General features: G+C 41.3%; 1 protein-coding gene across 5 annotated transcripts; it reads right to left on the minus strand.

Annotated features, from left to right (window-relative positions):
- Positions 1 to 17,200: 17,200 nt before the first annotated feature.
- Positions 17,201 to 94,143, minus strand: LOC148010154 (sterile alpha motif (SAM) domain-containing protein). Of its 5 annotated transcripts, none has more exons than XM_087672669.1 (10): positions 92,610 to 94,143; positions 87,131 to 87,301; positions 22,492 to 22,824; positions 22,276 to 22,339; positions 21,935 to 22,152; positions 21,710 to 21,760; positions 21,463 to 21,568; positions 19,327 to 19,550; positions 19,130 to 19,233; positions 17,201 to 18,858 (listed from the first exon to the last, which is right to left on the minus strand). In XM_087672669.1, the coding sequence occupies exons 1-10, from the start codon at positions 94,089 to 94,091 to the stop codon at positions 18,699 to 18,701; spliced, it is 2,913 nt and encodes a 970-aa protein (XP_087528795.1). In that variant the 5' UTR covers positions 94,092 to 94,143; the 3' UTR covers positions 17,201 to 18,698. The 5 variants fall into 5 exon arrangements, 3 of the variants coding, with proteins under 3 accessions (XP_087528795.1, XP_087528793.1, XP_087528794.1); XM_087672667.1 differs by having other exon boundaries at positions 17,211 to 18,858; positions 21,710 to 21,823; XM_087672668.1 differs by having other exon boundaries at positions 17,221 to 18,858; positions 19,327 to 19,538; positions 21,710 to 21,823.
- Between the last annotated feature and the right edge of the window lie 50,036 nt (positions 94,144 to 144,179).

Raw genomic sequence — 144,179 nt, forward strand, 5'->3', positions numbered from 1 at the left:
TCCGCTAACCCATTAAAAATGGGTAGGGGGAAACCTAAGGCTGGCAAATCCACCGTTCCCGCAAGGATTGTGATAGGTTGCGCCATGGCAATGATCGGATTTGCTAATGGAATCCAGACATGCAAAGTTGTCACACCACTCAAATTGGACAGATTAATTGGGAGGGGGGAAGTACTAGAACTTCCACCTCCTCACATTTAGGTTAAGATTACTAAGACCCTACCCTTAAATAGGTTCAAGACTACTCCTTTTAGGAGAATAACACCTATTGATTTCAGCCCTCCGTCTAGCCCTCTTGGCTCTCTTGTGTTTTTGGAGTTCGGCTTGATGGATCTCTTCAAAGGACATCAACTAACAAATAGGTCCCGAAGACCCTAGATTCGGAAACCACCACTTTGAGGTGACTCCCGATAGATGAACCACTAATCAGACCAAAAATGGGCTGGCACTGGATATAGCACTAGCTGGACCTTATGCGCACAACAGACACCTCCACCACCACACAGCCTCGCGGGCCAGGAGCATCTGTAATAACTAAATGCACACTAGATACATCTAATATTGCATTTGTAGCTGGATAAGAGTCCAACGGCACCTTTTCCAAAACCCCTCAAAGGGGGTATTCCACACATATTGGCAATAAGTGCCACGTATCACAAACATAGGAGGCACCCCATTAGCTGATTGCCATGGCCCCAATTCATTCTCCTACATCTTGGGGATTGGCCCCTCGATGGACTACTTTTACATATAAACACATTCGCACAAGACTCCTCTTTTTTTCAGAGAGATCCAGGAGATACCATGTTTCCTCACCAATAATTTTTCCTAAGAAACGAATGACTAACCTACGACAAGGGGAATCTCACACTCTCAAGCGTGGGTCAACTATAATTCAAACAATTGCTATGCATTTCCACGAGTTGATACCATATGTATGATCAATGCAATAGTGGATGTCTCATCATGCACAAATAGTTATGTTTCAAAATCAGCCTATGTGCTAGTATACAAACAGTCTTTTCATGAATTCCAACTAATACATATATGCTTTGTTGCAAGAATTTGGCACCAAGGCAGACCTTAAGCTACTGGATCCCTTATTTCCAAATAGGCCGTTTTCTAAATGCTATGCATAGAAAAAGCACCAGAATTTGTATTATTTCAATCCTCAAACTATTGCACAAAATCCTCCTCCCCCTCACCATTGAGGTTTTGCTTCGTTGCATAAATATATACAGGTTGTTTTGTCATGGTTTAATGTATAAAAAGTAACAAATCACACACTGTGGCAAAAAGATAAGGCAAACTGAGGCCAAACCTCATGCTTTGCCATTACCATACATCCACAACCACTTCTTATATTTTTTCGTATTTTTCTAAGGCGCGTTCCTATTTTTTCCTTATTTTGCTTTCTTTTTATATATTTTTCTAATTAAAAAATTGATATATATTTCTAAGCTGTGGCTCTTGATTCTTAGAACAAAAAATATATAGATTTTATTAGCATTTTATCCCCCTCTCTCTCTCTCTCTCTCTCTCTCTCTCTCTCTCTCTCTCTCTCTCTCTCTCTCTCTCTCTCTCTCTCTCTCTCTCTCTCTCTCTCTCTCTCTCTCTCTCTCTCTCTCTCTCTCTCTGTGTGTGTACTTTACTACCATCATCATCTTTCATTCAAAATCATGATTGGCATGCTCAAAAATAGATTAACCTAAACAACATCAACTATTCCTACTATACATCAACTACATAGATATCCACCATTGTAGGTGCTTGCATAATTCCATTTGCTTTAACTTCTTTTTCAAATTGATTAGAGTTCTTAAAAACTTCAAAAATATCAGCATGAAGTAAAACACTAACAACTTGATCATTCAATGCATCGCCATGGCGTCTCCCTGCTGCAGCTGCGCACAAAAAAACGGACCCCCCCCCCCCCCCACACACAAAAATCAAGTTTGTAGGGGGCCCCAAAGGGAGCCCCTAAGGGTCACACCCTTTGGGGTTTCCTAAGTCCATTTCCATTTGGCCATTTGGTCTTGGCCCTCCTTTCCGGCCTATCTCCCGCATCTGGCCTTGGATTTGAAGTCTAAAAATTTCTAGTAGTCCATCTTGAAGTCCCGCACTGTTGGGCATGTCCAGAAGTCCCGTCTAACAGTCAAAAAAATTATGAAAATTTTCCAATTACCGCTCCGTGGGTCTTTAAAGCACTTTTGGGGCATTGCTGCTTAAAATCGTACTGATTGCAGCTGCCGCCTTCGAAGAAGTCTATTTTTTCCCTGAAATTCGAAAATTTTGGCTATTTTTAAGCACTTTTTGGCATCAAAAATCATCTATCAACCTCAATTCTGATTCAAGAGTTACTTTGAGATGATCACCGTAGGATACTACGATGATGTAGAAAAGAAAAGTGTCAAAGCACATGCAACTAAAACAAATGCAGAGAACATCTTCAAGTATCCAATAGTCACAAGAAAACTAAAGTATATGGATGGCAACAAATCTATGGTGAACTCATATCAAAAGACACAAAAGTTTTTCCAACAGAATATGATTGGATGATTTATTTTCAAGGACAAGTGGGTATATAGTTGTTCTACTAAGAAAAAATATCTAAATAACATAACAAAGATATATATAGTCCATGGTAATTAAATAATATATTTAAATTTTATATCATCAACAAGAATAAGAATTGCATGTGCTATTCGTGCTATTCAAAAAGAAAGACATTGTATTGCTATGGAGAAGGATGACCTTCAAGTAGCATTTATTAAGATGTGAATTCAAGGTGTCCTTGAATTGCTAGATGAGGATCAAGAAGTAGGTGCAAAGGTCATAGCAGACATTGAGAATGTCATGCCTGCATCTTAGGAGCCCATGCCTCCTCTATCTAATGAACCAAGAGAATTTGCAGAGCTTGCTAATATTGAAATTGTTGAAGTGATTGAGGAGAATGAAGAGGAAGATGATGATAATAATAATAGTGATGATGGAAAAAATACCAAAGAGTAGGAGCAATACCTTGAAGATGAACAAGCTATGGACGTATAAGACAAGCTATTTATGTATTAGATCATTATAAGTTTTATAGATGAAAACAATTCTCACTTTCCTTAAAGTGAGGTCTCTCAATCTATTATATTATTTGATATATTGCAATTAAGCATGCACCAAAATATAGTAGCTCATACTAGTATGCTCAATAGTTTATGTTTGGGTATTATAGTTTTGATATATTTATTTAAATATAAAATATTATTAGAAACATAAATATATCTTTAATTATGAAGCATACTAAATAGTACTTATAGATTTACTAACTCATACTAGGATTTGAAATTTTTATCTTTTATATTTTTTATATAAGATTATTGCATAGATATTGATTTTTGTTTGATAATCTAAAGCTTCACTTATGCAAAAGTAAGTTAACATTACATTTTCAAAATAATAGCATGTTAATAGTCTTTTTGGTTGATCAAAGATATGAATTGGTTAATGATTGTACACTTTGGTAAGTAACTATCAGAAGATCTTTCTTATCAATTAAGCATCGAAGGCTTACTAATTAAATTTTCAAGTTTTAAGATAATTATTGTGTACCATATTTAATTAATTATTTCAAAAAAATTATCCTATGCAAACTTTATGAGATGAATATATTAGCTTTTCTATTTTGAAAATCCTTTTAAAATGATCTTTTTTAAAAACAAAGTTGTTTCACCATAGTAGTTTTTATTGAAAAATGCATAAAAGTAAAATTTTTAGAAAGCTATATATTATTTTTTTATGTAATTTTTCAAAAGGAATCATTTTCTCAAGTTTTTTAAGAGAATCCAAGGGAATCTCCTTAGGAGAAACATGTAACTTACCCAAAAGGTTTGCAACTATGTTTATCTCCTTGGTTCCATTGATTGGCTAACCATTCATTGTGGTCATCATAAGATTTGTGTTTCAGTAAATAAGATTTCTCCCCCACCTCTAGCATTTAGGCTAGTGGTGGCAAAGGCAAACAACATGGCGGAAGGCTTGGACAATGATAAAGAAGGAGTAAAGAAGCTTCTTTCTTGGTGACTAATGTTGATCTAGAGCCTTTCTGTTTTATGGATGTTTGGTAAATCAATCACAGTAATATCTTAGTTCGTTGATGGTGGCCTCTTTCCTATCAAAAGATGTTCCAAAAGTAAAAGGGGTGGAATTGGGGCAACAACCAAAGGAATCAACTATTTAAAATTTTAGAGAAGATACTATTGAAGTTGTGGCAATTGCAAACTCCAATGTGGTGAAAGTAGTGTGACAAGAAAGGAAGTTCCAGGCCCAGTTGCAAAAGGTGACCAGAGTCATTGAATATGAACTCTCTACAGTCTAGCTAGGTCTAGATGATACGAAGCCTATCAAAACCAGTGCTCACTTGGCTCCTAATTTTTGGGAGCAGAGAGAATATCTCATTACCACAAGAATTTCAAGATGTTTTTGCTTGGGATTATTTTGACATGAAAGGCATGAATTCACACTTTTACCAACATTAAATTCCCCTTAGACTAGATGTTGTTCTAATCCATATGCAATGATATCGAATGAATTTGCATATGGAAAAACCAATGAAGGAAGAATTGGACCGATTGCTTTGGGTCAGGCTCATTGCTTGAGTGGATAAAGCCAATTGGATTTCTGCTATAGTGATTGTCCTGAAGAAGAATAAGAAGCTCCGCACATCTGTGGATTATAGGAAGCTAAATGAAGCAATCACTTCGGATCCTTTTTCATTACCCTATCTGCATAGCATTTTGGATGAAGTGGCTATGCATAAAATGTATTCATTCTTGGATGGATTTAGTAGTAGATACAACTAGGTTCGGCTTGCATAGAAGATCAGTCCAATATAGCCTTTATGGCATGAGGAGTGTTTATTTGCACAGTCATGTTGTTCGGCCTCAAGAATGCTCTGGCTTCTTTCTAGTGGAACATGTAGGAAATTTTTGGGCCATACCTCATTGATTTTATGAGGATATTCTTGGATAATTTTAGTGTATTTGGAGCTGTGTGCTTACACCTCCACCATCTATGGCACTACCTTACCTAATATTGAGAGGTTAGTCTTAACCCAATGAAGAGTGTGTTTGTTGTCCAGGGAGGTATGCTTTGAGACATGTCATTTCAAGATATGGAATTACTATTAATCCATGAAAGGTGATAGCCATCATGCATGTGGAAGAACTGAAACCCACCCAACCATAACAATACACGTTTATTCCTATGCCCCTTTATTACTCTTCCTACTTGCTTATAATACAACACTTTATGCTTGTCCTCGTGGTTTTTCCCCTGCCCCTACCTTGCGATGGCATAATACTAGTGGATCATTTCCCATCAACATTGGCCCTAGCTTATGATCGATAATAGGTGCTACTTGAAGTTCTCAAGTGTAAATGGTATTCACTTCGGTTCATTTTACCATGGGGTATCAACATTAACAATAACCATCAAAAAAATTTGTGTGTCAATGTGTTGGATGACACCATTCGGAGTGATGGGGACATTGATCAACATGATGGGTGGATCAAGTGGAGTGCCTACACTATCTATTTGGGCCATGGTGGCACAAGATAGTAAGAAAATTAGGGATGCAGATCTATCATATGCCCAATTTCAAAGAAATCAAACATCAACCAATCATCATATCTTTCTTCTTTATGTATCTCTCTCTTTCTCATCTCTACATATACATGCTTTTGGGATGGGTGGGTGGGTTAGGGTATCCCTTGACTATTTATTATTTATTGTTCAATTGGATCTTCTAGATGATGTGTAGTGTATGTATGTGCAATTTTTTTATATGGGGCTTTGTTGATAATTTCATTATTCTGAGATGGATATGAGAGCAAGACATTCCTAATATATTATAAAGACAAAGGAATTCTCGTTTCTTAGGCTCTATAGACATTTATATATACTTCAAAGAGCCTTGTTTTAAAGCTAATATGTTTAGATAATTTTTTATTTGATACTCTCATTGAGTTCTTTTTTCCCTTATAACTGGGACTCTTACACCTTATATACCCTGGTCAATGTGACTGCGTGTCTAACCCCTGATTCCTATGTATCCCGCTTGCAATCCATCCCCACCATGAAGGTTTTTGCCCTAAAAAATGAAGACAGCTTTTAGGCTTAAGAAGTGGGGTGCAGAGTACTACTCTGAGCCACATTACAATGAAAATGGATGGGTAAAGACTAGGGATAGCATTCTATCCATGACAGACTTGCTAATATAAAATTATAACTTTTGATAGGCTACTCCAAACGGGGCATGCCACATATCAAAATGGAGCTTATGACATGTACATGTAGCCCATGTAGGAAGCACATGCCTAAGATTTGGCAAGTGCAAAATTGTTCTAAAACAATGTGCAGTCTACATGTAGGGGGAAACAGGGGCATAATTAGTCGTTGGGCATCTTGGAGGTGAGGAAATTCATTAACAATAGTGGCTGGGTGCCATCAGGCTTCTTCCAAGGGTAGGCCTTGCCATTTGATGAGGTAATCATCCTTGATGGATCAAGATCTTAAGTGCTTATATCATTGCCTAACGATTGCCTTAGGCATATACTAAATGATACCTTCTTCATCCATGGGGAGAAGTTCTTCCACATAGTCCACTAAGGTGCCAATGAAGGGCTTCAACTAACTACTGACATGAAACACATTGTGAATCTTGGTGGTAGGGGGAAGCTCTAATCGATAGGCCAAGTAACCAACTCTCTTAAGGATCCAATAGGTGCCATAGAAGTGGTGGGCCAGCTTGTTACTACTGCCCTCTTTGATAGTGGAGTAATAGGACTTAGGCACTTTCAAGAGCAGTAGTTCCCTTTCTTGGAATTCCAAATGCCTTCTTTTCTCATTAGCATAGAGTTTCATGTCAGTTTGTGCCTTTTGAAGATTCCACTACATACTATCCAACTCACCTTTGCTCTGAGGGTTGATCTTATCATTGAATAAGATTGTAGGGAGGGGAACCTTATACCCATGTAATGCCTCAAAAGAGGAAACCCCAACGCTAGTGTGGGTGGAGTTATTATAGGAAAACTCAACCAAGTGGAGCCATGTATCCCAAGTGTGTTATATATCATGGAAAAAGTGCCACAAGTAGGTCCCAAGCCATTTATTTACTCTTTCAGTCTAGCCATCTATTTGGGGGGTGGTATGCAATGGATGGAGCAAGCTTGGTGCCCATAGATGTGAAAACTGCCTGCCAAAAGTTGTTCATGAACTTAGCATCCTGATTAACATCCTTTCTTTGGTAACGAAGAGCCCATAATGAAGTCTATTGTGATGTGTGTCCATTTCCCTTCAGGAATAGGAAGGGGCTACAAGAGGCCAACATGCCTAAGTGTGTTGTCCTTGTTCTGTTGGCATGGAACACATTTGGTCACAAAATCCTTGACATTCCTCCATAAGCCTTTCCAGTGAAAGATCTTGGCAATCTTGTCATATGTTTTGAAAACACCCAAGTGACCAACATTGGGGCAAGAGTGCATCTCTTCCACGATCTTGTGTGTGAAAGGAGAAGTATGTGGGATGACAATCTTGCCCATGGGACCAAATAAGGCAATGCTTGAGCTAATATTGGGAGTTTTCAACCATTACCCCATGCTGTAATTTTTTGAAGATGTGGCTAAAGTCCTCATCCAACAAATAAACTTCTTGAATATTTTCAATCCAATCACTATGCAATTCTGAAATGGAGGATACTCTGCATGCCCACATCCAAGAGAGTGAATTGGCCACTATATTATATTTGCCTTGACTGTGAGAAATGTCAAAATAATAGTTTTGCAATGTCACGACACACTTCCTTTGCTTAGGAGTCAAAGTAGACTGAGTTAGGAAGTACTGGAGGACTCAATGGTCACTCTTTACTTGAAAGTGACTGTCGTATAAATAGTAGTGCCATTTCTTGATAGCATGGAGGATAGCCAGCATCTCCTGGTCATACACATTCATTTGCATATTCTTGTCATCAAGCTTGCATCTCTCAAATGCAATCATATTATGCTCTTTTGCAACAAGACCGTACCAACACCCCGGCCATTGGCATCACATCGAATGGTAAACATCTTGGAGAAATCAAGGCATACAAGGATGGGGGCTGAAGTAAGCATTTCCTTCAACTGTTTAAAGCTATGATCAGTAGTGGCATCCCAAAAGAAAGATTCCTTTTTTAGTTGATTAGTCAAAGGTGCTACGGTGGTGGCATAATGCTTAATGAAGCGTCTATAAAATGAGGAGAGACCAAGGAAACTATGCAATGAAGTAGTGGTGGATGGAGTGGGCTAGAGTCCTTAACACATTGCACCTTCTTAGGGTCAGTACTTGTATGCCATTTTTGCTAATAATGTGTCCCAAGTACTCCACACATGTCTAAATGAAGAATACATTTACTTTCCTTAGCAAAGAGTCGATGCTCTCTCGATGTATCAAACACCCTTTTGACATGTGCCAAGTGCTCCTCTTGTGACTTGTTGTAAATGAGAATGTCGTCAAAGAAAACGAGCACAAATTTGAATAGGAAGGGATGAAGAATTTTATTCATGAGGCTCTGAAATGTGGCAGGGACATTAGTCAACCCAAAAGGCATCGCTAGAAAATGATAAAGCCCACGATCAATCCTGAAAGCGGTTTTGATTTCATCACCCTCCCTCATATGGATTTGATGGTAGCCAAGTGAAAAAGCATGCCCCTTGCAACTCATCCAAAAAGTCATCAATTCGTGGGATGGGGTAGCGGTTTTTCACTATGATTTTGTTCAAGTCTCTATAGTCGATGCACATGTGGAAAGAACCATCTTTATTTTTTACTAATAGGACAAGGGATCCATAAGGGAAAGAACTTGATTCAATGAAACTCATCTCAAGCAACTTCTTGACTTGATTTGCAACCTTTTCATGTTCACACTTGGAGAGTCTATAAGGTGGCTTGTTCAGTGGCTTGGAATGGGGCTCTAAATCAAGTGGGTGTTCCACTTGCCTCTTGGGGGGAAGGGCTATAGGCATGTGAAATAAATCACTGCACCTCTCAAGTAAAGCCTGCAAGGCTAAATACCTAGATACTTTAGAGGGTTGATCTGAATTTTCCTTATTCAATTGCAAGACAAAGATCTGCGAGCATTTCTTAAACTCCTATTTGAGTTGCTTTACTATAATGAGCTAAAAATCACCATTATCTTGAATTTCCCTCTAAGCGGATGAGTTGTTCATGCATCATAAACTCCATGTAGAGCTGAGAGAAGTCCATAGCAAATTTTCCCAATTGTTTCAGTCAATCACAACCCAAGACAACATCAATGGGGCCCATATCTAAGGCAATTAGATTAACCAATGACACATAATTTTCAGCCAAGCATAGGGGGACTGCGGAACATAAATGTGTGCTGATTTCTTCCTCTCCATTTGTTACTTGAACTTTCAAGGGGTGTTGTAGTTCCGTAGGGTGCATTTCAACCAATCAATGGCTGATTTATTAACAAAACTGTGAGTACTACCATATCCACAAGGATAAAAACATGCTTCCCATGAATACTGCCTTAAATGCGTAGGGTGTTGGAGCTTTGAGAACTCGTCCAAGCATCCAAGGAGATGGAGCAAAGGGAGGTGGTAGACAAGTGGGATGTCAAATCAAGTGCCTTGGATGGGACAACCACCCAACTCAAAAGGGAACCCATCCTCTAGGTCATAGAACTGCTCATGATCCACATCCTCAACATGCTCATGATTGTCAACAGGTAAGTCATCCTCATCATTGTGCCAATCTTCCATGACATATATGCTATGAACCTTGACCTTGGCTGTCTTGTAAGGGCACTTGGAGACATGGCTGGCACGTACTTATCCCCACATTTAAAACATAGGCATTTTCCCTTCCATTCCTTCACAACATCTGGTGAGATGAACCGTTAGCCACTGGAGCCATTGGAGGATGATGTAGTGGAGTGTCTATTTTCAACATACTTACTCTCAACATTAGAGCCAAATGCTATCCCAAAAGTGCCATGTTTTCTTTTAGCATGGAAAGGGGAACAAGTGCATATTTTGGGCTTGCTATTAGACGTGCAATTGCCTCTAAAACTACCTCCATACGGGGCTAATCTCGAAGGGGTATGGGGTTGTCCATAACCTTGCTGAAAACTTCATTCTTATGGTACTTCCTTGCATATCTTTCAGCCAATTCAATTGCATCAAAGAGTGTGGTAGGCTTTTGAGCCATGACATCCACCGATAGGCTCGGTTCGAACCCATAGATGTACTTATGCAATTTGGCATCAGTACTAATGCTCTCCACATACATGGTCAAGTTCATCAACTAATTTGTGTACTCTCGAACAATGAGATTACGTTGGTCAAGAGTGTACCATCGACTTGCCAACCAGTTTTTTCCACACAGGATATAGATACTTGAACCATATGCATTTTAAAGTATTCCCAATCAATGAACTAATGATTCTCTCAATTGATATAGTGCCACCATGTGTGGGAAAATCCTTCCAAGTGGAGAGAAGCAAAGATAATTTTTTTATCATCAATAAGGGGGTAGATATTGAAGTAGGACTCTAACTTGGATGTCCATTCCTCCAAGTCTAATGGTGAGGAAGATTGCCCATTGTACTTAGTGAGAAGAATCTTGTCACGTAGATCATGAGAACCTTGCTACCCATGAAATCCTTGTTGTCCATACATACCTCGTTGCCCATACATACCATGTTGTGCATTTAATCCATGTTGCCCATTATAGCCATGCTGCCCACCATTATTGCCATGTTGTCCATGATTTCCATGGTGGCCATTGGTATCATACTGTCCATAATGGGGCTAATTCATATAAGTTCCATTGGGACTTCGAGGAAAAGTGGAGGAGCTTCAACCAATGGTGGGAGAGGGTCTCACTCGAAAGTTGGCCACATAGCTGATGGGGGAGTTCAATAAAGGCTTGTCATGAGCATTAGAAGGTTCGCCAACTTCATAGGTAGAAGGGGGAATACCCTTAGATCCAATGATGCCCTATGGACCATGCAGTGACTCCAGTGGTGGAGGGCGTCAAGACTCACCCTTGAGTCATTTGCCTTCTCTTGGGATGAAGTTGTAGCTAGTTGAGCTACAAGAGTGGTGAGTTGCTCCAGGTTTTGTTTAGAGAGGGTTATTTTTTTTATTCCTTCCTCAAATTTGGACATCATTTGGTGGTGGTTGGTGTCCATGTCATTATGCCTCTCCATGTGGCAAAGCTCATGCTGACATAAAGTGTGGTTGAGTAGGTTGTAGGGATCCATATCGAGCACTTTCTCATGCATATCACCATGGTAATCTTGTGCCAAGCTAGGTTCATCATTCATGGAGATCCTGGAGTTTCTAATCTCCCTCTGGAGTTCTTCACGGGCCTTACTTTTTCCTTTCTAGCGTCCAACCATCTGAATGCAAGTCCACAGGGACCTACTGTCAATAAATGGGGTGTAACTTTTGGTGGGAAACTTTGATCGATGAGATTTTTTATTTAATCAAAGGGGAGGAAGCCTCTTCAAGATGAGGTATTAAGCTTTGTGATAGAAAATGATCAAATTTTTTTGCAATTGGATTCCGATGTCTGCCTTGGAGTGGTCTGCACCCTGTTCACAACAATGACCTTAGTGCACAAAAATGACCATAACTTTCAGACCATAGCTCCAATTGGGGAGATTTTTTATTCAAACTGGAGGGGACAATGCCCTCTTCGAGAGGAGCTATAGGGTTTGCTCCCATGTATAATATAAAAAATTTTGTAATTGAATCTTCATGACTGTCTTGATTGACTGTGGCTAACAACACTATCTGTCTTGATTTGCATGTCCATCTGCTCTATCATCACTGCATAAGTGGAGCTTAATGCCATATAGCTCTTCTAAATGCATACACTTCAAGTGTCATACATGGGCACCATAAGCACTAATGAAAGGGTGTCCAAAGGAGATCATTTCATCAAGAATGGTGGTGACTATAGGACAGTACATGCAACTGCATACAAGTATCGGAATCTAGATCACCGGGAGATGGGCAAAGTTCCCGCTAGGCCGAGTTGTGTGCCCCTTGAAGGTCTTAAGTGGTAAGGGAGGATCACTTGTCTTTTGGCTTACTATCTCACTTGGCATCAGCATTTTTCCTCAACTGGAGTATGCATTACTTTTATTAAGCAATCAATATGAGATGCATTGGAAAGGGAACATCGGGTCATTTCATGAGATGCAGGGACGAACAAGAGCTTGGATATAGGGATTACCTTGGCAGTCCAATGACTCACTGGCTGCTACTTACCCATTTACAAAGACTTATTACTCACTTGGGATTAATCCAAGCACACAAGAGCAAGGAGTTAATGTCAACAAATGCAATTGAGTTAGGATTAATCATGATGCATTAGCAAGCAAACGGGATATTGATTTTAGTAGGCCCATACATACAATGAAGGAGTGAACTAATAAAATATTTGCAACCTTAATCTCTCCAACAAAAGGAATCAAGCTCAGCAAGTGGATTAAGATGAGAGATTAAGATCAGATTGACATACCTCTTCAGTGTTTGGGAAAGATATTTGAAGCATGATCCACCATGATGCCAATTACGCCATCAAGCAAGCCTGAATGGTTGGAGCACTATAATGGATGAAGATTTCAAGTATTTGAATGCTTCCACTGATGATCGAGCTCCCGTGTTTGCTCCCAAGCTTGAATCTCAAAGATGGAAAGCTTCAAATGGAGCTTTCATGGCTGCCCACAAAAAATTATCTGCATATTGAGCTCCATGTCTTCAATCCGGGTAAGAGGGGCAAAAGGGGCTGAAGGATCTCTTGAGGGCTGAGCTTCCAGAGGTTGTGGGCTGAATTAAGAGCTTGGGTTGAGCTTGAATGGCTGTTCATGGCAGGGTACAACAATAAATTGAGCCTTGCTATAGATGGCGGCTCAAATATTGAAGCATGAGGGCCAAGGTTCAATTGAGGGGTAAGAGGGCTACCAATGCCATGGGGGAGCACAAGAGGACTAGGCAAAGCTGGGAGAGGGAGTAGCCAGGGCAGGGAACAGCAGCGCAAAATGCGTCACAAATTGCAGGATGTTCCCTGGGGAAGCTACCTAGTAGTAACCCTTCACAAGGGTATTGCACCTGGTCCTGGGAGGATGGGGAAGACTCCTATGGTCTCAGCTAGGCACATTCATGGCTACTCTTAAGGGAAAGAGGAGTTTTCTTTGTTGGGTGGCTATGGCAACTTGCCTAGGAGGAGGGAGAAATGGCTAAAGCAAAAAGAAAATGAGTTTTCTTTTCCCTCTTCTAACTCCTACAGCTCTAAACTTGGCCTAAAACCCCTGAAATTTGCATGAAAAAGAGTGACGACCTACTAAGTTAGCCATTTACCTCCAGATATGTCTAAGTCTCCAACCATAGCTCCTGCTTGCTCCAAAAAATGAGACTAATGTGGTCCTTATTGTACCTGTACACCTGGTTTTGAGATTTGAAAAGGGTGAAAGAGGAAAAAAGAAAAGGACCAAAGCATGATGCTCTGATACCACTTGTAAAATGAATGAAGCTAAGAGGAGAGAGGAGAATGAGTTGAAGAGAAAGAAAAACTAGAAGAGGATAAAGAAAGACAAAAAAGAGGGGAGAAAGGAGGAAGAAGTCATGGAAGATGGAGATGAAGGTGAAGAGTATGTTCTTGATAATAACTTGTTGCCCTAAACCGGGACTCTTACACCTTATGTACCTTGGTCAATGTGACTGGGTATCTAACACCTAGTTCCTATGTATCCCGCTCGTACACTTTTTCTTACTAAAGTATCTATGTTTTTATCATGTCATTACTTTTCTATGAGTTGATATAAAGTCCTCTTTTCATATACAAGTTAAGTAAACCTTTGTTAAGACAGGTCCAAAATGCAAAGCAAATGTGGGCATTTGCTTTTGTATCCCCAAGTCATATTGCAAGGTTATAATTATATAGATAATTTTAATAGAGAAATTTCATTAATATTAGGATGAGTTAAGAAGCTATATGAGAATATTTTAGTTTAATATGTATGCTTATATTATAGAATTAATAATTAGAATCCAATAGGATATTTATTTTTAAGTGAAAAATCCTAGAGTATGAATAATCTCTAGGTGACTATAAAAGTATGGGATATACATATTGATAATATAATACACAAATATGATATTTTGTGCTATTAAAAAGTACTAATTAATTTGTGAATTATAAATTTAAGATTCTTTGGTATTAATTTTATTTGAATAATTAATATTTAGTACCATTAACTTATTTGATTAGATCTCTTTAATATAAATGACATTAGAGTATTAGATCTAAGATTTTTTTTCATTTTTAAATAAAGTAAGCTTTTTCTATGGAATGCTTTGCTATTTTGTTTAGGCGGTCCATTTTTAGAAAGCTTTCATAGCTTTTTTTATAAAAGTAATAGAATCATATACAAAATCGAAGAACATGATAAAAAGTTAGTTTTGTTGTTTCTCCCTCATCTTGAGTCGAAATTCGAAGCTTTTGGAGTTGTTTTGGGGCTTTGACATATTTCAAACATGATAGTGAAGCTTGAACATCATGATTCACTTTGCCACATGATTCACTTGCAAATGCTATGACTTCGCAATTATGTAAATCATGTTATATTAGGATGAGTTGAGAAACTATATGGTTGCATTTTAGTTTAGTAAATATATGTATATTATAGACTTGGCAGTTAAAGTCTAATAGAGTATTTACCTTTTCGAGTTCAAAAATCTTAGAGTATGAATAACATCAAGGTGCCTATAAAGTAAGTGTAATATTACAATAGTAAATGTAAGCATGACTCATGCATGATAATATAATATAAGTATGATACTTTGTATTATTGAAAAGTATTAACCTATTGGTAGAAGGCTAATATTCTTTAGTTTCCATTTTATTGAATTGTTGATTTTTAATACGATCAATTTATTTGATTGGAGCTCTTTAACATAAATAACATCATAGTATAGATTTTAGATATGTTTTTATTTTTAATTAAACAACCTTCTTTATAAAATGCTTTGCTATTTTCATTATGTGGTCCATTTTAAGAAAGCTTCCATATCTTTATTTATTAAAAATTCCAATTACACACAAAATTGAACATAATAAAAAGTGAGTTACAATCAATAGGCAAATCAGTTCATTCTGTCTCTCCCAAATGCTCTATCAAGGGGCTACAATCTTCTCACCTCCGACATGGATAACAAGTCGCACTCTACTATGTTGCCATCACCATCACAAGTGACACCATCATTATTCAACCTAATCTAATGCCCTCATTGACGGCTTAGGCTAAGTGTAGGGACATACCAATCCTCATTGTATTCAATTTTCCTTCATCATTCAATGCATATTATTCTTTTCTTTCTACTTTCCCTTCTCCTCTCTATGTTCATGAATCTCTTTCATTGCACACTCACAACTATATTACAAATAAACACTCATTTTTGTTATCATTGCCTTAATGATGATGCATAATTTCCTTATTGCAATTTACCACTTCAAACATCATTCTTCTTATCATAACAATGGGTTTACAATATAACATGTCTTTCCACAATAGCGATAAATATTGCCAAACTTACTAAAATCTCTATTTTGCCATCCATCTCTCCTTATAGAGCTCCCTATAACTCTAGAGTTCCCATGGCCTTTCAAATTTACATATAACTAAACTATTGGCTCAACCAGTTTTGTTGGTTACCTACAACACATCCCATACCTTTGCCTCTTAAAGAGGACCTACCTTGTCCTCTTTCTAAACTTGAATAGAATGCCTGAACATATTCACTACTCTCAAAAGCTTCACTTTACATATTGATCTCTTCCATAATCATGAGAGAGATTAACTCATTAAAATCAACAAATGGCTTTCATACATACACATAAATAACAAACGATCGCTAAGCTTTTTCAATATTTTCAGTATTAAGGACACCAAAAGTAAATGAGATCAAGTTATCATCATCAAGCGTTACATCAATGGCTACCAAAGCATCTACAATGCTTCTCACTTTAACTACATAATCATTCATAAAAATCTTCCATTTCTTGAAGATACTCAACTCTTGCTAGAGCTATATCTTTCTTGCCTTTGTATTACAAAAAACATATTTTTGAAGGTGATCCAAGCTACATGTGAATTCTTTGCATTTATAACATGCCCCAACATACTGTTATTAATAAATATAAAAAACCAATAGATTAATATTTTATCCTTTATATCCATTCTTTTCGTACCTTTAATTCTTCTGCAACTCACTTAGATCTACCTCATTTATTTCATCTATAACAAATCCATACAAGCATTTTCCCATGAGGAAGTTTGTCACATGACAACTTCTATGAAACTTTTAAGCATTTCCCAATAAGAAAGTTTATCACATAAAACTTCTATGAAAGGAGGTTGTTCTCGTCCAACTTCTCAATGATAAGGTTTCCACCACTCTTAGACAACCTTAAGAAAAAGCACACAATCACAAATTGGATAGCCTTTTTCATTGAATGTTCAATATTGCATACAACCTTAACCTATATTAGATAAACCTTATGTTTGCTACCTTATTATTACAAAGCGAAAATTGGATCCAATATGGCCTTGATGGACTATAAGAAAACTGGCTCACAAAGTCGAACAATACGTAATTAACTATAGTACCTAGATAGTGCTATAACTATACCAATTGCAAGTAAATGTAGCTAACTAAATATAATAAATGGTAAGTCAATGACCAAGGTTCATGATTATCACTAACCTGCTAAGTACAAATGTGTGGACCCATCTAACCAAGTAGTTTATCTCATCAATATCCATATGTGTTGAGCTTGCTATCTCAACATCCCAATCGATCAAAGTTATGTGCACAAATATCCATTTTCTCCAAAAAGAGTGTAAGAGTGTAGTCTATGATGTTACCACAATTCGTCTAGGAAAGGCACAAGATCATGATAGCATGGTAACAAAGCACTTGATACATACTCACAACTAGTGGCAGGACTTCCGATTATATATATTTAATAAAGCTATGTGCAAAGGCTTTCCAAATAGTTAGATCACTAATACAATAATGCATGTTCTCAAGGCAAGTGATTGTATATTCTATGCATGAATACCACACCAAGTGAGCTCCGCAAGCACTCCCATATCATTTATGTATAATTTTTGGTTGGTGTGGTATGAAAAAGTGAGGCCCTTTAAATTCTTCTCTGCATGGGACAAGATTGGGGGTATGCCAAGTGAGGGTTTTCTTAGGATGATAGGTATCTTCACGATATCTGTAGGTCTGACGACCCATGTATTTAGGACTTAGCCTCTTCGCATCTTAGTACCTTTATCATCTCTTGTGATAGTACCAATTAGGATTTTTTCATCTCATTTTCTCATGTTTGTGGAGGCTTCATCATTACATGCTATTGGCTCTTTTTCCCTTCTCTCTTCTAGGAGGTGCAAGAAGTGAACTAGATTTCAATGTATAAGAAGCTTAGATGGCAAAGGCCATGCATTCTAATATGGCATCATTGCAAACATCCATAACAGAATCAAGATGCAGTTGATTTTGTTCTCATCTGTCACTTACAAACCCAACTATCTACAAACTTCATGAATCGATTCAAAATCAAACCCTATGGGTTTACTACTCCAAGAAAAATAAGCATACCTTATATTGTAATATCTGGCTCAACAGTAAAACTTTCAAAAAGTCATGCCAATCATTCGAGCGAATAATAGGTCCGTTGAAAGGGCGTTTCTTATCAGCAGCAGAGCATAAGAATAATGTTGATTCACCAACGGAAGGCTCTGCAGTAGCTCAGGTGATGTATTGTGGGGCATGGCTGCTGCAGAGGGCTCCTTCACCACAATTACTCATTGCTCCCCACCTTCACTTGTTACCCTTCCCTCAAAAGCATGGCCGCTGTCCAATGCCACACGAGACAGCAGCAGAAAAACACGCTTTGCTTGAAGAGCAAATGCACCCTAATCCAGAAAAAGGAACTCCTCACACTTCACGTATTTAGAAGAAAGTAGGAAGCGCTGCCTTGAGATGCTAACAAGCAAGGGTGATGTTCGCGTGCATGTTTGTACACCATGTTTAGTTGCAAGAGTTGCACAATATGTTCTTACATTGAGCGATGAGTCGTGTGCTGCGTTCTGTCTGACAAATGAACAGCAGTACCAGAAGAATCTTCTACTACACTCTCTATGCAAGTACTACTTGAAGTACTCTGCCACCTTATTCGAGATTCAGACACTAGAGATGTATGCAAGCGCTCTTCTTGAACACTGCCTTTTAGAGTAGATAGGACAATGTGAGCTTATCTACATAGATATCAACCCGTACATGCTGTGAGCTAACCAGTCCTGCACGTCCATTGTGCAAAGCCTTGCTCCACATCCACTTCTGAACTGTCAGGTCCAAAGCAAGTACAGCTCTACAGAATCAAGATCTCTCTTCCTAAACCGAGAAGCTTCAACAGCTTCAGTCCTTTCAAATATCTGTAAAAGAATTCTCCCATCCACTTATGCTTGTCTTGCAGGGCTACAATCCAAAGCATGTGTGATTGTCATGTACGACTGAATCCACTGGGAGTAAGCCAACTGAAATAAAGCTGAGCTTCAACTGCTCTCAATTTGTTTCTTCCTCGCTCAGCAGAAGAGCAACTAAAGCATCCGCTGCCTGAGCACTGTCGTTATGCACACTTGGAATGATATTAACAGGGCTTATAAATCTGACAAACTCCCGTAGCTCCTTAAAGCTGCAATGCTCACTGTACGGAACTTCATACCTGCCAACACAGATCATAAGTTTGATGTCACAGAGCCAAGGTGTCTCCTTAAGCTTTATGATAAGCAATGCTCTCTGAGAAAGTCCAATGCTTTCTATCTGTATCTCTATTTAATCGTAATTTTGATTTCAAATTGAATAAATGGTACACTCTAAGCTGCTGACAAACACAGGATGTGTATGTTTTCTATCTATGTATCTATGTAATTGATTTTGATTTCAAACTGGATAAGCGGTACAGTCTAAGCTGCTGACTAACACAGGACACATACCGGACTAGAGTTCCTTGCTGCCACCTCCGACCAGGAGTCCTCTTCTTCCCTCTACCAAAACTCCATCCAGTTGGAGAGAATGACACAATGGAATTATACCGTCCCTTAAAATATGATTTCAAGATTTAGTAAATGGTCATTGATGCATTGCAGTGATTTCAAATGTTTGAGCATGTGCAAAGAGCAACAGCACGTACATGGTAGTGTCTTGAAACAAACTTCATACGTTTGAAGCTTGCTATAGTCCACAGAGGCACAACATGAATATAAGCATCTTGATCATTGGTTGTCAGCCACTGCATATCTTCAGTTGAGAAACCCATGCATTCTAGAAGATGCAACTTTGTTGCATTGATGTATATTTTCTTTTGAAGGACCTTTGCAACTTCAAAGAAAATTCTTTCTTTTCCTGTAAAAAAAACTTGAAAAACAGTGATCAATAGAATCATTTCTATGGTAGCAAAACGTCTACACAGCAGCAGCAAAGTCAAACCCTATTTATAGAGCCAGGGTAGCTTCAGAACAAGAGTAAAACCTATATAGATGCCTGGAGCAAAATGCACAAACTGAAAATCTCTGGGGACCGGTTGCTTAGGAGCCTATCATAATATCACCAGCTGGAGAAGTACAAACTACCCCCATTAAAACTTACCATGTCCTTTTGAAGTAGTGAAGCAGGAGTGCCTACAGTCTGATTGAAAATGTCTTACTTAGCTTCCAATTGCTTTCACAGCTCAAATTTCAGCATGATAGCAGCAAGAAACATTCAGAATATCCAAAAATTGGAATATGTTTTACCATTAGGAGGATAATCTTGTATGCATTTTCCAGCTGGCCAGGGTTTTCTTGGCCAACATGAACTTGCCGTTTCTAGCCAAACATAAACTGGCCCACCTGACTACACAATCTGTAGAGGAATGGCCTTGACACTCATTCAATCTAAAGTTCTACCAGCATCATCCCTCATGCCCTGTGCTGCCATGTCTTACATGTTGCACTACTGGCTATATGATTCTTGGATTCTGCATAAATATCTCAAAAAGTACATGTACTGACACTTCGGATTGAAACCTCCGCATGAGTTTCACCCCCTGGTCCTATATCAGAATTTTCAAAAGGTTTCTCCTGCAAGAAAAGTTGCCTACATCCGCAAAATGTCAAGCTAAGAAGAGTGAAATAACTAATTCACCCATGGCTGGCTGCTCTTGGCAGGTGGCAAGTCTATTAAAAAAAGGCACATCTATACAAATAATGGAAGAAAAGTGCCATGCTGGGGACAGTATTCCAACTGAATGCATGTCAGATACTTGGATTCTCTTGCCACCAATATATCAGTACTGCTGGCCACTAGCAAATTACCAGGAATTTCATCTTGTGTGACAACCAGCTGATTTCCCTGCTTCACAACCAATAAGTTCCTTAATACTTCATTTTACAACTATAGCTCTTGGTGTTCTGAGGTTTATGAATATCCTACCCCACACCCTGGAGTGCAATACCCCTAAGATATGACGATTTCAATTGAGACTTGCCAATCTCCCCTGCAAACAGGCTGTTGAGAGCTTACCTAATCTGACTACGAGATAAGCCTACTTAATTCTTGTCTGACTACCAGATAAACCTCATACTTTAGAAAAATATCAATCTTGACCCACTCAACAACTTCATGCAAGGTTAGAAACTAGCACTGGCAATAGTCAGCATCCAGGATGTACAAATAACAAGCCAGGGCTCCGCTACTGACATCCATCACTCTGAATGATACAACTTTTATGTCAATGCATGAATTCAACTTTTCAACTTTTATGTATCTTAGTCGCTGCATTTTGTGTCATTCTTTAGTGTGTATATGTCTGCACTTAGCCATCAAGCAGCAGGAGAAGTGACTAGGAAGGACATCATAATGCTCTTTGAACAAACTATGCTTGGTTAAGTGAGAATTCTTAACTTGAATATAAACGGATTTTTTAAGCATCATAATTCACAGCCCATCCTAATCAATGCCCGTGTGCTTTTTAGTAGCAAATTCAGTCAGGATCTGACTGCCTGTGCATCTTTGCAAATTGCTCGTATATTCAAATTCCTAGCATTCGCATAGCAGTACCCTGCACCATCAATGTCACATCCGGCGCACCACACTTATGCATGGAAAGCATCAAGCTTTGCAGTTTTTGCAACAATCCTTGCTCAAGCATCAGGTCAATCATTGTTGATGGTTGCTTAATTTGCATGCACAAGATTCTAAATAATAACATGGATCGCTTGAGAGACATAATATTGGTCTATACTACACTGATAATCCAAAGGATGCAATGAGGAAAAGGAGCAATTACCAATCGTATAGGTGCCAATCAAAAACAGTGTGCTTGGATTGAATGCCTCCGCTTGAATGGCATCAATAATAAATTGAATCACAACTTCCTGCTTTGGAAAGTCATACTGTAATAGGATTCCTATTAGGAACATTTCGAAAAGAAATTAACCGCCAACTACTGCACTCTTTGAATGAATGATAACAAAATCCTTTTCAATGAGTGCATATTTATGAAAGGATGACCTCAAATAAAGCAGATATAGCACCTGCGGATTGCAGTATGTTGTATCCAGCATTAACGAATGTACATTACAGGCCTGAAGCACAGAGTTACTGGCCATAGCTTCAGAAAAACGAAAATCACCCGTATGCAAAACTGTCTACATCAGAAAAGCAATGCGAAAGTGTCCAAGAGCATAACAATCAGAACTGACGACGTAGAATGGCAATATCAACCTACAATGGGAGATCAAAAAATGGAGAAGCCTTACCTTGCCATTCCGAAGCTCAAAAAGAATCATCACAGAACCAGGACAATGGTTAGCATCAATAAATGTCACTTTAACTCCTTCAATGTCAACTTTCTCGTTCAAAGGCAGGGATCGCAGGCAATCCCATGGAACACCAATCCTTTTGTTCACGAGTTCTGCTGTTACAGTCGAGCAATAAACATGGCCATATCTAAATCCTCTAGTAAGGCCTTGGTAATCTGCTTAGACAACATACAGCAAGAGGTGTGATTAAATTCATCAAATAAGTCTCTGCTTTCAAATGGAAGTTGCTTCATTTTGATTTCAACGTTTATTTATTGCATGCAAGGTTCAAAGCTTACGATCTGTATGAAAATGTGTAAGGAACCAATGAGAACAGTCAGCTCTTAGATACTGGAATGCATCCTGGAATGAAACACAAGATTGTCATACTCAAAATAGACCCTAAAAGTTCGGAAGATTCAAGGTTACTCCGACATCACTAACCAAATGAGACCCAGTAACAAATACTTAGAATAGCAAAAGAACTATGTCACTAACCAAGAGAGAGAACATACCACTCGGAACTTAGTTCCCGGAATGCACATCCACTCTGGAATGCCACCTAGCTGAGGCCATAATCTTTCTCGAACTGCGACAGTACCTTCTGCCTTACTTTTAGCTGATGATCCAGAAACCATTGGATTCTGCAAGTGATTCTCTTCAAGATTTGAGGGACGTGAAAAAAAATTAGTAATTAAGGATTTTCCTGAAGTATCAGCCTCCACCCTGTCATGCATAATCTTACTCGAACAGTTGGCTACATCTGTGGTTCCCTTCTGCAGCTGCTGCAAGGCACATAACATTTTCCTTCTAGGACCTAATGCTTTGATACCTAAGGTGTCCAAGTCCTGACAAAAGTACATTTATTAGAACAAACACAGTTGAAGAATGTTCATCTTTAGTAGTAAAAGCTAAAATATTAGACTAGACACGAGTTCTTGCAACGATTCTATGTGGGTCCATCATAGTTGCCTGGGGTTTCTGAAACAGGAGATTTGAAATGTGTTTCAAAGGTTTCAAGCGAGTTTCATAAAGCATTACAAACGAGCTTCATTTGAGATGAGAAAAAAACTATATAGCTTTATATACATATAGAATATGACTGATGTGACGTAACTAGCACATATTGATAATCATTCATGATTTTTATATTATACAAATGAACATTAAACATAACATCAACAATTATATGCATCATGATCCATTATACACGACCAACATTAACTTCAAATATAGGAGAAGCATAGATGGGCAACTCAAAGACAACCCTCGCAATCAATACCAGCAGGTCAACATATCAAATAAATCTATGGTAAATCTCAATTTTTCCTAGCCTTATGCGATAGATTTCTTGGCAACTATGGGCTCCATAGGGATAGTGTTAACTGTGCACATTCCACAATCGTGATGTTCTATCACATGTACTGCATGCTTTAAGCACTCTGAAAGTGGATGATTACCTGTACCTTGCAGAGTTTAATGCACTGCCTACAGGAGGTGAGGAGACAACTTATGGAAGATTTATTCAGGATATGAACAGGTCTTTCTAGGCTCAAAACTAATCTCCAAATTAGCTTAAATACCCATTATTAAGCTCTAATAATTTAATAAGAATTTTGGGTGGATTAAAACACATGCAAGGACTTAAACTAAGTGCTACAAGTCGTCGAAGCCCAAAAATACAAAAAAGCAATGCGTTTTACAAAAAGTGGCTTTTTTGACTATTCTAGGATGTTTTTCTACCCGTATTGCCTTGGAGACCAAATCTACTCCGATCAATTTGAGTACTTGAACATCCATATACTGAATTTGGAGGAAAAAGTTAGTGCAATCAAGTTGCAACCAAGCTAAGGAAAAGATTACTATCCTTTGAGTTCATAGTACCTTGAAACGGTGTTTCTGCAGCCCCAAAACAAAACGGTTGTTTCGGACCGAAGGAGGGACAGGGAAACGCTCTATCAACACCATAGGGTGGATGAACAAACTAGTTATCTAGAGAAAAAACACGTCATTTTTTTCAATTTCACCTTCATCTTCGATGGGATTGCCTCCTCTCCTCAAGCATACTACCTCCTGCAACTGCCAACTCCTTTCCTTCTTCTCTCCTTTTTGTAAGTTCTCCTTCCACGTTCCTTCTTTCCTTCCTCCCTCCCTCCCTCCCTGCTCCTCCAATCTTCTTCTAAGTTCTTAGCTTCTTTCCAAATTTCCATTACCTAATCATGGCACCAGATTCATTTTGGAGGCATATCACTGCAATCGAGGGATACAAGGGCTCCAATGGATCGAAAAAGTAGTGGTGCAACCATTGTGGATTGGAGAAATCGGGGAGTGTAACCTGCAAGAAAGACCACTTGGCTTGCGTCTCCAACAAAGATATTGGACTTTGCCCAAATGTGCCAGTGAAAGTAATGATAAGTCTCCATCTTTGGCGCCAAAAATGTATGGGGATTGAGCTACAAGAGAATGAATCCTCTCATCCAACACCACATGGGAGTAATGAAAAGTAGGGCAAGGAGAGACTAATGGGCCTAGTGGCACTAGCCAAATTGGAGATACCAACGGCCCATCAAAAAGAACTGCATCCATATCCATATCAAGTCCAAGTCCAAAAAGGACTCCGTTGCCATCTTCTAGTGGTGGTGCGCAAACAAGCTCCTAGCATGATGCAAGTATCCATATGTGACTTCAAAGGTAGGATATTGTAGAGACAACTAGGGAACTTACACGCTTATTTATTCGATATGCTATCCCTTTCAATGTGGCCACTACACATCAATGGAAGAAGACAATCAAGGTAGTGAACCACATAGGGTGTGAGTGGAAAGGCCCTTCCATGGATGCATTGCGCACACATGGAAGCTTCAAAAGGAAAAGCATCCACAAAAGTTCAATTGGAACCCTTAAGGGAGACCAATGGCGGGGGAGCAATTGGTGAATCCGATGGCTGAGAAATGAGCTCCTCATCCAAAGAAGAGTCCTCAAGAGGCACAGGCTCCAAAGGAACAATCGCTAGCACCCAACTATCATTGGGATCTCCAAGAACAAGGTGTTCCTCATCCCCCTCTGAGGCTGAAACTTCCACGAACCTAACATCACGGTTCATGTAGGCATCTCGCTTAATGAGATCGTACAATCAGTAGCATTGAGACTGTGAGCTATAGCCCACAAACACCTATCTTTTGGAAGCCGCTTCAAATTTGTCATGCTGTGTCTTCAGGATGTGAACATAGATATCACACCCAAAAAACCTGAAATAAGAAACACCTAGGTTAGACCCAAAGTACACCTCATAAGGGGTCATACCAACAACAACAAAAGTAGGGGATCGATAATTTAAGGACATGAACTGCAGTAACCACAGTCTCAATCCATAGACACAAGTGTCTGATGATGCTCTATCATGGTACGAGCCATCTCGATCACACTGCAGTTTTTCCGCTTCAATATGCCATTCTACTAAGGGGTTTTTGTATTGGCAAACTCCTAGTGAATACCACGATCTGCACAAAAACAAGCAAGCTTAGTAGAAACGAATTCTTCGCCCTTATACAATCGTAAGGTCTTCAACTTCTGGCCTAATCAATTCTCCTCAAAGAACAACCAATCCTTAAAGTTGGAAAAAGCCTCCGATTTCAGCTTCAAGAAATAAGCCCATGTCACCCTGTTAAAATCATCAATAATTAGCATGAAATACAAGCTCCCTCTAAGGGATTCCATCCTTATCGAACCACAAAGATTGACAGAAACAAGCTTCAAGGGCACTGAAGATCACCTTGAAGCCTTGTCGGGAACATCACGAGTCTGCTTTCCATGGATGTAGGAGACACAAGGCTACTAGCTCACCACAATATCCGACGAACCGCGAGCAAGTTATCCCTTGGATTTCGAAGATAATCATAGTTGAGGGGATCAAACCGAGCATGCCAAAGCTCGAACTGAGTTTGCGAGGTAAGAATAAGAGAAGTCAAGGCAAAAGAAGACCACAACTTATAGACCCCATTCTCCTCGTATCCGAAAGAAAAACCTGTCTCGATCCACGATCAAGAAGCCCAAAAGAATCCACATCAAATTCAACCAAGAGACTGAGGGCACAAATATTGTGCACCAAAAGTAGATGATACCCTAAGGCCGGCACATAAAGCACCTCAGATGTATGGGCGCCACCTCGCCCATTTGGTATAAGAGGCATGTCTCCCCAACCCTGTACAGGAATAGATGAACTATCACCAATGAGAATCTAGCCATGCGAAGGCCACCAATGAGCAACAACTGCTGCTGCTAAGGAAGGAGTCATGTTCCATGAGACACCACTGTCAACAATTCACTCCCGAGTGTATGGGGCCGTCAACATAGCATCAAAAGCCGTCAAGGACGAATCCTCAACCGCTTCCAAGTGGAGAGAAGCAGTTGATGAGGGAGCAACCACCACTCCAAATTCCTTTGAAGATTTCTCCTTCTTCTCCTTATCAAGGCAATCCATCTTCCAATGACTTGTCTTGCCTTAAATGTGTTATGTGGACTTCTTTTCTTTGTCATTCTTGGATTTGTCCTCCTTCTTTTGGTCATTTCCCTTCTTTTGAGAAGACTGACCAACCAAAGCCTCAGATTTAGAAGCATTGGTCCCTTTCAATTGCTCCTCTTGGTCCAAGACCATAGGAACCAACTCTTCCCACCAAACCACCCTAAAGCAATCAATGCGGAATAAAAACCACTATAACAGGACGGTAACTGTGAAAGAAAATTTATTGCTATATCTTCAAAAGTGATCACTTTCCCTACATTTTATACCTGCATATGAAGCTACCTCAACTTATTAATATACTGGTGCATAAAAGATGACTTGTTGACACTCATGGTCCTCATCTGCACTTCCAAAGAAAATTGTTTCATGACGGTTGTACATCTGACCAAGCTCCAACCATATCTCGAAAGAAAATTTATCGCCATATCTTCAAAAGTGATCACCTTCCCTACGTTTTATACATGCATATGAAGCTACCTCAACTTATTAATATACTCATGCATAAAAGATGACTTGTTGACACTCATGGTCCTCATCTGCACTTCCAAAGAAAATTGTTTCATGACGGTTGTACATCTGACCAAGCTCCAACCATATCTCCTAGGCCACCGTCAAATGCTCAATATGAGGGATAACAACTGTAGTACATGAGAGAAATAAAAACAAGCGGATTCAAGCATTGAGCTTATCCCAATGTATCTGAGCCTTTGTCAACTCCCCCTTATCACTAAAAGAGTGTCTGGGCTTATCTCACGAAAAACAATGATAAACAACCTCTGTAACAAGCTCCGCCAAATCATAGGACTCCAAAATGGCAAGCATCATGACTTGCCAGATCCGGTAATTCTCGCCATCGAGCTTTTGATCTGATGGAAGAGCCAGTAACACGAGCACCTTCCAGTCCATGACCACCTGAAACTTTGTCTTGGCCTCAGAAGACATCTTCACCTACAATGCTTCCACAAAACACAAAAGGTAGCCCCGTCCGACTATGAGAATACAACTTGTTAGGGCTCTTCACTGCTCCTTCACTTGCCGAAGGCGATGAAGAAGGTAAAATCTGAACTTGAAGGCCCAAAACGCAACCTTCTTCCTTCTCTAACGACAAAAACCAGTAACAGCTTCAGTAAATCTTCTCCTTTCTCTCACACCCACGCTTACCTCAGCCTTGTTTTGAATCAGAGCCCTCCTACTCACCTTTGAACGCTGAAAACACAGCCTTGTGTCATGCAGAAATCTCCTCTTCAAGTAGGTTCATCCTAGATCATTCCTTCAATGCTTTGATACCATGTCAGAGTGAAGCAATGCGGAAGCGAATGACCAAGACAAGAGTGAATGGAGAGAGAGAGAGAGAGAGAGAGAGAGAGAGAGAGAGACAATGAAACATAGAAAATCTGCAGTGAACAATGCTGTATAAGGATGCAGAAATATACACAGGCACAGAGAGAATGTTTGCATATGTCTCCATCTCAAAGATCTCAATCTCTGTCAACCCCGAGGGCAATCTCCACGGTCTGCAACCTGAAAACTGGAAGCACAACTGAAGAAGATTGCAAAAATCAAAGCCAATGCAGCCGACTGGTCAGCAAACTGGCCAATCAGCAGTCCGACCTGCAATCTACAATCTGCCTAACACGTGGCAACTGCCACGTGGCACTCCTGCACAAATCACTGCCTGAGATAACTGTTGTACCTGTTGCCTGTCTGAGGAATGTCCAACTCTAACAACATACTCTTCCAAAAGAGAGTTAGCAAACTCTAGTAATTGCTCCCATTTCAGTTCGTGGGAATCTAACAAGGGAAAGGCCACATGTGCATAGGAGCATGACAGAGAATCATTCAAATCAAGGGCCTTAGAGGCAACCGGAAAATCTTCATGCTTATTGCATTTGATAGAAGGCTCATCATCACAAGGTGATGAGGCCATGTCATCAATGCAAGGGGCCATATCTTCTATGGTACCATCTTCAACATCCATGGCTAGGTCTCCGGCCACAAGAATTGAGTTCATGCAGTTCATTCTGAGAAATCAGTGCAGTCCTTGAAGGGGCATCAGCCCTGAACCAAAAGGCACAAGGACCAAGCCACAGGACACAACTGGAGCAGTGTGCGGGGCTGTTCCTTGTGTAGAACATGCATTGGAGGGCAAACAGGGCAGAAACGCAAGCATCCAAGGTGGTCGCAATCACTGTGTGGCACAGGGGTACAGCACATCTAAGCTTGTGCGCTGCAAGATGCAAGTTGTCAAGAAGGCTAACGAACAACCAGCTGAAGACGCAAACAAATGGACCAAGTGCAGTAGATAAACAAGATAGATGCAAACTAACAAGCAGGGCAAGATGCAAGCGCCGAAACCCCAGCTACTGACCTCTCTCTCTCTCTCTCTCTCTCTCTCTCAAAGTTTATATTGATTGCGAAAAAAAAAAGTATAGTATATCTAGATTACGGAGTGTAGGTTGGCTTTAGGTCATCATGTATGAACCAAGTACAATGGATTCAGTAAGTATAACAAGACAAAAGTGTGTTAATTAATGCTAATCTAAGGGCTAACAACTCGAAAGACAAATTGGCTTAGCCAATTTAATTATTGGTTGGTGAAATTATTCTTTTGAGCATTAGAATAATTTTTAAATAAATTTTTAAAATTCATATTTTTAAAATTAAATTAATAAGCTGGATAATGCTGAAAAATGGGATCAGCAAGCTGCCACTTGGCAAAACTTACCCATGCGAATAGAAAAGACGTTTTGAGGCTGGGAGAGGTGTAGAGAGAGGGTCATTCCAACCTTGTGCAAGCTGAGAGAGACAAAGAGAAGGCTGCCATAGCTGCTACAACACTTGACAGGCCATTTCTAGCAAACAAGAGACCCTTTAAGAGCTGGTGACATGCTTAAAGAGACTAGAGCAATTGGTGACAACAATATGAGGGCTGCTTCAGCCAAACAACATCGTATTTGGTATATTTCATGAGTGGAGATAGCTTTCATCACTGTCTAGACAAGGCAATAAATGATTTCTTCCATTTTCTCATGATGGAAGTCTAAAATTTCTCTTTGGCATTCTCTCTCATCCTACAACCATTTCTCAACTCTTCTCAACATTCTTCAACAGTTTGAGTCATCACAGGTGGAGATATTGCAAAATCTACATTGTAAACCCTAACTTACAACAAAAATTAGGGTGCTCTCTTTTTTGTAAAGGATTCTCTCTCCAAGAGAGGAATCGAGCCATTGCAAAACTCCAACAGGAAATTACTAACTGCAAGAGCCAACTCGACCTCATTAGGAAGGAAGAAGGGGAGATCACAAAATCAATGCTTGAGAAGGTCAAGTCAAAAATCAATGAGATGAAGACCCAAATGATAAAGGAGATCAAAACATGGGCAGCAGTCATGAAACAGGCACAAACTGACACAGTGGAACACTCCAAATGGATCAAAGTAGCAAAAAAAAACCCCACGAAGGAGGAGTTCATCAACGCAAACATCGAGGAAGAGGAGGAAAATCAAAGCCCTCCATGTCAGGGTGGTCGGGTAGAAAGAGGGAAACAGCCCTATGGAGGATACCAAAGGCATTTGTGAGAAAATGGGGGTGGAGGACACCTCCCTTGTGAAAAAGGCATGGAGGGTAGGCAAGGAGTCAGACGGCCCCTCATCCTGAAACTTAACGACTTGGAGTCACGACGCGCCTTCCTCTCCAAAAGAACAACCCTCAAAGGACAAAAAATATATATGGAAGACGACCTCACCCCAGCCCAAGTGGCCCACAAATGGGAATGTATACCACAAATCATGGAGGCATACAAAGTGTTGGGGGTAAAGGCGCCTCTGCCTAGCCGCCCGTGTATTACTACATTGACAGTCACCGCCACTGCACACTGCAGGTGGTGGGCGCCCATCACCGTCACTTTATTCTTTATTCTCTTAGTGACAGTTTGAATAAAGGAAGGCCCGGTCACACATTGTAACTGTTGGAGTTCCCATTTCTAGTCTCTCCCTTTCTTGCTCTTGCTCTCTCGCCATAGCTCTCGAGTCCAACCTTCGATCCGTCGCTCCCTTTCAACTGGTATCAGAGCTTTGTTTTCCGACTCTTGAGCTTGGTTCGTGGCATTCTCAGCATCCCATCGACTCCCTAGTTGCATTGGGACTCCTTCTTGGCAGCCATATCCAACTCCTTCGAGCTCCCGTCACTCCCCGGCTTCCCGAGCACCTTCCCGGCATTGTTGGGCACCTTCAGGGCATTACATCAAAGATATTTGATCATTTTCTTCAGGGTTTACTTCAGTTCTCAGGTCTCACAAACCGTAAACAAGTTGTGGGCAGTCATAGCTCACACCTCTTGGAGCTTCCTTCACCTGGATCTTGCTTCCAACCTATCAAGGCTTGCTAAGGCTTGGTGTAGGCCTTCTTTGGCCCTCATTTGTGCCCCCTTTGGGCCCCATTGTTGACACGTGGGACAGCAGACCCCCCCAGCCAGCTCACGTTTTTTTTTTACCTGTTTCAAAATCTGGCCCAAAAATCACTATTTTTGTTATATCTCGGGCATTCGGAACCCGATTTAGGCAAGGTAAGAGTCTAAGTTGGGGTTTTGGCACGCTTTGGATGCGATGGTGATGTCGGATTTGCCAAATTTTAATCAAAATCTTCTGCAACAGATTTCAGGTCTGAGACAGCATGTATTTGTATGCCTATGCTTATTTGGGCATGACTACATAACCGGTTTGATGCCTATTGCATCCCGATTAATTGGGGGATTGAAGCTACATGTAATGCTATGATTTTGGCCTGATTTTGAGACTGAAAATACACAGTTTATAACAATAAATGCATGCTGAATACTCTTGGGCTGAAGCTATCTTTCATGCTTTGACATATACCTATTGGTTCCGAATGTATGTCTTGGGTTATGGTATGATGTATTGATCATCGAGGGACGACTTTGAGCTTGTCATTGAATCCGGATGCCTTTTGGAAGCTTGAGCTTATTTCAACTCGCACTTATTGGCATTGGTATATGCTTTGACAGTGATGCTTCTTGGGTTTATGCATACCCGTTGCCTACGGCTTGATGCTCATGTCACAGTTGATTACCCTATGCATACGTTGAGCTTAAGTGCTCATTGAAGCTCCACCTTGGATGCATTTCAGATTATCTGGAGTAGTCTTGGATGTTACTTAGCTTGTCAGAGTTTGGATTGGGATGTACTTGATGCCTTACATACTTATAGATGCTACATACGGATGCTCTACCGTCTACATGTTCGAGATGTACTATTGATGTATTGTCTTGGACTTATGTCATTGGCACTATGTCTTGCCTTGGCTTGAGCTCTTGAGCTCGTACATACGGCTTTTGTGCCAGTGGGAGCATTCTTGAATGCTGATCAGACATTGAGCAGGTGGTACTTTTATACATTGAGTCGTTACATGCTATTGAGCAATTACACACACTTGAGACTTTGGGACTTCTTACCTTTTGGGATGATACATCATATGTCTTGGTTCACTGTATGCTTATGAGCTAAGTCTCAGTTTTGGATCCGTATCTTTGTGAACTGGCACCTACTTGTGTCAAGTTTTGGTAGTGGCAGGAACACTTTGCCCCGTTGCCTGGGGGGGGTGCCTACTCACTGGCAGATGTTTGTATGACATACTTGGGTGTTGGATTTATGCTTATCGACCGTCATATGCTTATGCTATGCCCGCATGATGCCGGCTTTGGTCTTGGCAATATTTGATTGCCTTGGGATCCGATTTTGGCACTATTAGCTCTCTTTTACTGAAATCTGAAATTTATTACAGCAAGCATATATGTATGGACTGACATGGATTTTTCATGCTGAAACACTCTGAAATGATGTACTTTCACTAGTACTTGGTGGGCAGCAGCTTTGGTTCCACTTTCCTCGCCATTTTCCCTCGATTTTGGTGATTTTTTTGTCATTTTCTGCAGTAAACAGCAAGCAGTTTTGAACTATCTACAGTCTTCCAACCTACATTATGGCGAGTTCGTCCACTAATCATGGTATTTTCAACATCACTAAGCTTGATGGTACGAATTACTCTTATTGGAAGAGCCAGATTTGGCAGGTGCTGGTGCAGAAATCGCACATCAAACCTTTGAAGTTAAGCGGGAATCCGCCTGCAACTATGCCAGATGAGAAATGGCTTGAGCTTGATGAGTTATGCAAGTCCACCATTGTATTGTCTCTCACAGAACAGGTTGCAAAGTCCAGTGTTAAAATTGAAAAGATCAATGTTATGCAACCTGAGAATGTTGATGATGGTGATTATATCCTAGCAGCTTCTTCTAATGCTTCGCAGATGACAGAGATACACTCTATGTATGCACAGTATTGGCTCTTGGACTCAGGTGCGTCCTTTCATGTGACACCTTGCCGAGAGTGGTTCATTCATACAGTATTGTTTCAGGTTCTGTGCGCTTGGGTGATGACAGCTCTCTTGATATTGTGGGCATTGGTGATGTTAGATTGTAGTTTCCTTCTGGCAACAGTTTTGTTATGCAAGATGTATGTCATGTACCTGCTTTGACACACAGTCTCATGTCAGCTGGACAGCTTGATAACGCAAGATATCATGTATGTTTTGGAGACTCTGCATGGAAGATCACTCGTGGTAGACTTGTGATTGCGAGAGGTGCCAAGGCTGGCAATCTCTACCCCTTGATTGTATCATCTTCTTCCCTTGATCATGTTTTGTCTGTGGGTTCTATCCCACATGTATCTCTTTGGCATGCCCGTTTGGGCCATATGTCTTTGAAGGGAATGAAAATGCTTTCTGGTTTGCAGTACTTACCGCCCCTTGATTATGCATGTTTTGATTCATGTAAGCATTGTCTTTATGGCAGGCAGACTAGGTCTACGCATAAGAAGCCTGGTAGGCTACGCATGAGTGAGCCCTTGGCATTGGTACATTCGGATGTCTGTGGGCCCATGCCTTGTCAGTCTATGAGTGGTGCAAAGTATTTTGTTACATTCATAGATGATTTTTCACGGAAAGTTTGGGCTTATCCCATTCAGTTGAAATCCGATGTCTTGACTGTGTTTCAGAGATGGCTTGCATTGGTTGAGAACCAGTCTGGGTATAGTCTAAAATGCCTAAGGACAGATAATGGGGGTGAGTATGTCTCACGTGCTTTTTGAGCAGTTATGTGATGAGAGGGGTATTAAGCGTCAGTTGACCGCCCCCTACACCCCCCCCCAAAATGGTTTGGCTGAACGGATTAATAGAACCATCCAGGAGCGTAAACGCAGTATGCTTAGTCATGCAGGCATGCAGGCCTACCACAGAGCTTTTGGGCTAAGGCAGTTAGTACAGCTGTGCATGTCATAAACAGATCACCTTCTAGTGGTTTGGATTTCCAGGTTGCAAAGTAGGTATGGACTCAAAAACCCCCTCTTATGCGCATCTCCGTGTCTTTGGATGTAAGGCATTTTGCCATGTGCCCAGGGACAAGAGAAATAAGCTGGATCCCAAGAGTGTCAAATACATTTTCCTTGGTTATGGGGATGCAGGCGAGATGGGTTACCGTCTCTGGGATCCGCAGGCGCGGAAAGTCATCCGCAGTCATGATGTAGTCTTCCATAAAGACAAGATGCATAAGCAGCCTGAGAGAGTTGTTGAGATCCGCAGGGTCATATTTCAAGAGGAGCCGAGAGCTCCCGCACAGCCAGTTGAACAGCCTATAGCTGTAGTAGATGCTCATGGTCAAGGCATTGGACAGGCAGCTGGACAGGCAGCAGAGCCTGCCGTGAGACGGTCTACTAAAGACAGACGTCCACCAGATAGATTTCAGCCATCAATGCATTATGTCTTGGTTACAGATATAGGAGAGCCTTTCACTTATGATGAGGCTATGCGCAGGGGTGACAGTCACTCCTGGAGAGGGCTATACAGTCTGAGATAGACTCCCTGCATAAGAATGACACTTGGGATTTGGTTCCCTTGCCTATGGACAAGAAGGCTTTGCCATACAAGTGGGTGTACAAGCTAAAAAGTACCCTTGGACACCCCAAGCCGGCATACAAGGCTAGATTGGTAACAAAGGGTTTTAAGTAGAAGCATGGTGTGGACTTTGATGAGATCTTTTCTCCTGTAGTTAAGATAACCACCCTGCGCTTAGTCTTGGCTTTGGTTGCTCAGCTTGACTTGGATTTATACCAGATGATGTCAAGACGGCTTTCTTACATGGGGACTTGCATGATGAGATTTATATGGAGTAGCCTAAGGGCTTTGCAGAACCTGACAGGAAACACCTAGTGTGCAAATTGAAGAACAATCTTTATGGCTTGAAACAGGCACCTAGGGAGTGGTATCATAAGTTTGATGCCTTTATACAGTCACAGGGCTACAGCAGGAGTGCTATGGATCCGTGTCTTTACACGAAGAAAGCCCGTGATGGTTCTTTATTGATTTTGGTACTCTATGTGGATGATATGCTGATAGCCGGAAAAGCTCATGATGAGCTAGATGCTCTTAAGGCTCAGCTCAAGAAGAGCTTTGAGATGAAAGATCTGGGACAGGCCACTCACATACTTGGTATGCGCATTAGACGCGACAGGCATCAGGGACTCCTCTACTTGTCACAAAGGGAGTATATTCATAAAGTTCTTGAGCGCTTCCCCATGTCGGACGTAAAGCCTATTGGTTATCCATTGCCTTCTTATGTGAAGGTATCACAAGCTGATTGTCCGCAGACAGATGAGCAGAGGGCCGACATGGTCAATATTCCCTATGCATCCACAGTGGGCAGTCTTATGTATGCCATGATAGCCACTCGTCCAGATATTGCCTTTGCAGTTGGTGTTGTGGCACGCTATATAGCTATACCTGGCAAGAAGCATTGGGATGCCATGAAGGGTATCATGAGGTACCTGAAGGACACTGCAGATATGTGCATATACTATGGCAGCCAGGATACAAGAATCGTGGGGTATACTAACTCTGATTATGTAGGACATGCAGATAGTAGGAAGTCCACTTCCGGCTATGTATTCACATATGCTGGAGGTGTTTCTTGGATGTCTAGGGTGCAAAAATGCACGGCTCTTTCTACTACAGAGACCGAGTATGTTGCAGCCACTGAGGCTTGTAAGGAGGCCATCTGGTTGGATCGTTTAGTTGCGGACCTTGGTATTGATACTATCCCTACACTGCATTCGAATTCTATGAGTGTTATTCAGTTAGCCAAGAATGCGAAGACGAAACACATTGAGGTGAGGTATCACTTCATACGTGGGGTCGTTGAGGACAAGTCTGTTGATCTTGTCAAGATCTCAAATGACTAGAATCCTACAGATCTACTCACGAAAAGCCTCTCTACAGAGCGCTTTGCCTTCCTCAAGAGGTTGATGGGCGTGGGATGAGATGACGTCTTTCCTCATCCTGTTGTACATGTGTACATGTTGTACTGTCTTTTTTCTTTTTATTTTCACTCCTCACTCGGGTAGATTCGCCTTTAAGTGGGAGGTTGTTGGAGGTAAAGGCGCCTCTGCCTAGCCACCCGTGTATTACTACACTGACAGTCACCACCACTGCACACTGCAGGTGACGGGCGCCCGTCACCGTCACTTTATTCTTTATTCTTTATTCTTTTAGTGACAGTTTGAATAAAGGAAGGCCCGGTCACACATTGTGACTGTTGGAGTTCCCATTTCTAGTCTCTCCCTTTCTTGCTCTTGCTCTCCCGCCATAGCTCTCGAGTCCAACCTTCGATCCGTCGCTCCCTTTCACAAAGCAAACAAATGGGCAATCCATAGGAACAGGCGCATCATCATCATGGAGAAGCGCCAATGATAGGGCGTGGCCTATGAGACACAATTGAGATTTGCAGTGTGGAACTGTAATGAAGCCATGAGAACAGATGTTGGGCTCTTCCAAAAAACCTTCATGGGCAGGGACATAGTCATGTGTCCAAAGACACACCAGAGCCTGGGTACGTACCTACCAACAGTGAGAGGCTACAGATGGGAGTCAGCGTTGTGTCGAAGGGGTTTTTATCGAAAGGTTGTATCCATTGAGGATCAGAGGTAGAAGAAAGTAAAGATAGAAGATAGAAAAGAAGAAAAAGAATAGACAAGAGATAAACACGATAAAGACAAAGCACAATGAATCGAATCAATATGTATTGATAGAGCCTGGAATCCCTTGTCTGGCACTACTCAAAAGCAATCTCCAAGCATTAGATCTCGTGGAGCTACCTCATAGACCAAAAAACGCATATCAAACAACAGCTTCCTCTTTGCTGCTCGAAACCCAAATCTGATGGCTCTATTGGCTTCAAAAGGGGGGTAAAACCCCAAGATACCTGATCTAGAATCTCCTAGTTCACTCCTTCCAGTTCAAAGTGTTGTTTTTAGATTGTCAACTGCAATCACGATGCGCGCGATTTCGCCTATCTTTCTTTTTTATGAAAAATCCAAAACTAGCTGAAAAAGCAACTTGCTTTTTGCATGTCATCCTAATCTAGAAGCTTTCCTAACTTTTTAGGATTTTTATAATAAATAATATCAAAAATAGGCTAAAATTGTCCAAAAATCTAGTATTTTTGGACCATCCATGCCACAAACACTAGCACTAATGACTCACATCACATGGCCAAATCCCGAGGGGAGACCAGAGGGTCGAGGGAAGTGACAGTACTCTATAGAGAGTAGCTACAACACATTGTACAAGTCATGAAGAGAGATGATGAAGCCTGTTTGATGTGGATCAAGATACATACAAACCGCCCACGGAATATATATGTCGCAATATGCTACTTCGCCCCGACAAATTCCCCGTATGCGACACCGGGAGGGTTATCCCCATACCTACCCCTATATAAGGATATCATGCACTACTCGAGCATAGGAGACGTCTTGCTAACGGAGGACTTCAACGCCCGCACATCGCAAAGCCAAGTCCCCTTCTTTGAGAGCGAAGACCACATGTACCGAGAGTTGGCACCAAACAAGTTGGAGATCAAACGGACATCACAAGACAAAGCTGAGTGCACAGAGTATAGAGACTATTTACTAGCACTAGGAGGGACACACGCCATCCTTAACGGCCTAGCCAAATGGCCTAGGCCTGACGCACTTACCAGCTTCCCACATAAGCATACATCCAAAGGCTCAGGAGGAGGCAGAATAGTGGACTACCTGTTAGGGCCACCCGCCATGATCCCGAACATACAGGCCTTCAGCATCTCACCACGCCCATTGGCGGTGGCCACAAACCATGCATACCTCCAATTTAGCATCACATGTAATTACAAGGGAACCCCCCCACTGAGCAACCCTCAAAGATTCCCTAGATACCACTTCACCAAGACGACGATGAGTGCCTACTCAGATCATCTGTAATGGAGCCTACAAGAGATGGACCCACACACACCCCTGGAGTTCACGACACAACTGACTGGGACCCTTCACACATCAACCGCCGCGTACTTCCCCCACACACGCCCCCACTCCACCCCTCCTAGCAAGAATGCCCCGCGGAATAACTGGTACGACCAAGAATGCAAGGAAACCCGCCTTTGCCTCCAACAAGGGAAAGCCAAAGGGACGTACACACACTGCCAAGCTCGCACGATCTTCCATCACCTAGTGCAAAGGAAAAAGTGGACATACCTATCCAAGCTAGAGCGACACCCATTACTTCCCCACAAACGTGGCATAGCTGCGCCACCTCACTGTACCAAGTGCCAAGACAACCCCCCCCAACCTTGGCCACCAAAGGACAGGCCAATTGCCTCCACCTTCTTCAGGACCGAAACGGTCCGTGATGCCATTGACAGACTCTAGAATGGACAGGCCCAAGACCATGCAGGACTAGTAGCAAAACACCTCTCATTCGCTAGAGATACAATCGCCCCCCTCTTAGCCCACCTATTCAACAGGGCACTACGTGAAGGCTTCCCAACCAGTTGGTCAGCTAATACAATAGTACCAATCCTCAAGGCCGGAGACCCCATGATCCCCACAAACTTCCGGACGGTCATGGTCGGCCATGTGCTGGCTAAGCTCTACGGATCCATCCTGGAGCATGAGCTAAGCAAATGGACGGAGACACACCAACACTTAGGGCAAGCTGGCTTTAGGAGAGGCTACTCTACACTTGACCACATCCTCACACTCCAAGCCATCATTGAAGAGAACAAGGCACGGGGAAAGTGGATGTACTCTTGCTTTGTGGACTCATGCAGAGAATCCAGACGCTTGAAGTCCCGGCAAAGATGAGATCGGGAATCCTGGCTCTATACGAGTCTATCACTGGACTACGAGTCCGAGCACCGAGAGGGCTGTCAAAGGAGATTATTAGCACTATTGGGGTAAAGCAAGGATGCCCCCTCTCCCCCACCCTGTTCGGGCTCTGCATTGACGAGATATCAAATTATGTGGGCAGACTTGGAGAGAAGGGGTCTTGCCTGGGGGGGACACTGATACCCATGCTACTATATGCAGATGATATAGTTCTCCTCTCTAGCACGCTGGAGGAACGGCATCGCCACCTAAACACATTAGGGACCTTCTACCAGGACAGGGACCTCACAATGAACCTAGGAAAAACCAAGATCATGATATTCAACACATCCACCCAATGGATCCGCCAGTCAATGCCCCACTTCAAATACGGAGAGGATATAGTAGAGGTGACCCAATGGATCCGCCAGTCAATGCCCCACTTCAAATACGGAGAGGATATAGTAGAGGTGATCCAAAAATATGTCTACCTCGGGGTCATATTCTCAAGGTTGAGATTTACCTTGAGGAAGGCCACGGCGGACAAACTGACACGCGGGTACGCTGCCCTGGGATCCATGGAAAGCCAATATGCACGTCTACAATTTCAAGAACCTCGGACGAAGCTATGGCTCTTTGATACCTTGGTCACACCAACACTTCTGTATGGGGTCCCAATATGGGGATCTAGCCTCTACCATACACGGCAAACCACACAAGATCAGCCATTGCCTGAAGGGGAGGAGAGATATGAAGGATGAAAGTAGATGGAATGCCCCCTGATGGTGATGATCTCCCGACTGATCAGGAGTAAACTATCAGTACCACACGAGATCATGAGGGTAGAATTGGGAGCACCACCTATAGTGGCAGGGACCCTATCCCAGACGGTGACTTTCCTGCACAAGCTTTGGAGCCTACTGCAACACAGATACTCCTGCCTTGCACTAGAATCATCCAAACAACTCGCATCGCAAGGGGACACTGAATGCTGGTACGCTCGTACTCAGGCCTGGCTAGAGCTACATGGGCTACACATGGACCACCTCCCACCCTTACAATATAGTCTGGACTGCCCCCACCTGAAGATTAGCTGGGAGGAGCTGAACCACATCATCAAGGCGGATATTATTCAGTTACACACAGCCAAGACATGAGTGTTACCGACCAAGGATCTGGGGAAAAAGATAGCCTTTCATAGAGAGCACCTCCTACACCTCACACCTGACGGCTTCCGAGATACATGGATGTACACGTCCCATGGGATCCGAAGTGCCATCGGGCAACTCTGTACGTCATCACACCAACTACGGATCGAAACAGGCAGATACAGAGCGGACTCTCTCCCCCCAAAGGACAGGATCTGCCAACTCTATCAGCTAGAGCCAGAGACAGAAGAACATTACATATGTAGATGCCCAGTGTACTACAAGATCAGAGGCCACTTCCATTGTCTCTTCAAGGAGGGATTCGGGCCACTCTCCCAAACACTAGACTTCCCCAACCAGAAATGCCTCGGACTCTTCCTCCTAGAGCTACGTCGACATAGAGACCACCTTCTACAGGTCCGGGACCAAATAGTTGGGAACACATAGCAACTCACCCTCCAAGAGTTCTACAGACCCTCGGCCGCCCCCTCTACAACGAGGACTGTAGCCAACCGACCAGTGGCCCACCCCAAGGAGTCACCTTGGATAGAGCTACAAAGAGAGGCAAAGCTTGCCACCCACACCCAGTAGGTCCATGCCCTCGCAAGAGACATCACCTACAGATACAACGGATACTACAACGCCACCGGGGAGCCATAACCCATCGCTTCAACCTCTCCATGTGGGACATCTTAAGATGACCACGCTCCATGAGCAATTCCACACTACACTTGAAGTGCATCTAGATTGTATCGAGTCTGTATACCATTTTATACCTACTCACCTAGTTCACCATAACACTAGATAGTAGCTTTACTAGGACTTGGAAAACTTCCCACACATTTTGTATGTAACCTTTTGGTCTCATAGGCCAACTTGGCCTTTTGTAGACGTTAATATGACTCTCTCTCTCTCTCTCTCTCTCTCTCTCTCTCTCTCTCTCTCTCTCTCTCTCTCTCTCTCTGAGAGAGACATGCGTGCGCACATTGATAAAGGTCTATACTGAAAAGACTAATCGTGGCTTGCTCTCTCTCTCTCTTTGGTCTACACTAATCGTGAACAATGCTGAAGAGATTGATCATGGCTTGCAATAGTCCACCAAACCTCAGCAATTTTGGCATGAGCGACCAAAAAAGTGCCAAAATTTGACAAACAACTTGGCTTGACCCTGGCTGTTTTAACTAAAGACTGATGAATCCAACTAATCACAACCTATCTTGAACCTATGCCCTAAATCAAATCTTGACCTATCCTCCATTTGCTTGTTATACCAGGTCGTGACCTATCCTTGAAGTCTATTCCTAGTGGTAAAAGGCACGCTAGTCTATGCAAAAGGTTATGAGTGGCCTATTTGCAAATAGGGCGGTGCTAACGAATCCTAGCTGCAGAAGGGCTGGGATATGGAGAAGCGCATTGCGCAAGCCACACAAGGTAGGGTGAAGAGCAATGCACAACAAGGCCCCCCCCCCCTCTCTCTCTCTCTCTCTCTCTCTCTTTTCGTAAAAGGTAATTGTATTAATTACGAAAAAAGGTACAGGTTTACATGATTACAAGATACACGATGGCTCTACCCCATCATGTGTAAAGCACACATTGTCTCTCTACAAGAACCAGATGACCACAAAGTCATGGCAAAGACGCAGAGGAAATTGCCATATGCCAGGGACGTAAGTCTTCCCTAGAGAGCATGTCAGAGTGCCGGAGAAGATCTATCTGGCAATACAAGAGACCCTTAAGCCTAGCAATATGCCGCTGAATATTATAGGCGGAATCAAAAAGAAAAGCATTCCGAATGGTCCAGTTATGCCAATAGCCCCAATATCGAAGAAAGTGAAACACGATCTTCATATGTGGCTGTGTCGGTGTGGAGTATTTGGCCTGCACAAAAACCCAATCAAAGGGGCGTGGCGAGAAACCAAACACCGCTCGCCAAAGGCTGACAAGAATGACCAGATTTTCTTAGCGATGGGGCAAGAAATAAATCGGTGACAGGCAGATTCCACACTGGTGGTGCGAAAGAAACAATTGCCGTTGGAGATTCGACGCTTGGAAAGAGCTGAAGCAAGCGGAAGACCACCAATCATCACCCTCCAAAGAAAGACCTTATATTTGAAGGGTGTCTTGTTCAACCAGGCCTCCATCACAGTTGCCCTCCACCATGACCGGGATTTACGCAATCCCCATAGAGTATTAGCTTTAGTAACCAGCCATTGATGATCTTTAATCAGAAGATGATACACCTGGTTAGCTGAAGCTTTTTCTAAATTCAGCCGGCCTTCAAAGTCCCAGTCCTGCCAGGGACGATCTGAAGCAACGGCAGGAAAGGGTTGTCTGCTCTGGAGCACCATCAAAAGTTGTTCCCATAAATGCCTGTATCCACGAGGGATCCTGAAAAGCCTCCTGGCTGTACGAAACGATATTAACACATTGCGACTGGCAAGGGTGGCATCCACGACTAAAGTTAAGCCCAAACGTGCCATGCGGTTGAATTTTGGTCGAAGCTCGTGTTTACCTTCCCATGAAAGTAACCGCGAGACTGCCAGCAATTCCAATTGAAAAGAATTAGTAGCTAAGCGATCCTCCACTGGATGCCACTGAGCCTTCTGGAGGACCAGTCTCCACAAACATACCAAATGGGCAAGCAGAGATGAAGAAGAACTGGAGAACCGAGAATCAGCATTAAGAACATGCCACCAAGAACTCCGGATTTGGGTATTACCATGCAGAAGCCTGTGATCCTCAAGGAAATAACGGGCTATAACGACCCACGAATGATGATCCGCGCAGATGGCGCGGAAAAGAGACCAACGAAGTGCCAGCATGTGAGTTTGGGCATCTAAAATAGCCCCTCCACCCATGCGTTTGGGGGTGCACGCATGCGACCAAGAAATCCAGGAAATGCCTGCATGCAAGGAATCCTTCTTCCATAGCATGAAACGAATAGACTGAGTAAGAGCATTCAGTGTAGTAGTAGTCCAGGGCAGCAATGGCAAGAAATATGTGAGCATTGGCAACATAATTGTCTGGGCTACTTTGAGGTGAACATGGAAGGGCCAAGCCTGAGACTTCCAATACAGAAACTTAGCCGCCAGTTTCTATGAAATCCACTGTAGAAGCTGCTTTGGGGGAACATCAACACCCAAAGGGTACCCAAGATGCCTGACAATGGAGCCACGGGGAACAACCATACCCTACCAGTCCAATGACTGCAAATCCGACTCCGTGCAGCTGAGAATGGCTGATTTCAAAGCATTGATGCGAGCATGAGAGGCATGGAGAGCTCGAAAGAACTTATGAGTCTGACAAGCACTGTCTTGCAAAGTCTCTGTCAAATGTTGCAATTTGGCCTACTAATAAGATTTCAACTGAAACTCTTTAATAAGATCAGCCACACGCATTGCCAATGACAGCAGAAATTCATCATCTGGAGTGTCCACCAGCAAAGAATAAACCAAAGCTAGCAGGTCCTCCGCTGCTTATCGACGCCGCCGACAAAGAGAGGCATGATGGATCCCATACTGCCGAGCAACCCGCTGCACATTAGAGAGCAATCGTTCAAACGAAGCAGTGCCCTGAGAGGAGAAGTCCAATAAGAATCTATCAATCAATTGTTGCATATAGCTCTGAAAGATTGCATGCTTCAAATAAGACGAGTTGAAACGCAAAGGGAGTCTCTCCAGAAATTGCTTAAAAGGTGCAATGGGTTGTGTAAGCAAGCTGCAGAGGGAAATGGTCCGACAAGATATATTGCTGCAACACTTTCATTTCGAGCATCTCAAGAAGAAAATCATCATTCTACATGATGTATATGCAGTCCAACCGTGACCATGTTGTTGCATACTGGGCAGAATGGAAAGTAAACCCTGTAGAATAAGGGTGTAGCCAAGACCAGAGATCTTGCTTAAGAACAGCAAGAGCCAACTAATGCCACATACGACTTTCCGGCATGTCCATTACCGAATGCTCCGATGTGGACTGCGAAGAATCAACACACATATTGAAATCCCCTATCAAAAAGCCCCGTCTGCCAAGTGACAAGGAAGTCTGCAAAGTATGCCAAAGCTCCCGGCAAGATAAAGGATCATTCGGAGCATAGAGGCCAAGTAACCATAAGATCTCTCCTTCGAATAAAATTTCAATCACCACAAAGCGGCCATGTACATCATTTTTAATAAAAACAGGCTGATATTTTTCATGTACAATCATGAGCACACCAGAATAATGCATGGCATATATCCCTGCATAGAACAAACGAAAGCCATGGCAATCCACAACTTTTCCTGCTTCACCGTGACTCTTGTGCTCAATAGCACACAAGACATCCCACTGATTCTCATGCAATACAGTCCACATGGCATGTTGCTTGTGGCGAGAACAAATTCCTCGCACATTCCACATGGCTATTTTCATGTGTATTCAAAAGAAAATCAAGTACGAGGCACAGCTTGCCTCGATTTGACCTTTTCTACGAGAATGTCCAGGACTCCCTCATCCAAAAAATCAGCTAACACGACAAAAGAGTTCTGACGACCAAATTTGGAGGTAGACGGCATATCCGCTATCTTGGGGATGGAACGGGGATAATGACGATCCCATGGGATAATGACATTACCTCTGGTATCAAAAGCCAGCTTAGCAAGTGAACCCTTTGGACCATCCGAATACACTCTCCTAGTGGGCTGTTGACGGGGGACAGAGGAAACCATAGCAAGAGCAGAGTGCTCTAAAGACAACATTTCTTTCCTGCGCATATAAGTACGCATGGAATCTTGTGAGGCAGTAGGCACAGTATCCTCCATGCCAGAAACGAGCCTGTTGCCTTTTTTTGCGCGTACATTGACCCAGTCATTGCCACGAGAATCCAAACCCAAAACCTGTTGTTTACCTTTATCCAAAACTTTAGGTGGCTGGGTAGCATCTTGCGACAGAGCATCACACACCATATCTTCCATGGGCAGCGCAACATGCTCAGCATCTAAAGTGTGGTGCTTTTCTGGGCATTCGTCCATAAAATGCCCCAATTTTCTACATGAAAAGCAATGTCTTGCAAAATTGCCCCATTTCAAACGAAAGTGTAAAGGATGCATGCCAGAGCAATTGAGACGTAACCAAGCCGGCCTTTTCCTAGCAGTGTCCCATAACATACACAAACGGTCACGATTCAGGGCCCTTAGACTTGGAGGGACCAGAACAGTGCCCACAACGGCCATGGCGTCCTTCAACAGTGGCCAATAGACAACCGGACAATTTTCCACTTCAACCCACACAGGGCATTCACGTTGCAGTAGGCGCTGAAAATCTACCATTGGGCGCCATGGCACAACATGGACCAAACGGCGATCAAAGAACAAAGGCAGTTTAGATAGGAGAGCAGCGCGGTGCGTCTCAGATTTCAACAGCACCTCAAAAAAGCCTCGGGGCCCAACAAAAATCTCTTCAACACATTCCCCTTGTAGCAGACTGTGCAGCCACTGGCGAATACGGAAAAGCTGTGGGATCCTACCAGCGAAGAAGAGTATCACAGCGCGTTCATAAAACACTGAAAAGGAGCCCAAGACATTTTTTGGGTCCACAGTGGCTTCCAGAACATCTTCAGTTGCAGAGTCAGAAAAGACTTCCTGATTATGTTGAACATAATCGCCAAGCAGAGTGTTGGCAAACTCCAACAAATACTCCCAATCAACATCCTGAGAGTCCACAGAATCAGAAGCAACCTGAGCATAGGAACGATCCTAATGATCCATTGTCTCTTCCGAAGTATGCTTGGTGTATTTGCCCGCAGGCTGGAAGTCAGAACCAAGGGGCATCTCTTCTGTGCACGGAACCATATCCTCGGGTTCCTCGGTATCAGAATCCCAACCAAGAGCTGCCACCGTTTGGTCTATAAAAGCCAAATCCAGACCAGCTATATTGTATCACTGCGTATGCCGGTCAGAGGCCGCGTGAAGAGCTCACGGGAGGCAGAAACGCGCAGGCCTCTCTCTCTCTCTCTCTCTCTCTCTCTCTCTCTCTCTCTCTCTCTCTCTCTCTCTCTCTCTCTCTCTCTCTCTCTCTCTCTCTCTCTCTCTCTCTCTCTCTCTCTCTCTCTCTCTCTCTCTCTCTCTCTCTCTCTCAGAGTGCAGATATCAGATGAGAGATAGATCTATATGGCAGTATGCTACTTTTCACCACGAGAGTCCAGATATGCTACTACGCAGGGTGATATTCAGGCCAGAGATTCCCCCTCCCCTTATTCACAGCTCTCATAGGACATTACTCTGTATTCTAGTTTGGGTGAGGTCTTCCTTATGGGGAACTTCAACGGGCGCACACAGAGCCGACAGTGTGAGAGTTTTGATATGGAGCAGCCAGAGATCATGAGAGCATTAGACCCTGAGGAGTTGGGGATCAGTAGGGAGTCAGCAGATACTGGGCCAGACGCCACAGGGTATGGAGGGCATTTACTTGAGCTTGGTAGTAGACATCATCTCGTTATTTATAACGGGATGGCACGATGGCCATATTCAAGAGGTCTTACATGCTTCCCACATGGGGGGGGCGAGAGTACTGTAGATTATCTGCTCGGACCGATCGATGGGATGCATACTATCGAGTCCTTTGGCCTTGGGAGACTTCCACTCGGTGCCGATCACATCTTTCTCAGTTTCTCACTCCTCACCTCATTACCATCACCACCTGCAGATATCATACCCCACATGCATACTACCATACACTTCACTCATAAGCTCTCACATATTTACTCACAGCATCTGGAGGAGCACATCACGTCACTTGATCCATACGCACCCCTTGATACACTGACCACTGATATCACATGCATTCTGCATGATTCTGCTACACTCAGTTTTCCACATCGCACATACACGCACCCCCCTCGGACCGGTACCATGCCACAGAACAGGTGGTATGATGATGAGTGCAGAGATCTACGTCGACTACGCGATTTGGAGGCCAGAGGAGAGATCACACACAGACAGGCGCAGAGACGCATGCACCGCTTGACCCGCCGTAAAAAGCGGGAATGGGAGGAGGAGAGATATTGGGATATATACCACCTTCTTATGAGCAGAGATTGTGCAGAGGCATGGAGGCAGATCAGAGAACCACGCTCACCCACACCGATACATGACCCTGCAGTATGGCATGGATACGCACAGAGTTTATATCATGTACCCGCACAGCCACTGATACCCACACCATGTACACCGAGACCGGGTATTTCATCCTTTTTCACCACTAGTATGGTGAAACATGCTATCTCACGGTTACAATATGGCCGCGCTCGAGACCAGTTTGATCTTCAGGCAGAGCATATTATATATGGCAGAGACACATTGGCTCCACTCATTGCTCACCTCTTCAATCGTGCATTGTCGGAGGGGTTCCCTGACTCGTGGACAGAGCACACCATTGTACCTATCCACAAGTCAGGGGATCCTATGGATCCTAACACATATAGGACCATCATGATTGGGCCAGTTTTGTCCAAACTTTATGGCACGGTGATGGAGGAGGAGCTCAGCACGCTAGCAGAGAGAGAGTGCATGCGCACACCCGGACAGACAAGGTTCAGACGCGGGCATTTTCTACCATAGACCACATCTTCACTCTCCGTTGTCTGATCGACCAGACACGAGTAAAGAAACAGAGATTGTACTGTTGCTTTGTGGATTTCCGCAAAGCCTTTGACATGGTTCTGAGAGAGAGGCTTTTCAGACGCCTACTTGATCTGGGGGTGGATGATGACATGATGTGGGGTATTTATGCACTATATGAGCGGGTTACTGGCAGAGTCAGATGTCCGAGAGGTATATCAGATTCCCTTGTGAGCACCATTGGTGTGAAACAAGGATGCCCACTCTCACCGACTCTATTTGGGCTATACATTGATGAGATAGCAGAGTTTATTCAACAGCGAGCCGGTGGAGGTATAGATCTCAGTGGAGCCACAGTTCATATCTTACTATATGCAGATGACATTGTGTTGGTCTCAGACTCAGCTCAGGGATTACAGCAGCATTTATTAGCATTGGATGATTTTTGCATACAGAGAGGCATGACAGTGAACCTTGGTAAAACCAAGGTTCTTATATTCCATACATCAGCTCAGATACGCAGACAGAGTATTTTCATGGCAGCAGGAGGGAGTATTGAGGTCACTGGATCATATGTATATTTGGGAGTCACCTTTATAGCAGCTTCAGGGACTTTCTCGATGACACAGGCAGCTCGTGACCGCCTCACTAGAGGATACTCAGCATTGGCTCTTATGGAGCGACAGTGTTATCAGGCACATTTCCAGGAGCCCCGCACCAAGGGGTGGCTCTTTGATACTCTAGTCACTCCAGCACTGATGTATGGAGCAGCTATATGGGGGCCAGGCCTTGCCGATTATGTATGGACATTGATGGAGAGACCTGAAGTGATCATGATATCTAGATTGATTCGCAGCAAGGCCTCAGTCCCACATGACATTGTGCGAGCAGAGCTTGCCACACCGCCCATGCTAGTCGAGGCATTATTTCAGACAGTCTGCTTCCTACACAGATTTCAAGATATGGACAGAGATCGCATTGCATATAGAGTATATATGGCATCTCAGGAGATGGCTCGAGCGGGGGATACCACATCATGGTATGCACAGACTAGAGCTTGGTCTGACAGACATGGGCTGGACATTGATAGACTCCCACCTCTTCTATATGATACTCAGGCTCCCACTTACACCCTCTCTCTCTCTGAGAGGAACAGAGTCATCAGACAGGAGATATGGCATATTTATATACAGAGGACATGGGTCAGCCCTGCACAGCCACTGCCATCAAAGATGGCACATTATTATACACAGTTCTTGAGCATATCAGAGCAGGGATTCATAGAGATTCCGAGATATATGCAGATCTATATGCCACATCGATTGAGAGTTCTTATTGGACAGCTCAGGGTATCATCACATCAGCTTATGATTGAGAGTGGCAGAGCCAGTGGCATCCCATGGGAGGAGAGAATATGCCCCCTTTGCAGATCAGAGATGGAGAATGAGGAGCATTTTGTTCTCAGATGCCCGGCATACTCAGAGTTGAGATCTAGATACACATTGAGCAGCTCACTTCAGGGATGTATGACTGATATGGATCAGAGATCATTTGGCCGTTTTCTGGGAGAGGCATGGCACATCAGAGAGCAGAGCACACAGCGGGTCCCAGTCAGAGAGGGGCCCACACAGACGACTATTACACAGTTCTTTCAGACAGACAGAGTGAGAGCTACTATACCAGCCTCTAGCCAGACCTCTGGGCTCACACTACAGCACGCTGAGGACCAGCGTACCCGACGCCGCACGAGGATCCGGGGGTTTCGAACCCCACAACCACACCGACAGGAGATCCAGAGGATTCTTGATCTACATCGACAGCAGACTGAGATCCGACGACACTCGACACATTGGATCTCAAATCTCCAGTTTGCTCTTTCTCCACCCGCCGATGTACCACATCCTGCATCCAGGAGGGATCACCTGCTATTAGCGACTTCGACGACTGCTACTACATCCCAGGATAGTATATCTCCCTGCATCTGTTACATACACACATCGCACCATTTTATCACAGCCGACAGTTGTTCCCCTATCACAGCCGACATTTGTTCCCCTTTTGTAGCCATTATCTGGAGTACCAGAGCCACATACGCACATACACATATACAACACTTATCACACTCACAGCACCGTATTTTCAGTTTCCAGTTTTTAGCTTTTCATTCAGCACTTTTATTTTGGATAGCTGAACCTCATCAGTTGTATCACAGTTTGTCTCATAGGCCAGTTTTGGTCTTTAGAAGACGTTAATATAACTCTCTCTCTCTCTCTCTCTCTCTCTCTCTCTCTCTCTCTCTCTCTCTCTCTCTCTCTCTCTCTCTCTCTCTCTCTCTCTCTCTCTCTCTCTCTCTCTCTCTCTCTCTCTCTCTCTCTCTCTCTCTCTCTCTCTCTCTCTCTCTCTCTCTCTCTCTCTCTCTCTCTCTCTCTCTCTGTGGCAAAACGGACCCTGCACTGGACTTACGAAGGGGCTGCCCTAGACGATCAGGCGGTGTAGGGAAGATCGCCGCAACAAGGACGTCCCCTCACGAGCAGCCGCCATCTCTCTCTCTCTCTCCCCTGGCAGGTACTCTCTCTCTCTCTCTCTCTCTCTCTCTCTCTCTCTCTCTCTCTCTCTCTCTCTCTCTCTCTCTCTCTCTCTCTCTCTCTCTCTCTCTCTCTCTCTCTCTCTCTCTCTCTCTCTCTCTCTCTCTCTCTCTCTCTCACACACACACTCACATAGGTAATTGTATTAATAACGAAAAAAAGTACAAGCACAAGATTGCAAGATTACTAGATGCAAGATGGCTCTAGGCCATCATACATAAAAAGATACAAAGTCACAACAAAGGAATGGAGGAAATCTTTAAGCAAGATGTCCGCATGTTGTAAAAGGTCTAGCTGCCATTGGAGAAGTCCCTTATGCTTCGCAACATGACGCCAAATGCTCGAGGTAGCACAAAAAGTAAATGCATTGCAACTTACCCAAATATGCCAACAACCCCAAAATCTGAAAAAGTAAAACGGGATCCTCATATGAGATTGCAGCAAACCATGATATTTAGCTTACAAAAACCCAGTCAAAAGATGCATCCCTATCCCCACCACAACATGCCAAATGTCCAAGTGAAGAGCCCAAATCTTTCAATCAAAAGAGCAAGAGATGAATATGTGACAGAAAGACTCAACTATAGTGGTACAGAAGAAATAATTTCCATCCTTCAACATGAGTTGAGCAGGTGGGCAGAGATGTGGGGTCTTAGAGCACCGAGACAAGCTGGCTTTAGGAGAGGCTTCTCCACATTGGATCACATCCTCACACTCAGAGCGATCATTGAGGAGGGAAGGGCCCATGGCTGACGGACCTATTGTTGCTTTGTGGACTTCCGCAAAGCCTTTGACATAGTACCAAGAGACAGGCTGATAAATAGATTGCATGCCATGGGAGTACCGAAAGAGCTCAATTGGGGTATTTTGGCACTGTATGAGAGAGTTGTGGGCAGAGTCCGGACACCTGAGGGCCTTTTGACACCTATTTACTCCACCATTGGGGTGAAGCATGGATGTCCCCCTCTCTCCGACATTATTTGGCATGTACATTGATGGGATTGCTAATTACATTTCACAGGAAGAAGATAGAGGAGCTCCACTAGCTGGCACTTGGATACCTCTCCTATTGTATGCATATGACATTGTATTGATAACTGCTCTCCAGAGGGTCTACAAAGACACTTGGATGCATTACACTCCTATACTTTGGACAGTGGGCTTTCAGTGAACCTTGGTAAAACCAAGGTGATGGTATTTAATACTACACCATAGTGGGTCAGGAGATCAGCACCTAAATTCACATATGGATCTAAGGAGTTGGAGTATGTGGATTCTTATACATACCTGGGAGTCTTATTCACAGGGCCCACCGTTTCTATGTGAGAGGCAACAGCCACTAGACTAACTCGCGGATACACAGCACTAGGTTGTTTGGAGAGGATGTGCTCACAGGTGCAATTCCAAGAACCCGCACCAAGCTACGGCTCTTCGATACACTGGTCACATCCACAGTACTTTATGGAGTACAGATATGGGGGCCCAATCTTGACCACTCTAGCAAATCATGGCGCACTTATGACGAATGGAGGTCGATGGAGAAACCCCTAGTGTCCATGATATTCAAGATGATCAAATGTGAGGCCTCAGTACCAAGATCATCAGAGCCAAGCTAGCAACTACACCAATTGTGGTAGAGGCCCTCACCCGATCGGTCGCATACATACATAGCCTATGGAACTTACCCAAACACAGATATGCATGGTTGGCCCTTGAGCCCTCCACGCACCTTGCCAGAGAGGGTAATACTTCATGTTGGTATGCACAGATGTCGGCCCGGTTTGAGCTGCATGGCTTTAGCATGGACAAGTTACCCCCCTTCCAGTACTCCCTTGATGCACCATCTCTTGATCTGAGCAGGTTAGAGATCCACAAGATCATCAAGATGGATCTTACCCAATCGGATATCAAGCGGACATGGTTGATGCTAGGGCAAGAGCTAGGGACAAAGATGGCTTTCTACCGTGAGCATTTCCTTCATACTACAGATGATGGATTTATTGTTCGCCCGAGATACATGGACACCCACCTTTCCCATGGGATCAGATGTACTATTGGCCAGTTGTGCACCTCCTCACATCAGCTAGAGATTGAGGCTGGCAGATATAGATCCATCCCACCAGAGGAGCGCATATGCCAGATATGCCAATTAGAGCCAGAGATAGAGGAGCGTTATATCTGCCGATGCCCAACGTATTATGAGGTTTGTGGTTGTTTCCGCTGTCTCTTTAGAGACAGATTTGAACCACTATCCAGAGTCATGGATTTTACCAATCAGCGATGCCTTGGCCTCTTTCTTCTTGAGATACGACGGCTTCGTGACATGCGCCTCAAGAGTACAGCTGCTCCAGGACATCGAGGCCCTTCACAGAGGTAGTTCACAGACTTCTTTGCAAAGGAGACTCAGAAGACTTCAATACAGTTACAGCCACAGTCCACACAAGAGCCTCTCTCACCGCCACAGTCCATACACAGACAAGGAGTATTGATTGATCGAGCCGTTCAGCTTAGCAAATCCAAACATCCTAGGCCTCGACACAGACACCAATGACACCTTCATAGACGGATACAGGGGATTATTGCTCGGGCTAGAGCTAGGCCCTCCATACCCACATGAGATTGTACCATTTGGAGCTCATTGTTACTAAATAGAGCTCTATGTTTTACACATAGCCATAGTTAGTTTCCTTTCTTATTTTGCTTTGTGCTACATATTTTACCCAGACAATTGTACCATCATACACATGATTGTAACTCATGGTCTCACAGGTCATTTTGGCCTTTTGTAAACGTTAATATATCATTTCATTTCATTTCATTCTGTGTGTGTGTGTGTGTGTGTGTGTGTGTGTGTGTGTGTAAAAGGTATCTGTATTATTCACCAAAAAGGACAAGATTACATAGTTTCAAGATACAAGATGGCCCTAGGCTATTGTGTGTAAAATTTAAGCCACACAATGAAGGTACAAAGGAAGCAAAGTGACTAAAGGGAAGCAAAAGAAACTACAATGTACCAAGCAAGCAGATCCTATCTAGGGAGAATATCTATTAAATACCTAAGATTGTATGGAAATGTAAAGCCAAATCTATAGAGAATTAGGTGCCTTGCAATTGCTTGCTACCCTACCATGCAAGCTTAACATTGGTGCTTGTTCAATTTGAAGATAAAAACTTTGTTCGAGCACCCTTAACACTTGACCAATTTTCAAGCGAGAAAAAGAAAGTTAAAACCCCATGGGAAAGTACTACAACCACTATCCATATAATACAGGCAGCAAAGGTCTTACAAGTACCTACAAGAAATCAATTCATATTAGGCATACACTTTGATAATCGATTAGAATTGAAACTTCAAATTTGATTTGAATACCTTGGAGTACTTGACATCAAGCAAGTAACCAGCAGCCAGTGCCTATTCCTGGATGAGCATTGTTAACCTTATGCACATTTACCCAAGGCCACTGACTGTTGGGTTTTCACTTTTGCCTATGCTCATAGAGGAGTGTCGGTGATCAATAGGACACTGAGGCACTTTTTGCTCTCAGTACGAGAGGTTTTTTCCCCCAGACTTATTGTCTTCTTTCGTATGTGCTTATGTCACACACTTAAGGGCACTTATCGTGTTCGAGTGTTAACACCCCCTACAACCCTAAGGTTTGAGGGTTGTACTTTGTACTTTCAGATTACACTCTTTCAGTCTATTGCATTGGGTGTTGAGCTTCACTCTCCACATTGTCTACTACACTCTGAGCTGAGCTTCGATCCTCTCTCCATCTCACATTTGGTATTAGAGCTGAGGTTCTGCTCAGTTCAACTCTACTCAGTCTCCAGGAGTCCCAACTCAGTACAGCTCTGCCTCACCAGAAGTGCCTCAGTGGAAGACTGCCAGTGCCGCCTGCAGCAGCTCGTCAGTAGTGCCCCTGACGCTAGCTCGCCTGGCAGCACCAGCGTCCAGCCATACTCACCTCTGACACGCCTGGGATATCACCCAACAGGCTACCTCTGACGAGGCCTGCAGCCGCCTATAGCCTCTGACAACGCCTACGAGATGCTCAACCCGCCTGTGCTTGAACCTCCAATAAGTGCAGCACCCCTGTGCCTCCACCAACCCCTGGCCCTGACTGCCTTCCTTACTGCAACCTGAGCACTGCTTGCGCCATGCCCGCCTCCTATGTTGCGCCCGTCTGGGAGCACAGCCAGCTTGCGTCCACCTGCCTGGACCTCAGTCACCTACCGCCCACACCCTGTGCCACGTCCACCTGCCGCGCCGCCTGCACCTGTATCTGCGCCTGCAGCCACCAGCTTGACTGGTCAACATTTCAGAGGTTTTTTTTTTTAAACTTATATTTTTAATTCCAGCTTCATCTCTGGAAAAGGGGGCTTCTGCCCGGGCAGGCACAGAACTAGTACATGTCTGGGACACCATTGATGAAAATTTCTTGGCAATTTTATCAAAAATTTTGGGGCTTTTGAGGTTTTTGAAGACATTGGCAAATGTACTGCAGTCTCAGTCTGAAATAGACTGTTTTTGACAAGTTTGGGGCAATAAATTTTGGGGTTTTTGCTCATACAATGTTGCTGAACATTGAATGCACCTTGGACTGCGTGCATTACAGACAGTTTTGACAGAGTGTACCTCAGTGTACTAATTGCAGCAAGCTATTTGCTGTAATTCTAGAAATTTTGGAGATTTCCAGGTTATTCCAGCTTGGACATTGCTCTTTTGTTTTCTTTTGGTATTGATTATCATGGCAAATCAAGGAGGAGATGTTTTTACCTATGTATCCAAAGAGGACAGATTGGATGGTAACAATTACTCACTTTGGTCCTTCATGATGAAAAATGTGCTCGTTGCGAAAAATCTTTGGGATTATGTCAATGGAGAAGAAGTTAGGCCCAGAGTTGTGGCTCTTGCTACTCCTCCTCCAAGAGGACGTGGACAACGGGCACCTCAACCTATTCAGCCTACTCCACTTCAACCACTTCCCCAAAGATCAGCAACTCAAAAAACATAGGATACACGGGATGCACAAGCTTTGTCGCTGATTGCATTGGCAATTCAGCGGTCCATCATCCCTCACATTCGTTCTGAAGCTTCTTCACGAGAAGCTTGGCTAACTTTGGAGCAGATATTTGCTGGTAAGAATGAGACTCACATCTCTTTCTTAAAGAAAGAGCTAGAGACATTGAAGATGGATGAGGGTGATTCTATGCAGGATCACTTGAACAAAATTCCAGACTTGCGTGAGCAACTTATGAATGTCGATGAGTACTATTCAGATGCATAGCCGATATCTACTACATTGAACTCACTACCTCCTTCATACTTGGCTTTCCACACTGCCCTAAACCTCACAATGAGGATAGTCCCACAGCCTATTTCCTTTGTTTAGTTAGTCAGTTTGCTTCTGGAGGAGGAGCAAACAAGAAGAAATAGTGGTGTGGATGTCATAGCCTCTGAGCAGGCTTTTATGGCTAGACACATGGCCAAAGGCAACCAAGTAAGGAATACTCCACAAAGCTCTAGGACTTCAGGCACCTCACAAGGAAGTAAAAAACAAGGGGACACACAAGCCCAAAAGGACAAATGCCATTATTGCAAGAAGCCAGGCCACTACATCACTGAGTAGAGAAAGTGTATCGCCAAGGAAAAGGAGTCAAAATTGTTTCTGATGCTCCTTCCACTGCTACTAAGTCCGCGTCCTTTGTTGCAGACAAAGACTATTGCTTTTACACATGCAGTTATGACACTTCTTGGGCTAATTGAGCATTTAGCTCTACTGAGGATGCAGGCACTTAGTTTTTTGACAGTGCTGCTTCTAGGCACATCACATCTCACAGAGATTTATTTGCTTTTGTTGGTGCAGCTCCAGTCGGCAAGTCTGTACAATGTGCCAACAATGCATCATACCCTGTTAAAGGTATTGGAGAGATTGCGCTCACAGCCATTCATGGCTCTATTCTCCGTCTACAAGATTGAAAGGTCGATCTTTATGCAAGATGTGGTTGTTCCAGGACCTACTCTACAACACAAATTTTGAAATATCTCTCTGTGCGTTGCTCAGATGGAAAAACGTCCAACACAAAAGTTGTAGATCTTACCGTTTCCGATAACGCAAACGAGCCGTTTTTAGAGATCGGCTTTCTATCGCGAGATATTTTAAAAATGGATTCACCATGTCTATTTTTTAAAAAGTAGCTTTTTAAACTCTATTCTTAACCGATACTCCATGCAACCACCTTGAGCCATAGATAAGAAGAGTTCATTAGATTGCCTTGGGCCTCAACCTTAAGATTGACTTCCACAAAAGCTTGTGTCATCTTAGACATTAGAAAGAGAAAATCACTTCTCTCCTTACTTCCAAAGGATCACGTCTCTCGTCTTTCTTAGTGAGAAAATTACCTCTCTCATTTTTCTTAGTGAAAAAATTACTTCTCTTCTTAATTCATTAAGAGAGAAAAGACCTTAAACCTTGACTTGTAAGGAAGAGGATGACCCCAAATGAATGCAATGCTCATTACACACAAGTAAAAGTTCCTAGGCGTCCCCAGATGCACACATAAATACATATACACAATGCTAATGCACTTCCTCTTCTTAAAACTCAATCCATCTTCATTTATGTGTAACTCCTTGGCTCTTATGTACACTCTTACACTTGGCAAATACTTCCTTCCCCCCTTTATAACTTGTACTGCCTGTACCAGATATCCTCGTCATAGTGCTCTGATCACCCCATTAAGTGATGCACTAGGAATACTGGTCTCTAAATCATCTCATAGCCATGCTAGATCATCATCAACATTTAAAAAAAAGTGAGTCATTAATTTATTAACATAAATTTACTAAATAGAGAATGTGTAATAAGCAATCAATTTAGTGACATCCCTCTGGCTTCTAAACACTTGACCTCAACTGTAGAGGGGATACATAGTCCTTAAGAAAATCTGGAAAGTCTTATAGTTCTCTCTCAGTCATAAATTGAGCATCCAATGAGAAATAATTCTTAAACTTAACCAAATACTTCCGTAATACCTTACCTGGCCTTAGAGTATTGTCCTAATGGTATAAAATTCTTTCACGCACAAGAAACTCTTCTGTTTCTTCTATGTCAAGTAAATCTTCCTTAATTGATTCCATTGGAGATTCTCCAATATAAGGGCATAGCAAACTTATATGGAAAGCATTATGAATGTTCCAATGACTTGGTAGATCCAAACAAAAAGTCACATCGTTTATCTTATCTGTGATCTTGAAAGGGCCATAATAGCAATTAGAAACCTTAACCACTTTACCCTTTTGACCTTTCTGATTCTTCAAGCAAGCCTTCTCAAACTTTAAAACAATATATTGTCCCAACTTAAGATCTAACTTACGACGATGCTTATCAGCTTCGCATTTATGCTTCTCGTATCCTTTGGATAGCAGCCTTTACTTGAGTGAAAGTTGTATCAATATCTCTAACAAACTCATCTGCTGCAAAGTTCTTATCCTTCGTAAGAAGAATGGGTGGTAAATTAGGCTTACCATAGATGATCTCAAAGGGTGCCTTACCAGTACTAGAGTGCACCGTGTTATTGTATGCAAACTCTATTAAAGGCAAATACTTCATTCTCTTGGATTATCAGAGACATAGGATTTCAAAAGGTCCAGAACAGTAAAATTAGCACTTTCACTCTGCCCATCCATTTAAGGATGATAAGAGGATGAAACTTTAATTGAGTCGCAAGATTCTCGAAGAGAGCTTGCCAAAAGAGACTGGTCATGCAAGGATCTTAATCACTTATAATGGACTTAGACATGCCATGATGCTTGAAAATATGAGCAATGAATAGCTTAGCCATATGATCAGCTTTGATTGTCTTTCGTATAGGTATAAAGTGTGTTTGCTTACTGAATCTATCAATGATAGTCCAGATTGCATCGTTGCCTGCTTGTGTGCGAGGAAGCTCCATGATAAAGTCCATGGCTATACTTTCCCAAGGCTCATTGGAAATAGGTAATGGCTTCAGTAGACTAGGTGGTTTATGCCTGTCATACTTAACTTTTTGGCATATCTTACACTCGCAGACATGTCTTTCAATGTCAGCTCTAAGAGTGGGCCAAAAGAAATATATTTCCAATGCTTGAGTAGTAGGTAGAATACCCCTATGTCCAGCATATGGAGATGCATGTGCTTCATCCATTACCTTGTGTTGCAATGGTAATGCTACACAAATTGTTTGATGATGATACAAATAACCATCTCGAATCAAGTAAGGTGTAATCGACTGACCTGAGTTAAGCCGATCCCATATGGTTGAGAAGTTGGAATCAATTGCATACATTTTGGATAAATCCATGAACTCGTTATGGTAAACAATTGTGATTGCATTCACTCGAGGTTGCCGTGATAGAGCATCTGCTACCACATTCTTAGTTCCAGATGTATGAAGGATTTAAAAGTGAAACATAGATAATAAATTTGCCCAATGCATATGTTTCTCTGAGAGCTTCTTCTGAGTGAGAAAGTATCTTAGACTTTGGTGATCTATTTTAATAATAAAATCTGCACCAAATAAATAGTGTTTCCATACTTGAAGAGCATGTACCACCACCATAAGCTCTTTCTCATATACTGGAGAATGTAGCTCATGATCCTTAAGGCGTCGGCTCTCAAATGCTACTGCATGATGCTCTTGGTTAAGCATAGCTTCAATGCAATCCCTAAAAGCATCGCAGTGAACTTCAAAAGGTTTTTGAAGATTCGGAACTATGATAATTGGTTCTCGAGTCACAAGAAACTTAGTTTTTTCAAAGGCTTGTAGTTGCCTTGATCCCCAACAAAAATCACAAGAAACTTGGTTTTTTCAAAGGCTTGTAGTTGCCTTGATCCCTAACAAAAAGCCTGCTAATACAAAATTATATGTGGACCTTGGATCAAAGAGTATCAAAACTCGTTGATTGTTGAGTTTCCCCCAACCCTTTAAGAGTTGTCTCTTCTTCTCATTTGAATGAGTGTTAGCTTGTACATCTAGAATAGAATTTGATGAGGGCAAAGGAGGGTTTTTAATCACATTTGCTTCATTCCTTTTGTGAGAATAATCAGGCTTCATATGCCCTAACTCACCACAAAGAAAGCACCTTCCTTCCTCTTTGTACTTATGTATCTCAAAGGGTGAGAGATACTTGCACTTCTTCTTGTTACCCTCTGGCTTTGAATATTGGTCATGGATAGAGGTAGGTTGTCTTCGATTAGTCATGTCTCTTAGTTGATCATAGAGCTGCTCTTGTCTAGCTCTATAAGAACTCATCTCCAACTTTCAAGATGTACCAAGTGTATGCAAACTTTCAGCTATGATGGCAGACTCCATTATGTGAGATAAGGTTTCATGTGGATACACCTTCATGGTTCTGTGTAAATGAGAGAGTAGGCCAGCTTCAAACTTCCTTTTCTTCTCTTCATCGCTAATCTCCATGAAAGGGGTAACCTTGAGAAGAGTAGACCAAAACTTGTCCACATAACTAGTGACCTTCTTATGCTCTTTCTGGCCTAGCCAATCCTACTCCTTCTTGACATCATTCTCAAAATCAAGAGGCAAAAACTGAGCATAAAACTTCTTTTTGTGAACTTTTCCCAAGTCATAAGTTTCCTTCCCTCCAAAATGAGAGTCAACCACCAATTGCTAGCGGTGTCTTTCAAGTGCATACCTACATGCTTGAGCTTGGACTCCTTCACCTCCTCCACACCCAAGCAAATCTTTCATGCAACCACCTTGAGCCATAGATAAGGAGAGTTCATTTGATCACCTTGGGCCTCAACATTAAGATTGACTTCTCACAAAAGCTTGTGTCGTCTTAGACCTTAGAAAGAGAAAATCGCTTCTCTCCTCACTTCCAGAGGATCACGTTGGTGAGTGAAAATGAGCGACCGAGGACATGATGCTACATGAAGTCAAGTGGAGTAACACATGCAAATATCATTTTTTTGTCTTTCTAACACTTACATGTAGCAAGAGTCGGATTGATAAATGAAAATCCCAAGTGATACCATACATGTTCGACATGTGGATGTGATATTTCAGTTTTGAGACACGTACCTCATGCAAGAAGAGAAGAAAATGTGTTCTCGCTTCCGATTTTAAGTCCCCAAGTGAAATTTTATGTGCAAAGGGGCATATTTGCCATCTAGCAACTAAAAAGAAGTAAAGGACAACTTAGTAAAATAAGGAAAAAAGTAAAAACGTGAGGAGTTTTTTGAAAAAGAAAAGAAAAGAAGTGTTCGATGCAAGACAATAAACTTGAGAGAGAGAGAGAGAGAGAAAGAGGAAGGGAGAAGAAGAATCTTGCACGCCGAAAAAGGGAAAAATCTGAAGAAAGAGATCATGAAGCTGAAGTTATTGAAGCCGAGGAGCAGGATGGCAGGGCTACTGAAGTCAATGGGCTGATGCGAATTCTCAATTTTCAGATGATGGTAATAAGAGCCTTCTTTTTGTCTTGTTTTCTTCTACTGTTGCGTGGGGTAGAGAGTTTGCAGATCAGTTCTGATGTATGGATATGAGTGAAAGACAGCAAAGGGATGTTCTTCATCATGTTGAGAGTGATGCATGTTAGTTGTTGTGTGAGGCTTCCCATCAACAAAAAAGAATGGAAGTAAAGGATCTCTACATCTGAAATTGGTGGGTATATGGCCAAGAATATATGTTATGGACAGATGTTGAATGTATGGGTTCGAGTTAGTGAAAATCTAAAAGGATTTGCAGCCAATAAAACAATGGATCAGAGTTCATAAAGTTTGAAGCTCCTGCAACTCTTCATCAATGCAAGATATGCTTAGATGTATCTACTTGTATGCTGAAATAACAATCTGAAGTCAAAGAATGTGTCTTCCCATTTGCAAGTTTATGTTTTTGGAACAAAGTCGTTGTGTTTGCTATATAGAGCATGCAAGAATTTAGGACTATAGACTGTGCAAAGCTATTTCAAGACAGCAAATCAAAGAATTTGACTTTGAGTTGTTCTGAATAGTTATAGATTGGAAAGAGAGCTACAACTTTCCTTTTTGAAGCTTGGCAATCCGAGATCTGGTTAGAAAGTTATGAATTGTTCTGTATAATGCTCCACGAGGCAATTTCTGTGCTCTATGAGAAAATATGAAAATTCAGCAGCATCTATGTCACCAACTTGATTTTCCATGAAAATCATCATGATTATCCATTGCTATATTAGTGTAAACTCTGTTTGATACAGGAAGGGATTGTCTACAATAGTGAAATGCTTATAGCAACTGAGTTGGCATGAAAATTTGCCGTATAAAGCTTTGGTTACCTTTGCATTTGGCTTGTATTTATGTGTGATCTAAGAAAAGAAAAACAGAGAGGATCTACAATTGATTTTGTACTACTTGCAGCTGATGCCAGGAGGCATATTCCACGGTGGATTCCGTGAGGTTTTACGGTGGATTCCGTAAACTTACTTAGATGACCGGGGCTCATACGCAAAGAGGATTCTTTGTGCGAGAAGTTGATGGGGACGCCTGTCCTTTCTGGTGCGCAGATCGGACGCAGGTAGCTCACGTAGTGAATTCCCAAAGGTCCCCAAGAACAAAGCACTCTACTTTTTAGCACAAAAACCAATGAGAAAGCAAGCACGACATGAGACAAGAGATAAATTGGGTTGAATCTCCCCCATGCCTTGTGTGAGCGCTTCACAAAGCATGTATTTAATGTATATTTCCAATCTTTATGCTCAAAAATAGCCCAATTACAAAAATATACAAGCTTTTAGCTTTTGAGTTTGCTTTCTACCAAAAATAGGAAAATAAAGCTAATGGACGGTGCCCAAAGAGTCTGGCACGCCCAATCTCAATGTCCAAATAAAAATAACATATCCAGGCGCATAAGCGCATACAAAATAATAATAAATAGTCGATGTCTCTATAGACATAATCAAAATATAGGCGTGGCGCCTATCAAAATATAGTCGAAAGGTCGAAAACCCGCTAGACTCCAATGCTTTCCTCCGCCACTCCTGCTATCTCTACACATCAACTGAAGCATTCACAATCGTTAGTAAAATAACACAATTAAACCGACAAAAGTGAATACCTAGCAGTCTTCAGCTACATAAATAAATCAACTGGTTAGAAATAAATCCTAACCTTAATTTATTACGAGTGCGCACTCTAAACTCATAAACGTTTATTAATTTAATATGCATTTTGCGGAATCACCCGCTATGGAATCACCCATGTACACACTAAATTAATGAAACGCCCGAAAAGGACAGGCGTCCCCATCAACTTCTCGCACAAAGAATCCTCTTTGCGTATGAGCCCCAGTCATCTAAGTAAGTTTACGGAATCCACCGTAAAACCTCACGGAATCCACCGTGGAATATGCCTCCTGGCATCAGCAGCAACCATGCTTTGTGGGGCAATTTGCTGCGTGGGGTTGCCATCCCTAAAAAATAGGAGTTGTGTGAACATGAAAGCTCGTGTTGTGAAAGTCTCAGCTATGGTTGTTTCAATGTCAAATTCTCTCTAAAAGCAGTAAAATCTGGGCTTGAAGCTTTGAACTGTTTAAGTGTTGAGTTGAAGTCTTAGTGAGGAGTGAGTGATCAAGAATTTTGGATCATGTGTTCAATGGTGTTGTCTCATTGGTTTTGTTGAGGTGAGATCCTCGGTCTTTATCCTATGGTGTTATCTTGGGGGTTGTTAAAGGCCGACTACCCAATTCACCTACCATAGATTGGTACCCCCGCCGAGGAGCTTCCGTGTTGAAGATCTCTTGTTGATCTTATTTGGAAAGTGTAAGATTTGGAAACCAACCTGTACACAAACTCAAGCATCGCAGCATTTGGATATGAACCCTTCTTTGGTACTAAAAATGAGGATGCTAATCAGTTTATCAAGAGATTGGAGTGGATGGCTTACAAAGATCAAAGGGATATTGATGCAGATAAGCTTCGAATGATCAGCATGTTGCTTGAAAGCTTTGCAAGATTATGGTGGAACTTATTGAATAAAGAGACAAGGGCAAATTGGAATGAAATCAAAAATGAGTTCCTTACGAGGTTTGCAACTAATCAAACTCCTGAGAGTTTATGGAAATCTTTGAAAAAGGATGTTTCAAGGGAAAAATGAGAAAGTGTCTAAATTTGCTGCGAGATTTGAAGCAAAATGGATAGAAATTGCACAAAGTATGGAGCAACCTCCCATGATGTTTTTAAAAAAGGACAATTTTGTTTCATTGCTTAAACCTGAAATTAGAGAAAAGATTCTGATCAAAGACCCTGATACATATGAAGATGCAGTTAAAATAGCCAAAGAAAAGCAAAGGAAAATACATTGAGGTCGGATCAATCAAGAGGTATTGATGTGCATGCATTTTTACGGCCTAATCAAGTTGACTATGTTACAAGAAATGCAGGACAGCAAGCTGTGAATCTTCATGGGGCATTTGAAAGAGCGGAGAATGGGACTCAACAAGGCCATAGGAAATCAGATGATGATGCAATTAATAAACTACAAGAACAATTGGCAAATCTGAATTTGAATATGAGCCTATTGTAAGCAAGGCAACCTCAAATGCAACCTAGATTTAGAGAACCTCCAAGAAATTGATGGGAAAACTTTGAATGCTTTAATTGCAGGGAGAGAGGTCATATTGCTCTTGATTGCCCTTATCCAAGAAGAACAAGAGGGGAGATGTATCCCATGCCACAAGGAAATGCTAGGCAAGATGCTAGACCTCAGCAGGAACAAAGGACACTTGAACCAACTAGGCAACCGTTGGAAAGAAAACCTAATGAAGGCACATCGGGTATGAATCTGATCGAAACCAACATGTCTGATGATGGGAAAAATGCAAATGTTCTAGCTAATAAGAGAGTCAGAGAGAGAGAGACTGAAACTGAAACTCAAAGGGCAATAAGAATTAAAAAGGAGAAACATGTTGCACATGATCCAGAAACTAGCAGGAAAGCTAGACAACGAAGGAAGATTCAAATGGGAAACTTTGCTTTGGGAGTCAATCAAGTTCCTTACAACCTGCTTGAAGATTTAAAAGGTAAAAAGACTGATGTTACATATGGTCAACTACTACAGATGAACTCATCTCTGAGGAGACAATTGCATGGTTTGGTTAGCATCAGGAAAGAAAAACCCAAATTGTGCATGTTGGAGTGGTATACCTATCAGATGTGAAAGACATTATACCTGTCACCATGGATGCATGGATACACAGAAGGAAAATTGATCAAGTTTATGTTGATGGTGGTGCGCAAGTTTGTATAATCACTGAAGAAGCAATGTTGCAAATGCATCTTAAAATGATAGGGAAGTCATTGTTTAAGGTTAAAATGGCGAACAGCTCAAAAAAGTGAAATGCTTGGGAGTCATTGAGAACTTGGAAATCAACATTGGAGGTCAAAGAGCATGTTTGGATTTTCATGTTATGCCTGCAAAACTTGAGGCATATCCTCTCATTTTGGAACGACTGTGGTTGATTGGTAGGAGATCCATACAAGATTGATATTGAGGTCAATTGGAACTCTATCTAGAGAAGCCAGTTCATAAGAGGGTGATCTTTGACATGAAAACAATGTCCGTCATTCAAAATGAACATGATAGAGACGTTGGAGGTGATGAAAGTAATGATTCAGAAAATTCCAATCTTGATGAGGAAAATCGAGAATGGGAAGCTAGCCTACTCTCTAGGGATGTTGACCTCTTTGGGTTGTCAATCCAAGGTTCAAAAAGAGAGAAAAAAGTTGTAAATATTGCTACAAGAAGTACAAACTTCATGCAAGAAACATGTGATTAGCAACCTGAAATGAATGTTGGACTGCCTAAGCTTATGAATATGCTGGAAAATGACTTGACTAATGATGAAAGAGATGAATATTCAGCCATTTTTCAAAAATACCTGAAACTGTTTGCTACAAAATATCACCAACTGAGGGGTACTAACAGCATTATGCACCGTATCAAATTGAAAGAAGGGTATAAACCGGTGGCTCAAAAACATAGGATACTTAGTACAATTCAAGAAATATACTTAAAGCTGAAATTCAAAAGTTGCTTGATGCGGAATTTATCTATCATGTTGATGATGCAAAGTGGATGTCTCCTGTTGTAATCAGAGCAAAGAAAAATGAAAAGTGAAGAAAATGTGTTGATTTTAAGTCTCTTAATGCAGCTACTAAGAGGGACTACTATCCTCTTCTGTTTCAAGATGAAATCTTGGATCAAGTGGCTGGTCATGAATTTTGCATTGTGTGTGATGGATACTCCGGATATTTCCAAATCAAAATAGGGAAAAAAAATCAGAAGAAAACAACATTCATTACCCCATGGGGATACTTCTATTATAGAGTGATGCCTTTTGGTCTGATGAATGCATACGCTAGCTTTTCAAGATGGGTTAGTTGGGTATTTGCCCCTTTCATTGGGAAATCTTTGCAGGTGTTTATGGATGACTTTTGTGTGTACAGCTCAAGGGCATTACACTCTAAAAAACTTGATGAAGTTTTCTGCAGACTTGATGAGGATAGCGGTCACCTAAACCCCGATAAATGTAAAATAGCAAAAACTAGAGTGATACTCTCGGGTCATGAAGTATCTCCTAATGGTATTTGTGACATTAATGTGACATTAAAAGTGATATTTAATGTCACGTTAAGGTCATAAATATGGAATGTGACATTAAAAGTGACATTTAATGTGACATTAAGGTAAATCTAGGGGAACATGCACGAGAATGACCGTCCGGGCTCTTGGGCGTCCGAACGGGGTTAAGGGGAGCCTAGAGAGTAAGAGAGTCCAAGAATAGTAGGACTCCAGAGAAGTGGACGGCTGGCAAAGGAATACGAGTGAGAGATGCCAGCACTTATCTAGGCGTGGTTGGGAGGAGAAGAATCACTCGTGCTCAGAGGTTTTATCGTTTTTTTTCATGTCTTTCCCGAAGTCATCTTTCATTGGTATCAGAGTCTATGGTTCAACGGCCAGATCCGTCTTCGTCAGATCTCGTCAATAGTCCGCCAGGTTGTCAGTCGCCCGCCAGGTCGTCAGCCCTTCGCAAGGTCGCGTGAGTATCTGGCGCCATGAAAACGCGACGGGCCGTGAAGAAAAAAAAAAGTGAGACGTGCCACGTCACATAAATGTGACACGTTACGGGCAGGAAAAAGGTTCAGATGAAACGACCAGGCGTGGGGTCGCGAGGACCAGGCGTGGGGTCGCGAGGAAACAGGACAGGATTGTAGTAGACGGAGGCGAAATGTGAAACGTGACACGATTGTTGTCACGACTGCTGTGAGATGGACATGACACAACTGTTGTCACGACTGCTGTGAGAGGGACAGAAGAATGTCATATACGACTGAAGTCAGGAAATTGAATTTCCAGCATGACTGCTTTACTGCTCTAGTCTGGGAAGATAAAATTTGTTCATTACTCTTCGGGCTTCTTTCCAAACCAGCAACCACCGCCTACCATTAAAAATCAGGGAAGTACTTTACTTTGTATGCAAATTTCTTATTTTTGCTTTCCAATTCCAGTGTATTAATGGCAGAAAAAGGGAAAGAAAGGGTAATGGAAAGCTCTAGTTCTGGGGACCAACCTATGGTAGATCCCCATGAACCAGAAATACAAGAAGAACAATGGGAAGAATTTTTTGCTACGTGAGAGCAATTCGATGATCTTACTGCTCGTGTACAAACTCAGGGGATTCAAATGGAATTTTTAACGCAAACACTTACTAAAATAAAATCTCAATGAACTTTATTGTTGGAAAGAGATAAAAATAAGATAGAAATCTCAGATGTCCCATCTTCATCGAAAGATTTAGATGTGACTATGGGAGATCCTAAGGAACCCCAACCTTACCATAAATTGAGGGATAATCCAGTTCTAAAGGATATGAAACCACCTCAATTTTACGGGGAGGAAAAAGATAGGAATAAAGATACAATCTTTAATTTCCTCCAAAAATGGGAAGATTTACATAAATTAAAAAATACCCCACCACATCTCCAAGCACTGGAGGCTAGTTTAACTTTGGGGCCCAAAGCATATAAGTGGTGGCGAACTTTAAAGGAGGCGAATAAAATACCTGAAACCTGGGCTCAATTTGAATCTGTCTTTTTGAAAGAATTTCTTCCTGAAAATGAAATGGAAAGAAATTGGAAAGATTGGGATTATGTCAGACAAAAGGGAAGACCCCTGCTGACATATCTGGAGGAATATCGTGAGATAATCCTCAAACTGGAAGGAATAGATGAATTCCAAAAAACAAGAGGATTCATTAGGGGACTAGATAAAGCCTGTAAAAAGGAAGTAAAACGGAGTTTACCTAAGACGCTGGAAGAGGCAATTAAATTTGCATTAATTTATGAAGATAGTATGCATCCGGGTACACTCACTAGTCTCACTGATACGGAGCCCAAGTCTAAGGAATTGGAAACCTCAAAATTTGTGGACAAATTTAAAAGGAAAATGCCATTTTTTAAGGGTAAAAAACAACCTTTTGAAAAGAAACCATATATGAGGCCAAAGTTAAGTCCTGATGACTTTGATAAGGCCAAAAAAGAAAAGTTGTGTTTCAATTGCCTATCCCCTAACCATGCTGCTTGGAATTGCTCTCAAAAGAAAAAGGGGGAAGACAAAGGAAAGGATAAGGACAAGGGCAAGGGAAAAGAAAAACAAATCCATGTAGTGCAGACCTTAGAATTAAAGGGCCATGAAAAGTATAAATCTTTAGAGGTCTTGCACATGGATGTACAACATAAGTGTTGTATGTCAACTTCTATGTGGCAACCTACTTTTGGGCCACATGATTTACTTAGAGTACATGGATTGATAGCTGGAAAAAGGGTTAGAGTCATGATTGATGACTCTGTCACACATAATTTTATAAATTATGCACTTGTCAAAAAATTGAAACTTCCCCAACAAAACAGTGAGCATCAATATGTTGTTCGTATGATGCAAGGCCAAGACAATAAAATATGGGATACAATGGTATCCAATTTGAAAATTGAGATTCAAGGATATAAAGATAAGCTTGATTTCCAAATAATGAACATGGAAAGAGCTGATATTGCTCTAGGGAGGGAGTGGCTATGGGGATTGGAACCATCCTTAAAACGTAGCTATCACCATAATACACTGGAATTTGAAAGGAATGGTAAGACTTTTGTCATTCAAGGTGAACATGAAGTATCTGATAATCCTTTGCTGCGTTCTACTGAAGTTCAAAAGCTGATAAAGAAGGAAGTTTGTGAGGTATATATGCTATGGTCTCTTCCTGTACAGAATACTTTTACTTTCTGTAATATAAAGCAACAATTTTTTTATGTTTGTGAGTTGAATGTTAATAATGAATTGAATAGTTTGTTAGATGATTTTAAAGATGTGTTTCCTTCTGATTTACCAAGTGGCCTTCCACCAGATAGGGGTGATATAAATCACCCAATTGATATAAATAAGGATACACACCCAATTTCAAAATCACCATATAGGTTAAGTGAAACACAGCATCAAGAAGTTGAAAGACAAATTAAGGATTACATGGATAAAGGGTTTATTCAACCCAATAATTCACCTTGGGCTTCACCAATTTTATTGGTAAAGAAAAAAGATGGTTCTATGCGACTTTGTGTTGACTATAGAGCACTTAATAAAATAACAGTGAAGAATAAATTTCCTATGCCTAGAATGGAAGATCTTTTTGATCAATTGCAAGGGGCAAAATTCTTCACAAAGATAGATTTAAGATCAGGCTATCACCAAATAAGAATTAAGGCACAAGATGTTTCCAAGACGGCATTTCGTACTAGATACGAGCATTATGATTTTTTGGTGATGCCTTTTGGCCTCTCTAATGCACCAGCTACCTTTATGAAGCTGATGAATAGTGTTTTACGGCCCTATCTAGGACATATTGTAGTAGTCTTTTTGGATGATATCTTGATCTTTAGTAAATCAAGAGATGAACATTGGGAACACTTACAATTAGTATTCCAACTGTTAAAAACACATTCCCTTTATGCGAAGAAAACTAAATGTGAATTCTTTGCACAAGAGGTCAAATATCTGGGACATATTATCTCGAAAGAGGAAATCAACATGGATCCAGAAAAAATAAGGGCAATTATTGAATGGCCACCTCCAAGGAACCTAGAAGAGCTGCAGATCTTCCTAAGTTTATCTAGATTTTATCATAGATTCATTCGAGATTATGCCAAAATAGCTGTTCCAATGACAGACGAACTTAAAGGGAAAGGGAAAAGTTTTAATTGGGGAACAAACCAAAATGAAAGTTTTCAAAAACTTAAGGTAGCTATTGCTACAGCTCCAATACTATTAATAGTGGATCCCAACAAACCATTTGTGGTTGAAGCTGATGCCAGTGATAAGGCAATAGGCGCGGTCTTATTACAAGAAGGTCGACCAGTTGCTTTTGAAAGCAAGAAATTAGACCGTGCAAAACAGAATTATTATGTTTATGAGAGGGAGTTGTATGCAATAGTACATGCAATGAAGAAATGGAGGCACTATTTGTATGGTGCCAAACTTTTGATTTTATCGGATCATGAAAGCATTAAGTGGCTTAATGATCAACCGGATTTACACGGGCGTAAAGCCAGATGGGCCGAACTCCTCCAAGAGTTCGACTATGAGATAAGATATAGAAAAGGAAAGTATAATATAATAGCTGATGCACTCAGCAAAATGCCCATCATTAATGAATTGAGTTTTACTCAGTTCACTTCCAACTTGCTTGAATCCTTAAAAGGAAAATGCCAGGTTGATCCGGCATATTCCAACATATGGAAAGCAATAAAAAATAGGGATCCAAATGACAGTGCTTCTACTGAGGAAGGAATATCTGAGGATGTTCAACAAGGAAATGGAGCATCAGGGGTTGCTCAAACTGGATTCAAGTGGAAGAATTTTACCATTGATAATGGTTATTTACTCTACAAGGGTAGGGTATGTGTCCCGAATGATACAGAAATAAGGCGCCAGATACTCTTTGAGTGTCATGATACTCCTAGTGCGGGACATCCAGGAGTTAATAAGACTTATAGTCTTATTAAAAGGCAGTTCTATTAGCCTGGAATGAATAAGGACGTCCTTGACTATGTGGTCAAATGTAATAAATGCCAGGTTAATAAAGCTGAAAGATTAAAAATGGGAGGACTTCTCCATCCATTAGAAATTCCTTCGGTAAAATGGGAGAGCATCTCCATGGACTTTATTGTTGCTTTACCTAGAACACAGAGGGGGCACGACTCTGTGTAGGTGATTGTGGATAGGTTAACCAAAATGGCTAGGTTTATTCCAACTTCAACTGATGTTAAAACACCAGAATTGGCTAGATTGTTCGTAGAGAACATATACCGATTGTATGGCCTTCCGGCAAATATAGTTTCTGATCGGGATAGAAAATTTGATAGCCATTTTTAGCGTGCGGTATTTAGGAAATTGGATACTAAACTTAACATGAGTACGGCGGATCATCCGCAAACAGAAAGGGTTAACCAAATTCTTGAAGATATGCTTAGGGCATATGTAAGTAAAAGGCAAACTAATTGGGAAGAGTATTTACCGATAGCAGAGTTTGCATATAACAGTGCCAAGCACTCTTCCACTGGATATAGTCCATTTATGTTAATGTATGGGTTTCAGCCCAGAGCTCCTTTTGCAGTAGGACTCCATAAGGAAAAGGTTCAGGCAGCTAAAGACTTTTTGGAGGATATGAATAGTATGTTAAAATTTGCTCAAGAAAATATTAAAAAAGCTCAAAATCGAGCTAGAGCATATGCAGATCCTCACCGAAGAGACATCTCCTTTGAAGAAGGAGAATTGGTCTATCTTAAGGTGCCTGAACAAACTAAAACTATGAAAAAGGGACAATGTCCAAAGCTTTCACCAAGGTATTGTGGTCCTTTCATAATACTTAAAAGGGTGAGAGAATTGGCTTACAAGCTCCAACTACCTGTTGGTAGTAAAATACATCCAGTTTTTCATGTAAGTAAATTAAGGAAGAAGCTGGGTGATTTGGATAATCTAATCTTAAATGATGCTATTGAGGAGCTATTCTATGACCAATCTAATCCACATGAACCAGAAAAAATATTAAATGTTCGTAATCGACGAACAAGGAATACTATTTATCAGGAATGTTTGGTTAAGTGGAAAGATTGTTCAGAAGAAAGCTCAACATGGGAGCGAGTAAGTACTTTAAAGAAAAGGTTTCCCGATTTACAGTTAGACCTTCCAAGTATCGTTTTCGAGGACAAAACCGATTCTTAAGGGGAAGGAAATGTGACATTAATGTGACATCAAAAGTAATATTTAATATCACGTTAAGGTCATAAATATGGAATGTGACATTAAAAGTGACATTTAATGTGACATTAAGGTAAATCTAGGGGAACATGCACGAGAATGACCGTCCGAGCTCTTGGGCGCCCGAACGGGGTTAAGGGGAGCCTAGAGAGTAAGAGAGTCCAAGAATAGTAGGACTCCAGAGAAGTGGACGGCTGGCAAAGGAATACGAGTGAGAGATGCCAACACTTATCTAGGCGTGGTTGGGAGAAGAAGAATCACTCGTGCTCAGAGGTTTCATCGTTTTTTTTCCTGTCTTTCCCGAAGTCATCTTTCAGTATTTCACCTGAGCCTAGTAAAGTTGAGGCTTTACTTCTTATGGATTCTCCAAAAACTGTAAAAGAATTGATAAGCTTTGTCCAAAAGTTAAGGTATCTATCAAGATCATTCCATATGCTAGTTGAATATGTATATACTTTACAAAAAGCAACTCAAAAGGGATCCTTTAGTTTGAACGCAAGTTGAAAAGGATGCATTCTTGCAAATTAAAGAAAGTTAAGCACTTTGCCAGTTCTTATGCCTCCAAATTGGGATGAACCTTTCTTCATTAGTATCAATGTTGGGAAAAATGCAATAGGAGCCATTTTAATGTAGAAGGGAAAGGGGATGTCTTATATGAAACCGGTGTTTTATATAAGCAAATCCATTGAAGCGACTAAAAAAGCTTGGATAGAAGAAGAATTATTGCTATGGGGGCTAATATATACAATTAAAGAATGGAAATCACACTTGATTCAAAAACCATTTGTAGTACTTACTAGTTCCCAGTTACTTCCACAGGTTTTGCGATCTGCTGAAAATGCTCCAAGAGTTACTAAATGGCCGTTGGCTTTGCAAGAATTTGAATTTACATGTTTAAAGGAGGATACTGTAAGAGCTAGCTCAGCTGATATCTTGACTTATAAAAAACCTGTTGAAAGTGCAACGATTATAAGACGGAAACTAATTCCGCATCCGCAAATTCATAAGGAGATGAAGGATAAATATGCTGCCTTGTTTTTTTATGGCAGTTACAAAAGAGTGCTGAAAAAGGGAGAACTCGATTTTGTCATTATGAACATTGAAAATCGAGAAGTCTTTTTTGAAAGTCAAGAAAGTAAAGAGATACAAAGTAACAATGAAGCCGAATATGCGAGTTTGCATGCTGGTCTAAAACAATGTATTCAGCTGGGATACAAGAAGATAGTTACAAAAGGAGATGCTATGTTGGTGGTCAGACAGGTTCAAAATGTTTGAAAAGCCAATAAAGATATTTTGAAAAACTGGTTTTTTAAGATAAAAGACCTCATGAGACAACTGCAAAAATTTGAAATTTGACATATTGGTAGAGAGAACAATATTAGCTCTCATATTGAAGAGTTTCTAAAAACTAGGGAGTTTAATTCATTGGCTAATAAATACAAAAGGTATGCCATTGTCAAAAAGGCCAAGGCATATATGCTCATGAATGATCAGTTGTACATGAAGGGGATTGATAATGTACTAAGAAGGGTGCTAAATAGTTCTGAGATTCCTGCTTGTTTATCTTCCTCTCACGAGGAAGCATGTGGTGGCCATTTTGATTTTGAGCTTATCAAAAGGAAAATTATGCTAGCAGGGCTTACTTGGCCTAGTCTAAGTACTGATGTTGCTCATTGGTGTAAAAGTTATCATGCTTGCCAATCATATGCAAAAAGGGTACTAATTTCAAGACCTGCCAAAGCCATTGTTGCCTATGGACCGTTTGAGAAGTGGGGTTTGGATTTTATTGGACCTTTATCTGGTACAAAAATAGAAAAGTCTTACATCATTACTGCATTTGATTATATAACCAAATGGCCTGAAGCTAAAGCTACAAGGAATTGCAAGAAAGAGGATGTAACTCAATTTCTCATGGAAAACATATGTTGCAGATTTGGAATACCACTAGAAATAGTGACAGATCAAGATCTTGGCTTCAGAAATAAGCTATTGAGAGAATTAACAGGGAAACTACACTTGAAACACAAATTTGCTACTTCTTATTACTCTCAATGCAATGGACTGATGGAAGCATTCAATGGAACGTTACAAAAGATTCTCTTTAAGCTAGTGGAAGATCATCCTAAAGATTGGGACAATTATCTACATCAAGCTTTGTGGACTTGTAGAACAATGCAGAAGACAAGTACAAGATTCGCCCCTTTTCAGTTAGTATATAGTCAAGATGCTTTGTTACCTATGAATGTCATGTTCCCTACGATGGAGTTTGTAAGAAAGCATCAGTTAGATCAAACAGAATTGGGAATTGACGGAGAACTGAACTTGCATACCCTACAGTTGGATGGGCAACAAGCAATGAATTGTTATGAAAAACAAATTGCGAAGAGAAGGGATTCGTTTAATACACAGCTGAGGAAAAAGAATCTTGCAAAGGGAATGTTGGTTATGAGATATGACAGTAGCTTGGACTCCACTTTTCAAACCAAGTTTCGAGTTAGATGGGAAGAACCTTTCCTCATCAAGCAGAAGTTTGAAAATGGCACTTACTTACTACAAGATTTCATAACATTAGAATCAATGGGTTCTGTCTAAAGAAATATATCTGTAGAATCCTGTAAATAAAGGGGATGTAGATAATGTATATACTATACATAAAATAGGTTGCTTCCAGTTTATTGTTTGGGGCAGATTCAGTTTTCTAAAATCTGATGTTGATCAGATGGTTGTAAATGATGGACAGCATATTCAAAGTGTGCTTTGACACCTACTAAAGGTCTCTATCAAGTTTGGTGTTGATCCAAGCAAGAATGTGAAAATTATGGTCTCAGGAAGGTCGATGTCTAGAGTGGACTGCATGCAGTAATTTAGGACTACAGACTGTGCAGAGCTGTTGCAGGACAGCAAATCAAGGAATTTGGTTCTGAGTTGTTCTAAAGAGTTATAGATTGGAAAGAGAGCTACAACTTTCCTTTATGAAGCTCGATGATCCAAGACCTATTTAGAAAGGTATGAGCTATTCTGTGCTGTGCTCTATGAAGCAGATTTTCAGGAAAAGAAGTTTGTATTTGTCAGATGTTTTCAAAGTTTTTAATAAAGGTTTGTTCACACTTTGTGTTCCAAACCAGGCAATGGCTAATCATGGTGAGTGAAAATGAGCGACAGTGGCTAATCATGGTGAGTGAAAATGAGCGACCGGGGACATGATGCTACATGAAGTCAAGTGAGGTAACACATACAAATATCTTTTTTTTGTCTTTCTAACACTTACCAGTAGCGGAAGTCAGATTGATAAATGGAAATCCCAAGTGGTACCATGCATGTTCGACACGTAGATATGATATTTCAGTTTTGAGACACGCGCCTCATGCAAGAAGAGAAGAAAATGTGTTCTCGCTTCCAATTTTGAGTCCCCAAGTGAAATTTTACGTGGCAAGGGGCATATTTGCCATCTAGCAACTAAGGAGAAGCAAAGGGTAGCTTAGTAAAATAAGGGAAAAAGCAAAAACGTGAGGAGTTTTTTGAAAAAAGAAAAGAAGAGAAGTGTTCGACACAAGACAATAAACGTGAGAGAGAGAGAGATGTTAGCAGATTAGTCAGCTCAGGGTGAGTCTGTGCTGCAGGGGCTGTGGCAATATTTTTTCTAGCATTTTCTGGTGCCCTTTTTAGGGCTACGGAGCATTTAATGCTGGCTGATTGCATTTAATGCTCCCCCCATTTTATACCTATATATTGTTAGGGCTCCTCCTCTTTCTATACTTCAGTCATCATTTGTGGTTTCTTCTCAGGAGAGAGAAGCCGGTGCCAGGGTGCCCACATAGCCAGTGACTCACTGTTGTATGCTGTTGTCTTGTGTTCGATATGGATTCCGTTTCCCGAGCACACATCTAAGTTCTCATATGTATTTGTGTTTATTCTTTCTCTTGTCTTGTATTTCAGCAATTTATTTCAGCATGTTGTTTATGCTTCCATTGCTACACCACTTCTAACATGGTATCAGTTTTCAGGTTTTGTGTTTCTGTTGTGTTTTATTGCTGATTTCAGGAGTGTTTTCCCTCTTGCTAATCAAGTAGCTGCTGCTCCAATCAGGCGACCCGTTTTGCTTGCGTTTTTTGCTGTAGTCAGCATCCGTACCGCCTACGCCTTCATTTCAACCTACGTTTTGGTATTTCTGCATCACCTCCTGGCTGGGCGCTTCCATCATCACGCCGTTTTTGCTGTTTTTGACTGATTTTTTGACCTTATGCAACAGATTTTGGGTTATACTGCATGTGAACTCTTGCTTTTTGCAGTCTGTGCTTGTGGTTTGGCTGTGTTTTCTCTCCCAATCCCTTCTTTTCTCTACTTCTTTTCTGAATCCTCTCCAAATGGCTCCTCCATGCACATCCACTGATGACAAGCTCCATGGACCTGATTATTACACGTGAAGTGCGGTGATGAAGGCTTGGTTTATTTAGAAGCGGTTATGATACGTGGTTGGCGGAGCTATGGCCTGTCCTCAACAACCTTCTCCTGTTCCATCTGATTTTGATGAAGATAATCATGAGGAGGCAGTGCTTACATGGGATTCGAATGATGCCCGTTCTTATTCGGCGTTACTTCGGTGTGTTTCCAAAGAAGTCCTTGTCAGAGTGCAGTGGTGCGGAAGCGTAGGACTGAGAGAGAGAGAACGCAGAGAGAGAAGAGAGAGAAAGAGACAGTGGATTTACGAAAAAAAAAGAAAGAGACAGTGGAAGATGAAGATATAAAGTGTGCTGAATACAACAATATGCAGATATATACACGGGTGCAGTGTGCTGGACTGCGTGTCTCCACCTCGACGATGCAACCTGCTGTTCATCTCAAAGTCCGCTGCAGTCTGCACTGTCTCCTGTCTGAAATCTGCGAACAAAGACGGAATCTGCGCGTGTCACCGGTCTGTAATCTGCGAGCAGAGAAGTGTATCAGACTGCTGGGAATGTCGGCTATTTATAGCCAGAACCAGCCAGGAAATAGGGCGCCAGAAATGCCCAGCCGTGCAGCCGACTGCCTGCGGTGGGTCAGACTGCCATGTGGCAGTCCGACTGTGCAGTCCGACTGCATACAGTCTGACTGCACCAGGCTGTAATCTCCTGCCTGGCTGTGATCTCTAACACCCCCTCTCAGAGCCGGGGCAGGGCAGAAGCCTGAGGGATCTGGAATGTCTCCGAAGTAGAGCCTAGGGAAGTGCCTTCATAAACAAATCCGCAAGATTATCCTCCGTCTTGCAGTACTCCACAGTGATGGTCTCATCCAGAAGCTTTTCTCGGATGAAGTAGTACTGGATCTCTATGTGCTTCGTTCGGGCATGAAAAACAGGGTTCCGTGCCAAGGCAATGCAACTCTCATTGTCACATTGCAGCAAAGTAGGACGAGTCTGGGGGCACCCAAGCTCCTCCAATAATCTCCAAAGCCACACAGCCTCACAGGTGGTGGAAGACGCGGCCCGATACTCCGCCTCAGTAGACGAAAGGGCTACCGTGGGCTGCTTCTTGCTACTCCATGAGATAACACCTGCACCCAAGGTAAAACAGTAACTTATAGTAGACCGCCTGTGGTCCACATTACCGGCCCAATCCGAGTCGCTCCAACCTGCAAGTACAAGATCTAACCCATCTGTCCCTGCGGGGTAATGAATCCCTAAATCAGACGTCCCCCTCAAATACCGAAGTATCCTCTGAGCAGCCTGCCAATGCACCGTCTTAGGTTCACTCATGAACCCTGCCAAGAGCCCAACAACAAAACATAGATCAACCCTAGTGTTGAGAAGCCAAATCAAGGACCCAATCAACTGACGATAGCGGGACGCATCCGCCAAAGGAGAAGCTGAATGGGAAGTGGCCTTCCAGTTCGAATCCATAGGAGTAGAAATGCCCCGACACTCCATCTCAAAAGACACCAAGAGCTCCTGTACATATCTCTGCTGAGAGATAAAGATCCCCCTCTGAGACTGATAAATCTCATGGCCCAAAAAGAAATGGAGTAAACCCAAGTCCGTCATCTCGAACGTCCTATGTAAATCTGACTTCGTCTCTTGGACCTGCTGTGCATCATCACCTGTGACAATCAAATCATCAACATATAAGACAAAAAGCACACAACCATCCTCGGAAGTGTGAACATAAAGCTGCGGATCGGCCTTGGAACGCCGATATCCCAACTGAGATTGGAGGAACAAATCAATCTTCTCGTTCCATGTACGCGGAGCCTGCTTGAGGCCATAGAAGGCCTTCTTCAACCTGTAGACTTTCCCATCTGAAGATCCAAATCCAGGAGGCTGCTCAACATAGATCTCCTCCTTCAAATCACCATTGAGGAAGGCCGACTTCACATCCAACTGGTAAACAGGCCATCTCCTATGGCCAGCCAAAGCAAGAACAGCTCTAATGGTCGCCATACGAACTGTGGGGGCAAAAGTATCATAACAGTCAATCCCTGGGCGCTGTGCAAAACCTTTAGCAACAAGGCGAGCCTTGTGCTTATCCAAAGAACCGTTGCTAAGGTATTTGGTCTTGAAGACCCACTTGACGCCAATCACCTTCTTGTTTGGGGGGCGGGGCACGAGTGACCAAGTGCCATTCCTCTCAATCGCCTCCAACTCGGCTTCCATAGCTTTCTTCCATGGTGCGGACTGTAAAGCCTCCTTCACGGAGGTGGGCTCTCGATCCTGCATAACACGGGTCATCAAACAATAGTTAGAGCAAACAAGCTCCGTAGAATGTGCCTAGTGCCTCCGTGACCGCCGCGGACCATCCTGCGGTCCCCACTCCTCAAGAACCCCCTCGATCCCTGAATCACGGAGTGTGTCATGGGCCCAGCGAGGAGGAGGCCGAACCTCCCCTCGTCTCTCTCCATCAGCAGAAGACTCTAGAATATTTCGGGAAGCTGCTTCAAATTTATCACGGTGAGCCTTGGGAATGTGAACATAGGCATCACACCCAAAGACCCGGAAGTAAGAAACATCTGGCTTCGTCCCAAAATAAGCCTCAAACGGCCGAAGTAGGGGATCGATTAAGAATGTGGACTGCAGTAGCCACAGCCTCGGCCCACAGAACCTGAGGGGTCTGTCGGTGCTCCATCATGGTGCATGCCATCTCGATCACACTGCGGTTCTTCCGTTCAAGAACGCCATTTTCTTGAGGAGTGTTGGTATTGGCAAACTCCTGGTGAATTCCTTTATCTGCACAAAACCGAGCAAACTCATTAGAAACAAATTCACCGCCCTTCTCGGATTGCAAGGTCTTCAACTTCCGGCCCGATCGGTTCTCCTCAAAGAGAAGCCAATCCTTGAAGTGTGAGAAAGCTTCTGACTTTAATGCCAAAAAATAGACCCATGTCATCCTGCTGTAGTCATCCACGATCAGCATGAAGTAAGAGCTCCCACGCAAGGACTCATTCCTCATAGGGCCACATAGATCCGTAGATACAAGCTCCATCGGTGAAGTAGACCGCCTCGAAGCTGTGTGGGGAATGGCATCCCTATACTGCTTCCCCCGAATGCAGGAGACACATGGCTGCTAGCTCACCACTATATCCGGCAACTCTCGAACAAGCTGTCCACGTGACGCCCTCCGAAGATAATCATAGTTCAGGTGACCAAACCGTGCATGCCATAACTCTGACTGTGAGTGACTGAGAGGTAAGAAGAAGAGTAGAGAGGGCGGTGGAAGACTTCAGTTTGTAAATGTCGTTCTCCTCATATCCGTATGATAGAACCTTCCTCGATCCACGATCAAGGACTCGCACCGTAGTACTGTCAAACTCCACCAAAAGGCCAAGGGAGCAAATCTTATGAACTGAAAGGAGATGGTACCCTAAGCCTGGTACATGCAAAACCTCTGAGGTATGGGTACCACCTCGTCCATCGGGAATAAGCTACATCTTACCCCGACCTGCAATAGATATTGAAGAGCTGTCTCCAATGAGAATCTACCCACGCGAGGGTCGCAACTGGGCAACACCATCTGATGAAGGAGTCATGTGCCGTGAGGCACCACTATCAACGATCCACTCTCGAGCCTAGGGAGCCGTCATCGCAGCATCAGAAGCATTCGGTGAAGCGTCCTCAATGACAGCTAGATGAAGAAATGCAACTGATGAGGGTGCAGCCACCGCTCCAGAATCCTTGGTGTTCTTCTTCTTGGTGTCCTTCGTGTCTTTGTCAGGGCAATCCTTCTTCCAATGGCCAATCTTTCCACAAATATGACATGTGGAGTCTTTGTCCTTGTCCTTCTTGGACTTGTTATCCCCCTTCTTCTTCTTTTGGTCCTTCCCCTTCTTCTGAGAGGCTTGACATGTCAGTGCCTCCGACTTGGAAGCATTCTGTCCCTTTAACTGTTCCTCTTGGTCCAAGACCATAGGAACCAACTCTTCCCACCGAAGAGTAGACTCTCGCCCCGAAGCAATAAGGGTAGAGTAAAATGTACCGAATCGTGGCGGCAACTGGGACAAAAGTGTGATCGCCATGTCTTCGGAGGAAATTGGCTTCCCAGCATTCTGAACCTGCATCTGAAGCTGCCTTAGCTTGTTAATGTGCTCCCGCAGCGAAGAAGACTTATTTACGAACAAGGTCCGCATCTGTACCTCCAAAGAAACCCGCTTTATAAGGGTCATCTGATTGTACATCTGATCAAGCTCCAGCCATATCTCCCGAGCCACCGTCAAGTGCTCGATGTGAGCAATCACGGTTGTAATACATGATAGAAAGAGAAAAGAACGAATCTTGGCATTCAGTTTGTCCCAATGAGACTAGGCCTTGGCCAGCTCCGCACGAGCATCGGAAGAGAGTTTGGACTCATCTCTTACCGAGGGCCGGTCGATCTCCTCCTGTACCAGCTCCGCCAAATCATAGGACTCAAGGATAGCCAACATCATGACGCGCCAAATGCGGTAGTTGTCACCGTCAAGCTTCTGATCTGCAGGAAGAGCCGGTAAGACAGGCACCTTCCGGTCCATAATTGCCTGGAACTCCAAGTCAATCTCTGTAGACATCTTCACCTGTAATGCCTTCACAAACACAAAAGCAGCCCCCTCTGACTGGGAAAACTCAGCCTGCTAAGGCTCTTCCGTGTCCTGAACCTTCTTCACCTGCCGGAGGCGATGAAAAAGCAAAATCTGCACTTGTAGGCTGAAAACTCAAACTTCCTCCGCGTCAAACAGCAGTAAACAGCAGCAAATCCACCACCTGGACTCCTTTCCTGCACGCCCACACTCATTTCAACCTTGTTCCAAGGCACAGCCCTCCTATCTGCCCTTAAACGCAAAAAACGCAAATTTGTGTCGTGATGGAAACTCCTCTTCAGGTTGATTCTGCGCTCAGTCAGCCCTCTAACACTACTCTGATACCATGTCAAAGTGCAGCGGTGCGGAAGCGTAGGACTGAGAGAGAGAACGCAGAGAGAGAAGAGAGAGAAAGAGACAGTGGAAGATGAAAATCTGCTGTATAAAGTGTGCTGAATACAACGATATGCAGATATATACACGGGCGCAGTGCGCTGGACTGCGTGTCTCCACCTCGATGATGCAACCTGCAGTTCACCTCGAAGTCCGCTGCAGTCTGCACTGTCTCCTGTCTGAAATCTGCGAACAAAGACGGAATCTGCACGTGTCACCGGTCTGTAATCTGCGAGCAGAGAAGTGTATCAGACTGCTGGGAATGTCGGCTATTTATAGCCAGAACCAGCCAGGAAATAGAGTGCCAAAAATGCCCCGACTGCCTGCAGTGGGTCGGACTCCGACTGTGCAGTCCGACTGCATACAGTCCGACTGCACCAGGCTGTAATCTCCTGCCTGGCTGTGATCTCTAACAGTCCTACCGGCGATCACCTCCTGTACGACAGCTTCAGATGTATGGTCAAAGTTACAGTTGATGTACGAGACTCCTTCCACCATGCGGGCCGTTACTCTATATGGTCAGCTCCAACAACTGAAGTTTGAATCCAAAGATACGATTCAATCCTTCCTACTTCGTGTTACCCAACTCCAGGACCAACTTCGTACTATGCAGTCTGCTCTATCAGAGGCCCATCTTGTTGGTACGGTACTCTACAAGCTTCCTCAGGAGTTTGATGGAGTGGCGAATGCTTTACGCGCGCAAACATCTATGACTCCTCTCAGTTTTCTTCACATGTCCTCCATGCTACTTAAGCCTGAGGCTACTTTGCAACTACAGGGAAGGCTTCCATCACATTATGGAGGTTCAAGTGAGGCTCTTGCAGCTTTAGAGAGGGGTTCAAAGATACAGAAGTCGAAGGCCCAGTGTTACCACTGTGGCAAGAAAGGTCATTTAAGGAAGGATTGCAAAGAGTTAGCGGCTTCTCGGAAGAAAAAGGAGCAAAAGACGAAGCGGGATGCAGACTCCTCCGACGAGTCATCATCTACCTCAGGTTCCAATTCCGATCCTCCCACCAAGGCAAAGTCCAAGGCACGGAAGGGATCCTCTTCTTCGGAGATCGTGGAAAGGGCCTAGTAGCCCCTTCCTCAACTGCTTTCTAGTGGTGGTGATACGGTCATCCCTCACGACTCTCCAATGCTAGAGAGGGAGTGAGAGGGTGGTGAGATGGGGCAACCGTACCTCATCTATATGTCTATACAGATGCACAGGATCCAGAGAGAGACATCCCTGACACATCGCGCGAAGTCTAGCAAGTACATTTCCTAGAGCTAGGATTGAAATCCAGGTTCATGATGGGTTGGTTTCTTGACAGAGAGCGAGAGGCTTTCGTCTGGAGCACACATGAGGGAACACTTCGGCGGTTTTGGCCGAAGGCAGGGATTCCATGGTCACATGTTCAAATACATATTTGGCAGATTGGTCTTGTATGTCCTGTGTGACATAGGTGACATAACACAGAGAGCTGCTATGATTCTTCTCTATTTTCAGGTGGTGCTGTTAAGCTCAACATCAACGTCAGATACTCTCCGAGGCATCTTGGTAGTGGGCTGGCCACTCACTACTTGGATATCCATGGTTCTTCACGTGGTTCTATGTTGTATAGTTTATGAAACCCCATCATTGTACTATTATATTGTATCAGCTCACCCTTGATCTGAGAGAGGGTGTTAGCAAATTAGTCAGGTCAGGGTGAGTCTGTGCTGCAAGGGCTGTGGCAGTATTTTTTCTGTCATTTTCTAGTGCCCTTTTTAGGGCTAGGGAGCATTTAATGCTATTCGACCAGCATTAAATGCTGGCCGACTGCATTTAATGCTCCCCCATTTTATACCTATATATTGTTGGGGCGGCTCCTCTTTCTGTACTTCAGTCATCATTTGTGGTTTCTTATGAGGAGAGAGGAGCTGGTGCCAAGGTGCCCACACAGCCAGTGACTCACTGTTGTATGCTGCTATCTCGTGTTCGATATGGATTTCGTTTCCTGGGCATACATCTCAGTTCTCATCTATATTTGTGTTTATTCTTTCTCTTGTCTTGTGTTCCAGCAGTTTATTTCAGCATGTTGTTTATACTTCCATTGCTGCACCACTTCTGACAAGAGAGAAAGAGAACGAGAGAAGAAGAATCCTGCACGCTGAAGAAGGGAGAAATCTGAAGAAAGAGGTCATGAAGCTGAAGTTATTGGAGCCGAGGAGCAAGATGGCAGGGCTGCTAAAGTCAATGGGCTGATGTGAGTTCTCAATTTTCAAATGATGGTAATAAGAGCCTTCTTTTTGTCTTGTTTTCTTCTACTGTTGCGTGGGGTAGAGAGTTTGCAGATCAGTTCGAATGTATGGATATGAGTGAAAGACAGCAAAGGGATGTTCTTCATCATGTTGAGAGTGATGCATGTTAGTTGTTGTGTGAGGCTTCCCATCAACAAAGAAGAATGGAGGTAAAGGATCTCTACATCTGAAATTGGTGGGTATATGGCCAGGAATATATGTTATGGACAGATGTTGAATGTATGGGTTCGAGTTAGTGAAAATCTGAAAGGATTTGCAGCCAATAAAACAATGGATCAAAGTTCATAAAGTTTGAAGCTCCTGCAACTCTTCATCAATGCAAGATATGCTGAGATGTATCTACTCGTATGCTGAAATGACAATCTGAAGTCAAAGAATGTGTCTTCCCATTTGCAAGTTTGTGTTTTTGGAACAGAGTAGTGGTGTTTGCTATGTAGAGCATGCAGGAATTTAGGACTATAGACTGTGCAGAGCTGTTTCAAGGCAGGAGATCAAAGAATTTGACTTTGAGTTATTCTGAATAGTTATAGATTGAAAAGAGAGCTACAACTTTCCTTTTTGAAGCTTGGCGATCCGAGATCTGGTTAGAAAGTTATGAACTGTTCTGTGTAATGCTCCATGAGGCAATTTCTGTGCTCTATGAGAAAATATGAAAATTCAGCAACATCTACGTCACCAACTTGATTTTCCATGGAAGTCATCATGATTATCCATTGCTATATCAGTGTAAACTCTGTTTGATGCAGGAAGGGATTGTCTATAAGAATGAAATGCTTGTAGCAGCTGAGTTGGCATGAAAATTTGCCGTATAAAGCTTTGGTTACCTATGTATTTGGTTTGTATTTACGTGTGCTCTAAGAAAAGAAGAACAGAGAGAGTCTACAATTGATTTTGTACTGCTTGCGGTAATCACGCTTTGTGGGGCAATTTGCTGCGTGGGGTTGCCATCCCTAAAAAATAAGAGTTGTGTGAACCTGAAAGCTCGTGTTGTCAAAGTCTCAACTATGGTTGTTTCAATGTCAAATTCTCTCTAAAAATAGTAAAATCTGAGCTTGAAGGTTTTGAAGGTTTGAACTGTTTAAGTGTTGAGTTGAAGTCTCAGTGAGAAGTGAGTGATCAGGAATTTTGGATCATGTGTTCAATGGTGTTGTCTCGTGGGTTTTGTTGAGGTGAGATCCTCGATCTTTATGCTGTGGTATTGTCTTGGGGGTTGTTAGAGGTTGACTCCCCAATTCACCTACCAACGTCTCTCGTCTTTCTTAGTGAGAAAATTACCTCTCTCGTTTTTCTTAGTGAAAGAATTACTTCTCTTTTTAATTCATTAAGAGAGAAAATACCTTAAACCTTGACTTGTAAGGGAGAGAATGACTCCAAATGAATGCAATGCTCATTACACACAAGTAAACGTTCCCAAGCGTCCTCGGATGCACACATAAATACATATACACAATGCTAATATACTTCCTCTTTTTAGAACTCAAGCTATCTTCATTTATGTGTAACTCCTTGGTTCTTGTGTACACTCTTACACTTAGCACACACTTCCTTCCCCCTTCATAACTTCTACTGCCTGTACCAGATATCCTCATCACAGTGCTCTGATCACCCCATTAAGTGATACACTAGGAATACTTGTCTCTAAATCATCTCATGGCCATGCTAGATCATCATCAACATTTAAAGAAAAGTGGGTCATTAATTTATTAACATAAACTTACTAAATAGAGAATGTGTAATAAGCAATCAATTTAGTGACAAAAGGCAAGCTTGTATGCATGATACTGCACATACCATGGAGTTTGTTATGATAACAAGCACAGTTGATGATGAGGAGCCTGAATGTTTTGAGGATGTACAACAAAGTGTGCATTGGATGGCAGCAATGCAAGCTGAATTGGATTCTATCATTAAGAATCAAACATGGGATTTAGTGTCTTTGCCCTTTGGGAAGAAAGCCATTGAAACAAAATGGGTCTACAAGCTGAAACAGAATGCAAATGGATCCATTGATAAATATAAGGCAAGGCTTGTAGCTAAAGGCTATGCACAAAAGAAAGGTATTGACTATGAGGAAACATTTGCTCCTACCTCTCGAATGACAACCATCAAGTCTATGGTTGCTTTGGCTACCCATTATGGATAGACTGTGTATCAATTGGATATTAAAACTGTGTTTTTACATGGGAAACTTCATGAGGAAGTATATGTATAGCAGCCCATTGGTTTTACAGTTGAGGGATCCGAACACTTGATTTGCAAGCTGAAAAAGACTCTATATGGTTTGAAACAAGCTCCTACTCAGCCAAGGGTTTATAAACAGCTCATCTAAGTCTACCCTATACGTATGTAAAGAGGGGGGATCCATGCTGATCATTTGTCTATATGTTGATGATCTTTTGCTTATAGGGACACATGCTGATCAGATTTCAACATTCAAACAAAATTTGCAGTAAAATTTTGAAATGTCAAACTTGGGGTCTTTGCATTATTACTTGGGCATTCAGTCCATACATGATGCTAGAGGTTTCTTGAGAAGTTTGACTTACAGGATTGCAAGCGAGTCTGTACACCAATGGAACTTGGACTAAAGCTGTCATTACATGATGGCAGTGATTTGTTTGATATACACACATATACTTCAACAATTGGATGTCTTATTTACCTATGCAACACTAGGTCGGACATACGGTTTGCAATTTCAGCCCTGAGCACATATATGCATCAACCACGCATGTCACATTGGCAAGCTGTTAAGTGTGTCTTTCGTTATTTACAGGGTACTAGATCTCTTGGATTGCTTTATGCCAAGGGGAACCACTACAGTTACATGCTTACAGTGATTTTGATTGGGCTGGTGATTATAGTTCATGTCACTCCACTAGTGGCAATTGTTTCTTCCTTGGCTCATCTTGTATATCTTGGCTTAGCAAGAAACAATCCATTGTTGCCACATCGGCATGTGAAGCCGAATACAAGGCAGCTTTCACTACCATAGTTGAATGCGTATGGATTAGATGCTTGCTAGCTAATCTAGATATATCTATTACGGAGCCTACTCCTTTGAACGGTGACAGTCAGAGTGCCATTGCAGTGGCACGGAACCCAATGTTTCATGCACGCATGAAACACATTGAGATACATTATCACTTTGTCAGAGAGACGCTACATGCAGATTATATCAGCCTTGTCTATTGTCCTACCACCAATAACGTGGAAGACGTCTTCACCAAAGCTCTTCCTCGTGACAAATTTGAAGCATTTCGCAATGCTTTAAATTTGATCTCCTTTGGTGGCAAATGAACCTTGTACTTTTGATCACTCTTTACTCCAGGGGGGTTTGTTGGGTTTTCACCCACGCCTATGCTCACAGAGGAGTGTCGGTGATCAGTAGGACACTGAGGCACTTACTGGACACTGAGGCACTTTTTACTCTCAGTACGAGAGGTTTTTTCCCCAGACTTATTGTCTTCTTTCGTATGTGCTTATGTCATACACAGGCACTTATCGTGTTCAAGTGTGAACACCCCCTACAACCCTAAGGTTTAAGGGTTGTACTTTGTACTTTCAGATTACACTCTTTCAGTCTATTGCATTGGGTGTCGTGCTTCACTCTCCACACTGTCTACTACACTCTGAGCTGAGCTTCGATCCTCTCTCCATCTCACAGTGACTAGCCTTGGATAGACATCATAAGTCTGTAACTTGTTTTATAAGATCACAGGATTTGATGGAAACATGTGACCAGTGAATTGTTTGGGCCCTGCAGCACAGAGAATTCATCTATACGATGTCTCTAGCTTCAAAAAGATTGCCTTCTTATTTCCTTCAGCACATATGCACTAAAGCATAACTGTATTGAGTCACTATAGTATCAGATGAATCATGGTTATCCCATCTAAGAAAGCCAGTTTACAGGCTCACAGTTTAGGCTTATGCATCTGTTTACTCACATAAACTAAGCAAATGCTGGCATATAAAGAACATTAGACAACTTTTAACAGTTTAAACATCAGATACCAATCAACCAGTTACCTCGTCTGTTAGGCATGTAAGGGTGTCCCAATCAATCTCCTCACGAACAAAAACATCTGCATATCTAGACAAGTTCAGCATTTCTAGCCATCTCAAAATGGGACCAGCATCATATGGAGCAACTGCTTCCCGTTTTTCATTATTGTTGTCATCTTTGCCTAAAGGTTCAACCTGTTAAACATGGTCATGTTACAAATTACAATTACCTTACCCAAATGTACAATAGTGCTCAGCACAAATGCTCAAGAAGATGCTCAACTCCTTTCCAAAGAATGAAGAAGCAGGATTTTAGCATTACCATGACAATACTAGATCTGAGATACCCATGTTGATGACATACTTCTATAAAATTTATTTCTCAAAAATGTCCCAAATCTGCAATGGCATTTGATATCTTGCTGTTGATGTGAATTTTCTGTAGTAGATCACTAGGTATTCAGCTAAGAGGTTCTAAGTATTCAACTAAAGGTACCAGCAGATTCCTCTGTGCTCATGTTTAATGCAATAGTTGACTTTAAAGATATGATCTGCATAGTTCAAGAAAATGATCAGGGCAATCAGCACAAGACACAAAAGCACGAGTTCTGCCATTTCGGACAAATGTGCATGATCATTCATGACGGAGACCTGATGGCAATGATGCACAAGAACTCAAAGCAAAACGTAAACAAATAACAAGGAAGCAAAAAGAGCAACAAGAAGCATCAAGATAGCTAAAAGTGGCACAAACAGAGAGAGAGAGAGAGAGAGAGAGAGAGAGAGAGAATTCAGTGCAACAATTGGTCTATGCATATGACTATGGAGGGGCAAAACATCCAACACAGGTTAGATTTTCTTCTCTTTCCCAACAATCTCCACATTCCTCTTTGGTGGAACAGCAGCTTGGAAGTTCCCCTTTGCATTCCCCTTCACGTTTTCCTCGTTCCCCTAGCCGTTCCCCTTGCTAGATGTTCCCCCTTCAGGTTCCCCTATTCCCTAGTCTTTTTTGGGGGGATGGAACACGCTCCCCCGTTCCCAAGGGGGTGGAAGTTGGAACGACGTCCCCCTGCCACTATGCTGCTAACAAAGGGCAGGACAAATGGTCACCTAAGTTCCCATTGCGAAGAAGTGACTTCAAATTAGCTTGAGGCTTGGAACGAAAGACTACAGTGCTTTTGGTCTGGCAAACAAGATTACACAAAGAAAGCTTCAATGTCCCTTAGAGACAACATGCATACAAAAGAAAATTTATGACTGTTCTTCATAAATCTCAAAAAAAACAGAGAAGTTCCAACCATCTATATGTTGTCCATATATCATGGTCCAAGGTAACTGCAAAAGCCAAAATGTTCTGTTTAAGCATCAAATCTTTCACCCTTGGTAGTTCCTAAATGAAATGCCACATGAGACGAGAAAATAACACATTTTAAATGCATATGTTTGGCAACTTTTAATAGAATTTGTTTTTTCCCCTTGGAGTGAAATTGAAAGGCGATACACTACATACTGAAATGTTTCAGTACCGAAACATGTATCACCACCAGAAAAACTGTTCTTAAAACAGGCTGAAATTCAGGATAAAACAGGTTAAATTTCTGGCCACAAACCTCCATTGAGATTCTCTTGTCTCTGCCCCAAGGCATGCATACATGCAGCTGCAAAGTCTCCAACTGATCCTGTGGGGAAAAACCCTCTTCTTTCTTGTAAAAATCCTCTCCAAAGTAACCTCAGTAAGGAAAGGTACGGCTGAAAATCGCCTGTAAGTAAGTTTCATACTGGTCTAGTCAGCATGTGTCTTACATATGCAATACCATGCTCAAACCAGTGAACAACTCTCTTCTTGGCCCATCCAGATTGAGAATTGTATGTCAAAAAGGAGCGGAAAATCTCAAACGATAGTCCACCTAGATTGAGAATTCTACATCAATGTGAGTGAAGAGCTGCAACATGTTCTCCATATAATGGACATGGAGAAATAATGGGAAAACCTTTATAGTTTTTTGTATTATAATAAATAAGAAGAGAGACAAAGATAGACAGAGACAAAGAGGGGAAGAAACAAAGACAAAGAGCCTCAAGCACAACTATCCTCTAAGCCTATTCTTGTTTACTTTGGTGACACATCAAATGCTATCATGTTGGACAAGCTAGTGGCTGATGGCAATCTTGTTGATTTGCTCTCCCAAGTGAGGAGAGGCTGCTTGCTCAATCATTGGCAAATGATTTGTTCATGTTTCTCAAGACAAAGAAGGCCAACGCAGATAGAGTAATGGGATTTGGGGTTTGTTTTCAGTTAGCTGCTGACCTCTACATCAATACCCAAAATCCGTTCACATCAGTTTTACCGGAGAGACTTGCATCCTTTGGGCCGGCAAGAGTCACTTGTTTGCCATGGTGATATTATTAGACATTTAATTATATCTTGAAGGCTGAAATCCATTGGATTGGATGTGGCTCCTAAAGCCTTGCTAGATCGAATGTCTTGGCTCTTCCTACATCCAAGATATGTTCATGTATTGGAGATCTCAAGGTTAGCCTTTGCATGCACATCCCAAAGTGACCCAAACAGTAATGATGAGCATGATCCCTTGCTTTTTCCATTGCTCTATTGGGCACAAAGTCTTTGCATGAGTTGGTGCAGCCAATTTGATTTTTTTTATGAAAGAAGGAGATGGGATTGGGTCTCTTGGCAGCACTACACCTACTAAACATATAAAGTATTAGATAAGAGTGCTATGAGAGAGAAGCCACCAAACCAATTAGCTAATCCTTCAAGGATAGTGAAAGATATGCGCTATTGAGGCTGCCTGTATGCCACATGTCCAATGGCACAAAAGAAGTAGATGGGCTAGCAACAAGGAGCATAGCCCCACTAGAATATCAAGCGAGAGTGGAGGCAATCACAATGGTCTACTATGGTTTCTTAGGGGGAAAACCTAGGTTTTGAGTTGCCTTCGCATCTTGTGAGTTCTTGCTACTCCAAGTTTCCCTTGTGAAGAAGAGGCAACCAAACCCCTCTCGAAATAAAAATGTGGAGAGGACTTCTTGTGGACTTGATCATGCAATCTCACATAACGCAAGAACTAACATTCAAACTCATAGGAGGTTGGCAATTGGAGCAACGAGATGATGTGTTGAATAAAGTGGAAATACTCTTCAAGAAGCTTGTTCAAAAAGAATATAACCTTATCATCATCTAACTTCCATGAGCCAATAGTGCAAACTGAGTAACCACCTATAATTGACCAACTTGACTTCCAAATCATCCCCTTCCTTAAAGGAAAAATCCTAAAGCTCAAAGTCGAGATTAACACATCGAGTGTGATCTCTTCCATTTCAAAAACAACCATATCAATGTATTGCTAATGATAAACAATAGAGAAAAGGTTGATTTTTCCTCTTTTTACTTTCATCTTGTAAAGCAATCAAGTGTTCTTATTGTATGGTAAGTGATGCATGTATACATGCACATCTTTTACACATCTTGTAAGTGATAAATACTCCTTCTCACTCTCAAGTTGTCTCTTGTCACCTTTGCTTTTACATTTCTATGGTTGTAATTTTCTGAATAATTGTCATACTCAGCTTTCAGTATTTGTTTTTCTCCATATTTTTGAAATATGTTGTCTCAAAAACAAGTGGATTGTATAATTGTGATACTACATTGTTCGGAGCATCTACACAAGCAGACAGTGACTAGTAGATGATGAAGATCACCTGAACGATGACTAACAGCTCATTGGATGGGGATGGGCCGCAAGTGAGGGTGATAGGCTGATGCTGAAGGCTAAGAGTGATGATGTAGACTCTATTTATAAGGGATTTCGGTCTATTTGTCCTACTATTCAAAAACAAGCCATTTATTTTGGCAACTCAGTATTTAATGTTTTTTGGTGCTGTTTTAAGGACAACAAATTAGAGATGAATGCACGATAATTATGTATTAGTGTAAACCCTAACATTAGTGGGCCTGCAAAGGCAAGGGCTCACAAGATCATTGGTGCTCAAGGATATCCAAAGTGTGGTCAATCCATCACTACTACATATGTTTGTGATTCAATAGGCACAAGTCAACAAGCATATGAGACAATATATTGGACACTTCAATTCAAAGTCACTCAAAGGAGATGGTCTACAAATCTCAACCCTTCCAAGAACTTGGAGCATAAGGATGGCTATATATTGTGCAAATAGAAAAGTTACAGAAATTCATAAGTCGCTTTGGATACATTGAAGGAGAGCAATGCTTGATCAAAGGACTAAGAATGTTGTTTCAATTAGATTACATCATGTTCAATAATATGTCCTTGAGGTATAGCAACTTCAAGTGGCAATGGCGAATCTCTACAAGTTGCAGTTGGATGGTACGTAGCATCCCTTTTGATTTATTACCTCTTGCTTTCTGCACATGTTCCTAAACCCTCCTGTGGGGAATTAGAGTTTGGACAAATGTTGAGAAAGTTTCTTGTGGAAAGCTCTTAAACCTTTGGGAAGCAGTAGTCACATCTGTCCTATGAAAAAGAAGATCAAAACCTCTCCCTGCCTTTCTCTCTAGACTCCAATTTGATATAATTGTTTCAGTTTTCAGTTTCACATACAAAATGATTTGAGAACCTATGGACATTTGCATGGTGAAAGGAATTTTGGATTTTCAATTCCATACAGCATTAGTTTAGGAGCACAGACTGCCATTTACATGGTGAATTCAAATTAACCCTGCTTGTGCAGAACTAGCATTTGGACAAGTAGTGAAAAAGTTTGTTGTGAAAACCCTTCAGCCTTTGGGAAGCAGCAGTAATAGTCCCCCACCCCCAAGAAACAAAATCACTATATGACATAGACATATATTCATGTGTATGCCTGCAAATATGAAGGCGTTATTGGGCATAATTCTAAGCCATACAGCATTGTTACTTCTTTTTTTCGTGAATAAGTATATATTAATGTATGGAAATATTTACATCAGGCCTTCGGGCCAACCAAACAGAATGGTAACGACTCACATGAAGCCACCACGCTATCAGAACATCCTACTACATGAGCAGAAACTCTCTTAAAACTATCAAGCACCAAAACCACAGGAACAAATGAACAGAATTGTGAAGAGGGCACAACAGGGGTGCAGCGGTTAGTATCCATGACAAAACATCATTCATGGGCAAAACAATGACAGTCCATCACCATTTAAGCATGCACATTTTGAAACATGATGAACTCATTCTCTTTGGCAGAGTACAATCACTGCCAAAACATCATTCATGGACAAAAACAATAACAGTCCATTGCCATTTAAGCATGCACAATTTGAAATATGATCGACTCATTCTCTTTAGCACAAGTATGATCACTGCCAAAACATCATTCATGGGCAAAAACAATAACAGTCCATCGCCATTTAAGTGTGCACATTTCGAAACATGATGGAGACATTCTCTTTAGCAGAGTAAGAATTAACATCAAGAGGCAAAACCTTTCTGGTAAAAAGAACAGGAAAGCTAACCTGAGCTTGATTGATGCCATCAAGGCACGTGTTCGTGTGAACTAATCTCTCTTCATGAGTCATGCCAGTGATGCAACTTTGACAAATAGGGCACTCGAGATAATCTTCTCTCTGATTCATTGCAGAGTCACCATCAACAGCCATACTTGTTTCTCCTTGATGCTCTATAAATGGTGACTCATCTACATTGGCTTCTAATGGTTTATAAGACTCCAGCAAGTTAATGTCACCTTTTGTAGGTTCCTTGTTACCAAAACCCTCCTGAATTAGCATTTCGGCTTTCTGCTGATATACAGCCCTGGCACTCTGATCTTGGAATTCTAAAGAGGTCTTTTGAGTCATCACACTTGTTATATGTTCGTCACTTTCAGAAGATTCAGTGGGTTCAGCACAAAGGTGAAACCTGGCAGATGCCATATGACTAGGAACCATCTCTGAATTGGCAATCTGATTATCCTCAATCACAGCATCAATACAGAGCCTTAAAAGAGCACTGAATTGACTACCTGAATTATCAACAACTGTCAGTGGTGTGCTTAACTGTTTCAGACAAGCCCCTGAGTAAACATCAGAATCAATCATAGAAACCTGTGAATCTCTTGTTCCTGATTTTGAAAAGGCAGGGTTCTTCTCTACCACATTTGACGACACAGCAGAAACCAAAAGACCATCATCTTCAGCTAAAGATACTACCTCCTCCAACATCCCTCCTTTTTCTTCTTGTTGATTCATTGATAAGATAGTCTTGAGAGGCTCTTCGAGATCAGAAGATGCTACCACGTGCTTCAAACCTTGTCCTTTAGCTGCTACTGCAGGTACCTCTAAGGGCTGTTCTTTGCCAGCAGAAGGCAAAACCTGCTCCAGCATGTGTGCATCCGTTTCTATTTCATCCAGGGTCACGGTGAGCTGCTCTTTGTTTTCTGATTCCAGTTCATGCACTTTCTTGTCAAGAGAAACGATCTCACTGCGATGCGGAGAAACATGCATATTACCATCGTGAGCTAATTCCAAAACTGCAACTCCTACGTCCTGCATATCCGCCATACCACTGCCGCCAGTCGATCTGTAGTCCAATTTTGAGACCCCGATTTCTGTGAGTGTATTACTGACCCTGCAAGCTCTGCCAGACAAACTAGGACAAGAGTGCGAATCCTTCTTGCCGCATTCATCGGCCTTGAAGGCAGTGTTTTGAAGTCCATCGCCTCGGTTCTCTTTGCCAACGATTACTTTCTTAGGGTTTTCTCTCGGCCTGTTTCCATCACGCTCTGCATTGCCTTGACTACTACGGAGAGGCCTTCGCAGTGTGCGATCCTTTTTCTGCCGCTTGCGCTTGCCGGAGAAGCTACCGCAACTTTTGAGGATGACAAGCTGATTGGTGCTGCCAGAGAAATGCTGGAAGTCATCGTCGCCATCGCTGATGCTGCAGACGCTATCCGCCATGGCCAATGCAAGGGCGAGGTCGGAATCCGTCGCAAGCTCCATGCCAGCTGCTCGTGTGAGATGGCGGGATCCTTCATTAAACACATCCTTCCTTTTAAATTTAACTTGGCTCTACTTACTTCCGGATTTTGAAGAGGAAGGTTTACTAAATTTTATAATGCGGATAATTGAATTATAGAGAAATAAATCTTACTTCTTATCTTACTATTATATTATTTTGATGATTGTAGGTTCAAAAAGCCCCAAATCTTTAGAGGGTTTTTCAAACCTAGAATCTTTTCTAAACCTTTTTTTTTAAATTAAAATCCCTTTCTTTCCCCTTTCTCTCACGTGTAATCTCTTATTTTCTCTTCCGCCTCCCCTTTTTAATTAAAAGCCCTTCCCTTTCTCTCCGATTGTAAGGCCTAGGCTCTCTGACTAGTTACACACCGCCATTGCCTACCCAAACTGCGTCCAATTGGTGAGCACAAGAAAAGTTAACTTGGGCAATCACTTGTCCCACCATTTGCTTACACACTAAGCGGTGGACACCTTTTGTGGTCAATAAGTGTCCCGGGAATTGTTTACACACTGGCCACCACCTATGCATCAAACACTTCCCGAATCATATGTGAATGAAGGGATGATGCTATGAATGTTGATCGTTATTGACATAATAATTATTATTTGAATACCTAATTAAACACAATCATTGATGTTAGATTTTATTTTTTTAATGACTAATAATTTTTTTTAAAATGACTGATAAAATTAAAAGCATTACAATACTTTAGAAAAGCGACTAATATAACTAAAAGCATTACAAAACTTTTAAAAAACGGCTAATAACACTAACACAAATTAATAATGAAAAAGAGAGCAAGGAAGTTGAACCCCTTCACCATGCTGTTGAGGCATGGCTCTACCCAACTCTCTACGGAAAGGTGGAAAGAGAGAAAATTTATCAGCACACCACCACTCTTTCCACCTTTCCACCTGCACTGCAGATGTTATAGAAGTTTACTCACTGTTGTCTTTGTCATCGATCTCCTAGGCAAAGTCAGAATCGCCAAAGATTGTTCTCACATTTGCGCTCTCCCGCTCTCGAAACATGGCTCAAGCAATGTTGTCTCTTCAAGATGTCCCCCCCTAGGATGGCTTGCCTCCGATGTTAGCTCCACTAGTTGAGCTCTCTGTATTATTTGCATAGTACATGTATTAGTTAGCGTAGCAACCTCTGCTAATCTATTCCTCAAACTATTTTGCTAGTCCATGTCTTGACAAGGTGCATTACTTTCTCTCTCAAGTTCCGTTGTTGCTTCACGTATCCATGCATCATCAAAACTATCTCCATGCACAATGCATATAATATGTAGAACAAGGCATGCTGACACCATCTTCGTGACATTTTGTAAAAGCATGTCACATCTCTTCAACAATATATGAAATCGTGCTTTAAGAATGCCAAATGCTCTTTCAACTAGCATACGAGTACTTGATTGTGTGTAATTCCAATAATAACATTCCGAAGATAGTCCATCCTTACTACCCTTGAAAGGAGGAAACATCCAAAAGCGTGCAGGATAAGCACAATCGCCTAGTAGATAGTATTGTCCCAGATATTTATTTGTGCATTGCTTTCCTAGATTTGAACATTGAAAAACATTCCAATCATGCATAGAGCCTGCCAAGCCAACATCATAGTCCCAAACAACACAATTGGTTGTCACACTTATCTGTAGAATAATTGAGTGAAAGCCCTTCCTATTAAAATAATCTTCATGGTTCTCTCTTCACACAATGATGGGTATGTGACTACCATCTACTACTACACTAACAACATATGGTAGGCAATATAAACATTTTGCTATCTCCTCCTGGAAAATACCAAGGAAGTGTGCAAACATATATTTTCATATCCTTTGCCTTATGGGAAATGATAACTTGATTAGAATAGAAACAAGGTCTGTGCATTGAACACATATGTCGGTTTGTACGTAAAGCTTAGTGAAAATTCCATAAAACACATTAATGCAAAGTGTTGACATGTCATATCCTATTTGAAACTAAATAAATACCATGCAATCCAAATGCAGCCAGTGCATCGCAAAAGTCCAGAACGGCCAACTGTTTAACGAAATTGAGACTCCGTACAAATTAGCTATAAGTCCCAAATTTGAGCCGCTCGTCATGTGATGCAGAGCCACACATACCCACTTCTCTACAAGTATTGCTCTTCTATAGTTCGTGTTCTTGTGTCGCAATTGTGGTGCTAACTTTGCGACGAGATATTCAAATGTACTCCTGCTAACTCGTAACCTACTTGTAAACATTCGGTTTGAATAACTCCCCAAAAGCCCCTGCTCCATAAAAGTTTGTGGTCTTGGATAGGCATACCATGATCGTCGATCGTGCCTTCATTGACCTATCATAGCTCGATGTGCAACATAACCTCAAACCATGCACTCCATCAAAGTATGCAATTGCATATTGTCATCATCCCCGTCATCCAAATCACTTAACAATAGCTAAAGCATTGCCATGACAACAACTACAACACCAATGACAAACATTATCAAAAGACTTTCGTTGTCCATTCACATGTCAAAAGATTTGACGAAACTTTACGAGACAATTGAAGGTTGAAGGGGGATGTATAGGCAGACTTAAAAACTTTTTTAAAAAGTTCCAAATTCATCTACTATTGAAACCATCATTCCTTTTTAATACTTTTGATTACATCTAATAGACCATATACAAAGGAGGCAAGTGTTTCCATGATAACGAGCTTGCACTCTTCAAATGCTTTCTTTTCCTTTAAGTTTGATTTTTTGTTAGCTAGCATTGATTAGGCAGTGATAGCCATGTTACTAAGAGACTCCTCTATCTTTTTACCCTTCTTATTGCGTGCTCCTTGGTTGGTTGTTTGATCTTGGCTGATCTTTGAAGGCTCATTGGAGTCAATGTCTTCCTAGGTGTAGTCACCTGGATCATTAGAGACTGATGTAGGTTGTCTTTTGGAGAAGACAACCCACCAATAGACGAGGCATGTGCATCGCTGACAACATTGGCACAAATGATCTTGTGATTATTGCCTGATATAACATTGTGGGCCTTATCCTTTCTATATGACTCATAAATGAGTCCCCAATATTTTTTGCATGCCTCACCATCTCTATCGAACTCCGAAAATAGTGATGCTAGTTGTGTGGCTACCTTTGACCATATATTCACTCCTTGCTTCGATGGCTTTGAGAACTCCATACTCATGGATCCTCGGATGTGAATGAGTTGTACTGTCCATGTATCCTTCCACTGCACAAACAGTTTTTTGTGGTTGTTGAATGATCTTGTGTCTCAAGTGTGTCATCTTGATTCTTTTCTTTCCGCGCCCTCTTTGGTTTAGGAGGTTTTGGTGCATCAGACTCCGATGAAGTTCATCGGATGCTGCTTGTTGGCATTCTCATAAGATGGTGCCATTGGTTCTTGAGTCTGAACCAGGTCAACCTCTTCACATGTGTCTTGGATTGCATCGCATGAACTTATTGCTTGTGGTTCTTGTTGTGGTGGTGCCGAGGGGCCATGCTAAGGACTATGTGCAATTGGACGAAGAATTGCATTGTTGTGTATTGTTGTGGATTCCTCTATACCTAATTGTCTTGGTTGTTGGAACGGTGCGATTTGAGGAGGACGAGGATTGATTAAAAGAGGGTGGTTTGGAAACACATTTACAGGAATACTGCCAACCACACTATGGCTTGGAACACCCACACTTTGGCTCAAAAAGTACATAAAGTCATTACTGCAAATTGCATCCTGGCTCATTTGAGACACAAACTGATGAAACTCCTCCATGGGAGTGCTATCTTGAGAATCATCGAGCTCCACCTTACGCATGAAAATTCTATCATTTACAATATGTGAATGGACAAACAAGTTTATTGTTCTTTACATAATTTATCACATTCTATCCATAACTTTATTGTTCTTTACATGGCTTTATCAAACAATTTGTGTATGCATAATTGTTGAATGCATTACTTTATGAGACAATATCAATATATGCATAACAAATGCACGCATAACTTTACGAGACAATTTGTATACATAATCATTGTATAATTAGGGCCATTACACACCCAAGTGCGGCCGCCCAAGTCCACCAACACAGGCCATTTACTTATATTACTTATGTCAAACAATTGTACCTAACTACTAAACTATGAACTACAAAGTTAAAATAGCTTTAATGGAAACTAACTACAATATGTCAATGCTTGTCAAGCAACTAGAATCTACTTAGGTTTTTACAAAAACATAATTTACTTTACAAATATGTGATTTGAGCTTGGCTATACCATGATGCCACCTATCTAATATTCTTGCATAACTTTACGAGACACATATTCTTGAAACAACTATGTACGCATGACTAAAGTTTCATTTGTTGCTTGTGTACACATGCCTAAATATTTCTTAGGCAAGAGACTATGCCTATTTAGCTAATTTACAATGATAATGTTTAGATAAACATAGGGGGTGTTTCATAAACATAGATATGACCCTATCGTGATGCATAAGAACTCTAGTACCATGATGCATAGGAGCTCCTTATTTACAAGAATAAACAAATTTAATAAACCCAGATTCAAAAAATTTGGCATATGCCTCCTATATCATGATGCATAGAAGCTCCTTATTTTCAAGACCAAACAGATAATAAATAGATTCAAACCCAAATTTAGGAACTTCGTCGTATGCCCCTATCATGATGCATACATGTACCATGATGCATAGAAGCTCCTTATTTACAACAGCAAATAGAGAATAAATAGATTTAATAAACCCAAATTCAAAAAATTCAGCATATGCCTCCTCTATCATGATGCATAGATGCTCCTTATTTTCAAGACCAAACAGATAATAAATAGCTTCAAACCCAAATTTAGGAACTTTAGCATATGCCCCTATCATGATGCATGCATGTAGCATGATGCATAGAAGCTCCTTATTTACAAGAGCAAATAGAGAATAAACACATTTAATAAACCCAAATTCAAAAAATTCAACGTATGCCTCCTCTATCATGATGGATAGAAGCTCCTTATTTTCAAAACCAAATAGAGAATAAATAGGTTCAAACCCAAATTTAGGAACTTCAGCATATGCCCCTATCATGATGCATAAGAACTCTTGTACCATGATGCATAGAAGCTCCTTATTTACAAGAGCAAACATAGATCAATAAACAGATTTAATAAACCCAAATTCAAAAAATTCAGCGTATTATTTTCAAGACAAAACAGATAATAAATAGATTTAAACCCAAATTTAGGAGCTTCATCGTATGCCCCTATCAAGATGCATAAGAACTCATGTACCATGATGCATATAAGCTCCTTATTTTCAAGAGAAAATAGAGAATAAATAGATTTAATAAACCCAAATTCAAAAAATTTAGTATATGGATAGGACATGTCCATCATGATTCATAGGACAGGTTCCATAAATTCTATGCATCATGGTGCAGGTTTACACGTTCCAGAAATTCTATGCATAATGCTTTATGCACATTCCATGCAGAAATTTACAGGTTACAAAGAGACCATTGATGCATGTGCATGAGAGAGAGAGAGAGAGAGAGAGAGAGAGAGAGAGAGAGAGAGAGAGAGAGAGAGAGAGAGAGAGAGAGAGAGAGAGAGAGAGAGAGAGAGAGAGAGAGAGAGAGAGAGAGAAACCTTGATGCATGATGCATATTTCATGATTATGGCATGAGCAATATAGTATCGAAGCTTAAATTTCCCATGTAGAAGGTGATCTTTTAGTCTACAAGCTTTTAGTTTAATTGTTCCATAAATTCTATGCATCATGCTTTATACACATTCCATGCAGAAGTTTACATATTACAGAGAGACCATTGATGAATGATGCATGATGCATTGCTCTCTTGTGAGAGAGAGAGAGAGAGAGAGAGAGAGAGAGAGAGAGAGAGAGAGAGAGAGAGAGAGAGCATACCTCTGATCACAAATATGTCTGTTTGCAAACAGGCATGGTGAGTCCATTCCGGTTTATATAGCAACAATAGAGAGACCAACGGCAGTGATCACTAACGGCTCATGCAACGGGCAAGAGAGGGACCAACAGCTCGTGCAACATGATTGGTGAGTGCAGACGGAGGAGCCCATTGGTTTGCCTGCTGATGGGATTGGACAGGGGAGCTCCCCCACCCTGTGGAGTGTTGAAATAGGGCGGGGGAAGCATTCAATACCCCTCGCGACTGTTGCTATTGGGTGCCCCCAATGTGTAAGAGGGGAGCGCCCTTTTTCCCCATTGGCCAAAACCCGAAGACCTAGGCGGCCATGTTCGAGTGTGTAATGGGCCTAAGAGGGCTCGGGTAAGGGGGCCGGTAAAAAGATACCCTGCAATACAGTCCCACCAAAGTGACCACACACCCCTGTGTAGATAGATAGATTGTAGCAAGGTACCTTGTATAGAGGTAGAAGCTCGATGTTTTGATCAAAGGAAAGGAATCGGTTCTAAACCCACCCACATACCTATATTGCTATGTGCATAACTTATTGAACCTCCCTTTAGATACATTTGTATTCCTTTATCATTTTGGTTGTGGCTTTAGCAATAATCGAATTGCCAAAATCCTTCCAAGCCTAGCCAAGAACTCCCAAACCTAAATTCAAATCTCCCTCCAAAAACACACAATTCAATGTCTTTAATGCTCCACTTTCTCCCCTTCCCCTCTCTCTCCCCTATTTCTTTTTCTTTTTCTCACAACCATGCATCTCTCTCTCTCTCTATCATGCAACAACACATCAAAAAATGGCAAGACAGTCGATAGGCTACAGCAGCAATTGTAACAAGGTCTATGGCCAGTGGCTTCAATAGCAACTATAAGAGGCAAGTTGTGGCAGAAAGTGCAAATAGGCAATGTGCAGCCATGGTGATGTGCAACCATGGCAACGAGCGACCAATAATGGTGTCTAGGACAAAAGGTGACCATGACAACAATAGGGTGTGTGTGTGTGTGTGTGTGTGTGTGTGTGTGTGTGTGTGTGTGTGTGTGTGTGTGTGTGTGTGTGTGTGTGTGTGTGTGTGTGTGTGTGTGTGTGTGTGTGTGTGTGTGTGTGTGTGTGTGTGTGTGTGTGTGTGTGTGTGTGTGTGTGTGTGTGTGTGTGTGTGTGTGTGTGTGTGTGTGTGTGTGTGTGTGTGTGTGTGTACATACACATATACATATATATAATAGAGAGAGGGGGATGAAGAGAGAGGAGAGAAAATTAGAGAGAGAGAGAGAGAGAGAGGATTTGTGTGTGAGTAACTGAGTGAAGAAGACGAAGAGAGAAAGAAACAAAAATTGTGTGTGTGTGTGTGTGTGTGTGTGTGTGTGTGTGTGTGTGTGTGTGTGTGTGTGTGTGTGTGAGGGAGGGGGCACATAGAGGAGGAGAAGGAGAAGAAGAAGGAAAAGAAAGAAAGAAAGAAAGACAAATGTGTGTGTGAAGAGAATAAAGTGTGTGAGAGTATGTGTATAAAGAGAAAGAGAAAATGAAGAAAAAAAAGGTGAGAGATGGAGAGAGATGAGACACATATAAGACGAAAAAAAGGTAAGAGAAATGCAAGAGAAGGAAGACGAGGAAAGCAAAATAAAATGTGTGAGGAATTAGAAGTGAGAACAACAAAGTAGTCATGAAATAGCATGACAACTTCTCTTTCCTCACAAAGGCTCTTCATGATAATATTGCACGATCTGTGCAAAAGTGGAAGTTGTTGTGAAGTGGCTTCATGTGCAAAGAATGCTAGTTGAGAATTATAATTGAAGTTGTGTTCAAGCTCTCATCTAGACCAGTTTGATGAGCACTACTTATGATCATACTTCTTCAAGCTTGTATGGCTATTAGAAGTGCCTATAAACATTGTGGAGGAATTTACACTTTTAATCTAGGAGAATTGTGGGGCTCAAATTCACTACACATTCATTAAATACCTTAACTTATAAAAAATAAATGTATATATGAAACAAGCTAGCGCTCAATGGGATGGCAAGAAATCAAATTAATGTGCTCTATCCATAACTCCACCTAATTGGCTATAGTAGTCCTCATCATCTAGTCTAGTCATGTTTTTAATGTTGGAGTAGATAATACGGTTTCCTTGACCATGGTAGTAGGCACATATACTTAAATCCTCATAAAGGCACCATAGCATCCATAGATACTTTACACCCTCTGAGGAGCATTACCATTACTTGCTACTAATAGCCACATGGAGTTTTAGAATGGGAGCTAGAGTAAAGAGGCTTTCTATGACTTCTACATTTATTGGTATCATGCAGTTGACCAAGGTTGTAAAGATAGATAGCTTTGAGGCAATCAAGAAATCAAAATTTTCCTTACAACGTTTTGACATTAGTAGTGGTTAAAAAATCTTTCAAAATAATAACTTATCTGAAAAAAAGATAGAGTCATTTAGCACATCTACACTAGTTCTATGAAAATTTGTGCCCATGTGACCAATTTGTTTTGTAGGTCGAAAGAGAATGTTTATGATGGGAAAGACATGGGTATTTTGTAAGACATGAATCCACTACATGTAGTACATAAGATTTGATACATTAAATCTATATACTGATTCAATAGAGACTACTCATCTATAAGCAAAAGGGTGATTAGATAATCTTAGCTATTGTGGAGGGCAATCATGGACTCAAAAGGATGGCATCTTCTACATAAGCATAGTTTAATGAAGGCACTAACATGAGAATGGAGGCCTTCATCAATTTTGGTAGCCCTTTTTGTAGTCAAAAGGAGAAAGTTGAGCAATACCACAATGTAAAAAGGGAGAGAGAAGATATTGATCAAATTCCTAAAGCTGCATCCATTGGTTTGGGGGCTTCCCCATGAAGAACACCAACACTGCTCTTGACTTTAAAGGGAAGACATTTTTGCTCACCTTTTGTGCATCCAGGGTAATCTTCTAGCATAGTCCTTCTACTTTCTCCTCCATGAACTTGTGGAGACTCTTGGCCAAGATGTCAAAAATGACATGTGGGTTGACTTCTATCTTGAGCTTCTAGTTTTCTACTACAGAGGGCTCCTCATTTTGTGCATTCCCACTCTTCTTCTCTTTGCCGACCATCTCTTCCTGGACTTCCAGCTCCTCATCCCCTCACTTCCTTTTCAGTGATGATTTGGTCTCATAATCCACGTTGCTCTCATTCTCATTCTCCCCTATGCTCTCTAACATCTCCACATCCTGTGCCTCCACTTGATCAAGCCCTGCTCAAGATCTCCTTTGCCAAGCTCCATGCATCATGGTGCATGGAGCTATTCCATGTGATAGGCTTCCCTTAATTCAGCTCATGTGTGATTAATGTGGATTGTATGGTTAATCAATCAACTATAATACTCTCATAACAGCCCCATGGATAGTCACTATTTTGCCTATTTTAATAGCTACCTATTCTCCTTACACACACGTATGTTCTCTTTAAAGTGGAATAGCTTAATTAGAGATATGTTAATTTAAACCTCGTTCTCTCTCTACACACACACACGCATGCATGTGCACACACACACACAAACAATGTATGAGAATGTTTCTATGGTCAATAACATTTATCATGCTTGTCACTTATATATCAAGAAATACAAGTAGGAAGTAAAATTACCCAATCAACATTCAACTAAGCTTTTATGCACTCATTTAAAGCTCTTCACATGGATGATGATGCAATCATCATCCCCCTCTCTCTAATGTGTTAAAGATATGTGCATCGAGAATGTTGCAAATGCGAGTAGGCATGGAAAATTTGAGCATGATTAAAAAGTACATTTACTTAATTGCATGAGAGAGCCAAATTATTCTACTTTCCAATTGTTGCTTTACTCGATAGGAGAGATAAGAGAGTTACTTGACATGAAGTTGCTTTCTAAAAACCTTAATGTGATTTATGTTGCTTTCTATAAAACAATGGTGATTTGATGATTGTAGAGACAAAGTGAGGACGTTGAAAAAAATATTATGGAAATATGATATAGAATATCACATGAACATGTAGGAACTTGCAAAGAAAATAATTAAAAAATAATTACTTATTTAAGCTTTAATATCATGTTGTACATATTTGTAACTATTGAGCATCTCATGAAAAATAAAGAATTTATAGATAATGACCAATTATAAGCTTGCATGCAAAAAGAGCCACTTAGATGTCCAAATAAGATTTACATTCTTGGTAGAGTTTTTGAGGATATAGACCTTTGCTTCTTTTGCCTAGACTACACACAATGGTGTCCCTTTTGCATATTTACATGTAAACTTGTTCTTTATCATGCTTAAATGTTTCTATATGCTCCATTTCATGTGGCATGGCCTTTTTTCCCTTGTTGAACGACATATGTTGCAAGTATTGCAATGCTTCACAAAAGAGATGAACATGGCAAACATGAGAGGATATCTTACACCATAGGCAAACATGAGAGAATGTTCATACATGCTTGCATATGGATGGAATAAGGCAAACAACAATCATTTGTAATCGTCCATGCCTTAAAAACTTCCTCTTTCTCTTAGATCCACAATCAAAACCTACTTCTCAAGCCCCTCCACCCACCCCCCTGAATGTCCCTAGATTCTAGATACAAGAGTAAGATGTCCATCCAAGGCCAAATGTTGGTACATGTAGATATGAAGGGAAAGAAGTACATAAATTGTATCTCCTATAATTAACCTTGTGATGGCTCTTCAGTAAAATTGATCCATTACAGCATCACTTTGATTTTTTCCATCTACAATGAGAATAATATTCTCCAATTATCTATCCTTTAGACTTTGCTAAGAGTTGATTATAGTCAATTGTGAATTCTTCTACAAAGGTTGGATTGATTTAAGATGGATTGACTAAAAAATCATGGTGCTTTTAAGGTGCAAGGATAGATATTGCTTGGGATGGACAAATTATCTATGCCTTGACATCAAGCATGGTTATTTCTCTCCCCATGAAGAGTGCTCCATTATCCACCTCCATAGCTTGCTGAGCAATAGGTGATTTATTATCATAACAAAATTTTCCAAATCACATCTTCATTTTGCAACAACAATCGTAACATAATCTCAAATTAGAGGTTCACTAAGGCATGCTATGCAATGTCTATTCAAGAGAGGAAATTCAAAAGTGTTTTTTGTTTTTTTTTGGGTTTTTGCTTCATTAAGAGCAAGGAATTTCACTTTAATTTACGAAGTGGTGAGTATTAAAGCAATGATTGAGTAATTAGACATTCTTGTAGTTGATATCATCATGGTTCTTTGAAAAAAATGCACATGGTCCACCATTGCTTTTTCCCACCTTCTGAGGCGAACCGATAATGAGATTAAGAATGATTGAAACACACACCTCAAGGAGAAGTTATGGACCAAGAATCGCTAGCTCAAGTGGTAGTGAAATGGTGTAATAAACCCAAGATCACAAGTTCCATTCTTGTGGGCAGCGATGTAGCACCTCGTATGATGTATGATGTAAGAAGTTGATTATGGATCCATTTGGTCACCAAGATGGACATTGTACTAAGATCACTTGTAAAAATGCATGGTTAAGGGTTTGAGCACCCTTAACCACAAGTATTAATGTAAGCACCAATACTCAATTAATACAAAATAATTTCGCATCTAAAAGAAGCTGTGGCAAATGGGGATTGGCCTAGTGACCCATGCATATATTTCTTATGTCAATACTAGGCATGTCGTAGATAGTGTAGCGTTAATAGTTAGACCACAACTAGTGATATTACCCTTATGCACTTTCTCCTTTCAGATACAACAAGATGCTGCAAACCACTAGCTTCAGAGGCCCCCATCATCCACTCGACACACCTTGGGTTCTCCATCCAAATCATTACCAAAGCTTCCCAATCAAAAGAGTCCACATGTGGCCCTATCATCACCCCACCAGTCACCCTAGATCCCACCCTTCCACAACAAAGAGCTCGAAGTGCCATGGGAGTGGCACCCATCTCGGAGGGGGGTAATGTTAACCTTAGTTCGAGATGGCGGAAATATGAAGCAAGGAGCAGAAAAATACAGAAAAAGAGCAAAGGTGGAGAGGCAACCCTTAAAGCTAAGCTAAGGCAAAAAGCACAATTTTAAATGGAAGGCGCCTCAAAAAACTCTAAAAACTTTTGTAAAAGAGTGCTAGGCTTCCTCTTGTGCCATTTGTAAAAGAATAGATGGGTGTAAGCTGATAGAAAAAAGGACCTTGCCACAATGGTCGGTCATGTAAAAAGGGATGGGTGCCCATTGGATTTTGGGGTTTGTATATAAAGTTCAAAAAGTGAATGGAAGCTCATTCTTTGGTGTGTGGCTAACAAGAGACCTCTCTCCTTGTCTTCTTCTCTTCACCTTGCTTGTGTGTGTGCTATTGAGAGAGGGAGTGTGAGAGTGTGAGGGAGTGAGGGATCAAGAGGATGAAGCTCTTCACCATCTCCCCATCTCTTCTTCTCTTCACTTCTCTTTTCTCACATGCACATGGCTATGGTGGATGGAGCTTGATAGAGGAGGCTTGAGGATGCTTGAGCTAGCATCTAGGATCGTGGAGCTACCGTGGTGTGCGAAGGAGGAGGCAACTCATTTCAGCATTGAGGTAAGCTCACTGCATTTGTAGGATCGAAGGCGTGTCAGCTAGGTGAGAGATAGCCATTAGAGCTCGCTTGGAATGCTTGAATAATAAGTGATTCGTGGGTCTTGGCGGTTCAGCTTGAGCTCCCTCTACACCTCCTATCTTTCTAGCTTCCTTCCTCCCACCCATCTACCTTTACAATTTGCATGGGTGAGAGCCTGGCACTCTTTTACAAAATAAATCATGGTGTGCCTTGCACTCTTTTACAAAAGTATTGACTTGCACTTTTTCTTATGCACACTCTCTCTCCTTGATTTAGGATTTTTTTACACCTTGTGTTTCCAAATTTTTCTTGGTACGCCTTCTACTTCTGTTTCACTTTTGCCTTGGCCTTGTCTTTTGCTTTAGATTTTTCGGATTTTCTACCTTGTTCGTTTGATGGTTAACAGTTAGTAGATAGACGAAAAGATGCTAATGTGTTTTGTGTTGTGGTAAGTAGATAATTAGATGGAGTTGAGAAAATGTATTATTTTGGAGTGTGCATTTTAATTCAGGGAATTTATGTGCTTCACAATGTGAAAAAATATTATAATTGATGCACCTGTTAGTGCAAGGACTTTACGTGAGCATATTCAAAATATACTCATTTTGATGTATTTATGAGAGAAGATAAGATATTATTTTTAGTTGTACATCAATAGAGTATATTTGATTTATTTGCACAAAAGCAATCTGCAAGGAGAGGAAAAGGAAGAACTCAAAAAGGAGGATTTCAATGTATTTTTAGCACAAAAGCTTAACTCAATATTATAAATGCATGCATGGGTGAGGTGCTTACCTATGCATGGGGAGAGATTGCACACAATCTTGTGACATGTAAATTAATGAGCTTTCTTCTCTTGTGTTATGTGTTCTCTTCTTATTTTTCTCTTAATTATTGGCTATTGTATGATGAATGCTAGCAGCATTGGTATTGTTGGGGGTAAAGGTGCTTGTGCTTAGCCACCTGTGTATTACTACACTGATAGTACCCACAACTACACACTATAGGCAACGGCCATCCATCACTCTCACTTCATTCTTTATTCATTCAGTGACATTTGAATAAAGGAAAGGTTGGTCACACATTGTGACTATTGGAGTTCCCACATCTTGAGTCTCTCTCTCTCTCTCTCTCTCTCTCTTGCTCCATCAACCATAGCTCACACCTCTCTTGCTTCCACTTGCTTGTGCTTCCACTTGGGATTTTCCCTTCAATTGGTATCAGAGCCACATTCTTCATCAGCTTGTTTGAGCTTAATCCAACATTTCTTCATCTCTCATTCGAGTTACCTACAGTAGGGTTTCACCATTGGTAGCCATAGCTCCACCTCTTGAGATTCATATTTTGCTCTCATTTCTCTAGGATTTCTCAAGACCTATTGGGGCTATCACAGGGAAATCTTGAGTCTACATTGAGCTTATTTCAAGGAGTATTCAGCTTAATATTCAGGACTGAAAATACAAACATGTTTTTTTAGTGATGGTCACTTTCAAGCACTTGTGCTTGCTCAACCACTCCTCGACATCGGACAAAGGCTTTGGCATTGTTTACCACTCCTCTCGACATTGACCATTAACATTGAGCATTGGTTTTGAGTTATTGAGCTTCAGCTATTAACTGTGCAAATAGGGCAACAAATTTGTAATCTCTATGATAAGTAGAGCCTTGCTTCTCAGTTGTATTAGCTAAAGTAGCTTATGGACCTTCGTATGAAGGAAAGTACCAATGTTTCTCAGCATTTGAGCGAGTTTCATGCTATCATTGGCCAATTATCATTGTAGGGTATTGAAATTAAGGACAATCTTTCATCTTTGTTCTTGTTGGTCACACGACCTAAGTCTTGGGACACATTCTGTATTGCTATGTGTGCAAATATACTCGAGAATGGGCTGAAATTGTTTGATGTAGAAGGTGCACTCCTGACAGAGGAGATCAATAGGAAGAATGTGTATGCTTCTCATACTTCTCATGCTTTTGACTGTTTGGGGTGGCCATGATGGTAAGAGTGGGAATGACTGTTGTGGTAGAGACTCACAGAAATCTCATTCTAAGTCCCTAGATAGTCTCATAGTAAGTCCCATGGATGTAAGTCCAATTTGACATGCCATTATTGTGGGAAACGGGACATATTAGGTTGTAGTGACATAAAATGCACAATGACAAGCACAAGGAAAAGGGCAAAGAGAAAGCGCATGAGAAGTTCGATGATGATTGCATCATTGTCCCTGCTAAGTCCAGTGTTAAGATTGAAGAGATCAATGTAGTGCAACAACCTGACTTTGATGATGATTACATATAACTTCTTCTTTGGATGAGTTGTCATTGTTTGATGCCTTGCCTTGTATTACTCATTATTGGTTGATGGATTCAAGGGCTTCCTTTCATGTGATCCCTCATAGAGAGTGGTTCCACTCCTATTGCAGTATGACTGGATCTGTCCATTTGGGGAATGACTTGGCATTGTAGATAATTGGTATTGGTGATATTCGACTGCAGTTTGGTTTAGGTAATATGTTTACTTTGCATAGTGTTCGATAGGTACTAGTTCTCATGAATAGTCTTATCTCTACTGGCACACTGGATGATGAGGGTTACTTTGTTTCCCTTGGGGATTCTTCTTGGAAGATTACCCATGGGAACCTTGTTCTAGCACATGGTGCCAAGTCTATCATTTTGTATCCCTTGGTTGTATTTGGATACATACATCATGTTTTGTTTGTGGCTACAGTTCCACATGTATTTATTTGGCGTCGTCACCTTGGGCACATGTCCTTAAAGGAAATGAAAATGCTTATTCATTTGCAATATCTTCTGCCCCTTGACTATAAGTATTTTGAGTCATGTGATCATTGTTTGTATGATAGGTAGACACATAGTACGCATAAGAAGTCTGGCACTCTGTGCATGGTTGAACCTTTGGCTCTTGTTCATTTTGATGTTTGTGGACCTATGCCATATCAGTCGTTAGGAGGTGCAAAGTACTTTGTCACATTCATTGATGATTACTTACATAAGGTCTGGGCATATCCCATAAAGTTGAAATCTAATGTTTTGGCTACCTTTCAGCATTAGCTTGCATTGGTTGAGAACTAGTTTGGGTATAGGTTGAAATCCCTACGGTCAGATAATGGAGGTGAGTATGTCTCTAAAGCCTTTGAGCAGTTTTGCAATGAAATGGGTATTAAGCATTAGTTAACTGCCTTGTACAACCCCTTAGAATGGTTTGGCTGAGTGCATGAATATGATAATATAGGAAAGGGTCCATGTTATGCTTAGGCATGCATGCCTACCATAGTAGTATTGGGCTGAGGCAGTGACTATTGCCATACACTTGATCAATTGATCTCCTTGAAGTTCTATTAACTTTCAAGTTGTAGAGGAGGTGTGGTTTGGAAAACCTCCCTTGTATGATCATTTGTGTATCTTTGGTTGTGAGGCTTTTTGTTATGTACCCAAGGACAAGTGCACAAAGTTGGATCCTATGTCACAAGCTTCTTCCATGTAGCATTTCCTAGACATATTTCTCATTGTTTGTATAAAATTGCATTTTGGATATTTACAGATACATTTCCATATTTATTTTAGATTCTCCTCTCCATGGTTCTATGTAGTTTTATGAGTTGTCATCATTAGTCTTGTACTTATTTTATGAGTTATTAGTCTTATATTTTTATGTAGTTTTTGCACCTGTCTTGATGACAATTCTGTATTTAATATGTAATTATTTCATAGAATATTATTCAGCACATGGTGCTAAGCTGTATGCCACCAAATTTTTTCTATGTAATTGTCACTATTTGCATTGCTAATTACTGCATGCATCGTTATTTGCATCGGTATATGCATTAGAAAGCATCACTATTTGCGTTGCTATCTGCAAGATAGCGACATAGATAGGAATATAGGTAGTGACGGATCTATAGACACATCTACATTCCTGCTTTTAGCGATGATGAGGGCAAAAATTTTCATGAATATTTACGTCGCTTTAAATGTCAGTATGTAGCTTGTATCTTGTGGTGTTTGCTCATCATAACACTAAATGTATGAGTTCCCTACCATTTATATATCAAGTACAATGCAACAAGTATCATATGGGAAGCTTACATGTAATAAGTCAAGATTATGTGGCAAATACTTTTTATAATATTTATTGCTTAATCTCATGGTGTAAGTTGATCCCTATCACATTCTTAGGCTTATAAACCTACAAAAAACCCATAAAATGATAAGTCTATTTTCCATAATATACACTCTTATTGAGAAGTAAATATCCTTAGTTGTGTATATTTACGAGACAAAAATATTGAAAGAAAAATGAATTAGCATTCGTACTAAAATATGGAATAAATATGGAATAAATTTCATATTTTGATAAATCGAAATATCATTGGTAACTCGTCTCAATAAAGTCTAGCTCCCAAAATGTTAGTATTGCTTTATGTGATAATTTGTACTTCTAAACTCCATAACAAGTGTGGATGATCGGCCACACATCATCCTACCTCATGCAATGAATCTAAATTGTAAATCAATCATGCTCCCTCATGCGATGAATTTTCATAGAGAAATATATAAATGCTCCCTCATATGGTGTGTTTGCATTGTGGGAGCTAGTGATGTTATCTCATGAAATTATAAATCTATGTCACTAGTTACTAGTGCTTCCTCATATTGTGAATTTGCACTCGGTTTACCAATGGACAAGGAAAATTCTTGAAGAGATTATAAATCAAAAAATTCACATTGTAATAGAAATTAAAATTAAATATATGGCTATCCAACATAAGTGGATTGTAACATAGTTTGAAAGGAAATGATAAGAAACTATTAGGCTATGAATTATCATTCAAGATAGAGTTTGATGGTGATGGGTTGAGTTGTATAAATTAAATTGAAGCACATTCTTTGATGCTACTTGTAATACTTAGGTTAGATATATAAATATATATATGATATCTCAAATTTGAAGAGTATATTGAAGCGTAGTCATGGCTTTTGATACCATTTTTGCAAAGTGGATGACGTGGTGAATTCAACATCTCAAATTTTAGATATAAACAAATTTATCAAACATAAAATTTTTAATAAATTAATAAATTCATCTTAAAAAAAGAAAATTATATCATAGAGCCCAATCTCTCCCATGATAAAATCCATGCTTTGCCATCCTCCATTATTGAACATTGATTTACATAAGTATTTACATTCATGTCATATATCTAATTACAAAGAAAATACAAATATAAATCAAAATACAAATTTTATATGCTAAGAGGTTAACTTGCTATAGTTATTGTAGAGAGATCCATGTGATGACTCATAATGTTTTGACATCACCATTGTGTTAGGAGCATGCAAAAACCTTCAGAATACCTCTAAAAGCTCTAACTTTGGACTCTGGATGAGGGAGAAGTAACAAAACTAAATAGTTACCTTATTCTCTTGTTTTGCATGGGATCCATTGCTTTTATAAAGAAAGCTAGGAAATATTTTAAAAAATGGACTACATTAAGAAGATAGCAATGCATTCTATAAAGAAACCTTATTTTAATAAAAACATATTTTAAATCTAATGCTTTACTATGTTTACATTGAAGAGATTAAATCAAAATAAGTAATATCAAATATCAATCATTTAGTTAGAATTATTACTAAATAAACCTAACTTGGATATTGTGAATGCAAACATACCACATGTATTGTCTCCTCTAATGCTCCTCAACTCCCTCTATATTCCATATCTTGTGCAATCACCCACAATGTGTTTTTTGTTTCTTCTTTTCATCCACACATCTAGACCCCACCATGAATCATTTATCCCTCCATCCCCCTGCCTCAACCTAATTTCCTATACTTTGTCATGTCCAACATGGGGAGACCTATTCCTCCATTTCCTAGCAGCCTTCAAATAATAACTCCATCACATCCATATTTTCCTTCACATACATAAGGGGCACCAGGAGAAATTATATCTTTTAAGGTCAACACAAACATGGAGACTACAATGGAAACTGAAGACTTGCATTCCAATGAAGAGGTCTAATTGAAACTTCTACATGCAATGAAGGCACTCTAGAGGAAGTGCCACCCAAAACTTGACCTCCCTCTAGAAAGGGAGGTGGCAATTCTAGTGAGAACAACACTGACAAGATAGTGAAGACCAAAAAACAAATAAGTGTCACATCATAAAGGCAAAAAGTAGCAGATGGGGAGGCTCCCACATGTTGAGACTATTGGTTTGTCAAAGAGTGCAAGGTCCTCGCAAATGCCAAGCTTTGACTTGACAATGAGATGGTAGAGGCATGAGGCAAAAAAACTTTTCTTTTCTTGGATGAGAGATGGCACAGGGTGTCTACTTGGTGCAAGGATCAGAATGTCAAAAAGACGCCCTTGCAATGCTAAGACGAATGGGAAAACATGTTCCCAAAGTTTAAGAAGATAAGAGATTGGGATCACATAGTGCCATTAAGAAAGAATACCTATGCCTTGATGGATAAGAATGAGTACAAGGAAGGGGTGTTTCCAAAAACCTTTGATAGGAGACTGAATAATATTTTGGATATTAGGTTTGGGATTGATGTGCTTGTTGATCTTGTACCTATCATGATGGATAGTTGTGCTTTGGATCTTGGTATCGTTTCTCTTAAATTTTTATTAGTACATTATATTGTAATAAGGTGTGGTAGCACTTACATATATTAAATTACTCTATAATGTGTAGATACTCTAAACTCATCAACACCGAGAAGACAAAATGCATGCAACCCTATATCTTTGAGAGGGAGATGCAACAAGCCATCAAGAACTTGGTTATGTGGTGGCAATGGGTTCAAGGTACACCAACAAGTGTGAAATCCATAGGGAGAGAAGGGCAAAGTCTAAAACAAAGGCCTCAAGCATAAAGCAAGAGTTTTAAGACATCAGTAATGTAATAAAGTTAAATTCTACAGCAAGCTTTTAAACTGAAATTACAAGAAATAAACATAAAATTCCAGGAAGCCATAGCCAAGGTGGCTTGGCAAGAAATGTTATTACCAATATTGGTTGAGAATCAAATGATGAGAGGATGCAGCAAGGTATGCACCCCAAGCTATGGTGGCTAAGAGTATTCACCCTCTTAGATGGTGGGAGGTTGAGACCTCAAACAAGAAATGCTTGTAAAATGGCAAAAAAAGATCCTACACATGTTACATCTCCACCTTTTATACTTAACCTTAGCCTACTCTAGACTAAGGTGACTTATACTTTATTACAAGCCACCCTATCCTAAAAGAGCTTTGTCCTCAAAGCTGAAATTACATTGAATACAATGATGGAAACATGTAAGAAGGTAGAGTAGAAGCTGCATAATCCATTATAAACTCCAAAAGCGGATCTTCAATAATGGTCTTCATAGGATAGGAGTAACTATCATGAAATAGAGAGCAAGACTGAATAGGGTAGCTGAAGTAAAAATGCCCATAACTTCTGGCTAAAGTGTCCAAATTCAGTGTTTGGGGTGTAGATACAAAATATGTAACCCAAGGCATCAATATATACCCTCAAACCCATATTTTGATTGCGTCAAAGCAATCTAATTCATCACAGAATTTCTATATAGCAAGTTGTTTCCTATTCCAAGACACATGAAATAATCCCAAAATCAACCCGGATCATAAGGAATCCCCAAAAAAAAGGATGTCATCCATCAAAGCAATGCTAGCCTCACCCAAATAAAATGATAAACCATCATCAAAGCTTTCATAAGTGAGGTATTCTGCAAAAAAGTTATTATCACCTCCAGGATCAAAAGGATATGATAAATCCAGTCCATAATCCATAGATGCATTCATGTAAATCCCTGGATCATATGGGAATGAAAAATTACCAACATTATCATCAACACCTCCATAATCCAAGGTATCATATCCATAATCATGAAGAAAGCCTGCTGAATCATTATCATAATCAATAGGCTGCTGAAAGTCATCATCTACATGAGGTATGAGCTACTGAAAATCATCATGTAATGATTTCATATCCTCAATGCTTGTTTGGTCAATTGAATCTTCTTCAGCCCTTTCATCTTCAACATTAGGTTCATTGTCATATGCATCATCATGGTTGATTGCATAATCTCTTGATCCTCACTAACATTTACATGCTCTTGTTCTTCATTTACAACTGCATCTCTTGGTTCTTCATCTTGGTCACTAAAAACATTCTCTTCTTCTTGTTCTTCTATACATGATTGCTCATCAACTACATGCGTTACATGTATGGCATTTAGAGCAATTTGCCCTTGCTGCCCAGTCACATCTTCAGCCTGATTTTCAGCATAGGCATCATCTTCTTGTTGCCCATGACTGTTATGTCCTTGCCCAACATATGCATCTTCTTGCTGCCCATGATTGTTATGTCCTTGCTCAACATATACATCTTCCATTGGGTCTTCCAAGAAAAGGGTTGTAGCAAAATGTTTATTCCTGCAATAAACCTCATGATGAGGTAACCAATGCTCATTACACTTGTAGCATATCAGCTGCCTTTGCATTTCCATCAGTTGTTGATGAGGAATAAGCTTTCTTCTAATGCCATGAGGAGAATGGAACTCAAGAACAACTGATACATTAATATGCTTTGCCTTGCATACATTGTCATGCCCAAGAGTGTTCTTCTCATTGCATTTATAACATAGGCCCTTGGAAGTTATGTTGTCCAAGATACGACTTGACAAGTAGATGCCATGTACACCACAGAAAGAAAATTGGACATTTTTCCCATCTATCAAATGATAACCATAACCATGAGCTTGCTGTCCATGGTTTACTACATAAGGACGAATTTCTGTAGGAGCATTTGATTGCAGCTGCTGCCCACTCATTGGATGAAGGAAAGATTGATTTGAATGGAGGCTTTCCCCAAATGGTTGATCATAAACATGACTATGACTAACATGCTGTTGCTGCCCAAAAGAATCAGGTTTTGAATTGGCATAATCATCATGATCATAAACATTAAAAAAATGCTGCTTATAAGAACTATGCCCATACATTCCATCTTGTGCTGCATATTCATGTCTAATCATGCCGCCATAATCGAATCCATAGCCATTCATTGGAGTAGCAACTGATCCCAACATATACTGTCCATAGACATTACTTCTGCTTGCATTAAAATCTCCACATGCATGAGTTTGATGGTTCCCAGCATTGCTACATAAGGTACAAGCACCATGTTGTCCATAAGACCTAAGACATTCATGATTTTCCATGCAACCATCAAAATTTTCATGTCTGTCACCCTTGTAGTACATGCTGTCCATAGTCACCTCCTGGTACAAAATCAACTCTATCTTGAAAAATATGAGTTCAAATAAGGTATATGATATCTTGACTTGGAGCGTAGGATGTCTAACATCAAGTAGAAACCTTGGTTTGAATTTAGGAATAGCAATTCCTCTCATTGTTTAAGAATTTCCAGAACTGTCCATAGTAGACAACATCCTGTCCCAAGTACCTAGTTGCATTGTTTTGATTGTAACTTGAGAAATTTTGATCGGAATGAGTTGTTTGATAGCTTCACTCGAAGCCCACAATGTCTACCTTCAATTAGGAATCCTGGTTTGCATTATTTTGTACCTACACCCTGTTCTGGAAATGATTCTCTAGGTCTGTCCACAGTAAACTACTAGTGAATTGTTGGAGCAAAATAGGCTCTAACTAGAGAAATATATATCCAAATGAAGCATTGGTTAGCTCCAATCCAAGCTTGTGATGTCTAGTGTCACGGCTAGTTTTCCCTTTTTCATTAGAATGATGCTACTAATTTCTGTAGCAATTTTTCCAAATATGTCCCTATTTGGACTGCACCCTATTTGCTAAGTCAAAGATCACAGACCAAGAAAATTGTCTGATCAAACAGGCTAAACCCCATGTCTTCGTCACTCTCTTCCTTTGGTTCTTCCTTTCTCTTCCACAGGAGCACATGCAGTATTGAACAAGGGTGTCCAATCATCTGATATAGTTGCTGCCGATGCAACTTTCTTCACACTTACTATTGCAGAGGAGGCCTTCCACTATGTAGAAGAATTTGAACTTGGCGACCTCTGCCTTAGTGCACTTCCAGGCCATGAATTTGATGAAAAGAAGATATTGAGGTTAGTGTCATTTCTTTGTTGTTGCTCTCTTGCTGCTGCTGCTACTGCTTTTTTTTTCTTCTATAGTCTCTCTGCCCTTTCGAAAGCTGAATTTCCCGTGCTTCAACTATTGTGTTATCTACATACAAGTAGGTCCAAATAACTCCACCTCCATGCGACTTGCTTGCAATTGAACCTTCATCAAAGTGGGGTGCTACATTGCTCAAAACTCACTCAAAGATCATTCTCAAGCCCTCACCCTGCTATAAGACAAAGCATTCTGGCTACTAGAATCCTCAAGAGTAGAGCTTCCAGGGAGAGTATGAGTTGTTCACAGTAGCTTTGCCAAATCTGTTAACTTGCAAACTACTCCAAAGTCAAAAGTATTCATAGAAGCATTGTCACCAACTCATGCCATCTTCAGCAGCATGATGACATTCTTTCTGGCAATCTTGTGCTATCTTGCATGTCATATTCTCAAGCAGAAGCACCCCAGAGCAAAACACATTTGTCCATGAAATCTGTTGCATAAACCACACTTCTATTGCCTCAAGTACTTCTCTAAATGACAGATATAAATTGGACTGAATATCTACTTCTTCTTAGGTGCTTATTTAGTGGGTTTCTAATGCACTTTGTTATCAACACAACATGCTTGATCTATCTAGTATGTCATACAAAGAGTGCCTTTCTTTTGTTGTTCTACCAAGTTTCCTTCTCATGTTATTTTCCCTTTTGCAAGCCTACTAAAATGCCTACTAGAGAGGAACATACACCAGTAAAATGAAGCTGTCACGTTTGTTTCTTGAGAAGAAAACTTGTGCCCTTGATCGTTCAAGCTATTGCCTGCTTTGTTGTCATGATCCTCATTGCAAACAACTTTGCATTTTCTAACCACAGATTCTATCGTCTAGGAATTGAAGTAGTTTGTATGGTAGATCTCACTATACTTTGAAGGTACAAGTGGATTGTGCTGAAGGTCCTTTGGTCCACAAAACCTTCTATGTTTATCACACAAACCCAATCCAAATGAAAATTCCAACAACAAGAACCACTCAGCCAAGGAAGTCATACTTATAGTCACTGTTTCTTTTCATCTTGTCCTGATCGTTGGAAAAAATGTCGGTTGATACTTTCAAATGGTGAGTCAAATACAACTCGCTAAGCACTCAGTCGCATTTGAAGTTGTTGATGGACAGTTGATGCCTTTGCAGACATCTCCACTGCCTTCCTATACAAAACATTATTAGGTTCCACATCAAAAACTTGTTGGAAACATTCTTCTGCCCTTATGAAGTGCTCATTGGCCTTTCGTGTCTCTATTAATAGAAATCCCTGTGAGGTATAGGCATTCCACAGAAAGCAAAGTGTTGCTGAAGGTCCTTGGATTCACTCTCTGAGCCTCCTCAAGTTTACATCTTCCACCGGCTTGATGGATTCTAAACAATGCAGGATGCATTCGCAGAGAATCTTAAAGGAAGAAATTCAAAGAAGGATTGAGTTGGAGGCTAAGAATGCTGTCTCACAACAATCCTTGGCAAAGTTGCCACTCTTGTAGTAGGATCATAGAGATCTAGTGGATTTGAAGGAGAGAATACAAAAAGGCAATCTCTCCTCAGGTAATGCAAGGGAAGTGGGCATGTATAATGGCGTTGAGTTCAGTGATGATGGGGATACAGATGATGATGCTTCCATTATGCATTTTGATGTTACAAATGAGGGCTATGAGCATCCAAGGACTAGGCTACCATCTCCCAAGCCTTTGTCAAGAGGCTTTAGCTTATGGAGTGTTCTTCAAAGGCAATTGGATGCACAATAGATAGTAGGTGCTATCATCTTCATATGCGAGTGTGTTTCAGAAAGTTCTCCATAGTCAAAACTAGGATGCACCAAGTCTTGGAGTAGACGACAGGTTTTTGCACATTCTTATTCCTGACTAGATCCTCAATTTGGTCATAGTTCTTGTCGCAGATGTGGCTGTTGCCTATCGACTTGCACTGGCTTCTTCTACTACTCTTTCACGAGCCTCTATGTGCGGATCTTTCCCTAGCTTTTGCTGCTCTTTCGCAAGCCTATGATGTAGCTCTTTCAATAGTAGTTCTCTCTCGTGCCTCTGCAACTGCTCATTCTTGTGCTTCGGCTATGATTCTCTCAACAACAGCCCGTGGATATTTCCCTAGCTTTTGCTACTCTTTCGCAAGCCTCTGCTATAGCTCTTTCAATAGCAGCTCTCTCTCCTGCCTCTGCAGCTGCTCATTCTTGTGCTTCGGCTGTGATTCTCTCAATAGTAGCCCTTTCTGCAACAGCCCTTTCCTGTGCTTCTGCAGCAGCTCTTTCTCGTGCGTTATCAGTGGCTCTTTCAACACATCTATTTCCTACTTGCATTTCACCGTCAAATTGGAAAATTCTCTCAAGGACTAGAGGCTTTCCCCAAGAAGGCTTCACATAACTTCTTTCCCACAAGACCTTCGTCCAAGACAGAGCTCTCACGTCCCTGGTCTATGAAAAGATTGCCAAGACACTACAAATTGGGACTTCTGCAGAAGGATTGTGAACTTCTCGGCCTTTGACAGGAAAGAACCCCATTACCTACAATGCATAGGATGGTTCACCACCTCTATGCATAATAGCAGTCGTTTCCTATATTTTTCTTTCCCTCTTAAGCATCGTCTTCAATAGCCTCGACCTCTCCTACTTCACCAAACATGGAGCATTTGAACACTAGAGCTCATCTATGAACAAGGATATGGCAGGTCCCAGAACAGACGCAGTTCACGATGTTGTCCTAAACGTGATGAAGAGAGTAATAGGAAGTCTAATAGAGCCAAATCTCTATTCTATAGGTTGCTCAAGAGGTCAAGAACCAAGTTATGGAGTCCATTGTGGTTGGAAGAGTCATGGTTGGAAGATTTGAGCAAGATATTGGCTATGGAGTATGAAGGGAGCTTGAAATGGGAGAGAGAAAGACTGTGTATGAAAAGCAAACCCTTCCCTCTCAAAAGTGACCCCCACCAAACTCAACCTCAACTCAAGTTACCAGCATTTTGTCCATCTCTCTTCATTTTTGGGCCAAAATTGAACCACGACCTGCTAAAATTGGTTGGAGCCTGCCATTTCCCCCACTAGATATTGCCAAGATTCACCATCTTTAACACGGTTTGAAGGAGTATAAATTGTCTAGTTACAATGTAAAGAAGAAACCAAACCATGTAACTGTGTCTTACTCCAGTTACACAGAATTGATGCTTGTAACCAGATCTTCCATGAAAATGACCTCCCTAGCTAGATCATTATCATGAAAATGATGGAATTAAAGCCTGCCTCGGATCAAAGCAAAGCCTGATACCAATGTAATAAACCTTAATTCCATAGCAAGCTTTTAAACTAAAATTACAAGAAATAGACATAAAATGCCAGGAAGCCATAGCCAAGGTGGCTTGGCAAGAAATGGTATTACCAATATTGGTTGAGAATCAAATGATGAGAGGCTGCATCAAGGTATGCACCCCAAGCTATGGTGGCCAAGAGTATTCACCATCTTAGATGGTGGGAGGTTGAGACCTCAAACAAGAAATGTTTGTAAAATGGCAAAAAAAGATCCTACACATGTTACATCTCCACCTTTTATACTTAACCTTAGCCTACTCTAGACTAAGGTGACTTATGCTTTACTACAAGTAAAAACATCATCAATAAAATTGAATGAACACAAAGGGAGAGAGTTGAGCAACAACAAAAGGAGGTTGATGAGATGCTGTTCCTATAGGCGAGACGATGATGAAATGTTGGCAATACAACCATGGCAAGTGCAAACAACTAAGAATTAGGCCCAGGCATTACAAGAGTCTAGAAGGACAATGTTTGATTTCCTTTGTTCGTATCTAGCTTGTTAAGGACCTCTTGCCACCTAGTCCTTTGAAGTCGTTTCCCTCTACTTGTTAGTCCCATTGTGTCTTTACAAGTCCTTTTTCCATAGTAAATTTAGCACTGTCTTTTATCCTACTAGGGAGTGTACTTGAAGCTGTTTCTTAAAATTTTGTTTTGTCTAGTTTGTTGTAAGGTTAACGATGCTTGCTCTTTAAATCAATGCATATATTGCAACAAGGTTGCTTTTATGAACATTATCAACTCTGAATTATTGAATCTTGAGAATCCTATTATTTTATCATGTTCAACATGTTTGGTCTCAACTTAGTGTTAATCTTCTCTTACACTTATAAGCCTAGTGCTTTCTTGTTATGACGATTATGTTGAGTACTTAAGCAAGGTCCATTGACTTTTAGTCAAGGGACTTCCATTGATACTGAATGAAGGTCTACTTTTGTGTTGCTTCACTCCTGATTCTCTACAAGTTTGTGGCTTGAAGTGAAGCTCCTTCGATATTGTTGTTGAACTAGACAAGAAGCCCCAATTGAGGCGTCAGCAAGATGGAGGAATCAAACTTTTTTGTAGGTTCATTCGTGTGTGAAGAGATAAAGAATCTTCTCCATACAATTATGGAGTAGTAACAAAAATACTATCAACATCAAATGTTGCAATAGATGTAGCTACAAGCCAATGCACAATATGAAGTTGATGCTTTGAAGGCTATGGAGGCAGTAGAAAGATAGTGGAAGTTTTTCAATGGCCATAGTACTACGAGCTATTGGAAGCTCTATGAGTCAAAGATGGAGTTCTTTGGTGTGCTTTCTCACATGATGAGCCAATTTTTTATGTCACTCTTGGAGGATCTTGGGATGGATACAAGATGCAACTTCCATGAATGGGTCCAAGCCAATCAAGGGTTTGGTGGTACCTAAGCTTCTTCGGGAGTTTGAGCCCAAATTTAATAAGATGGATGCTATAGGGCAAGTGGCCTTAGAGCCTAAAAGGTGGAGTTATTCTTACAAGTGACGGATCCCATGCTGCAAGTGTAGCTAGGAGAGCTTTTGGAGGACAAGATGCAGTCTACAGGCTTGAAGACTAATTGACAAGATGATCTCACCACTTTGGCAAAGCGACATGTGTGGAAGTTGGGAATACAAAATGGCATTGTGTCACCCACAATCCCTCTTGCTATCATGCCATCTACTCCATCCTTAGCTCTAGTTTCTCTACCTACATCCACTCTTGTACCTTCTCTTACCATGCCTACACCTATATGCCTATGACTATCCTTTTTACACCTTACTTGCCTCCTTTAGCTCCTATGCCTACACCCATTTCTACCCCTACGCCTATGCTAGTTCTTGTACCGTTAACTACATCACTAGCTCCTACTCCACCACCATTCAATAATGAGGTTATTGAGGAGTTAAGTAAAACTATGAAAGATCTGAGACTTGATTGGTCTAAACTTGTAGGGTAGCTAATATAGTCACCTCTGTCTCCAAGAAGAAATAATAACAAGAGATATCTTTGGTATGACAGTCTTGTGCATTATTATTAGGAATGTGAGTCTTTCAAGGAAGCGAGGAGAAGAAATTTGGTGTTTTGTGGGCTTGAGAATAAAATATGTCTATGGGTTGCCTATGCAACCCATTTTGGAAAAGGAGGGATGAAGCAAGCTCTTGAAGAGATGGCAACACAGAGTTCTTATTGTAACTAGAAATGATGGTTCAACCTATGTATGCAGATTGAGCGGAGTTCACACAGTAAGTCTACCTTATGGTTTTTTGTCTTGGATATAGTTCACAAGGGCAAGATGCAGCAAACAATCAAAGCTAGCTATTACAGGTTAGAGAATACATAGAGAGACTAATTAGGATTGTCATGGCTCTTGCGAGCAAACCACCAAGACCCACAAAATGCTTATTGCTTCAAGTGTTTCAAGCCGAGAGCTATGGCTACGCCTCACATAGCCGTGCGTGCTCTTCCACACACCAATGTAGTGAGCTTACGTTCAAATTCAATCAAGTACCTCCTCCTACGAATCTGCTGATAGCTCCACAATTCAAGATGCGTCCTAAAGCAAGCTTCATCTCTAAGCTCTGAGCTTTGACCTCCATAATTGCACGTGCAAGAAGCAGAAGAGAGAAGAAGAAGATAAAGAGAAGAGAATAAGAGCTTCTTCTTAGTCCCGCACTCTCCCATACACATTCTCTCCCTCTCTCACACTCCCTCTCTCCCTCTTTCATACACAAGAAGGAAGTGAGAGCAAGAAGAAAGAAGAGAGCAAGTTTGGTCACACACAAGAATGAGCTTTTTCATTCATTTCTTTACATTTATACATGCTCTTATCCCCCTCCTTGGGCAACCATCCCCCTTTCCATTCCTCTACTCTCTTTTCTTCTCCTTCCTATTAGAATAGGCCTCAACTCGCACCTTTCATTCTTTACAAATTGCATAGGAGAGAGCTCAGCACTCTTTTACAAAATGAATTGTAATGCGCTTAGTGCATTTCTCATTGGCATATCATGATGCACTTATTCTTTTACATTCGATACTTTTTTCTCCACTTCATGTCTTCAGATTTTTTCTGAGTGTGCCTTTCTCCTTTGTTTTCCTCTTGCCTTGGGATTGTCTTCCATTTTTGATTTTTTAACCTTTTCATCTTGGTCTTCCAAGGGTGTAACATTACCCCCTTCTAGTTGGGTGCTAGTCCCATAGCACCTAATGGTATGGGCTAAATTTGTATAGGGTTGCTAAGGAATGGTCCTTGGGGTTGTTAAGGAGATGGGTCATGTTGGGAATGCTTTGTGAAGTGAGTTTGGGAGATTGCCGATGGCGAATATAGATGATTGGTTGAAGAAGGCCTCCATAGGTGTTGGTTTGCTGCATCGTCATATAATGTTCTTGAAAATGAAAAAAAGTGCACTTCTTAGGGGATCATGTCTATCTTACCGTGTAGTGTGCTATGGAAGTGATGGTGGATCTGGAGATGGGTTGAGAACCATATGCAAGCGTAAGGTGTCGTTCCACACTTGAGGACCCAGTTTGTGTAAATGGAGATGCTGTGAGTGACTTAGAAAGATAGGTCTATCAGTCATGTCATGCTCTTGATGTGCCCTAAGTTGTGATATGGGGGAGGGCTAGGGTGTTCCCTAGGTGCAGTGATTGTGACACTCATAGAGTATAAATAGGCTGATTTCATTGGTGTGTTCCTTTTTGTTCCACTTCTTTCTCTTCTTTTCCTTTTCTTTTCTTTGTTCCTTTCTTTTTTCGGTCTTTTGCTTTTGCTTTTCCTTCTCTTTTCTTTCCTTCCCTCCCCTGCCTTTTTTTTTGAATTATAAAGGGAGTACGCTAGGAGCCATTCTGTTTGTGAGCAGGGGCCAAGCTATGTGGAGGCTTAAGGGATTTGCTTAGGAAGGCTCTGCTCTACATATACCCCTTCAAGTTAGCTCTTACATTGAGTGGAGTAGATGACAAAAATGGGTGGTTACACCTAGTGAATCTACTATCACTCATGTCTTCTAATAGGTTCATACGAAATGCTAGCAAGAGGGTGGCTCTCATCATGAGGCACACCATCACACAACTATCTATTCCAACATTGATATAAAAAAAAGGGGCAATAACTACTCTTCCTCTACAATAGCTCTTTGTTTTAATAATATTTGCACAATAGATGGAGATAGTTATAGGTGGTGATGAATGCATGATTTGGGCAGGAGGAGAAGTCTTTGAGAAAACTTGTTATGGATGGGTGGAGGTCCCTTTCGGTGAAGATTAAGCTTTCTTTAAGGGTGAGGCATTTATGTTGTAGATCAGAGGGAAGTCATATATACCATGCGCCTCCCGATTGTTAAAGTCAACTCCAATCCTCCTCAGGTAGGGCATGTAGATAGGATCATCCCTTTCATATAGTAAGGTGCTATAGAAAGCCATCTTGGCCTCTAAGTTAGAGTCTTAAATGTTTTTGCACCACCTAGGCTAAGCCACATATCCCTCCACTCTTCAAAGTACCTCCACCACCTTATCTTCCCAATAAATTGTAGGTTCTTGTTGTTGCCACCTCGTGTAGTGTCTCATTCTTTCCTCTAGCTATCTCCTTTCTAGCCTTACTGAGAGCTTTATGACATTCTCCACCACCCTTGGAGGTAATACCCTATCCAATGTATAAGGGAAGATAAGGAGAAATCGAGAGGGTGGCCATGATTTTCCCATTGCTCCCACACTACAAGTTTTTGGCTGCAGTTCATAGGGTCATACTCCTTGCTTTGAGAGATGGCCACTTGTGGAGCTTGTAGTGGCTTTGGCTTGGAGTTTCCTGTGGGCTAGTTCCACTTGTTCTATGCATTTGTGCCTCATCTCCACTATTCTTTCGAGTAGTATAGCTTCCTCCCCTTGCTCTTTTGGTTGTGCTTGTGGTTGTAGAGGGGGACTTAGTTCATGCACTTATTCTTCCTCTTGTTGGTCCTATTCAAAATTGGGCCCTTCTTCTTGGATTGGCTCCATTGGCTCTTGTGGAGGTGGCTGCAGTTTTGCTACTCTGGCTCCCCAAATCCTTGCAAGGCGAGTTCCTACAAGGTTAAGCTAGCTAAGATTACATGGGCTCATTGCTCCTCTATTCCCAAGCTAGTGCTAGGCTTGGGTGCCTTGGCATAGAGTCCATGTTGCAAAGCTCTGCTTGCCAGTTCTAATTTTCTTTTTACTTCCTATAGTGTTTCTTCTCCTCTTGACTACATGGCATTCAACATTGTGCTTAAAAAACCTTGTTGTTGCTCCAATATTCTTGTCTTAACAGTCACGGATTTTCTCTCTGCTACTAGGAGGCATTCACTCTCAGAATGGGGCAGTTGGTAGGCCAAGTCTTTGACTCTATCTTCATTCTTGGTTGTGCATTCCTCTACTTTCTCTTTTGGTTTCCACCACAATGTGTGCATTTGTTGTTGCTCCTAGTTTTCAGGTTCTACTTGGTCCCTTAGTATAGCTTGTTTGTGGAGAGCTGCTTGAAGTTGGTTGTGTAGCTCTGCCAACTTCTTTGCGGTCTCCTCATCTCTTTGAGTCTTTGTCGCATGTGGATCTTTCCGTGCCTCTTCAACTCCTTAATTTCCAACTCTAGGCACTTGTTTTCCCTGGAGTTGAAGGTGCACATGTTTTCTAGGGCAATGCAATTGTCTCTTTCTTCATCATATTGATTCTTTAAGCTCTGTTCTCCTTCCCTTGCCTTTAAGGTCTCTTTCAGTGCAATTGTCTTCTTGTTTAAGATGGTTATTACACTTGTTCTTTCTACCATGTAGGCTACAAAGGTGATCTTCTCTTCTTCCAGCTTTGCAAGCATGACCTTTTTCTCCTCAGTCATCTTGTTGAGTTGTCTTTGAAGCTCTTTTACCAATTCATCATGAGCTTTAGTGTTGTGCATGGCTGAAGGTACAGAAGTAGTTGACACTTCTAACTAGGGTACCTTTGGCCCTTGGCATGATTTTGCATCGGCTACTAGTCTCTTCATCCTATAAGGGAGGCTCCTTTGCTAGGGGCATCCATGATATTACTTTCATTGACCACCCTTTAGGAGTTCCTTATGTCGGGGTGATTATAGTGGTGGCCATGACAGGTGGAATTGCATGTAGAGGGGCTTTACCCTTACCTTCCACCATTGGTCTTGGTACTGCCTCTTCTGCTTGCTGCACTCGTGCTTGGCATGTCATCTCATACTTGGCTCATCATCATTACTAATTCTTGAGATTGGGAGGGTCGTTTCACCAATCTCCGAGTGGCCAATGCTATTTGTTCCTCCTCCTGTTGCCTTAGTTGCTATTCCTCCTCTTCTTGTTTCTTCCTGCGCTCTTCTTCAAGCCTTTTTGATTCCTCTTCCACCCTCTGCAATTCTCTATCTTCTTTAGAGGTTGACAGGGTTCTTTTTATGGGGATTTTAAGAATGTTCTTCCTTCTTCCACCCTGGCTTGACAACTATGAGCCCTATTGCTCTCGCTGACTATCCTCTCAATCGAAGTTCCTTACTGCTGTTGAGTGGGTCGGTCAGCCTCCCTTTCATTAGTAGTTCTTTTTGTTTTTTCCTATTGATCTTTGTGGAATTCATCTTCCTTGTGTTCTTCTACTAAGAGTGAAATAGGGGGGCTCGTTGGGGTGGGGGAGCCATGCTCCTCTCTTGGATAGGTGACATCTCTAATGTTTCCTCTACTACTTCTCTTTTTGCCTCCCCTAGGCCTCCTAGATTATGGCCATTAGTACTCCTCCAAATCCTATGGTTGAAGCCTTGGAAGCATGTTTTTTCCTTTTTGACTCTGTTGTGGTAGCCGGAGACTCCCCTCCTACTAGTCTTGGCATTGTGGCTAGTACCTTTGCCGATGCTTGTATTGTCTTTTGCATGGATGTAAGTGTTCCAATTTAGCTTGTCTAGGGCATTTGCTGCAAGCCTCTCTAGCAATGGTACTCCTATTTTGTTCATCAAAGCATTATATTTATGGCTTGAGAATGTACGAAAGCAAGGTGAGAGATGTAAACAAAGGCACGTCAAAAGGGTAGCAGACATGCTCCTTGTTCATCCCATTATCTTGGACACATAGAAGTCAACTGTGTACAACAACACACTCATACAAAAGATACGTAACCTAGATCTGACCATGGTTAAGTTAGTATGACTTAACCTTATTCAACTAAGGTAGAACACTGACCAAAGACTACGAGCTTGAATCTCAACACTCCCCCTCAAGCTCAAGTGGGGTACTTCACTCCAAATAGCTCTTTGAAATGCACAAACTTATCTTTACCCAATGACTTGGTAAAGATATCTGCAACTTGGTCTTCTATCCTCACATGGACCAAATCAATGTCACATGCAATCACTTTTTCTCTGATAAAGTGATAGTGTACCTCAATGTGCTTAGTCCTGGCATGATAGACATGATTACTGACTAGGAGCACACTACTCATGTTGTCACAATAGAGTGTGACAGGCCTGACTTCCTACATGCCCAAATCATCAAGAAGCTTAATGAGCCATGTTGCCTCACATGCAGCTAGTGCAACACCTTTATCCTCTCCCTTAAGTACCATGAGATGTAAAGACAACCTCAATCCCAAGGAAATACTTCAGTTCACCCAAATCTTTGACCTGAAATACAACATGTAACATTTCCTTGATCTCTCCAATTCCCGTGACATCATCACCTGTAATGATCAAGTCATCCACATAGATGACTAATATTGCATAACCAGCCCTTGTCTTCTTTGTGAATAGACTATGATTAGCCTTGCCCACAGTGAAACCAAGTTTCTATAAGCATGCAATTATCTTAACATTCCAAGCTCTAGGTGCTTGCTTCAGCCCATACAATACTTTCTTCAATCTACGCACATGTGTAGGAAAATCTAGATGTACATAGCACTCGAGATGATCCATGTATACTTCCTCAACCAAATCACCATTGAGAAAAGCATTCTTCACATCCATTTGATACATACTCCATCCTCTAGATGTTGCCAATACAATCACTGTTCCCATGGTTGCCATTTTAGCAATAGGGCTGAATGTCTCCTCATAATCAAGACCATATTGCTATTCATACCCTTTTGACACAAGTCTTGCCTTGTATCTTTCCAATGTGCCATTTGATTTGCACTTCACTTTATATACCCATGCAGCCAATAGCCATTTTGCCTTCAGGAAAATCAACCAAATCCCAAGTGTCATTTTCAGCCAATGTTGAATATTCCTCATCCATTGCCTTACAACAATGATCATCCAAAATAGCTTCAGGAAACTTTGTGGGTTCCTTGAAGCTAGTAACTTTTGCCATATATGCATAGTGCCTCAATGTGTAGCCACTGTATGTAAGCCTATCCATAGGCTTCCTGACTCTTTCTGATCTCCTCAATTGAGGTGTAGTATGAGACTCTCCTCTCGCATGAGGTGGTACGTATCTATGTCTCACACCAGGAGTCACAACTGATGGCATACCAAACTCACTATCCAAGTTGTCAGTGCTGCCAGATGAATCATAACCACAAGTGAGTGGCACTATAACATCATCAAGTTTTCCTTTGCATTTATCCACATTTCTCCCCCTCACTGACATACCCATGTCAGTGGACAAAGATGCTAAAGTCCTCAATCTACCTATCCAAGGACTAACTGATGTAGTAGCATCTTTAGAAGGCCTAAAAATTTCTACACTTTCATTTGTACATGCATGTACATAAGTCTCCTGACAAACAGCATCATCATTCATCAAGGTGATCTTCTTCTCATGCCATGATTTCAGCTCATCAAATAATACATCTCTTGAGACCAATGTCTCATGAGTAGAAGGATTGTAGCATTTGTATGCTTTCCTATCTTGTGCATACCCAATAAAGATGGCCTTTTCTACTTTTGGATCAAGCTTCTTCCTCTTTTCATCTGGAACATGTACATATACCAAGCATCCAAAAACCTTAAGGTGATTGATGTCTAGCTTTATCTCATAAAGCCTCTCATGAGGAGTCACCTCATGTATCCCTGCTGTTGGTATACGACTCATGACATACACAACAGTCATTACAGCCTCTACCCAATATGCATTTGGTAGGCTCTTCTCATTCAACATAGCTCTAGTCAATTCCATGATCACCTTGTTTTTCCTTTTTGCCACACCATTTTGTTGTGGTGTATCTGCATGTCAATTGCCCTTCAATCCCATGGGCTACCAAGAAGTGATCAAATTCTTTAGAAACATATTCTCCACCACTATCAGATCTCAAGCATGAGATGTAGCAAGCCAATTCTTTCTCCACATGTCTCTTGAAGTCTTGAAAAGCATCCATGACATCACTCTTGTGCTTCAGCACATACAACCATGTGTATCTACTATAGTCATCTATGAATGACACATAGTAACATGATCCCAAAAATGCATTCTGTGAGGGTCCCCATACATTAGAATGTACAAGTTGTAATGGTCTAGTAGTAGTGCTTACATGCCTCATCAATGGAAATCTTGATTGCTTCCCAAATTGACACGACTGACATACATGTCCCAATTCCACATGCTTGAACTTAGGGAGTCCAATTAAAACTTGATTATGCTACATATTCTTCAACTTTTGAACATTTACCTAACCGATCCTTTTATGCCATATCTCAATGTCCCTTATTGCAGCATTCTCATGTGAGTACATAGCAGCATTTAATGCTGGAATTTTCATATCCAATGCAAACATCCTGCCATTTCTTTTGCCTTTAGCAATGAATTTGCATCTTGACCATACTCTTGAATGTAGCATCCATCTCTATTGAATCTAACTTGTAGATTCTGTTCAGCCATTTGTCCCATAAAAAGCAAGTTTTTGGTTATGGAGGGTACAAACACATCATAGAGACTCTTTTTCCTGTCACCATGCATCATCAAGGGAATGGTACATGTATCCATAATGTCATGCTGCGTATCATCCCATGTGCAAACATATCCATGAGCACCTTCTAGCAATGTGTCAAACCACTCTCCATGAGGAGTCATGTGGTTAGATGCCCCTTAGTCTATATACCATACATCATCTGCTTTGCCTTGTGTAGGCAACCCTTTCTTCACATGTTGCATAGCAAACAACCTATCATCCTCTTGCATACCACTAGAAGAAGCATAATTACCATGTTGCCTCCCTCTTCCTCTCTGATCATTTTGTTTCTTGTAGCAATCCTTAGCTACATGTCCGCATTTGCCATAGTAATGACAATCCTTATTTGCATTTGATTGCTGTCCATGACTCATTTGAGGCTGCTACCAAGTGCCTCTTCCTCTTGCTGAATAACCCCCTCTTCCATGAGCATTTGAGGCACCTCTATTTTCTTGAGGCTGCCTATTTTGCCATCTAGTAGCTTGCTTTCCACCGGTTGCATGTGCATTTTCAGCACCTCTTTCTCTAAAATTTGACCTTCCTCTTCTACCTCTACCCCTTTGATTTGAGTAGAAGACGCTATCCCTGCTGTTTTTAGACCCACTAGAACTTGTATTGAGTCCAAGTTTCACTTCTTCATGCAAAAGAAGTGCCACAAGTTCATCAAAGTTAGGCTACTCCTGATGCACTGAAATGGAAGTGTCAAACTACTTATATTCTACTCCAAGACCATGGAGGGTAGTGGCCACCAAATTGTCACCCTCAACTTCAGCTCCAATTGAGCCTAGTTGTTTTGCAATGGTTCTTATCTCACTGACATAGTCTTCAATAGACCTTCCATTCCTAGATATGTGGTTGAATTTTTGCTTCAGTTGTGTCTTTCTCACATGAGTGACATGCCCATAATTCTTCATCAATATGTCCCAAGTAGCTTTTGGGGAAGTACAGTTTGCAATTTGGATAGCCTTTAACAACAGCCAATGCAAGACCTTGCTGGCCTTTTCCAACCATGTCCTATGTGCCTTTAATTGATCCTTTGTTGGAGGTCTATCCTCCGATAGCTTGGGCTCATCTTCAAGACCTGTGACTAGGTCCCAACAGCCTCTTCCAATTAAGAAATTAGACATTCTGAATTTCCATAAAACAAATTAGTGTAGTCCAATTTCTTACAAACTATCTGAGTGATAGTGTCCTTCTCTCCTATGTTTGCCATGTCTGCAACCGAAATAACTCAGTTCAATCTTCTAGGTGTTAATGCCCGACTCCTTGCACACAACCAATAGTCTGTTTAATGAGTCACAACTTACATATATTCAAGCAATACTCATACATTCTGAACTTATTCTAGTTCAGTTCATTTTAGATATCTAGAAACTATTAGTACATGAAGGACATTTCAGAATTCCAATTTCATAACATAAGTATGCTTTCCCTCAACTAAGATAGTTCTGGTTTCGAGTAACTGCACTAGTATCTCTATTGTACTAGTAGTATGTCAGCTTAATGCCCCGCTTGGTCCCAAAGGATGAGAATGCCATTATGTCAGCATTGAAGGTTGAAGCAACTGTGGCTGTTGAGAGAGAGCGAGGTGCATTGATGGCACAATAAGCCTTGTCATTGAAGACCAACTCGGGCAGCTTAGCTTCTGCAGATCCATGCCTCCTCAAACATAGTCAGCTCTCGCCCCTTTCTGTGCACAAGCCAGCTCTGTGGTCGAGGACTAGCAAGGCTGTTTGTTTGACATTCGATGCTCGAGCTTCTCAAAGTTCAGCCCCTGGTCCATGCTCTGATACCATGTACGAAAGCAAGGTGAGAGATGTGAACATAGGTAGGTCAAAAGGGTAGTAGACATGCTCCCTATTTGTCCCATTATCTTCAACACAGAGAACTCAACAATGTGTACAACACACTCATACAAAAGACACATAACCTAGATCAGACCATGGTTAAGTCAGTATGACTTAACCTTATTCAACTAAGGTAGAACATTGACCAAAGACTATGAGCTTGAATCTCAACAGAGAAGAGGGTATGGATCATTTTTGCTTGCATTCGGATAGTGGGGTCACGAATGTTAGCTAGGCTGATCTCATAGTTTGTGTAGACCTTCTTTTTGTCCATCTTCAGCATTCTGTAGAAGACCCTCTTTGACCTCTTCTTTGGCTTATCTACTAATCCTAGGGGCTTCTCCACAATTTTTGGATTAAGGGCAACTTCCACCCTTCTAGAGGTCTCTTCTTGCCTGATGGTTATTGCACCACTATTCCTTTGGGCATCAAAAGTTTGTAGGAATTCTATGCATTTGTTGTGGTTGATGTCCTACCCCAACTTCTCTAGGTACGTGGCAAGATTACATCATTCTACCATCTACCCAATTGCCTCTTCAAACATCACTACTCCTTCTAGATTGTGGATGTGCTATGGCATTTTAATTGATTGAATGCACGTATCTCCATGGCTAAGCCATATCTTTTGTGCTCCTACCCTAAGAAGGGGAGCCGGTTGGCTTTATCCTGTTGATTTGCCTTTTAGGATCCTATCGCAATACAATAGCCCATGATTAGTTCTTTTTAAAGGACATCTCTTGCATGGGAGGTAAAGTAAATAGAAAGATTAGTGTCCGATGTGAATGATATAACCCACAAAATGAAAACTCTCACATCAATCAATTCCCACATTTTTACACATTCATTCTTTCCTTTATAATTCAATTCCTATTTTGAGTTTTTATACATTTTTTACTTTTACCCCATCCCCCTTGGAAAGGATGAAAATCCTTCCTGGAATGGTGGGAATCAAGGTGTATGGGCATTCACTGCGTCCGTGGTGTGCCTTGCTTTTTCAAGAGCCAGGTTGTAGAACTTGGGGTTATACTTTAGAGTCACATAATAGTTCATATCCTGTGAAAAAATGCCACTTTCATGATATAAGTTAATACGTAAGTCGAGAGGTCACCAAAGTTGAGTTGGCTTGCAATGTGGAGTTTCTCCTCCATTAGGATCCTATCCAAGTTCGGGCGGAGCATGATGTTGTTTTCTAACACCCGATTCCTTGTCATGGCTAACACTCTAAATGAGGTTGGGGCCGTATAGGTTAGGTCATACTCAAAAGTCTTGATGGCATGTTATTGCTTTGCATTGATCATGATTTGGTAACCCTCATGAGCCAAAACTCGACTAATTGTTGGAGGTCAGAAAGTTCTTTTGGTGGCATGGATTTTTCTCTTCTTGTAGGAGGTGATTAAACATTGGCGTAAGGCCTCTTCTCAGAAAATTTCATTGCCAATCATTTCATTTGCAATAGTGGGGGCCTTAGTAAAAATGAATTTGTATTCTTCCCAATAACATGGCAAGGAAGGTATCTCATTTGCTATGGGTTTGTCAAGTAGGCCTAGGTCCAAATGTTCGTTACTTCTAGCAAACAACATGAAAGTGGAGTCCATCGAATGCACATTATGAGCAAATTACTCAGTCATCCCATATACCCATGGCCATGTTGGAAGCCACTTCAAGAATGGATTGTTGTGGTTGCAATGGCCTAAGGCCTACTATTGGTGGTTTGGGTTTAATTGAATTGGAAAAGTTCACTTGGGATTGTTAGTGGGTGTGGCAAGCTTGGTTCGAGAAGTTTGGAGTTTGATTGACACTGTGGCATTGTGTTTTGCAATGGTGATGATCAGCTTAGAATTGTTAGGCAAGAGCTCATTCACGAGTGGTTGCTCTTGGACTCTTGGTTGAGATTTGGGTCTCGATACACCATTTGAGCACCCAAGGATTGAGCACCCTTTCTTTTGGTTGTTCTCCTTCCTTGTTTTGATTGACATTTCTATGCCTTGGTTTTTGGGGCATGATATTGAGGATTATATATGGCAATGGAGAGTTTGGGTAGCCACATCAAGGTGTTTGTTACCTTCTTAATAGCCTTGGGCTTGCAGTAGGGATTTTGGAAACCAACGCTGCTCAGTCATGTGTGAACTATAGGAGCACTAACTCTGCCATTTAGGCCTAGAGTTTGAGACATGAAAACTATGCATTCCCAATGATTGATGTTTGTGAGATTGTGGTCTATTCTTGGGGACCCACTTGAGTTTTTGGGTCATAGATTTGGGTGTGAGTTTTAGAGGTGGTGGCACTTTGCCATGGGCAAAAATTGTGGTAGACTAACCCCTCCTTAGGGTTGATACTAGGTTTGTGGCTATTGGTGGCACTACAGGATTTTGGATGGCCATGGTGCCCTTGATGAAAGTCACTACTGCTCTAACATTACTGATGGCAAGGTGAATGTGTTGTGAGTCAAATCAACATTACAATGAGCTTGTTTTTTGAACACGCACCCTAGCAATGATTCCTTACGAACACTTTGCTTTGTTAGGAAGCACGTAAAAGACAATGGGTAGGCTCTTAGTCTCGATATAGAGACCATTAGTTTGCATTTTTCCAAGAGTGGATAAGACTGCTCCCCAAATAGGCTAAGTTTTGCATTGGTTGGTTGCAATTGGGGTTGACCCATGGTGGTCTAGTGTTCATGCGTTATGATATTTGAGTCATCTCCTTCATCAATTAGCACATCAAGGATGCATGCCTTTTGGGTGGTTACGATCATTGGTACTACTACTTCGTCATCTGCCTCCTCGAGTTCAATGATGGTTGCAACCCTCACGTTCATCGGTGGTTCTATCATTAGAGGTTCATGAAGTGGATGTGAGGGAGGGTAATACAACCTATGCCCTCTCCTTCTAGGGTTTTAGGTTTCACATTTCCTATTCTACTGATATTGCAGGTCTTGAAAGGTCCCAATCCCCTGAATTTCATTTTTTGCTTGTGTCCCTTGTGACAGAGTACAACAAGACTAGGTCTTATTGTCCAAAGTCTTGTTGTTTAATGTGTTTGTCAAACCAAATCTTATGTTATGCCTTTTCACAGGTTAGAGCATGGATTGCAATGAGATGAGTCTCAAATAGGCATTCCAGCTCAATTAGTTGATTCATCCATGCTTCTTGGCCCTTCCATCTCTCTTGGGCTACTATAATCAAGCTTGGAACAATGAACTCTATTGGTAGAATAGTTTTAGTTCCATATGTCAATCTGAATGAAGTCTATTCTATGGCTATTTTGAAGGCTGTCATATATGCCCATAAAGCTGCAACGAGCTTGTTATCCCATTCGCTAATGTGAAGCATAGGCTTTTTTTGTGAAGGTGGATACCAAGTGAGCAATCACTTCATTGATGAAGTGTGTGTCTTGGCCACCAACTAACTCTATGGGGCAACCAAACCGTAAGATTACTTGCTCCCAAAGGAACTTGGCCATGGTTCGAGCATCATTTTTGCATGTTACTCAAGCTTCTGCCCACTTGGTGAGGTAGTCTATGGCAACAATGATCTACTTGGCTTGGGAGTATTGTGCTACAAGGTTGATTGAACTGATGAAATCAATTCCCAACTTCTTGAATGGTTGACATGCGATCACCGATATCAACCATTTTGTCCTTATGAGTAGGGACTTTAGTCCATTGGCACTCATCATAGCGCTTCACAAACTTAGCTGCATTGTGGAATAGCATTGGCCACCACAATTGAGACTGGAGCACCTTGCATGCTGTAGTGTCTCCCACTAGAATGTTCTCCAATAATCCCGCCATGTGCTTTCTTGAGCACATCATACCTTTCATGTTCGCAAACATATCTCCTTAAGAGTCTATCCTGTCCTAACCGATATAGTTGACCTACAATCAATTGATAGGGTTGGACCTTCAAGATTGGATTTTTTAACCTAACTTTTCTATGGGTTATTCTGGCAATCCATTCTTGAGGATGTGGACTATGCCATCCATCTAATGTGGTGTGAGGTGTGCTCTAAATAAATCTCATTCATTGGACATTCTAAAAAGATATGCATCTAGTAGGTCATGATTGATTCCTTGTCCACATCAACTTCTCTTGTGGGTATGTGGGACATATGATCTGCCATATAGTGTTGTTTGCCCTTGCGTACGGCCATAGAGAAGTAAAATTCCAAAAGTAAAAGTAACCATTGAGCAATGTATCCTATTGCACAGGGTTTTTTCACAAGATAAAGTAATGCTTAATGATCCACAAAGAAGGTAAAGGGTATTGCTAGAAGATAATGTCTAAACTTCTTTACGGTGAACACCATGGCTAATCCTTTCCTCTCTATTGTGGAACAATTCATTTTTGTATCGGTGAATTGTTTGCTAGAAAACATCACTTGATAGTCTAGGTTATGTTGTTCGCTAGGTTGGCACAACATTGCCCCTACGGAAAATTTTGATGCGTCAATGTGTATGTGAAGGTAATGGACCAATTTGGGGCTCTTAAGATAAGAGTTGAAATTAGAGCATGTTTAAACCTTTCATAGGCCTATTGATATCCTTCAATCCACTCGAATACTATTAATAGTTTGTACAAAGGTCTAGCAATCAATGCATAGTTCAGTACAAACTATCGGTAGTATCTTGTGTGGCCTAAAAAACATTGAACTCCCTTGAAGTTGGTCGCAGGGGGAAGGCCTATAATCACCTTGACTTTAGAGACATCTATCGTTGTCCCATTCCTTGACATAATGTGCCCTAAAATATAATTGTGCTTCACCTAAAACTAGCATGTTAAGGGGTTCAGTGAGAGATTGTATTGTTGATACTATTCAAAGACTATTCATAGCTTTTCCAAGTGTTCTTCCTAGTTGGTGTGGATGTGTAGGTCATCAACAAAGACTTCCAATGATTTTTTGAGCATGTCCTTGAAGATGGCACACATGAGGCACTGGAAGGTGGTAGGAGCATTGGTTAGTCCAAATGGCATTACTATATAGGCAAACACCCCCCATTTGGTGGTGAATGCCATCTTGTGCTTATCATATGGATGGACTTGCACTTGGTTATAGCTTGAGAAGCCATCTAGAAAACTATAGACTTCCTTTCCTGCCACTCTCTCTAGCATGTGCTTTGTGTATAGCAACAAGTAGTTGTCTCTCTTTGTACTACATTGACCTTTTTATTTTATGCACACTCGAATCTTCCCATTCTTTTTCATGAGTATGACTATGGGTGATATCTAGTCTGTGTGCTCTATCTCATAAATGAATCTTGCCCTCAATAGCTTATCAATATCTTCCTTTACCGCATGTGTATGCTTAGGATTCATCGCATATGGTCGTTGCTTGATTTGTACTACTTTGGGGGTCATGGGAATATTGTGTCACTATACTCAGATCTATTCCCTTTAGCTCACCTAAGGACCATGCAAACACATAAGTAAATTCCCTTAAAAGATTTATGAGATTATTCTCTTCCTCCTTGGTTAGGTCACCTGATATGTACATGGGTCAAGGCTTGTCCCCCTCTCTTTCCAGGTTGACATCCTTAACATTGATTGGTCCTTCAATGGGTTCACTTGCTTGCCCTTTTTGTTTGGCTCCTAACACCACTATTCAATCACCCTTCTTGTGCTTCATGAAGTGCTTGGCCATGTCTTGGGGTTTCTTCTATCATTTAGCTTCTGATGAAGACTTTGACTATTTATTTTTGTCCTCCTTTAGCCTCCTACACTTTAGATGGATTGGAAGGTCCCTCTTGGTGCATCAAGTCGTAGGTGGTCGAGGTATTTTGGGGTCACTATCATAGCTTGCCTCTAACTCGAAGTTGTACTCGTCATCCTCACTAGAAGAGACTATCTCCCCTGGTGGTCGTAACTCTGAAGTTATCTCCACTCCAAATAATGGTGTGCTGCAATGCTGAACTAATCTTGCTCACTCATAATCTACCACCTCTAGGCATTCTAGCCAAGCTCGATCATAATCTACCTTGGAAACTCCTTTTCTCACTTGAAACATGTTGACCTCTTAGGGTTTAGTGTATGCTCTGATTTGCTCAATCACTCTTCCATTTGTGTCATATTCTATGGTCTCTACTTCCTCTTCACTCTTCTCACTAATGGAATAATAGTTTTTGTACACATCGTTAGAGTCCTTATATTGGGGATGTGTGTTGATTGCAGGGTTTCTATTCTCGAGCTCCATCTCACTTGTCATGAGAGTCTAGTTATATGAAAAAAGGTTTAAGTTGTGCACCTTAGTCCATTGCCACTCCTTGCTTTCCATAAGATCCTTGAGGGGCTTTAAGTTGGTAGTTTGATTGCTAGCTAGCTCACTTGACAAGTACTCAAGGATTTTGTGGATTTCTAATTTGTTTGCTGGGATGCGATAGGTGATTGGTGTTGGTTAGCTGATGGGACTCCTGACCATCATACACAAGGGTATTGTTAGAAGTGATGGCATTGTTAGGTTTGCCAACTGAATCTATAGCTTGCTTGTATTTGTCCTCATCCTCCAAGAATGGAAGATTAGTGGTCGCTAACACGTGCATCCAATCACGCTCATCCTCAGAGCAAGGAATGTACCTCGTTAGAGGTCCATAATTGCTTCTAGCCCTCAAGTCATCCTTTAGTATGGTGGTGATGACATCCAAGTCCATTGCTGAGGTTCTCTATGTGTCTATCTCTACATAGACTGCTTTTGATCTATTATCGAACAATATCGAGCCATTATCCCAGTCCCTTATCACTTTAGCATTCCTCATCCAAGGCCTACCTAGTAGGATATCATAATCCACTCCCTTCATAACTATAAAGTTCACAAAGAATTGGATTCCCGCTATCTTTAGAGACCAATCCTTTAGGAATCCAAAAGGTCTAACCACCCCAAAAGGTTTAACCTTCATCCTGACATTGAACCATGCGGTTTCCATTGGTGGGTTTCCCCAAGCTTGTAGGACTGAGTGACTAAGTATACTAATCCCCTGCTCATGTGTCTACTATCCCCTTTCATGTAGTATATCCTAAGGCAACGATAGGTAAAACTGCGTGCACCTCAGTGCCTTCCCAAAAGGCATTTACTTGTGGGGACTTAGACATTGGATTCACCATTAGGCTTGGTATGTGTGGCATGATGTCGTGATTTGGGAAGTCTTGCAATTTATGTTCATTGCTTTGTTCTACCCATTGTTTCAATTCTTGCCATAGTGCGGAGTTTTGCCTAATTAATTCTCCTAATGACAATGTCATAGGAGTTGCTATTAGTGTGGTTAGCAATTAACCATTTGTCTTTCCCTCCTCAGCTTCATGGGCTTCTTACCAATGATCTTGAGCTATTTACTTATTTGTCACACCCTCAATTTGCCTATGTAGTTGTTCATGTGATGATGTTGCATCTCCTGCTCTTGGGTATGTGGGAGAGACTAGTGGGTTCGTGGTTGATAATTCATTGATCCCATCCTGATACATTTAGCTGCTCATAAGTGAGCTTGTGCTTCCTTTATCCATTTCTTGACCTTATCTACAACCATAAGTGACATGTTTCCCTTTTGTTAACATGGTCTCACTCTCTATCTTGAGTGCTATTTTTGCCTCGGTCCTCTTTTTCCTCCTTTGTTGACTCTTCTTCCCTTTAGAAGATGCATCCAGGTTGCTAGGTCCAAGTAATGAGATACTGGCTTCCTTTGTTTGCGCTCATGTCATGACATTTATGGGGATAGGTGTGGCATCGTTGTCATGTGACTCGACACAAAGGAGTTTGAGTGTCATAGATGGTATGATTACTGAGCTAATGGAGGTTTTTTGCCTAGGGAAATCTGCGAATAAGCATGTGACTCTACATTTGGGATACCTCAAGTCGGCCTTCTCTCCATTTGCTCGATCCTTTTCAAAGGTAGCAAGACAAGATATGCCTAGATAGCCACACATCCAATATGCTCTAGGATCCCTAGTCCTCTACCTCTCTCTCTATTTCCTAACCAACACAAGTCTATAGTCCATCAATATAGGATTACCCTCTTTGTCATAAGAGACATAAGGGTTCACGTATGAGTCTTTCTCTAGTGGTTTCTCCGCAAAAGTGCATTGGAGCATCACTTGGTGGATGGGTACGATAGGTTCTGGTAGTCTAGGAATATCTGTTGGGTTGATGTCTATCCTCAAAGTAGTTGGTTTTGAATTGTTAGGTGCGGGTAGAGCCAAAGGGGCTCCCCTTCCAAAGTATAGCTACCTGATTTGTGGATAGTATGTCTGAGTGTAAGGTTGCTGGTAAGGCAACCGTCTTGGCAATCGGCAGTGCATGGTGTCATGGATGAATCTTCTACAATTGACACAAGGCCTTGATCTGGGATTGGGACATTTAGATGGCTTGTGGTTCCCTCCACAGTGCACACACCGCATGTGAGGTCGTATTGGCCTTCGTATTGACTCTTGCAATCTAGCCAGCTCCAATTTTAGGTTGGCTATATCTTGGGTCTAGTCAACACTCTTTCCTTTTTCTTGTTCATTGGGGGGATTCTCATTCACTAGTTGTTGTAGTTCTCTCGATGTTCCTAAATGCATTGCTCCCTTGTTGCATAGCCCGAGAGCTTCTCTCATTGAGCAAGTCATCCACCTGTATGGCCTCCTCAAAAACTCTTTGCGAGCACATCCAATTGCATGTTTGAGTTGGTCGCTAGGGCCTTATAGAGTTCTTCATTGCGGATCCCGTTAATGAATACAATAGAGACCGCTCTCCCATTGGATCGCTCAACTGTAGGTATCCTTTTGTAGAGACTCCTCACATATGTGATGTAGTCTCTATGTTCTCTATGTCTTTTTGGTTGATATTCATCAGCTTAACAATGAGGTTATCAGCTCCTACCTCTTTGAGAATCTCTTGATGAAGAGATCCTTCAATTGAGTGAAGCTATTGTATTCGGTATTGCCTAGAATGTTAAACCAAGTCTATCCCTTGTATCTCAAGCAAAGACTAAATGCTTGTGCTCATTGAGTGGGATTCGTGAGTTTGTTAGCTTGCACACCTACTCAAATTGCTCGATGAAGCTATAGGGGTCATTGCTTGCTTTGAATTGCTTTGCAACTATGGGTATTTTTGTTTGGATCTTGGTGTTTGGGGTAACTCCAAGCCTAGCTAACAATAATATCACCAAGGTTGACCCAGTTTGCTTAGTGCTGGTAATGTCTAGAAATATTTTTGTGAGTAGCTTGCTCATTGTAAGGTCAACTTCTAGGGCCCTCTCCCTATGGGCATTGCCTCTCGTTTTGTTCCTACTTGAGATGGCTATGATCCTGTGAACCTCATTGAGCTCTCTTTCTTGATGCAACCTTTGAGCCCTTTGCTCCTGGCTATAACCCGCAATGAGCTGCAATGCTATCCTTCCCAGTCTCCTCTCCTCCTCAAGGTCGGCTATGATATTAGCTGTTGGTCTTCCATGATGTGCTATCCTTGTCTGTTGGTCATACTATGTGACAAGTTGTTGGTTGTACTGTGTGACAATTCGCTGGATGTCGTCTGGATACTTTGCCACATTAAGATCTAGATCAAGTCATTCTCATTAGAGCTAGTACCTGCCATGATGGTTGTCTCTTGACCCACTAGTGCTTCTATGAGGTCAACTAGGCCGACCAAAGATGTATCCCTAATCTTGGCTAGTCTTTCCTTCCTTCTATAAGGTCAGCTAATGCTTCTATGAGGTTAGTTATTCGATGCCTAGGGTTGCAGTTCTATGGTGGGTTCGTTTTTTTATAGATTAATTCCCCTTGGTGTGTACCTTGTTAATCCAATAGTTTGCAAATGTACAACATTTATATGCTAGCAATGCAACTCAATGTGAGTTATGCAAATGTAGGCTTTCTAGCTTTCACATGTGCTTTAATGTCTACAATGTAGCATGTAACCTTTGATGAAGTCAACTGCATCCAATCGGTTTCATGCCATTGCTCTTAATAGTTGACTTTGGGTCCTTTACATGGCATGACAAGTGGTCTAATGGGTGATCAAGCAAGTGGGTTAACTTAGGTCTCTATTTAGGGTAGTGGCTAATGGTCAGTTCTTTCAGTTATCTCTGGACTGCTAAGTCAAAGTTTTTGAGAGCAAATTGTTTTATGGTTTCACGTACTAGTCCAAATTTCAACTTGATTTGCTCGTCAGATGGCAATAGCCCTATGAGGTCTCAAAGTGGCAAAAAAAAGTCAAAAATAGGGTTCTAGACAACTTGTCCAATTCCCAAACTTGGCTGTCCAAGTCATAGATTCGGCTATCCAAGTGGACTCCTCAAGATGTATGGCTGTCCGAGTGGTAAGACTCAGACTTGGATGAGGAGTGCTCATCCAAATGCCCAGGTGGCCGACCTTGAGGCCCAAGATTCAGTTGGTTGAGGCCCAAATTTGGTCCAAGTCTGAATGGTCAACAAACTCTTGTCTGAGTTGGATGTCCAAGTGGGTCAACTTAAGTGGCTTGAATGTCTGAGCCACATCAAGATGACTCGGCCATTTGAGGCCTATGTTGGCCATTCGAGAAACACACCATAGCATGCCGAATGGCACAAATATCCACTTTAATGTCTTGATAATCAATACTCAATGCACCCAGGGTTTTGGAGCAATGCAACAATTAGCAAAAAGGACTTAGAACATACCTAGAAGGCTTGGATGTGTCAATGGCAAAGATCGTAGGTGCTACTACATGTAGACCTGTCACTCCCTGTCTCTCTCTCAATAGCTCGCTCTCAATCTCAGTGAGTGCAAATGAGCTTTCTCTTCCTCTTTTTCACCTTTTGTGTTCTCTCTTTCTCCCCTCACACTTTGTTTTCCTTCCTGCACTTCCTACCTGAACCCAAGTGCCATTTCAGAGATGAAATATTACTTCATTACTCGATTTGGAGCATGCAAGCACTCAAGCTTGAATCTGTTTGTCCTGGCAATGGAACCAAAATGTCCTTGCTCTCGCGAGTAAACCATTGACCCACGGACCTCTTATTGCTTCAAGCATTTCAAGCCGAGACCTATGGCTACCTCTCACATAGCAGTGCATGCTCTTCCACACACCAACAATAGTGAGCTTACCTTCAAATCCGATCAAGTGCCTCCTCCCATGAATTCCCTAATAGCTCCATGATTCAAGAAGATGCACCCTCAAGCAAGCTTCATATCCAAGCTTTGATATTTGATCTCCATAGCCGCGCATGCAAGAAGGGGAAAGAGAGAAGAAGAAGATGAGGAGAGGAGAAGAAGAGCTTCTCCTTGATCCTTCACACACACACACACACACACACACTCTCTCTCTCTCTCTCTCTCTCTCTCGGTCTCACACTCCCTCTCTTTCTCTCTCGTGCACAAGAATAAAGTAAGAGCAAGAAGCAAGAAGAGAGCAAGTTTGGTCACACACAAGAATGAGCTTCTTTATTCATTTCTTAACTTTTATACATGCCCTTATCTCCTCCTTGGGCAACCATCCCCTTTTTGGTCCAGCCTTTGTCCATTCCTCTACTCTCTTTTCTTCTCCTTCCTATTAGCATAGGCCTCAATCGACACCTCTTATTCTTTAGAAATTGCATGAGAGAGAGCCCGAAACTCTTTTACAAAATGAATTGCAATGCACTTGGTGCTTTTCTTGCTAGCATATCATGGTGCACTTATTATGGTGTGCTTCCTTTTATATTTGAAACTTTTTCTTGCACTTCATGTCTTCAGATTTTTTCTAAGTATGCCTTTCTCCTCTGTTTTCCTCTTGCCTTGGGGCTGTCTTTCATTTTCAAATTTTTAACTTTTCCGTCTTGGTCTTCCAAGGGTGTAATGGGGATGCACTAGTGGACACTCACTTTATTCCTTCCTAGCAAACACTTAGGGGACTAAAGTACAAGTAGAGGAGACAAGATGATGATGCTCCTAGTATGCAATGCACTCAGTGCTTTTCTTGCTAGCATATCATGGTGCACTTATTATCGTGTGCTTCCTTTTATATTTGAGACTTTTTCTTGCACTTCATGTCTTCAGATTTTTTCTAAGTATGCCTTTCTCCTCTATTTTCCTCTTGCCTTGGGGCTGTCTTTCATTTTCAAATTTTTGACTTTTCCGTCTTGGTCTTCCAAGGGTGTAATGGGGATGCACTAGTGGACACTCACTTTATGCCTTCCTAGCAAACACTTAGGGGACTAAAGTACAAGTAGAGGAGACAAGATGATGATGCTCCTAGTATGTCAAAGAAGACTAGAGGGGATGAGTCTTCCACTCTCCCTTCTAGGCTAGTTCTAGAGAGAGCAGGTTATGGTGGATGATGTTTA

Source organism: Lygodium microphyllum, chromosome 30 (assembly GCF_053477565.2).
Source record: "Lygodium microphyllum isolate KBCC chromosome 30, Lygodium_microphyllum_v1.1.10, whole genome shotgun sequence".
Lineage (NCBI taxonomy): Eukaryota > Viridiplantae > Streptophyta > Polypodiopsida > Schizaeales > Lygodiaceae > Lygodium > Lygodium microphyllum.

What these genes read in the sequence shown, in the direction of transcription:
- LOC148010154 (XM_087672667.1), bottom strand. Translation starts at nt 94,091, where the DNA reads ATGGAGCTTGCGACGGATTCCGACCTCGCCCTTGCATTGGCCATGGCG. An exon ending in TTGAGCTTCGGAATGGCAAG is followed by an intron (nt 21,824 to 21,934) that starts GTAAGGCTTCTC and finishes TTTCTGATGTAG; the next exon opens with ACAGTTTTGCATACGGGTGA. An exon ending in CAGCAAGGAACTCTAGTCCG is followed by an intron (nt 18,859 to 19,129) that starts GTATGTGTCCTG and finishes CTGTGTTGGCAG; the next exon opens with GTATGAAGTTCCGTACAGTG.